The sequence below is a fragment of the Nelumbo nucifera genome, chromosome 1 (assembly GCF_055504915.1).
Source record: "Nelumbo nucifera cultivar China Antique chromosome 1, China Antique-T2T, whole genome shotgun sequence".
NCBI lineage: Eukaryota > Viridiplantae > Streptophyta > Magnoliopsida > Proteales > Nelumbonaceae > Nelumbo > Nelumbo nucifera.
Genome location: NC_142649.1, coordinates 76,809,628 through 76,953,806, shown reverse-complemented (window position 1 = coordinate 76,953,806; position 144,179 = coordinate 76,809,628). Strand labels below are relative to the sequence as shown.

Sequence of the window (144,179 nt, the reverse complement as noted above, 5' to 3'; positions counted from 1 at the left end):
GAAGTTCTGGCAGGCATATATTTGTTTTAGTCTGGCTGCAGGGCTCCTGGTTCATAGTCTAATTCAATGCCTTATGTTGTTTAGTTTTCCTTGTTAATAATGATCAAAGAGGCTTTTATGAGAACCTGATGGGCACCCCTGCTAATTATAAAGATCTAAGAGAAGGATGTCTATAACATTTTGTAGTACCACCAGTAACACGTTGAACAGAAACAAAAGATGTACAATAGCTTCTCAGTTGTTCAAGTAAGCCCTTGAGCTAGATGCAAATTGCAGCCTATCTACTTCACCTCTGCCTAGAGAACCATTTATGACATTAGCTGATTTGTGTATCTACCTGAATGAGGGTGGTGGTTAATGCGTTAGCTTCTCTAAGGGAGAATCTTAGGGTCCAAGGACCAGAAACATTTTAGAGTTCACCACCCAATCACAACCTTGCAGTTTTTACTACTGAACTAAACCTTGTATAACTCTCAACATGCTATTACTTAATTAAACCTGTTTAAGGTGGCAGCTAATGCCTTGGCCGTTGTAGTCAATTTTAGTATTTGTTTTGTTTTTTTTTTCCTAAACTTGTTTGTTATAACTCAATTTAATCTTAAACCAACTATTTGGGATAAGTGAATGAATTTTTCCCCACATGTCCATTTTATCTAGGCTCACAACCTCATATCCTCAGTTAAACCATAGCTCTTGAAGTTTTCTCTACAGTTCCACCCTTTTCTTCTGTTGCCTTCTCTTTGTAACCTTTCAATTTGCACCAAATGACCCATTCCTTCTGGTGTGGCCATTGCTCTTCAGTGCACATAATTTGGTAGCCATAATTATGTGTGTAAATAAATGGTTATAAAAATGTAAAATTGTAATGTTTTTGCTCTATTTCAATGATATTATCCTTTACCTGTTTAAAAAAAAAAGTGAAATTGTACGGCATTCTTGATAATTGACCCTCAATTGATCTCTTCTTTTTTTTTGTACATTTATCTTTCAAATCAACATTCATAAAATATTCTATTCTTTTACAAAATTATAGAAGTTTATAATAGGAGTTTAGATATTTTATTACTGATCACATAGCTTCAGTATATGTAGTTTTCTGTTACTGTCATTCTAATATATATTTTTTTATGTGTTTAGTTTACATACAAACTCAAACACATTGATTTGGAGACTAGATCAGACTGGATGGTTGAACTATTTGGACGGTCTTTCCCTTTTTTTTTTTTTTAACTTTCATTCTATAAAAAATGACTGACTTAAGAGCGCTTCAAAGTTCAAACAGGAAAATTGGACCCTTTATTTTGACATATATAGACACTCATTTGCTTTGTAAAAGTTAGAATTTATTTTTCTTGCTGTTGTTATATTTTTCTTGATTTTTCATTTTCCTGAAAATTGAACCATTTTCTTTTTACATATATACACACATTTTTCTTTGTGGAATTTTTTTTTGATTGGTAACAGTGAAATACCTTTATTAATTTGATATAAAGTAATTACAATGGTTAAGTGCCTTGCACCCCTTTTGGGTTGTTAACCTCATTGGAGTGGAGAGATTTGACCAACCTTAGGCCATACAGCACAGCCTATAACTCTGCCCTAATGGAATCACCTACCCAATAGAGCCTGAATAGAGTGCCAAGATATTTCCTTCCCCATTTCTGAAATCTCCTACTACAGAGGGCCCTGGGTTTTAGTTCTTGCTATTGATGGGGGAGACCCACTATCATCCAATTTCTATCCTGTTATTCTTTTCTTTGGTTGGTTATGTGTGTCTAGACTTGCTATTCCTGAGATGTGGACCATGGTATCTTGCTTTTAATTTGTAAAACTACTCATACAACATATCCTTAAGGACTGAAGAATGAACAATTATAGGTTCTGCATGCATGATGGCAAAGATCCACTTGTTGCTTCTTATGCAGATACTGGAATTCAAGGCTAGCAACAGAAAGACAAAGGCTTATCAGCTTCTTTACAGCAAAAGATGTTGTATGTATGTTTTTTGTCTTTCCTCAATAAAATTGCATGATATAGGTTGCTTAAGTTTATGGCTCCAGAGCTGAAACATTCCTTGAAAGTTGAAACCATATCATAATTGCAACAACCATCATAACAAGTGTGTATGTGCATTTTTTCTTCAAGTGTTTCTGAATGAAATTCAAGAAAGAAGTTATCTAATTCCTAAAACTTTCTACTTTCCTTTTTTGTTCCATTTCCATTTCCATTTCCATCTCCAATACTTATTTAATCTTTGTAACTATCCTCTATTTTCCTTTTTATTCTAAGTATCTTAATTAAACCTTATTATTTGGTCTGATATGGTAACCCTTGAAACCAGAACAAAATGTCAAAATTCTGAAAATCTTGATGTAATTTAAAACCATGAATTTTCTTATGTATCAATATCTTAAGATCCATCTTTCATGTTGCAACTTGCTCCAGAAGCTCCTTCTAGGATTCTGAGGATATCTTAATGTAATATTTATTGCTAACTTTGTTACTTTAAAGGACAAAATTAAACCAAGTTCTGGGTCAAATATGGAGAACACTGGGTGGAATTGGCACCACAGCTTTGTTTTAGTCCTTATCCAAGTATCCTTTGGTTTAGTGTCATTTAAATACTTCATGGTTTGAAACAGAATCATTGGTATACCCAATATATTCCTAAAAATATTGCCATAATCCTTGAATGCTAGTTGGTCATCGTGCTCCATTTAGAGCTGTAAAACAGGCCATGCTGGGTCAGCCTGTGGGTCGTGCCTCCCTCCTCTGGGATATTTTGGGGGGTTGGCCCAGCACGGCCCACGACTTGAGCCCGTGCAGGCTGCAGGCTGTGCCATAGGTTTGGGTTGGGCCAAACCGAGCTAGAAAGGCCTAAACTATTTTTTTGACATTTTGATTTTTTTTAAAATTTTTTGCTAAGTAAAACTAAAATACATTGAAAAAAATAAAAAAATATAACAAAGAAATGAAAAATACTTACCAAAATACAAAATGGACAACAAATTGAAAAAATAGGAATTTTATTTTATTTAAAATATAAAAAAGTTACAAATTGAAAATAAAAAATTACATTGTTGAAAAAATAACAAATAATTTAAATAAAATTGAAAAAACTACTCCATCTCCTTGACTTCAAGTCTTCAATCATTTGCTTCATCAGGTGTAGTAGTGTCATGCCCTTCTTTGTCATGTAATTTATCCTCAACATCCAGCAAATCTTTAAAGTAGATGTCTTTTTCTTGTTTCTCATGGAAGAGCAAATGTTTGCCCAAGTGGCCAGTACCACCCTTGCTACTGAAGCTAAGGTCAATCCTACATTTTAGGTAAATGGCTCTTTTTCCCTTCCCCTCAACCTCCTCTATTTTAAATACTTTCCAAATCGGGCTAGTGAACTTACTATTGGGGAATTAGTTTTGAGAGGAGGAGCCGACCATTTTTTTAATTCTAAAAAAATAAAAATGAATTTAATTGCACTTACACGATCGGATGGCTGGATTACCGGTTCAGAATCTCAATTTGATTTCAACGGTTGAAACCTTTAAGGCCAAAGCCTCCTAAATTGCTAAGTGTATGACATTGACAGTATGAGATGAGAGACTGAGAGAGTATGGGATAATGAGAATAAAGAATTGAGAAGAGAATTCAGAAATGCTGAATTGGTATGATGAGAATGGTGGATGATAGGGGCTATTTATAGGAATTGAAAAAAATTCAATTGCACAAAATGCCCTAAAAACTAGCCATTTTTTAATTGTTGGGAGGGGTATTTTGGTTATTATAAAGTCATTTATCATTTTACTCAAATGCCCCCAAAGTCCCAAACTAGATGTTATATTTATGGGTGAGCATTATTTGGTTAAAACCAAAATACCGAATCGAAAATTTCAGTTTCGGTTTTTGGGTAATTCGGTTCGGTTAATTCGGTTTTTAGGAATTTCGATTTTCGGTTTCAGTTTTCAGAGTTAGAAATTCGGTTAACCGAAAAAACCAAATTAACTGAAATTCATTATATAATATGTAATATATAATATACAATATATAACATTTAATATATAATATTCTATATATTTATATATTAATATATTATATATAATGTATTATAATGAAATTCAATTTCACAATATATATTATAATAATATATATTATAGGTTATAATATATAATATTATATATCTTAATTAAATTCGGTTTTAACCGAAATAATCGAAAATCAAACCGAAAATTTTGGTTTCAGTTATTTCAGTTTTCTTGTAATTTGGATTTGGTTTTCATTTATTTATTTCGGTTTATTCGGTGTTTTTAACCGAATAAACCGAATGCTCACCCCTAGTTATATTATAGGATATAGCTGTTGGAGGGGTATTATTGTCTTTTTCTTCCCCCAAAGCCAAAATACATAAATAGTTGTTGATTGAGGGGGGGTATTTCTGTAAAAACCCCCTAAAAAAGCTGAAACTAGCCGTTTGGGGGTCCGCCAAGGGCTCCAACGGCTAGTTCCTTGGGCAGGCCACATTCGGCCTGTTGTGACTGTGTGTGCCGTGCCGGCCTGGCACGGCCAACACGGTCATGCCGTGCCTGGCACGGCCCGTGTGCCATCATGCCGGGACGCAGGTGGCACGACCTGATTCATAGCTCTAGCTCCATTAGTGTCCCCCTTTATTTGGTATGATTTAGGTGAATTGGTACACAGTCAGGTTTTGGAAGAGCACTGGTGAGGTGATTGATCATTTTGTGAAAAGCTTCCTCATCTTTATGGTCCAACTTCCTGAATGAATGCTCATAATGTGGTGATATCTTAGTGGGAAAGCCAAGGGTTGGGTTTGCTGTGTGTTTGACTTAACTAGATGACCTGACTTGACCACTCTCAACCACTAACCCCTGCCCTGTGAATTAGAGCAAACTCAACAGTGACAGGACACAGAATGGCGGAAGCTGCTTTATAGAGTCATTTTAGCTTGTCTACAATCTTAATATCATTTGGAAACCATTAATCCATTAATTATATCTTTTTTTTTGATGAATAAGAAGATTTTATTACAGAAAGAAGAGAAAAAGTTACAACTGTTTAGGGAGAGGCATGAGCTGCAACCTCTCCCAACAGACTAAAAAGAAAACAAATTACAACTGTGCCCAATACAATTGTTCCCTATTTGCCCCTTGCTTGACTAAGCTGTCAACCAATCCATTAATTATATCTTCTTGCACTGTGAATCAGCAGAAGACATTTGTAAGTAATTACTTTGAGCTTTGGGTTCTTCCTTTTAATATCACTGCTTGGTTGTTATGGGCTCTAGACGTTTGCGTTTGTGTGGGAGGTTTGGACACAGTCATTGGGAGGATTCCTTAGTGCAATTTTGTGTGGTATTTGGGATGGGATGATTACACAAATTTTTAGAAACAAATGTTTTGAAGGAATTAGGAATTTGTTGCTCATTCCTTCCTTCACTTCATCAGTTTACATCTTGATGGAAGCTCATTAGGCAATTTGGGCTCTTCAAGGAAATTTTTTTTTTTTTTTTGGGGGGGGGGTGATATGACTTATTGGTGTCCTAGTTGCTCCTCACCTTCCAAAACGTAATCATGTCACCTCTTTATTTAATTCATAATTTCTGTAAGTTTGTTTTCATGTGGCATTTTTCATGGGCATATGAACTAGAGTTTTTTCATTAAATGCATATGCATATTGCATAGATTTGTAAGTGTCATCCTTGAGAAAGAACCCAAGTCTTCCTATTTCTCCTCCCCCCTTCTTCCCTGTTTTATCTTGTTTTACAAATTCAAACTAAACATTTATTACCTTCTCTACTTTTATTTCCTCTTTATTTAATTCATAATTTCTGTAAGTTTGTTTTCATGTGGCATTTTTCATGGGCATATGAACTAGAGTTTTTTCATTAAATGCATATGCATATTGCATAGATTTGTAAGTGTCATCCTTGAGAAAGAACCCAAGTCTTCCTATTTCTCCTCCCCCCTTCTTCCCTGTTTTATCTTGTTTTACAAATTCAAACTAAACATTTATTACCTTCTCTACTTTTATTTCCTCAATTTTGGATGCTTTTCAGCGATAATTTTTCTCTTGTAACAAACAGGTGATGTGTTCTCTGGGGTTGGTCCGATAGCTATATCTGCAGCAAAGAAAGTAAAGCGTGTATATGCTAATGATTTAAACCCTTCAGCAGTTGAATATCTTGAAAGAAATAGTGTCCTCAACAAACTTGAGAGAAAAATTGAGGTATGAACTGTGCCTTGCCAAAGAATAATTTTATTGAATCCGATGATGGTCAGTCATTCCATATGTATTCAGTGAGCAACCAAAGTACTTGAATTTCCCCCTTGCTTTTGCCATGAAGACCTTAAGATTCTGTTATAGTAAGTGTAAAATTAATGTTATGTTTCTTAAATACACTCTTAAGTTCCATGTGGATGATGTGTACGGCAGTTTCTGAGTCTTTCTGCTTCATGACTGTGTCATCCATTAAGGGTTGCTGGCAACATTTAAATCTTGGTGATGGAAATGTTGACGACCCAAGAATAGGAAAGTCAGAGCTATTTGAGATATCGTATATAAATACTGTAAACATTATGGAAATGTTGGGAACTTTGTGAAATATGGAAATATTTAATGATATTTTAATAAACGATAAGGAAGCATAAATGCATACTTCCTAAATTATGCTGTTACTATAAAGTACCTTTTAAAAGTAAGGAATGTAAAATATAAATAGATGAAAGTATATGCTATTAGAGTTTCCTGTATTCTTTGAAAGTCAAACTTATAATTTCATATTAAAATCCAATCACATATTTTGGCAATAATCACATTAATCCATAGTGCTAAATTAAATTAAGAGATGCAAAATTATTTGTATCACAAAATTATTTGATGTCCCAGTGGAAATACTAATGCTACATTTAATGAAATGTTATTTGTTACCTTTATTAATATACTCTTTTAATGAAATGTTAATTTTAATGAGCATAGTTATTTATTCAATGAGTTGACTCCTCACACTTGGTTTGCTGATACTTTTCTGTTTCTCACTTCTCAGGTATTTAATATGGATGGTAGAAGGTTCATCACTTCTATTTTTACAAGTAATAAGGTTGAATCTATCACACAAGTGGTTATGAATTTGCCAAATGATGCTGCAGAGTATCTAGGTTTGTATAGTTCCAACTCTATTTCGATGTCAAAATTTTCTGTTATAGCTTTTTGTTTACATATCACATGTTTTCATTGATGTTTTAAAAACAAAGTCGTCTCTATACAGAAAATTGCCTAGGCGGTAGGGATGCAAATCAGGTACCTGATATGCACCCCTACTGCATCAGGCCCCTTCAAATTTTAATGAATATTAAACCCATCCTTGCCAAAGTCGCACCTCTAGGTCCTCTACTGGTGGTGGTTTGGTGGTTCAATCAGGTAATTAGCTCAGATGGTCAAAACTAGGGGGGGGGGGGTGCAAATGGACCGGATCATGTTCTGACCCGAATTTGAATCTGATCCTATTTTGCCGGATTTGGATACCCTATTGGATCTTCGAATCAAAGCGGATCACCCCCTATCTGATCCTTATAAATATGTTTTTATTGCATTTGTTAATTTTTATAAAAAGACGTATATATATGTATATGACAAAAATAATTGAAAAAAATAAAAGTGCTTGTATTTTTTCGTTTTTCTTTATATAGAATGTTATGTTTTTCCCTTTTAATAATATATTATTTATAAATATGTTTTTATTGCATTTGTTAAATTTTTATATTATTTATTTTTTTATACAAAGACATATATATATATATATATATATATATATATATATATATATATATATGATAAAAATAGTTGAAGAAAATAAAATGCTTGTACTTTTTGTTTTCTTTATATAGACTGTTATGTTTTTTCCCTTTTAATAATTTGTTAAATTGTACAGAAATTAAATTGGATCAGATGAGATTCGGATACCTCTTATCCTTAATGGATTCAAATTGAATTTACCTTTGTGAGATCTGATTTCGGATAGGAGCAGATATAAGATTTATATTATCGAATTGGATTCAGATATACTCCGATTCAAATCCGATCCGATCGATTTGCATTCCTACTCAAAACTATAAAAGACCGAGGACATTTTGTTTCTGTTTTCACCGTTTCAATCCCCGGGGCAATGATGGATTGAAAATGCTAGTTCCCGTTGATTTTAAGAGGTTATTTTTAACTTGGTCATGTGACTAATTGTATGTTTTGATGATTTGATTACTGCATGTCTGTATTATTAGAACTCATAAAATTATAACTATTGACTTTTTCAAAATAATGGGAAATCTGTGGAATGAGGTGTAAGGGTCACATCTTACATGCAGGACAGGAAGAAGAAAGTCCTATTGTGCATGTGGTGGGTATAAACAGGGAACTTAAAGTATCATTTATTAGAGGAAGTAATTCAGATGTCAAACAAAGAGAAAGGGAAGAAAAATTGCACCTCTATGGAAAACAGATAGAAAATAGAGATTAAAAAGAAGACCACACTATGAGATGTGAAATGATAACAAACTAGTTATCTCTTCACTTTGCCTGCAGGTAAGCTGAACTTTCAATTTCAAACTCTATTTATAGATTCATATACAGGCTTGGATCTTCCTTTACAGACTTCAATTGGATTAGGAAATTGATCCAAAACTCCCAACTGCTTCAAAACTACAACAAACCCATAGATAACTGTTAAGGACATGAATTCTTAAACATACTAAAATTAAACAAGCCAAAGATAATTCTAAGAATTATCGAAAGATTTAGAAAGATCCAACTCCTGTCATGAACTAACTCTATTGGTAAAACAGCCATGACTTTCTCAAAACATGTTGGATCTACAGTACTTGGTCTCGTTAGATTGAAAACATGATAACCTATCTGGTTACACAAAAATCATGCAGAGTGGACAAGTTTTTGTCCCTGAAGATAAGCTGAAAAAAAGTGGCGTAATTGCCTATTCAACCTTTCAGAATTACAAAAACTCTTTTGCTGTAACTATTGAAACTAATTCGATTCTTTAAGATGATTCCCAAGACAAATGTGAAAACAATCTGCAAGAAATTCATGTTAACAAAAAATAAATCATTTAAAAATTATGAAATTGCCATTGGTGCAGCAATAAGAAAATTGATTTCTTTCTCCATGGGTTCTTTGTTTGCTTCCATGTTTACATCACTCTTCTATTTAACAAAATTTATAGGCAGAAAGAAACATTCCATGAGATTCCTAAGCATTCAGATAATAATTACAAGATTCTAGGAATTGTGACAACCTTACATGCAATACATGTAAATTACTTTTTAATAGTTATAAACATTTCCAATTAGAGGGTTGCTATTCATCTGCCATGTTGCTTGAAAGGTTGTAACTTATTTTTCTTTGCTGGATTATACTATTATGGTGTAGCTATTGCTTTTTTCTCCAGCAGGTTTTTTTGATCAATTGTATGCAGTACAAAGTTAGCTTTACATTTTAAGGCATAATGTCATAGACCAACTAGTCCTCCTTAGCAAAGAAATTTGTACTGAATAATAAATGGAAATTTGTTCAATGAACATTGCTGTGTCATAAAGCATAATAGCATATACTATCTTAGTTCATGACTGCCATTATGTGAAAGATGTTAATCAATTATGATTGCATTCCATTGTCTTGTTTAGTTGCATGCTTGTCCGGTATAAAAAAATCTGGTGCATAATTTGGACGGTCCACTTTTATTAGGTATATTTGATTGAATTGGCAGTATGAAAAAGAAAAAGTTGGATCTAAGAATGGGCCACAATTCTGCATGGTGTATCCTGTACCTTTGGCATACTTATTGATCTGAATTATGGACTGCATTGTGCATGGAAGATTTGAATTGAAAATGAATGGATATAGACCATGCACTTGGTTATTTTAAATGTTGTTGTGTAGTAAAAAATCAATGTTGTAGAATATAGAGAATCCATTTACTGGATGGTCAGGATCATCTTATTAAATTGATTAAAAAAAGTCCAGGTGGCCTATCACTTAGATATTCCACAACTCAGTTGTCCCACAAATATTGCTTGGACCAATTATTTTGTTTATATTTTTTTGAAGTGCACTTGCATGATTTCATTTATCTCGGATCAGAAATGCCAGAAGTTCAGGTCCCATTACATAACCATTTCTTATAACATGATAATACAAACTGCAACCTCAGCTGCTCAACTGCTCAAGCAACCGAGTAATTGGACATTTTGACGTGCAGGGACATGGTTCCTCTGTTCAAAACCTAGGATTCATGTTATTGTGGAACTTCTTTCCAAACAAGAGCTATATATCCCCCTTTGTTTTCTATATGCTTGATATTTCCTTTCAATGGTAGCAGATGCATTCAGGGGTATATTTAGAAGACGGTCTAAGGACAAAGAATCCGCCTTGCCAATGATTCATGTTTACGGATTCTCCAAAGCTCAAGATCCTGAATTTGACTTTGACGAGGTTTGCATCTGACGTATGGATAAGCCGTCCAATTTTCCTTCTTTCTTCGTTTTATGGTTGGTTAGTTATTTTCTTTTATTTTATGATAACTGCAGCGGATAAAAGCTGCGCTTTTGGAGGAAGCTGTTGAGGCTGAAATGCATAGGGTTCGGCTTGTTGCACCTGGAAAATGGATGCTTTGTGCATCCTTTATCCTTCCAGAGAGAGTGGCATTTGCAAAAGAATGTTGAATACTCAAACAAAACCAGGGTTGGTGGAGGTTGAGGGTGATATGAATTATGGGGAAATATAGTGAGGGTTGGAATTGTGGTTCAAACAAGTTTTATCCTACTTTTTTTCATAGTTGTATCCTATTAATATTATCTTCCCTTTTAGATGATTGTGCTGTGCTGTGCTGTGCTGTGTACAAGTGGAAAGCTCATTATACAGGATTTGCATGCCACATAACAAGAGCTTTGCTTCATAGAATTATAAATTTTCTGTTACACTAGTTTGGGATGGCCTGAATAGGAATTTTGGACGTATTAAAAAAAGATGTGGGCATTCATGTTTAAATAGAGAAACCTATACATGGGAGATGGGATACCTCATACCTAGGAAAATAAATTTTTCCTAATCTTTACATAAATCTGAAAAAAGATGGGTTTCTTGGTCAATGGGAACCAAAATTTCATTGATCAACTTTTCCCCTCTCAAAATCCAAAAAAAGAATGGTTCCTCAATGTAAAATGGACAGAAACATTCAGACTGGAAATATTTGGGCTATGTGTTCATGTATTTTAAAGATTTTTGTTTTCCTTGCAAATCTCATCTCTCTCTCTCTCTCTCCTAGGTGGTATTTAGCAATTGGTAAGGGCTTAAGTTAGATGCCTGATATAGACGTTATTCCAATTTTAGTTGGGGTGACAAATGAACCCCTGGAGGAACCTCGATATACTAGAAATTTCAAATATAATTGCTGGGTAACCACTTAACCCCTAGTTCCTACACCTAGAGTAATGTTGAAAGCTCAATTTTCAAATGGGAAACTTTTCAGTTGAGCAGTGAGCAAACGCCACCTTAATGGTGCCACCCGCCGTCACCTTGCCTGTAATCGGATGCTGAAAATCACTCATTAATTTATAGATGGACTCCCCGTTCTCTCACCGTAATTAACGGGTTTTGAGAACTGTGTGAAGTATAAATCCATTATATACTTGGGTTTAATCTAAGGTTTAGGGTGGGAGTGAGGGGACCATAATCCATAAACAACATGCTAAACTTCTTATGTGGTGGAATCGGTATTACAACAGTCAACAGTAGAGTATTATTATTGGTGGAGACTGGAGCATAATAAAGTTGGCACCACTAAATTAGAACTATCAACTTAAGAAACTGTAGGGATTCCATGTAGGGGTGAAAAAGGACATTGCTTCTCACGCTATCAATGAAAGCCTTGTAATCATTTTCCCCTTCGGAGTAGGTACCCTATGTTCTTATAAATAGAAAGAAATGGCCAAATGGGGGCCCACCCAAACCCATAGTTTCTTTATTGAGAGGTTTGGCGTATCTGAGTTCAGATCCAAATCATCTCTCTCAGTCTCTCTCTCTCGGTGGTCCCTCTCCCTCTCCCTCTCCCTCTCCCTCTCTAGTAGTCTCTACTTTATCTTCAGTTCCCATCATCATGAAAAGGGGGAGACATGAGCATTGAAAATGGAGGAAAGTGGGGGTGGTGTGTTGTTTCAATTGTACCAATTTGCCCCAAAATGGTTATACTTCTACACAAGTCGTATAAAGCCAGGACCAGCAGTTGCCCTAACTTCTCCCTTTCTTTTGGCAATCTCTAGGTAAACCGCGGGGACGGGGGCCGCCCTAACTCAATAACTCCTACTCCTAATAAGTCCTAACAACAACTCACACCCCTCCCTCCCCTGAACCCTGAATTCCTGATTCAATCCTCACTCCTTCCTATCTCACTTTTACTTAAATTGACCAGGACGCCCCTGTCTGTTAGTCACTTCAGCCAGCGTGACATATATAGGGTCATTTTGGTCAAGTTAAGTTATGTTTCCGTCTCTTACCAAACAAAGCAGGGAATGCAGAAGGGGCATATTCATAATATAAGCCATTACCGGGGGCAAATCTGTAACTTCAACTGGGAACAAGGATCTTTCTGGTTCTTGGGGCTGGGGCGCTGGGCAGAGGAGGGACTCAGGAGCACACATACAGACAGAGACAATGCGGGTCGGATAGCAGGTTGTTCTCAAACACGTGTGAGATGGGCCCCACAGATCCACAGTACAGGGGGCATTTGCATTGCATTGGGTGAGCAGTCCCGTACGCTGCCCAATCATTCCAAGCAGAGCGAGATCTGCTTCCCAGAAACCCAGAATCCACCATGTCTGTCCATAACCAGCATAAAAAACATAGCAGCAACCATCTCCTTACACGTGTCATCTGCTCGACCCATCTTGACGCAATCGATAACGCCTTTGCGATTCCTCCACGTCGTTTTTCTCAGCCGCCACAATCCGTACCCGAAATCATCGCCCCTCTCCTTCTCCTCCTCCTCCTCCTCCTCCTCTCACTTAACTTCCTCGTACGACACAGATTCCCGCTTCATCTCATCTCATCTCCTGCTGGTCCCCACATCCACGTCAGACGACTGAAACTACGCGCGTCCTCTGATGCCACCTGGGGACCACAACAAGGTTCCCATCAGTGCAACAAAACCTATCAATTCGGATTCTCCGAAAACGATGCACCTCCAGGATATGAATTTGCGGAGCCCCGATTTTTTTCTTTTTCTGTCCGAAATCTATAGAAGATAAACAACGTAAAAGGCATGTGGCCCCACTTGTCCACCTGGGTACTTACTTTTTATTAAAGAATCTCGCGGTTTTGTGTGTGTGTGTCCCAACAGCGTCGAGAGAGATCGAGAGAGGGAGAGAGAGAGGTGGACATCCACGCTTTTAATATCTTACCAAACCGGATCGAAACGTGTTGGGTTGATCACGCGTATTGGACTTCCACACCTCAATCCCTCATCCTTCTTTATGAAAATTTGTCTCTGTTTTCCTTAATAGATGTAATCATTATTTATTTACTTATTTACTTATTTGCAATGCTTTTTCTTTTCCTTGCGTGCAAGTTGCAATGGGCGACCAAAATACATTGTTAATTAGCATCTTCATATTTTCTTTATTTTTTCCCTTTTAGTTAATTAATTCAAATATAAAAACTTGAAAAAATAAAAATTTAAGACAAACTAAGAGGAAGGAAGATTTATTTGGACAAAATTTTGCTTATGACAGAGCTGTGAAAAATAAAATCAACCAAAAAGTGTTTTCCCGAGCTTGCTAAGAATTGTTTTTGAAAACATTATAGTTTGGTGGTACTTTTGAAAGTACTTTTCATACTCTCAAAAGTATGAATGTACAAAAAATACCAGAACACGTTTATTTGAGGTGTTTTTTATTTTTAAAAAGCACGAAATCAAAATACAAAAAATATGAAAAACACGAAACCAATTTTTGATACTTTGTACTTTTTGGTCATTTAACATATTTTATAGTTTATATTTTTTGAAACGTGTGCATCAACCACATATATGATATTTATACACTCCACCACGTGATAACATATATGAATATCGCGTAGAAGTAGAGACATATTAATGTATTCAATGACATGTGACATATCACAGAATATACAATATCGTTGGTTTACCTTTAGGTGCCACATTGCATTCATCTATGCTGCCACATGACATTTACATGTCATTGATCCAACATTTAGATATCACGTGACATCCATATATACTGCCAGGTGGCACATATTGATGTCACATGTCATATGAATACAATTCGTGATAATTATATGCCACATGGAATGTACTATTATTGTCTTAAGCTATGTTTGGTTCGAAAAAAAAATGTAGGAAAACCTATACAAGGTTTGCTAAGGTTTCCTTACCTTTCCCTTTCCCTACTTTTTCTTTCAAGCCAAACATAATCTTACTTTCAAATACCACATGACATCCACATATTATTGATTTATATTTAAACATCACGTGATATCCATATATAGTGTTATGTGACATCCATATATTATTGATTTACATTCAAATACCATGTGGCCTTATATATGGATGCCACGACGTATGCATACATATAAAATATTTTGTTATATCCAAACACTATAATTTACTTTTACTTTGAAAAACATGTTTTTCAAAAAAAATTTATTCAAATAGTTTTTGAAATAAAAGTATGAAACAAAAAATATACCATGTACTTTGTACTATATCATATACTTTGTACTTTGATGTTATTAAAAATACAAAGCAAGGAGTACCACCATACATGGCCTATTTAAAAGTTTTAACACTTTTACATCACAAAGCACAAATCCAAAAGTTTCTCCAAATGCTATTTTACTTTAGGTGTACGCAAAAAGCTTGGATCATAAACATCATGGATGGTAACCACTCTAGGCCCCATAACTTGCAACCTTTCTTATAGTAACATGCTGACCCATCACCAAATTGAACATAGAAAATTAATTAGACAAAAAAGTTACGCTAAGTTCCTATATAAAATGTTTGTTTCTAAAGGGAAGTGTTTGGATGGTTGCCACAAAATTTTTATTTAAATTATTTGTAAGATCTAAATAACATATAAGTTAAATGGTTTGTCTATAATATTTGGAAGAACTTACAATCAATCGACCGGCATCATAAAAGTAATAACTAATTAGGTGGGTTTTCATCAAATTTTTAGGGGGTTGTGATTTTTTTTGATAAGTATAGGGGGGTTATGATTGGTCAAAGCCTTTCTGGTGTTATGTCTTTCTGGCATCATAGATTTTTCTTTGAATACAAAACAAATATGTAAGTGCAAAACCTTGGGTATTGCATTTCTAGACTTTGTATTTATACTGTACGTATCTGCATTTATATTCTTCCCAAATTGAATCTTGGGAAAAAATCCCTATCGCCAGGTTGGGGGGTTAGGGATAAAGGGATGGGGGTACCCCATTGTGTAACCCCACAAAGCTTGAAAAAAGAAAGGCAATCAAATAGTCATGGATGATGACCATTTTATTATGTACCATCTGGTAACTTGTGGGAACCCTAAAATGCAAAAAGCACTTGTCTCTAGACCTTATCAAATCCCACCTCATTTACTAAATAAAGAGTGATGTTCAGGTCTCTTTTGAAGAGGATTCTCTTGTTACCATGGTTACCTATTTATTGTTCTGCAAGATTAGTCTGATTATAGTGATGTATATTTTACTTTTCTTGTTGTTTGTTTCTATGGTTTTGTGATCTAAGTATCCAAGTATTTATGATTGACATTTTAAAAAAAGGAGTGATTTTTAGGTAGAAACGCATCTGCCTTAGCAATCTCACTAAATAACTTGAGAGAGCATTTTGTATTTATTATTTATTGAGAGTTTGAGACTAAGAGGCCTATTTGATGACAGCCAAATTAGCTGAACTGAATGAGTTGTTGCTTTGTCTCTTACCAAACAAGTTAATAAGTAGGTTGTGAGCTCTTTAATGGCTGAAGCTGAAGCTGAAGCTGAAGCTGGAATATTTGATTATTGTACCTGTAATTATTTTATTCACTAAATGACAAAGCAATAAATCATTCAGTTAAGCCACTTAATCCACTATAAAACTGAATAAGTAAAGAAATTGTTTTGAAGTTTTGATCTGGAAACAATATACTCCATTGTAAGAGTTCATTGTCATTTATAAGAGGCTGGAAATTTGAAAAGAATTAAAAGGATGAAATCCAAAGCTGATAATCAATAAATATGAGGAGCTTTTATGGAGAAAGAGCGTTCTAGTAAAATCATTACTCTTTCTTTTAATCCTCTAAATCTACCATATATATAATGAAGAATAAACATAGAGGTGTTCATGGTGACAACATTTTTACATAATCATTGCTGATGTGGCAAACAAAATCATACACATTGCCAAACACCCCTTAAGTCAAAGTCAATGTAATATGGAAACTCTTTTTTAACACTCGTAATATTCTTCTATACATGATTCAACATTACCGATTATACATTACATTAATAGTTCTACATACTATACAATACACCGCCTAAAATAATTCTTTGAATTCAAAAAGGGGTGGGGGGATTTTGTAGAATTCATAATTTCTATTTTCTATTTATTAGAATGGCTAAACCAAGATGTACTTAAAAATTCTAAAATTCCTTTAGTTTTCTTTTTATATATATATATATATATATATATATATAGAGTCAGGTTTTTGATATTGCCATATAAAAACAGGTATTAATTGCAAATCTGAGCTATATTACGATAGGTGGTGATTCACATATTTATGACTACATTATAATATCTCGAATGATTCAAACCATATGGATGAGATGACGGAGTGGTTTTCAGTTTTTCAGGATTGTATGTATGTATTGTACTCTACTGTACTCCCGGGACTCACATTCATGATTCTCCTTCGCCGGTTGGTTGGGTCCCGCACCAATTCAACAAATTAGATATGATCACAACCGTCTAATCTATCATCAGATATTGCAGAGGGAAGCTTTAGTTTGTCCAATCAAATGACGAGGTTTAAATTAAACCCTAGCTAGAAAAAGGAAATGAAGCTGGGTGTATTTCCTTTGTACCTATTTGTCGAGACTGGGACACACACACACACACTGTGGACTATGGTCCACGGCGCGCGCCAGCCTGATTTTGCGTTCTAACAGCAGTTCCGATTTCCGACTGGGGTCTGGGAGGGTTCGGCCCGGGGCCAGCAGCACTCCTGTCCCAGGGTCCGGACACCAGCCCACTGTGATCGGTCCGTAGCGTCAGCCAACAGATGCAGATTTTGACACGTGTGTTGGAGAGAGAGAGGGGACCACATTCTACGGAGGCGAGAGTAATACCAAGATCTCTCTGAGACTGAGAGTTCATGCTATGCGGCTATATCTTCTGGGAATATGATAGAATATATCGTATTAATTTAATAATAGAGGGCGAGGGCCACCTCTCTCTCTCTCTCTCTCTCTAAGTACGTATGTAAGTAATCGGGCGAGGGGGCTTTCCATCGTCCATCCATGTCCTTTTTAGCATTTCTCTCTGACTACTTTTCTGGTTTGTTCTTTGCGCACTCCCTCTCTCCAAAAGCATGCCATCTTCGCTTCTCTACCTTTAAAAACAACCTCTCACCCCCACCTTATAAATCTTTCCTTCTCTCTCACTCCCCTCTCGGCCCTCTCTCCAAGTTAGCAAGCTAGCGGGCTTTTTCCCCAGATATTTTCATGGCCACTTCATTTCATCCCTGGAATTCCTCCAACGGGAGCCAGGGAGGAGGTGACGATCGTGAAAACAGGACCCTGGAAGAGAGGGAGACGAAGCCCGAGACTGTGACTAAAAGAGGAAGAAAGAGCAAAAACGGTCCGCCACAAAAGAAAACGCCTCAGAGAGGATTGGGTGTGGCTCAGCTGGAGAGACTAAGGTTGCAGGAGAGGTGGAAGAAGATGACGGAGATGGATCCGCTTCTATGCCATAACCTCCAAGATCAGGTCCATTTTCCTTTCTCTTTCCCGCTAGTCAATCACCAGACTGGGATTGCGGTCCCATTGTCTGGACTTGCTCCGGCCAACTATGCAGCAGTATCATCACAAAGCAATGGCCAATCCACCTCGCAGTCCTTGATTCATAAGCCGCACAGTATCGCCAACAGCGGGTTTTCGGGAGTTCCTGCTGTCTCCGTGGGGGGTTTGCGACTACCGACGTATTATTCCGATCAATTTCAGGCGGACCGGTCAAGGATCGACGGTCAAAAAGTGAGATTCCAGAACGGGCATCCATTGGAGACGGGGAAAGAGCTCTCTTCAATTCAAACTCAAAGGATGCATGGTTTGTCTGACCAGTCTGCCATGTGGGATAAGGTGATGATGAGTTTCTAACTTTATTCTGAGTAGTTTGTTAGGGCCTTCTGTACTGTAAGCTCTTCGCTAATATATTTATTATTGTTAAGCATTGTGTTGACATTTGTGCTGCTCTGCAAAATAAGAAACGCTTTAATGGCGAGAATTTAGGGCATGGCGAAGGGCCAGGGAGATACTCGTGGGCAATGCCGACCAACGGCAACGATTTTCTAGCATTGAATCTCGGATGGAACAGAGATCTGGGATTCGGTATGGGAGCAAGACACAGTGGATCTAACGTCGTCCATGAGGTTAAAATTTAAAAATTCTCTGAAAACTATTTCGCGAGAAAATTTTTAAGGAGAATACAAGTAAGAAATAAATATAAATTATGTTATAAATAATACAAGGGTTTTGATTCGACGAAACAGGAAGTGGAAGTGGTAGCAATTCACAGAAAGGGGAAGTCGGTGGCGGGGGACGTGATAATGGAGTACGATTTCTTCCCGTGTGTGGCAATGGACAGAAACAACGGTGGCTCTTCTTCGACGTCCCAAACTGAGGCGTCGTCGTCGTCTGAGGCGTCAGCAGTGGTAACAGCAACAGCAGGAGCGGTGGGTGAAGCTTCTAGGAGTGCAGCTAATTTTCTTGATTTGTCACTGAAGCTTTCCTGTTAGGAGCATAAAGCCAGTTTAAATGCTTTCCATTTTCTTTTGCTTTTGTTTTTTTATTTATGTATGCAATGCAACTGAAGCTCACCCCAAAGTACAGCTTTTGGTCTTGCTGTTTTTGTGAAATGAACATGGAAATATAGAGCTAGTGATTCACATTCTGTTGCTTTATTATTATTATTATTATTTTTATTTTTTTTCGTTTGATTGAGAAATGGGGCCCCGTGTTTTGCTTAATTTTTTTTGAACATTGATCTACTATTAAGGAAAATAATTTGGATGGTTGAAATTATCCAGGTCACACAGAAAGTGGGGGTTGGTTCTGTAGTTCTGTTTTTTTTTTATTTTTTTATTTTTTTGGAATAAAATTAAAGTGTCATAAACCCTATGACTTATTCATCAAAAAACAAAACCCTGTGGCCTGTGCAATATTTTACCCCAATTAATTAATTTTCTACTAGATGAAAAATTCTTGTAGACACAAACTCTGATATACAAAATCACATGAAGTAGATGCGGGAGGTTCGTAGGGTTTACCAATTTTAACTGTCAACTACCGTCTGATAGTGGCTCGTACATAGTAGTAAGGTGTGGTTCTTAAAAGGACTTTTAACTATCATTAAGGCCCAGTTTCATTCAGTGTTTTTGTGCGATATAAATTATCGCGGTAATTAAAGAGAGAGAGGAGAGAGCGCGTTATTTTCAGTGAGCAGATAAGCGATTTATCCACCCTCAGGGTGGGTATTAATTAGATTGGAAAAAGCAATAGTTTGGGAAAAGTTGCTTACCATGGAATCCATTATAGCAGCTTACCGATTGACTAACTTACCCCCGTGAGATACTGACAAAAATCATCCACTTGATTAGAATATGAATTCATTCTCACACTTTTAAAGACTTGACCATTTATGATCATCTTACCGGCCAGTAGATCAATTGATTAATTGGACTATAATGTAATCGTCAATGATTTAACTTGAAACGAGGAATAAAAAAGAAGCAAGTTGCGTGCATGCACATTAGCACATACGGAACAGGGGAGAAGGAGAAGTAGCTTTCACTGCCATTCTAATTAAATCAATTATATAGCAGGGACCAGGGAGGGAGGGAGGGGGTGTTGCTTTTCTTTTTCTTAATTTTGTTTTGGAGGAACCATTTCTTTTCTAGAGTAAATATGTATCTTTTAATGTCCTCAGACACAAGGAACGTATCTCTGGGTTTTCTCCATATAGAACTGCCAAGGGAAAGAAAAGCAAAAAAACAGAAACTATTTGGGACGGGACAGTGAGATCCTTTTCTAATGACGAGATACGTGTGAAGGGGTGACCCAGCGTACAAACACTCAGTACCGATATTTCTCTCTCCCATTGTAGGTGAGTAATGAAGGACAGGAAAAGTGGGATTGTCAGGTGATACTGGATAGCAGTGGTAGAAGAAGAATAATGGTAGTAGCAGTACTTGTGGCAGTAGTACGATATTCAAAGCTTTTTGATCAGCCTCTTGATTGGATGATCACCACTGAAGCACCAGACTTGCATGCTATGGAAATGGGGACAACCCAACTCCATCGAGATCATGTCTTCATCTTTTTAAGCGCGCGCTGAAGGCTAAAGCATCAACCAGCTACACTCCCAAGTTTAATGCCGTAGCCCGTAGCTAGGTTTGCCTTTGTTGAAACTATCCTCCATTTCATGGGAGTAGGTCCCAAATCACGACGAGGGTGATATTGTTTTGTTCTTGATATATCCCCTACCTATGTCATAACTTACTTAGCAGCTGGTTCTACGAAAATTCACAAACAGAAGGGAACCTGCAGCTTCTTCCAAATGCTTGTCACCTCAGGCCTTAATTTGTTCCTTCTTTTCACAAGCAATCCAAGTATTGTGCCAATACCAACGATATTCCACAAACGTACAATGGCAACTCCTTAAACATGCAAAATTAATTAATCCTCTTTATAAACATTGTTTTCAGAATACAGAGGCTCGTTGGCCCGGGTTGTCGAACCAGTAAACTGGGCAGCTGCGTCAGTCCTGGGTTTTTGATGGCTTTGATCGAGTCACCAAGTAAGAATAACATCCATCGGTCACTACTCAGGAGGAGTCAGGGCTACTTAATTTGGATATGTTAAGAAAGGGTAGAAAATAATATTAATGGATGATGGGAAAATATTGGCTATACTGTTGAGTACCTCGTTCAAAGATTTAAAGATATTAATTCAGCGTTTGAACCTCATTAATTATCGGAAGTTGGGAAATTTACTCTTCATCTTCTTTTGGTCATTTGCTATGTTTTTGCCACTAATCTCTTCACAGTCTATGGGGTATGAACCTCAGCACTCACTGCAGAGAACGTCTAAATACAAATATATAGTGTACTTTCTATGTATTTGTATTGTACATATTCTTTAAGATCTGAGCCGACTGGATTTTTGTTTAAGAGCAGGTGCGGCGTGCAATGTCGATGAACCCAGGAGATGTACACAGACAAAGGAATCTGAATATCAGAAGCCAACAACTTCACTAAGAATCCGTGAATGGTCAGTGGGCATATAAGAAAATCGAACCTCTGATCACCTCATGGTAGAGGCCGAGGCCGTTGGAACATTCAATAATCATGGTGTTATCATTTTTTATTTAGAGTAAGGCAAGAAAAGAAAATATTATTAAATATTAATAATAAATGTGGCAACCAATCAGATCGATGTTATTCATGAAGGCTCTTCCGTTACCAATATCATTATATCAGACATTTCAGACCTTTCCGGAAATGGGTGGACTTTGTGAAAAAAACGAAAAAGATAACCGTGGACGGCAGGATTCGAACCTGCGCGGGCAGAGCCCACATGATTTCTAGTCATGCCCGATAACCACTCCGGCACGTCCACAAGACACGAATGTTGGAAGAACTGTTTTCTTCAAGGTCTTGTATTGCAGTACAATTTCAAGTGCAGATGATTTCTGCTTAGATTCTGGTTCATTTTTGTTTTAGATTTTGTTCTATTATTGAAATTTGATCCTACAACTAAAACATCTCCCTATGAATTTAATATACAAGTATAGAAGATATTTCTAATATATGAGTGGATGTAATGTTTTGGGATGCATGAAGAATTGTGTGGGGAGGGACGGATCAGATTTAATCCAGTTCGTACAAGTTTATTTTTTAGCCATACTCGGATTGAATTGGATCTGAGAATATGATTTGCTTATTAAACAGATTGAAATTGGATATATATTGATTGAAGGTGCCAATTGATAAGGTCTCTGGCTGGTTGTCCCAGAGATTTGGGAATTGGGATCAAATCCCACTTTACCAGGTTAATGGATTTGAGTAACGAATGGGTTAACTCGTTGTGAATTAGGATATCTCAAAATTCGACATGTTTTTGCTTGCAGAAGATGAAGACCCCTCGCGAACCAAGAACTTGTCAGACTCCTCTCAAATTACCTGGTGTTATTGCCGATTTTACAAACTGAAAGTATTATTCTACTTTTTCTTCTCTTTAACTGTGGAATGTTCACGCCTTCACGGATGAAAAGCTTTCTTCCACGCTTAGCTCTGACTCTGGCTCTCCGCTGTTTCACAATGTATGGATGTATAAGATGGCACCATTGGATCCTCCAAGACTTGGCCACCATAGAGATGGTTGGTGGGAGTTGGGACCAAAGGCTCAGATTGGTTTGACGTGTATCTTCCACGAATCATCACTACCATTTGCAGCTCATCGCATGCTACAGGGATCAGGGGATTTGGTTGGAAGCATATATGGTAGGCGTAGCTCAGAAAATAATGGTGAGATCCAGTTCCAACTAGTCAAAGCATCAGTCATTGCCAAAGCTGAAGATACATTTACAGACTTTAGTGCCCACAAGGTCATAACAAAAACTTGTAAAAATACAATCCAATAAAGACGAATTCTTGTACAAAAAGCATGCGCAGAAAGAAATTCTAGACTGATTTGATTAATTCGTCTTATATAGAAGAGAGTCTTGACTCTTGAGTAAACAACTGATCTAATTCACTTCCGTTGTGGATTCAGGTCTTGGCGGCTGGTCTAACCAGCCCCATTCCAGTACCACTCCCCAAGTGCTTAAAATCTGTTGCTTCCAAATGATCCCCATGGGCAGCAAACCCGGTCCCTCCTTTTTCCAAGCATACTAAATTCTTCTCTTTACATCCTTTGTCGCATACCAAACAGACCTTGTCAACAGCCATAAATCTGTCAGCACACTTCTTGCAGAAGACATGTCCACAGGTGTTCAGGGCCACGAGAGTCAATGTGTTGGTCAGAGTGACCTTGCAGCTAGGGCATATATAGCTGCTATTCAGAGATTTGGACTTCTCGTTGTTCTCTTCTGTGAAGTAAATGGGGAAAAGGGCCTTCAGTTTGAGTTTCTCTTTGCCTTCCGGACACACTGTACTGGTTGAGGGGGCCTCCACTTTAACAGAAGCTTCCGGTGTTGCAGAGGGAAGCCAAAATGCTTTCATGGTGCGAAGGGCTTCCTCTTCATATGATGTGACCTTAACACTGTTGGCCCCATGGAAGCCATTCTTGTCTCTAGCGTAGCTCCTGTCATTATATTGAGGTACTGCACCATGGTTTTGTTGATCAAAGGCATCAAGCTCTTTGGCCTTCTGCAGCAGTAACTTCTCTTGTTCCTCCTCTTTCTCCTGCTTCTGTTGAGCAGCATGGGCAGCTAGCTTTCTGCCACATAAGGCAATAGATAACCCTTAAGTAATTGTAATAAGAAATTCAAACCAGGTACATGTTGAGGAAAAATTTGAAACAACTATCATCCTTGGAAATGAACGTAAACATGAAATACATAATAGATAATTGATAAAAAAAAAAATACATAATAGATAATGCTTAAGCATTTGCTTTAAACTTAATTTAATCCTTGAGGGAAAAATAAAATGAGATAATTATTGTCCTTAAAAATGAACAGACAGGACTGAATTTTACCATCTATATGCAAAAATACTTTTGGTTGACTCAGAAGATTAAAGAAACAAGTGCTTAACATGAATCAACAGGAATATTTTCAATTTGTCAATTTCCAGAAGTATAATCATATCCTCGCCTTCCTCCCCTGTGGTACAAGAGTGTTGGGTACCACCGCCTTAGTTCAAGGTGAAGCTAAACTTTGATGGAAGCTCCTTGGGTAATCCAAGTCAGTCGGGAGTTGGGGGTGTGTACAGAAACGAGGAAGGAAAAGTCTTTGGCCCTTTACTTGGGCCTAATTGGGGTGGGAGATTCATTAAGGGCAGAAGTAATGGCCTTACTTCAAGGTTTGAAACTGGTGAAACAATGGGGCATGCAGCAATTAGAAGTGGAAGGAAACTCCAAGCTGGTAATAGGGTGGATGCAAACTGGAAACCTGGGAGTGTGGTTTCTTAGACAGCCTCTAAGAGAGATTATTAGCTTAGCAAGGGAGATTGGGGTGCACTTTAATTGGGTAAGGTCAGCAAATGGAATGGCTGACACTTTACCTAAGCAAGGAGTTACTAGGGAGGCTTTGTTTTGGGCCTGTTTGGAAGTTTTTGATTTTCTTTTCCATCCATTTTGTGGGTGGTAAGCTTGTAATCTTTTCAATTATTTTATGAAAGTTAACGTTTCCTATAAAAAAATCATATTATTCGTCTGATGAATGTAGTTCTAAAGGTGCCTTCAAAATGTGGAAGTAAGCAACTAGTTCAATATCCATAGGAAGACAAAACCAAACAGGAGACTACACACACACACATAAAAAAAAAAAAACCATTTCTCTAGCAGCCAAATCAGCTGTTTAACTTCTATCATAACTTGCTCAATTTATTTGGGCTATTCCAGGAGCTATCCTTTTATCATTTATTTTGCATCCAAATACAATGCCAGGGACATGACCATGGTATGCTACAGACCATAGCATGCCAATTATCTATTACCTCTATATAAAGGGAGAGTTTCACCCCCCCCTTAAAGATTTTCTCAAGTTCTCAATACTAGTTATGCAGTTATACTTTTTGCAATTTTCCCCCATTCCAGTTTTGTCCAATTTCAATTCCATCTCTCCTTCCTCACCATGTAACAGATGTGCCACCCAACTAGTACACTTAACAATAACATGTCCCAAACAAATAAAGCATCTATTTTAAAATACCTAAATAATTTTACTTGCAGAGATCTCATCATGATTATGACCATATTATCATTTACTAAGAATATGTTTCAGTTTAAATTTCATGATTTCATCAAAGATGAGATCCAGAATTCTTCCCAAGTAGTAATGCATTTCTTGTTTTCTTGACTAGTTAGTCAATTATTTTCATGCAAAAAATCCAAGTACCCTTGCAGCTTCAATACACAGGTTACCTCATGCATTAATCTCAGCATTGAGCAAGGAAAGTTCAATCGTACTTTTATTCAATATCCAGAAAACATCAAAATCTTCAAACCAATTCTCCACAAATTGAGACAACAACTTCTCCTTTTTCATAATAAAATGAAAGTTACATCAATGAAAAAGAAGATTCAAGGATAGACAAGACCACCAACCATTCTAAATCAAAATAAACAATACTCCAGGAAACCTATCTCCTAAAAGTCTAAAACTTCCTCAAAACCACCACAGAGAGAGACTACCCCCCTCCCCCAAATTAAAAAGAGGAATACCCATCAACAAAATCCCTTCACTCACAACACCAATAACAAATGCTACACTTATACATCATGTTCCAAATAGAAAAGGCTAAGCCGCTAAGGAAACCAAACGACCACTAAGAACAATTATAGCAACTTTAGCATGAACCTCCATCAGTCATCTTTCCTAATAAACAAAGCATTTTTCCATTTTCGTGTCTTGTTCCAAAGACAGTGGCTTCTCCCCTCAAACAAAATCTCCACCTAAAAAGAAAATTCCCAGTTTCTTACCCACCTCAGCACCACTTGAAGTAAAAAGCCTCCCAATCATCAGAGGTAACCTTAGTGCAAGAAAACATAAATTCGAAGACAAAACATTAATTTTACAAATAATTGTTGATCCATTATCTCATTTCACCATGAATGCACAATAATCTATGGCAGGTAAAACCTCGATTCTAGAACAGGTGTATGCTTTTCTAGTGAATGTGCACCAAACATTAGCATTGTAAAGAAATGGCAATGTCAACAGATAATATGAAGAAATGGCAGTGTAAATGGCTCCAAGTGTTTGATGTGGAGATGAGCAAATACTTTTGCACCATATTCAAAATTAATCCCAACCTGATAATGAGCGTATTTACCAAAAAAAGTTTATATCCAAATCCAGCAATACCTAATCACTTCGTATCATTATGTGCTAATCTTCAAGTTTTACCATAAACCAGAGTTATAAAATTCTAAAGGGTGATATTAGATGTTTCACTTGCTAAAGCACCGGGCTTAAGCCTCATAAGCATGCAAATTTTCTAATGAGGCATTCGCTTTCTAATAATAATTGAACCGATAAATATAAAACAATGATAATCACATTTTGTATGCCCTGATGAGCATTCCTGTGCTTTGTAGAATTAATGAGGAATCATGGCAATTCATAGTGGGAAAACCCAATAACTTTTTTTTTTTATTTAATTATTGTCCACTATGGAAACGTCAAACTCATAGAATATCTACTTTCAAACTAGTACAGCAGGCAATACAAGACGAATGAATCAAGAAGAAAAATGATTTCTTAAACTAAAGCAAATTGGTGCATATACTGCAGGAATAAAGGAGAGTAAGATCGTTTGAAAACTAGCGAAACAAAGATGGAAAAGGAAAATTAATGAAATCTCTAAGAAAGAACAAAAATCAACCTTTGAATGTCCTTCTTTTGAGCCAGCAAGCACTCAAAGATGCATTCCTTGCAAAAGACGTGACCTTTCTGGCAACAAAGAGGATCAATGAAAGGCTTCAAACAGAGACAACAGGCGTCGAAGGGCTTTATGGAATCCTTGCCGAGCCTCTCCTTCTGTGTTCCATATCCGAGCTTCCGCTTCTCATCGTACGTAAAGAAAGCAAGATCGTTATTGTTCTTTGAATGTCGTTGCGGCATCTCTCAAAACCCTAATTGATTCAAAAGCAATAAAAGTTCCTGAGAAGAATATGAAAGATATCAAAAAAGAGAAGGAAGGAAAAGGACTGTCATACAAAAGAATAACTGAAACGGTCTTGGGACTGCTGGATTAAAATTGGAATGAATTCAGAATTCTTGTTGCCCTCTGAATCATTCGGAGAAGACATTACCTGAATTTGGGAGATATCCTGCTAAACCTAAAACTAGTTGGACTTTGAGGAGTTCTTTTATGAGGTAGGGCCGTAGGGGTTCTAGGGGAATTCTCGAATAACGGAACTATTTGCGCGTTAAGTCGACTCGCTGAAGCGACAAGGCAGTGGCACAGGCGAATGCTAGACACGCTAATACTATCAATGGGCCGGACACGTTTAATTTAAAAGACCGAACCAACCTACCACAAGTGCCCGGTTTGCTTTACGCAGCGAGACTGGATCTGCTCGTCACAGATGGCGCCTCACACCGACCTCATAGGCATATGTCAATGCATTCAGAATATCTTCCGTACTTATGTATTATTATTTACAGGAGCACATCCCAATTCTTACACAAGCAGCTTCAGGCGTTGCAAGTTGCAACCGATGTTTAAAACATCGACCTAGAATTGGAATCTCTTAGGCCACTGGTTTCTGGGTCATCGGTTTGACCATTCGATTTGAATGAATAGACCGTTCCAATTTAAAAAATAATTAAAATAAAAATGATAAAAAATTGTTGTCTAGGTCGAATGATTTGACAGTTCAATTGCCAGTTTGCCAAGGTTAGCGGGTCATTGACCAAGTCAATGGTTTTTAGCCAAGGAATAGGTTAAGGGTAAAACAAAACTAGTTATTTGATTGGTTCTTGGGCCCAATGGTTCGACTGTTTGGGTCAACCAACTCAACAATAGTTTGAAAACACTAGTTACAACTTGCAAGATAATTTAGGTAAATTACAAAGACCACATAATGACAATTATCCCCTAAACTCTCCCTCTCTCTCTTGCAACAAAGACCTCCTAAAGTTTCACTTTGTGACAAATACTCTCTTTGGTCCTCTATTAGAGTTCCATTAATTAACTTGAAAAAGATTCTCCTTCAATTGTTTTCATTTTTTTTTAAATCCCCAAACTACTATTTTCCTATTTATTTGAATGATTTATGATTCGATTAGTTTTCTCCTCGTGGTTGTTCCAATAGATCCTTCAAATTTCTGACTGAATTCAATATTTTAATGAAATACTAGAGGTTTTCTTTAATATATATATATATATATATATATATATATATATGTGTGTATGTATGTATGTATGTATATAAATTTAATGTTTTGTTTGGTTTTGATTGATTTATTGGACAAAGGAGTGGATAAAGTGGATAATTTTTATACTTTAAGATGAAGAGAGACATTCATGTCAATGAAACAAGAGAAGAATTTAAAGAAACTTGTATTCCATGTCAGTGAAATGAGATAAGAATTTAAAGAAACTTGTATTTCACTAGTAAAAGTGCATGTGTGTTGCACATAGTAATATCAAATGATGATGATGATAATAGTCAACAACCAAATGACCTTAGAGGTTGAATCATTGACCTATTTAATGAGGAAAATGGACTATGATTAAGACATTAATTCATTTTTTTCTTTGTATTTTAGCCATTTCTATCTTTACTAATAATAATTCTTATTTTTCGAACAGATTTTTGTTTAATATGAAGAATATATAATATTAGTGCATATTCATTTTTTTTATAAAATTTATAAAAAATTTTATATTTTTATTTTTTATAATTTAATTTATGAGATAATAAAAATTACTTATTTACCAAGAGGAAATGCAATTCCAATATACTGTTTGAATATTGGTTTTTAATATTATGGTAAAATCAATTATATATATATATATTTGTTTGTATTTTTTAAACTTCTTATATGATGAAAATAGTTGAAAAAATACTTATATTTTTTGTTTTTCTTTATTTCAACTATTATATTTTCTTTTCCTTTTAATAATTTATGATTTTTTAAATTAAATCAGATTGTATTAGATTTGGATATCCAACATCTTGATCAGATTTAGATTCAAATCAATATTTATGAGATCCGATAAGATCTTCGGATTGAATCAAATTTAATCCTTAATAAACCACTAGCCTACAACGACCTAGCTAATTAAATCATTGAACCATTTGACATGGTTAGTGGGGTCATGTGTTAGACATTAATGCTTCTTATTTTTTATCCTAATTTTTATCCCATTTTTATCAATAATGAAAATAATTCTCATTAATCAATTTTTTTATATGATGAATATATAATATTATAGAATGTACCCAAAATTATTTATAAATTTATAAATTTTCTAGAATTTTATGTATTTTATTATTTAATAATAACATCATGTGTTGATCCATTTGACAAGGATAGTTGAACCACTAATCCACCACTTGGATGGAAAACCAATTTTCTTTTTTGGTTGATTTAAATCATGTATTACATTTTCATCATTAATAAAAGTAATTATTATTTTCGCATTTATTTTTGTGCGTGGTAGTATCAAATGATGATGATGATAATAATCAACAACCAAATGTCCTTATTGGTTGAATCGCTAACCTATTTAAGTAGGAAAATTGACTATGATTAAGACATTAATTCATTTTTTTATTTGTATTTTAGCCATTTCTATATTTACTAACAACAATTTTTATTTTTTCAAATATATTTTTGTTTAATATGAAGAATATATACTATTAATGTATGTTCAATTTTTTTATAAAATTTATAAAAATTATATATTTTTATTTTTTATTATTTAATTTATGAGATAATAAAAATTACTTATTTACTAAGAGTAAATGCAATTCCAACATATTGTTTGAACTTTGGTTTTTTATATTGTGGTCAAATCAATTATATATATATGTATATATATATATATAGTATTTATATATAATATATATGTTATTTATTATTTATTTATAAATATGTTATTTATATTGCAGTTTTGTAAACTTTTTATATGATGTAAATAGTTGAAAAAATACTTATATTTTTTGTTTTTTATTTCAACTATTATATTTTTTTCTTCTAATAATTTATTATTTAAAAAATTAAACTAGATCGTATTAGATTCGTATATCTGACATCTTGATTGGATTCAGATTCAAATCAATGTTTATGAGATTCGATCGAATCTTTGAATCATATCAGATTTGAATATACCCTGATTCAAATCTGATATGATTTGTTTGCATCCCTACCAAATCACTTGCCTACGATGACCTAGCTAATTAAATTATTGAACCATTTGACATGGTTAGTCGGGTCATAGGTTAGACATTAATTCTCTTTATTTTTTATTCTAACTTTTATCCATTTCTATCATTAATGAAAATAATTCTCATTAATCACACTTTTTTATATGATGAATATACAATATTATAGATTGTACCCAAAATTATCGACAAATTTCTACATTTTCTTGAACCTTATGTATTTTATTATTTAATAATAACATCATGTGTTAATCCATTTGATATATATATATATATATATATTTAATATTCGTTACTTAGTTATGACATCATAGATTGATCCATTTGACCCGGAATGTTAGATCATTGACCTACCTACCATCTAGATATGGAAATGGTTTCATTTTCAAATTGGTTTTAAATTTTGCATTTTATTTATATCATTGATAAAATACTTATTATTTATCATACTTATTTTCTTATATTATTAGTATATAATATTATAGATGTGCCCTAAATTGTTTTTAAAAAAATTATTTTTAATTATACGTCATGGTTAACCTATTTGACTTGAAAGGTTGAACCACTTACCAACCCCCTAGATAGGAAGATGGTTTAATTTCCCATCGGTTTTAAGTTGTATATTTGATGTCCATCATTAATAAAATTAAGTCTATTTTATCATAGTTATTTTTTAATATGAAAAATATATAATAATAGAAATGTGTCCAACTTTTTTCAAAATTTCTTTTTTTCCTATATTTTTTGTATTTTTTATATTTCTAAATTTATACTATTTATTTATGACATCATAAATATCATTGATAAAATAATTATTGCTTATCATACTTATTTTTATTTATATTATTAGTGTATAATATTATAGATGTGCACAAAAGTGTTTCATGTTTTTTTTTGTATTATTCTATTTTAAAAAATTTGTTTTTAATTACACATCATGGATTAACCTATTTGACCTAAAAGGTTGAACCACTAACCTACCCCCTAGATAGGGAAGATGGTTTAATTTCCCATCGGTTTTAAGTTGTATATTTGATGTCCATCAGTAATATAATTATGTCTATTTTATCATATCATACTTATTTTTTAATATGACAAATATATAATAATAGGAACATGCCCAATTTTTTTTAATTTTTTTCTATATTTTTGTATTTTTATATTTCTAGCTTTGTATTATTTATTTATGACATCATGAAATTATCCATTTGACCCAAATGGTTGAAGTACTTACCCACGACCTAGATGGAAAATATGATTTCATTTTTAGGTTTATTTTAAAAATATAAAATTTCATTCTATTAATAATTATTATGTATGGATTTATTAGTGGAATTTAATAATGATAAACAAAACTATTTTTTTTATATTTCTAAATTTATATTATTTATTTATGACATCATGAAATTATCCATTTGACCCAAATGGTTGAACTACTTACCCACCACATAGATGAAAAATATGATTTCATTTCTATATTTATTTTAAAAATATAAAATTTTATTCTATTAATAATTATTGTGTATGGATTTTTTAGTGGAATTTAATGATGATAAACAAAAGTATAAATGTTGGATTCGATGAGAGAGAATGTGATTTATTTAATGACTGAAATGTGAGACTTAATGAGAGGTAATTGAATGTACTTTGGTATTCTTATATGATTTCATTTCTATAATTATTGTGTACGGATTTATTAGTGGAATTTAATGATGATAAACAAAAGTATAAATGTTGGATTCAATGAGAGAGAATGTGATTTATTTAATGGCTTAAATGTGAGACTTAATGAGAGGTAATTGAATGTACTTAATGGTATTCTTTTAATTACATTTTCTGCCCTTTCAATGGAGATGAATTAAATTCAAGAGGAGGGGTATTTTAGTAAAGAAAAACTCCAGAAGACAATACCTCCTCATTCACACTTTTATAAATAGTATAGATGTTAGTAAATGGTTCTTATTATTTTAACTAATTTTGCTTGGAGAAAATGGAGGTATTTTTAGGTCAATTAGGGTTTAAGAGAAAATGGCAAGGAAAAGAAAATAAGAAAAGCTCATGTGAGTATTGTGGGTATTTGGCAAATTAAAACATTCCATCATCGACTAGAGGTACTTGTTGCAAAATGAAAGTTCTGGGTCATAGAGTTAAAGTACAAGGGGCCTTTTTAATGGGGAATAGGCAATTAGTGGTAGATTTGTCTCCTTGAAGAGGCTTCTTTGACCTAGAGTCTATAACCCCTTGAACTTCAGTATAGAAAAGCTCTCCTTGAAGATGTTCTGATTAATAGATCCCGCTTGTCTCCTTCCCTTCCATTTAGAACCTACCATCTTATTCTCTTTTGTTAAGTACTTCTTTGTTGGTCTATGTCAAAATACCTCCTCTCTCCTTGTACACTCTTCTCCCCCGTCTGTTCTAACAACCTTAGGTCCCCCACAGGGTTCCCGTTGGGGTGTAGCTGCTAGCCAACCCGCACCCCATAACTTCCCTTCCAACCACTGTTACCTCTTAATCCCCACTATTACCCGCTAACCCCTGTCACTGCTACCTTTTCACTGTTACTTGCCCCACCACTGCTGCATTTTAACCTTATCCGCTACTGCTACCTCTTCACGTGAACATTTACTATTCCAGCAAATGTCTCTAAAAGGCAAGGAAGTCGTTAACACACTAGAGCTTGCACATGCATCGGAGGACTTTGAGACTCTCTTTGCGCATGCAGTAAATGTGGAAATTTGTAGATGATTTGAACCAATCGAGGAAGCAGTGCAAGTCATTGGTTTAACATTAAAGGGACACATCTTCCCACAAGTCACTGAAGAGGCTCTAGCTAACCATGCTCGAGTGCAATGGAAAGTGATAGCTACTATAGATGTTCATTTTCTCGAAAGTTGTAGCTTGGAGTTTTCATTCTCTAACCATAATGATAGGCTTACAACCCTGGAAAGACGCCCCTGTATTTTTTGGTCTAGCTGGATCCACTTAGAAGAATGGCATGATTCTAGTACTGGCATAGTGGAAAAGGTCTGGTCACAAAGAGTCTGGCTACAAATTCATATGATCCCATGAGCCACGATAGAAAAGGGAGAGTCTGCTTTCTTGCTAGCTCGGTAGGTTCTGTTGTTCCAAATCTAGATAAAACACCTATTGGTCACCTAATACAAGGTTTGTATGTTCGCAAGAAAATCATCATCGACCTCCGGCGTCCCTTGCTTACAGGTTGGTTCATTTTCTATTGTGGGAAGCCAGTTTGGCTAAGGTTTTGCTGCAAGAAACTTCCCCGTATTTGTGCTAACAGTGGCTTAATCGGACATGCGTGGAACAACTGTAAATGATTGGATCACTCTATACCATATTATCGTCAATACCTTGAAAATCGATGTATCGACTTCTCGGATGAATGGCTCTGTACCGAATTCAAGCTTGAAAAACCTTTCAATCTCCCAGTATAGTCGCCTTTAAGTGTCAGTATTCTTGGTGCATGCAAAGTGTGTCACTGCGAGTAGGGATTAGATGAAGATTCTAAAGATGGTTCTGGTGGTCGGAAAAGACGTTGCATCGAGCCGTCATGCGACTTATTGGCGGTGGTCTCCGGCAACTCGCCTGGCGCCCATGCAACAAGATCCCGCCGTGTTGAATCCTTCAAAAAAGACACATGGCCCCCATTCGATGTGTGACACTCATCCAACATCATGCAGCATGCATGCATTGCACCTTGAGAGCCAGCCCACGCCACGTAACTTCCACGCACAACACTAATTTGTCTCTTGGACTGAAGGGCAAAAGTCAGCATTGACAACTCATTATCTTAGTAAAACTGTAGGGTTAGGAACCATGTTATTGGTAAAAAGATACGTGTCTGATTTCTTCACTGGCCAAGTCCTACCTCCTGAATGTCTTTTAACCCGAACCACAATGATACACCCGACCCACATCCATCTGCCAACACAAGTTCTCGACAACCCTTTAATAGACTTCCACCTGTGGACTCCTCCCCTCCACTTGGATAGGTCATCCGCACACAATATGGCAGCAACTATGCTCCCAATGGAACCCGGAATGGAGCACCATGAAGCTCCAGAACATCTTCTCAATCTACCAGAGTGCTACTCAGTCTAGCTTCTTCAACAAGTACACCTTAACATCATCACCGCCTTCTTTTTACTTGATCTCTTATTGAAATACTGTATTTTTTATCTACCTGTCATTATGAAGATTATTTCTTGGAATATCCGAGGGGCTAATGATCAAAAGAAAATAGGAGAGCTTGCAAAGCTGTGTGAACGTGCAAAGCCAAAACTGCTATCCACAATAAAAAGCTCATCACTGGCTAGGAAACTAGGGTTCACTCAGTTCATACTCCATGAAGCTTCAGGCCTTTTTGGAGGACTTCTATGTTGCTGGTTAGATTCTCTAAAAATTAACACATTGCACGTGGACAATCATGTGGTCAATTACCCTCCCAACAATCCCTGGCAGATTTTTCTGTTCTATGGCCACCCAGTTTGTCACCTCTGAAAGAATTTGTGGCTGCAGTTAGCATAAATGCAAGAAAATGCTAGTCTGCCCTGGCTTTTGATGGGAGACATTAATGATATCTATAAATCTGAAGATCATAAGTGATGAGAACAAAAAATATCATATTTTTCTCCCTTAATAATTAGCCTTTTATGTTGATTTTATGCCCAAATGCACTCATAATTCTTATATTTTGGTTTAAGGCCGAAAGGAGGCATTAAGTGATAAACAAGGCTAATCGGGTCATTTTACACAGTTTTGGTGCCATGTGGTAGATTGAGAATAACTCTCTCATCCAGACTCTGATTGAGATGATTCAAGATGCGTTGGAAAAATAAAGAAAAGTTTTACAACTTTCTTGTTTTGAGTTTTGATAGATTCGGACTTAATCGAGGTCAAAATCGGGCCCGAATTCTTTACAACTGCATTGGTGACGTGTTGAAGACATTCCTTAACCTTGAAGCATTCATCCGCGATTTCACCACTCTCCCACTCACACAAGTGTTAGACATTTTTGTATGCCCTTAGCTTCAATCATTTTGATGTACTTTTGTTATTTAGTGGAAATAAATAAAGTGCATGTTTGATTCATGTTGTTTGGTTTAATTTTGTGTAAAACCCTAAAATTGGACATTTGTAGAGACTCATGTTAGTTTTAAATGTTCACAGCCGTTGGATAAGTCTGGGGAGATTTATCCTGCCAAGGCTGATACTGGTGTGCCACCAAGTGTTGGGATGGCCTATCTCAGCCATCAGGGTAAGACCCGAGGCACATACAGCATGGGATTACTTGAATCCTTGAACCGGACCAGATTTCCAGTCTTGCCCTGGACCTTGGAGATAGATGGGCAAAACTGGAAAGTTACACCTGACCCCTAGATTCGATTATGACACTTCACTAGGTGCTGGATCAGGCTGCCTTTGATATGCCAATCAGTGAGATCCTTAGTGGGGATCAAAACCTGGGTATGTTGGGGCAGTTTGAGAATTCATCTGAGTGGGTGGTCATAGTGACAGAATCAGCCACTTTGTCGGACAAAGGGTAATGATCGGGAATGCACTCTCTCTGATGGAAACCAAACTGCCGGCAGTTGATTTCAATCGTTGGAATTTTGTTTTTGCAAAATTAATATATTTACATATATATGTACGGTTTCAAAATGTTTGCAAATGGTTTTAATTCCCGGGATCCATGTGAGAGGAGAGTGCGGCACTGTTCCTTGCAGCCGAGGGAGAGGTCCTCTCTTGTCGGGCAGTGCTTGATCATTAAGGGCTGAGAGGTTAAGTGTAAGACCATTTAGGATAATACCTGATGGGCTAATCTTGCACCTGCCCACAGTCCCTGGGTTTTTATAAGATGGCTTGGCCCAGGGACCACTTAATGTAAGTGTTGGGCCCATAGGGTCCATACGATGGACTCAAGGGGTTCATTGAGATTTTCAGTGAATTCGGCTGGGCCTTGTATTAAAGGCTGGGCCGAACCCATGTGGCTGGTGTGTAGATCAATGCTTGGGTCCCACGCCATACAAAGAAGCCCAACTGGGCAGCAGATTGGAAACTAATTAAACACTGAATACTTAATGGGCCAAAAGCCCATTTCGAGGTGGGCTGATATGATCACCCATCCATGGGGCGAATTTGAGATTGAAGTTAGCAAAAAGGATTGGGCTCTTAGCCTTATCCACTCTTAGAGACCAAATTCAAATCAGATTTGAATCTGGTAACCTCCTGATAAGATCAGGAGTAAGCTAACTCTATCTGGGAAAGGGATTAAGATTATCCCCTATCCAAATACTGATTTGGATTGGGATAACTCCTAATTAGGAGATTTCTTAATCAAGAAGAAAGGAGGAGATTTCGAATGTACAAAGAGGGAGAGAAATCGGATTTCGATCCAAGGGGTTTTGGTAAGCAAGAAGGGTTCCTGCGATTTGAGATTAGATCTCATACTCTCCAGAAAAGAAAACAGTTCAGCCTTTTCGTTTCTGGAGATCTCCTCTTGCCGCCGCCATCTGCATTATTGCAAGATTTGATCTTTGCAGAAAAGAAAGTCAAGAAACCAGTTCTTGACATCAGTCTTGCAAGAAAGACTGAAAGAATTCAGTGTTTAGTACATCCAGGGGATTCTTGTGAAGGATCCAGTGTGTAGGACGCACCCTGCTGGTTCTGTTCCATCCACAGCTGTGTCATCTTCAGCAGGAACAGATCTTGGAGCATTCTTTGGGCGTGAACACCAACTTTGGGAGATACTGCTTCTCCGGATCAGGTATAATCCTCCCATTTATCTTTTGGTACAGATCTGGTTTGATTAGGGTTCAAGTAGATCCTTGAATATTGTATTCTAAATTCAGGGAATATGATTCCCAGTTGGGAGAAGGTAGGAAATTTTTGAAATTCGCCCCACCCATTCCGCAACCTTTATGGCGTCCATCAGATGGATCCTACCATTCTTTTAGTGGTATCAGAGCCACAGGTTCGAATCTTGAACCAAAAGAAAATCAGATCTGACCCTGCGCAGATGGATAGAAGGTGTTCTTTCAAGATTTGCGCAGATTGTTTTCTTTTTTTTCAAGAAACTGTTTCTTGTTAAGGGCGATTGATCTGAAATTAATTTCTATTAAATCCAAAATTTATTTGGAATTGTTCTTTTTTTATTTTGATTTAATGGACTGTTCAAACCTGGAGATCGCAGTGCAGTTTTAGCGCAGATGGTCTGCGCACTCTTTTTCTTTTCTATTTATTTATTTCATTCAATTCGGTCTGTAAATAATTTTTTTTATTTTTAGACTGAATGTATAGGATTTGATCAAGAATGTAATTAATAGAAATAGGATTTCTGTTATTTTTCTTGATTAAAGAAGATGGAAGGAGATGGCGGCGCTGGAGATTTGCAGATGGAGAAATCGTTTTCTGCGATTTGCAGTTTATGAAACTGCAACCCTTGTGATTAACCTCTGTTTTGCAGGTGGTGCGAACAGTCCATAATTGTTTTGTGTTTGCTAGAAATCAAAACTATTAATTTCAGATCATTCAATAATTAATTCTTGAATTGAAAATCAGTTTTGGACCATTTCGGACTAGATTGGACCAAAACTGTTTGGACCAAATCTGGGTTTCAAAAGGGGCTGTTTTCAGTCCAATTGTCTCACACTTTTGTTCCAAATATGATGTTCAATTACAGGGATTAATTTGGCCCACCTGTAAAGCCTAGTTTTAAAGGGTTAAAACTGCAAAAGCCCATTATTGTGAGATAAGCTGTATGGGCCGAACTGCTATCTGCGATTCAGCCCATACACCTAGTGGACATTAATCGTTAATGACTTGGTTTTTAAATGGGCCGTTGAATGGGCTTTACAGCAATTAATTGATTGGATCAATTCCTCCTTTACATGTGATGTTTGGATGTTTGATGTGCTGCGACCATGGGCCATAAGTACTTGGCCCGTGATGACTCGTTAGTGGCTCTTGCGCACACCATGGCTGAATGCACATCATTGCCATGGTGTCCCTGAAGGTCATTGGATGACCCCCTCTTTGCCTGGTGGGCCCCACAACCCTGAAAAGGGATGCGTACGGAACCCCTAGCCGATTAAGGCCCACCAGAAATCTGACTTTATGAAAGTCAGTGGGAGCCACTTTGGTTTGACCTAAATTAGAACTAGGGTGTAATTTTGTTCCCTCCAGCAAATATGAATGCAAGTGATAGGGAGATCCATATGATGGACTCTCTAAAGGCCTTCCGTCATTAGCACAATGATGGGTCCATCAGTAATGAGGAAACGCACCATAAAATTGGGCTATCCATTTGCTGTTGGATCTGTTAGAGTGTTTCATAAGATGATAGGGGCGTCATAGACCGATGTGGGAGGGGCTTCACCAGAAAATGGGAACTCTCTCACGGTACCTTGGCGTAACCTGAATATGATGGGTGTGCACTCACTGGACAGAAGGGTTTACCTGAAAACGGCTCTGAACCTTGTCTGACAGAGGCCAAAGGGAAACTCATTTGATGAGTGGATATGATCCGTCACAGAAAGGTGGTGGGGTTATGCAGCTGAAACAGTTGGCTTCACGCACCCCATGTGATTTCCCACATTTCCAAAGACATTTCGTCGTCTCCGTCACTGAGATAGGAGGGAAATCTCAGAGATGAACAAATGGGAATGGAACATAGATTAAAAGCCATATCTATGTAGGTAAACATGAATCAAACTAAGGTTGTGGACTAATGATTTTGCTGTTTTATCAGAAAATGGCAAACGGTCAATTTGCAAAGCTTCTAGACGATAACAAGCTGAAGGGCCCAAACTATGCCGACTGGTACAGAAATCTTATGCTGGTCCTAACTTCTGAAAAGTTAGACAAGGTAGTGAAAAATCCTGCCCCGGAACGTCCGGGTGATAGGGCTTCTGAGGCCCGTAGGAGGGACTACCAAGATTGGGAGGATAAGAACTCCCTAGCCCGCTGCTTTGTCATTGCCTCATTAGACAACTCAATACAGAGGCAGTTCGATCAGATCGAACTTGCCAAGGACATATTGGATAGTCTAAGGACAATGTATGAGGAGCAGAACCGTTCTACCCGACAGAAGGTCCTGAAATTGTTCATGACCGCGCAGATGACCAAAGGGTAGAAAGTTCATGACCATTGTCTTCGGATGATGGGATACATCAACGAACTTGAAGCTCTTGGATCCGGGCTAGATCTTGGCACGCAAGTGGATGCCATCCTAAATTCTTTGCCCTCTTCCTTCAATGCGTTCACTATGAACTACAATATGAATAAGCTGAATGTCAGCGTCCAGGAACTCAGCAATATGTTGCAGAGGGCCGAGGATTTACTCAAGAAGGATGAGCCTGTGGTTATGCTTGCTGAAGCTAACAAATCGGGCAAGAGAAAGAGAAAGGCAAAGAAGCCCCAGAAGAAGACTACCAAACCCAAGAAGCAGAAGAAGAACAAGGCATCTGATGTCTGTCACTTCTGCAAGCAGACCGGCCACTGGAAGAGGAACTGTCCTACCTACCTGGAATCTAAGAAAGGTAATATCGAAACTTGTGTCATAGAAACTAATATGTTAGTTACTTCTGTGTCCTGGTGTGTTGACTCCGGGGCTTCAACTCATGCGTGTAACTCACTGCAGGGGTTCAAAGTTAGCAAAAGGTTGAGTGAAGGTGAAGTGACACTGTTCTTGGGAACAACTGCAAGTGTTGCAGCTGCGGCAATAGGAACCGTAGAATTAGTTTTTAAAGAAGGAGTCCTTGTACTTAAAGATTGTCTTTATGTACAGAACTTGAGAAGGAATTTAATTTCTGTTTCAAAATTGTGTGCTGATGGATATACTGTTTACTTTGGTAATATGATTACTGTTAAACAGAATAATAAATTCATCGCATGCGGGGAACTAGAGAACGGTCTCTATGTTCTGCATCCTTCTTTGGAAACTAACTTAACCGAAACTACGTCGGTCGAAAATCCCAAGAAAAGGACTCGTGATACAGTAAATCCCACGTGCCTCTGGCATTACCGACTTGGCCACATCGGTGTCGACCGAATCACAAGACTGGTAAAGGATGGTCCTTTGGATTTTCTAACCGTAGAAAATCTTCCCACTTGTGAACCTTGCCTCCAAGGTAAGATGACTAAGCGGCCATTTGACGGTAAGCCTGAAAGATGTGCAGGCACACTTGACTTAATACATACTGATGTATGTGGTCCCCTGAGTGTTAGGACACGGAATCAACACATGTACTTCATCACCTTTACAGATGATTTTTCACGATATGGTTACGTGTACCTAATGAGACATAAGTCTGAATCATTTGAAAGGTTCAAAGAGTTCAGACAGGAAGTCGAGAAACAGTTAGGGAGAGAAATTAAGGCCCTTCGATCAGATCGAGGTGGCGAGTATCTCTCTGACGAATTCAGGGACTACTTAAAGGCCAATGGGATAGTGTCACAACTAGCTCCTCCTGCTACACCTCAACTCAACGGTGTTTCAGAGAGGAGAAATAGGACCTTGTTGGACATGGTCCGGTCACTTCTCGTACGCTCAGAATTACCCACATCCTTTTGGGGATACGCATTAGAGACTGCTATCTACGTGCTGAATAGGGTTCCAACCAAATCAGTTCCGAAAACTCCATATGAGCTTTGGATCGGAAGGAAGCCAAGTGTGAGACACTTGAAGATTTGGGGTTGTCCTGCACACGTTAAAAGAACAAGTGCGGACAAGTTGGAATCTAAAACCAGCCGTTGCCTGTTTATAGGCTACCCAAAGGATTCGGTGGGTTATCTATTCTATGACCCAAGTGAGCAGAAAGTGTTCTACAGTCGAAACGCCCGATTCTTAGAATCTGATTACATCCTGGACACCCATCGTCAGGAAATAGTTCTTGATGAGGAGAGCTCAGGAGCAGTGGGAGATGTCCCACAAGTTCCAGGTAATGACCAAAGGGTGCGGCACTGTTCCTTGCGGAGAGTGCGGCACTGTTCCTTGCAGCCGAGGGAGAGGAGAGTGCGGCACTGTTCCTTGCAGCCAAGTTCCAGGAGAGCTCAGGAGCTCAGGATCCATATGAGAGGAGAGTGCGGCACTGTTCCTTGCAGCCGAGGGAGAGGTCCTCTCTTGTCGGGCAGTGCTTGATCATTAAGGGCTGAGAGGTTAAGTGTAAGACCATTTAGGATAATACTCGATGGGCTAATCTTGCACCTGCCCACAGTCCCTGGGTTTTTATAAGATGGCTTGGCCCAGGGACCACTTAATGTAAGTGTTGGGCCCATAGGGTTCATACGATGGACTCAAGGGGTTCATTGAGATTTTCAGTGAATTCGGCTGGGCCTTGTATTAAAGGCTAGGCCGAACCCATGTGGCTGGTGTGTAGATCAATGCTTGGGTCCCACGCCATACAAAGAAACCCAACTGGGCAGCAGATTGGAAACTAATTAAACACTGAATACTTAATGGGCCAAAAGCCCATTTCGAGGTGGGCTGATATGATCACCCATCCATGGGGCGAATTTGAGATTGAAGTTAGCAAAAAGGATTGGGCTCTTAGCCTTATCCACTCTTAGAGACCAAATTCAAATCAGATTTGAATCTGGTAACCTCCTGATAAGATCAGGAGTAAGCTAACTCTATGTGGGAAAGGGATTAAGATTATCCCCTATCCAAATACTGATTTGGATTGGGATAACTCCTAATTAGGAGATTTCTTAATCAAGAAGAAAGGAGGAGATTTCGAATGTACCAAGAGGGAGAGAAATCAGATTTCGATCCAAGGGGTTTTGGTAAGCAAGAAGGGTTCCTGCGATTTGAGATTAGTTCTCATACTCTCCAGAAAAGAAAACAGTTCAGCCTTTTCGTTTCTGGAGATCTCCTCTTGCCGCCGCCATCTGCATTATTGCAAGATTTGATCTTTGCAGAAAAGAAAGTCAAGAAACCAGTTCTTGACATCAGTCTTGCAAGAAAGACTGAAAGAATTCAGTGTTTAGTACATCCAGGGGATTCTTGTGAAGGATCCAGTGTGTAGGATGCACCCTGCTGGTTCTGTTCCATCCACAGCTGTGTCATCTTTAGCAGGAACAGATCTTGGAGCATTCTTTGGGCGTGAACACCAACTTTGGGAGATACTGCTTCTCCGGATCAGGTATAATCCTCCCATTTATCTTTTGGTACAGATCTGGTTTGATTAGGGTTCAAGTAGATCCTTGAATATTGTATTCTAAATTCAGGGAATATGATTCCCAGTTGGGAGAAGGTAGGAAATTTTTGAAATTCGCCCCACCCATTCCGCAACCTTTATGGCGTCCATCAGATGGATCCTACCATTCTTTCAACAAGAACTTTGTTTTATCTTATTTTTGAGTCTTTTCTGGATAAGTCAGACTTGTAGATTGACCTAGAGGAATTTTAGGAGATTTTGTAGGCTTCTCTTGGGGGAAGTAGATAAGAGGAGAAAAACCTAGAGAGAAGGCAAACAGATTGGGAGCAGCCGAATCTCTCTTCTCTTCTCTTCTCTTCTCTCCGCCCCTCTTCTTCATTCTCTAATTTTCTTGGAGTTTTCACCATGACCATGCGTGGCTAAATTCTTGTACTTGGTAGAAGGAAGCAGAAGCCTCAGAATCCACCAAACTGTGAGATCTAATTTGGTTTTTATTGTTTAATTCATGCTTTGGATATCGAATGTTCTTCTATGTTTACATCTATGATTGTTTCGTTTGATTGCTAGGAAGGCCTACTAGTTTATTATTCGTTACAATCTATTGCTAGATTAGATATCAAATTCATAATTGTTTAGTCCCTCTAATCTATGAAGCAACTAGGGTTTAATGATTTGTTGCGTCAAAAATTGTTAGATCCTAGGAAGGACACTCGATTGAATTAAATGCAAACGCTTGTGCTTGTGTTGTTTAGCTTCATCGATCTCTAATGCTTAATGCTATTGCTGGATTAAATATTTAACACTTGTTTAGGGGTTGTTCAGTAGTAAGGGTTAAGATGATCGCTTGTTTTCCGATTAATTGATATTAGGAAGATGCAGGAAAATAATTCCTACGATGAATATTCAAAGTCTAGATTGATTTATTCTTGCATCGATGAGCAGTAGTGAAATTCTAGTGGTGGATGTTATCCTAGACCAAGATCCGTTCTTTTGGTTAATTACTACACTCTAAATTGCCTTGCTTCCCATTTAAATTTTGTTCTCTTTAATTCTGATTTTCTTTCTTTCAAATCTGGTTTTCGTTACACACACCGCCCCCCTCCATCTTTGATTCATGTAGCACATAATTCAGGTTAGATACTCTCTGTGGGAATGATCCTTACTAGCACTACTACATTTTATTCTCACAAGTATAGGTTTTATTTTTGGGTGCCTACGACAGTACACCAAATTTTGGCACCGTTGCTGGGGAGTTTTTCTAATCAGTTGTATGCTTCTCATGATCATTGTTTAGTTCTTGAAATTTTCAATTTTTTTTCCTTTTTTTTTTCTATAGATCACTTTGATTGTTTGTATTTTGGCATAGATTATTTTCTGTTTTATTCATTTATCTATTTATTTAATCATTCTAGATTTTTTTTATTTGTTTTATGGTATGTCGTTTAGGGTTTATTAGGTTTTCCTTAATTTATGCCTGTAACCCGATTCTCTAAGAAAGGTAATTTGCAGTTCGATCTGGAAATAGAAGGAAATTTGCGCAGGTTAAGGAGGGAAGCTCGGAGTCATTTCGAGAAGAATGATCTAGCCTTCGTTTCTCTATCTGTTAGCGGATCTAATTTGAGAGAAGAGGACATCATGGCCAGAAATCGAACATTGAAAGAGCTTGCTACACTGGATTTAAATCAGCAACCCTTATGCATAACTTTTCCTGCTTTAGATGCTGATGTTAATTTTGAATTAAAATCTGGATTGATACATCTGTTACCCATTTTTCATGGTCTTGCAGGTGAGGATCCACACAAGCACTTGAAGGAGCTGCATGTAGTTTGCACGAGCGTGAAACCCATGGGGGTAACGAAAGAGCAAATCAAATTGAGAGCCTTCCCATTTTCTTTGAAGGATTCAGCTAAGGATTGGCTCTATTATCTACCTTTCGGGAGTGTTACCACATGAAATGAGATTAAGAGGCTATTCCTAGAAAAGTACTTCCCAGCTTCAAGGGCGGCCAATATCAGAAATGAAATCTGCGGTATAAGGCAATACAACGGGGAGTCCCTACATGAATACTAGGAACGCTTTAAGAAATTATGTGCAAGCTGCCCCCATCATCAAATTAGTGAATAGTTACTTATCCAGTATTTCTATGAGGGTGGTCTTCAACCCACTGATAGGAGCATGATTGATGCTACTAGTGGAGGAGCTTTCGTGGATAAAACCCCGAGGCCGCGAGAAATCTGATTGCAAACATGGCGGCCAATTCTCAACAGTTCGGCTATAGGCTCAACCCTCCATCAAAGCGTGCTAATGGGGTAAATATCTCTTCCCTTGAACAACAAATTGCAAGTCTGACTTCTCTTGTTTGTCAAATGGCTGTAGGTAAAATGCAAACGATGAAGGTTTGCGGGATATGTTCAATAGTAGGGCATCCAACTGATATGTGCCCAACTCTTCAAGAGGAGCCCGTTGAGCAAGTAAATGCGGTAGGTGGTTTTCCAGGGCAACCGCAAAGGAAATATGATCCCTATTCGAGCACGTATAATCCAGGATGGAGGGATCACCCCAATCTCAGCTATGGGAATCCACAAAACCACCCAAGTTTCCCGCAATATCATCCGACTTTCCAGCAATATCAGCCGCACCCCCCTAGACAACAGCCAACCCAAAATTCCGATTCAGATATGTTTTTAGAGGATATTGTCAAATCTCTTGCCATTAACACTTTGCAATTTCAGCAGGAGACAAGGACCAGTATCCAACGTTTGGACAATCAGATGGGCCAAATGGCAATGATGATTAGCCGGTTAGAGGCGCAAAGTTTGGGGAAATTACCCTCTCAAACAGTTGTGAATCCAAAAGAAAATGTAAGTGCAATCGTTTTGAGAAGTGGTAAACAGGTTGAGGCACCAGCAAGGGCAGCCCCCGCATTGTCAAACCAAGAAAAGGAGAAAGACATCACTCCCGATGGTGATGAAGTACCCAAGCGTAAGTTTCCTCCTCTTTCTGATTATAAACCGGTACCTCCTTTTCCTAATGCTTTAGCAGGTTATAGGAAAGATGAGCAGTTCAAAGATTTTTATGAAACTTTCCGTAGATGCGAGGCAAATATTCCCCTTTTTAATGCTCTTAAACAAGTACCTCATTATGCTAAATTCCTAAAAGAATTATGTACACATAAAAGGAAACAAAAACTAAAAGGATGCGAGAAGGTGAGAGTAAGGGAGAATGTTTCTGCAGTCATTAAAAAGCTCCCTACAAAGTGCAAGGATCCAGGTACGTTCACTATCCCCTGCATGATAGGTAACACTAGAATTGAGAAGGCCATGTTAGACTTAGGAGCTTCTATTAATGTCATGCCATATTCTATATATGCTTCTGTGAAACTTGGACCTTTGAATAAGACTGGTATAGTGATTCAATTGGCTGATAGATCGAATGCTTATCCTAAGGGTGTAGTTGAGGATGTTCTTGTGAAAGTAAATGATTTGTTTTTTCCTGCGCATTTTTATGTGCTTGATATGGATAATGGTGATCAAACCACTCCTATTCTGCTAGGAAGACCATTCTTAAAAACATCCAAGACTAAGATAGATGTTTATAGTGGCACACTCACCATGGAATTTGATGATCAGATTGTTAAGTTTAATATTTATGATGCCATGAAATATCCTACTGATGATAATCCTATTTGTTCTGCCCTGACTTTTGATGGGAGACATTAATGATATCTATAAATCTGAAGATCATAAGTCCTATAGAAATAACAAGCCTTCCTCTCTAAACATATGCAAAATTTCATACAAAACTTTAACCTGGTTGACTTTGAGTCTGTAGGGCCTCCTTTCACATGGACTAATGGCCAGTAGGGCACATCAAAAGTGCTAGAAAGATTGGATAGAGCCCTAGCTGTCCCATCCAGGTGTCGGTTGTTCCCAAATTCTCTACTCTGGCACTTTCTAATAACTAGCTCAGACCATGGTGCCATCTCCATCAACACCGAATCAGTTTCCCTCCAAAGGAAACCCCATTTTCACTTCTTGCATTTTTGGACTGACAACCCACAATGCAAGCAAATTGTCTCAGACCTATGGAGTTAGCATATACAAGGTTCTCTTGCCCATAAAATTGTTACAAAGTTGAAATTATGTAGGTTTGCTCTCAAATCCTAGAACAAAAGCCACTTTGGTCAAATCCAAAATCACATTCACAGGCTGGCTAACCAAATTTCATCCCTTCAAATGAATATTATGGATGCAAACCCCCAAGATCATATTCATTCTCTTACAAGCCAATATCACTATTGGCTCTTAAAAGAAGAACATATGTGGAGAATTAATTCTCGAGAGCTGTGGCTACTGGAGGGTGATAGAAATACAAAATACTTCCACCACATGGAAAATTTCAAAAACACAAAAAATAGTTTAGTATGGTTAAAATCTCTAGATGGCTCTTGGACATCTAACAATTCCTCCATTGCACAAGTGTTCAAACAATCAGTTCTGGAAATTGGGGGTCAATAGGAGGTTTTTGATCCATGTATGTTGGACACAGTTTCACTCCCCACCTTATCCTCATCTCAGAAGGACTCACTATTGCTCCCACCCACAATAGAAGAAATCTTCGTGGTGGTTAAACAATTGCACCCTCATAAAGCACCTAGACCTGATGGATTTACTCCTTACTTTTACCAATACTTCTGATATCTAATTGGCTCAGATATTTTTGCTATGGTACTAAAATTTTTTGATACAGAGTTCCTGCCAAAAGAAATCAACAATACAAATTTAGTCTTTGTGCCCAAAAACAATCAGTCAGTGGATGCTTGAAGTTACCGTCCCATTAGTTTATGTAATGCACTTTACAAAATAATTACCAAATGGATGGTACTTCGCCTCCAACCTGTATTATAGGAACTGATATCTCCATTCCGATCGGGTTTTCTCAAAGGAAGGAAGATTATAGATAATATCCTACTGGTGAAGGAGATCCTTCACAAATTAAAGCTTTGAAAGAAAGGTCAATGTTTCATTGCCCTAAAGCTAGACATGTCTTAAGCTTTTGATAGAATGGGCTTGCTGTTTCTATATCATGTTCTACAAAAGATGGAGTTCCCTATGAAATGGTGCAACATGATTCATCAGTGTATATCTACTACCTCCTTCTCAATCAAAATTGCAGGTGAATCTCATGATCACTTCCATTTGAGCCGTGGTGTTAGGTAAGGGGATCTAATCTCCCCATATCTGTTTATCATAGGCATGGAGGTACTCACTCAACTCTTGAATCAAGCCTCACTTTCAGGACAGCTTGAGGGAGTAAAAATTAATCGTAATGGTGCTCCTATCACTCATCTCCTTTTTGCATATGATTGCATTCTTTTCTGCAAAGCCGATATAGCTCAGGTTAAAACTTTGGTTAATATTCTAAAAACTTTCGAAAGTATGTTAGGATAAAAAATCAACTAATCCAATTCAAGTATCTACTATACCAGGAATGTTCCCCGTCAGCGTCGCAAATTTCTCTCTCACATTCTGCAGATAAAGAAACCACTCGTTGGCATCAAATACCTTGGAGTACAGGTGGGATCAAGCACTAGGCTTTGTTGTTCACATAAGGAGATAATTAACAAGGTATCTTCGAAGATAAACTCCTAGAGTTCTAAACTTCTATCACAAGTTGGTAGAACCACTCTAGTCAAGTTTGTCCTCCGGTCCATTCCAACCTATTTTATGCCAACATCAAGTTTTCCGAAAGCAACAACCTCCGAACTGGACAAAATGGCTAGGTTGTTTTGGTGGGGAGATATCGCTAGTGCTTCTAGACACACTATTCCTTGGAGTAAGGTATGTCAACCTAAAAGCCAAGGAGGCTTGGGTTTTAGAATTTATGGTACTATGAACCAAGCTATGTTTGGAAAGCAAATATGGAGACTCCTAACAGACAAGCAAGGTTTTTGGAGTAAACAATCAAATTCAAATACTTCCAATACACCTCCTTTTTTGCATCAAAAAAAGGTTGGCACAGTTCTCAATGGTGGCAACAAGCTCACCAGTTATTACCATTGCTGCGTTCAAATCTATTGTGGTCTATTAATGATGGTCCGAAGTCTCTACAACTTCAGACCCTTGGGTCCCATCATTACTTGGACACGTACAACATCTTAACACATCATCATCCCAAAATCAAGTGTCTTATTTAAAGGTTTTAGAACTACTTAACCCCAAAGGCTCATGGAACCTCTCCAAATTGCAGCAGTTCTTTCAGGCTTCTACCATCCAACATATCATTGCAATTCATCCAGAACCAAGCTAATCCACTGACCTACTTATCTGGAAAAATAACGCTTCAGGTAACTATATAGTAAAATCAGTTTTTCACTTCTTATCTTCATTGGGTGCTTCAAGTTCGGTTACCTATTTTAACTGGAAGATAAACTGGAAGCTTAAGATCCCATTCAGGTTCCAAGTCTTCCTCTAGAAAATCCTTTGGGATGGGCTGCTCACAAAAAATAAGTGTGTTTGGCTGTTTGAATCAGATAAACTTTGTATATTTTGCAAGGTCCATGAAGAATCAACTCATCATCCGCTCTTTTAATGCCCATTTGCGTGAGTTGTATGGTGTGGGGCCCAGATTAGTTTAAATCCTTCATCCACACCTCAGCTTCCCATTCATATCTTCATTATAGAATGCTTCTTTTCTGTGTCAAAACCTAGGCAAACAACAAGCTATAACGAGTCTCTACAAATTTGCATTGATTATCTACCACATATGGAAAGCTAGAAATAAGTGAATTTTTGAGAACATTAGGTGCGAACCCACACAGATCGTTAAAGTAGCGGACAATTTCTTTGTAGAATATCCACTATCTCGGTTAATGCTACCTTGGCCTCATCAGTTACACCATAGTAATTTGCCATCCTTATTTATTGATGGTTCTTTTGATCCAGATTCAGATTATGCAGGACAAGGGTTCATCCTCCAACACGCCATTGAACAGTACACCATTATAGAAGGCAGGCCTTGTTGGGCACTTAACAACTATGATGTTGAAATTCGAGCCCTGTTAAGAGGGCTTTAAGTGGCCACTACAAAAGGAATATCACATCTTTTAGATAACAGAGCATTAGTTGAATTTGCAAATATAGATCAAGTAACTCAATGGTTCAAGCTACTGCATAGAAGCTGATGGTGCATGATATGGAAGCTCCTAGTTGGAGGATCACCTGGATGCCGGTCGCTTCGCGAACTGGTTTAAGATACAAGAAGACGAATTAGAGAACTCGGGGTGGCTAACCCGGCGAGGTCGCTCCGATGCTTAAGTTAGTATTGTACTCTGGTTGCGAGCTGAAAGCTTGAATGTAAATAGCTAGTGAGTAAGCAATCGCGCATACCTTGTGCTATGGGGGCCATTGCCCTTATATAGTTGGTCTACCGTGAACCTCATGATGCCTCTCCGAGATCCTCGGGCTGAACAATAGGAGTTTGTTCCGCTACGGAAGGTGAATAATGGGCTGGCCGATAAACCTCATTGTGTCCACCCGAATCGGGCGGGATGAGGCTAAGACCTACGGATGCGTGGCGTTATCCTGAAAGACTCGGAGGCAACTAGCGGGATTCTAGAACTTGCTACGTGTCACCTCGGAAAATACGGGCATTTGGGATACCCTGTCCTCAGGGCGATCTGAAGTGACTGGGACACCCGAGGTGACCGATCTGCTGAGGTGGTCGGAAGCGCCGAGTCATCACCTGGCTGGAAGATTTTGTCCACATGTCGTATGTTCATCAGGTCGGGCCAAATAACCCCTCATCAATTGGCCCCCACTCCTTGTGCACGGGTCAAGACTCGGAGCGAGGAGTCCATGATGAGCTGAGGTGGATATGGCCTTAGTCGATTTGGCGGTTTGACCCTAGTGACCTGCTCGGCTCGACCAGGTACCCAGATCGTGTATCAGGAACGCGCAAACGTCACGTGGATTATTAACTCTGCAAACGTCAAAATGCGCTTAACTGATTTCAACCTTGGAAGGAGTGCAACCGGTTTTCATGGGAGTTGTCGGATCATTTTGATGTTACCTGTCCAAAATTGACTACAATATCTATAAATAGGGGCTATGGGGTCCCCATTTTCTTCACTGTGATTTGTGTGTTCGTGATCTGAGCTCGCATGTCCGCTTTCAGGTCGGTGTCACCTATTCTTGTCCTTCGAAGTCATCTTCTCTTCTCTCCGATCTAGGTAAGTTTCCTTCGTTCCTACTTGTTTTCCTTCCATTACATTGTCGTGTCAACACTGGTAGTCTACTAGATGCCAGCAGCGAGTCAAGTGGGACCGAGGTGAACTCCTCGGGCCAAGAGTAGACTCTAGTCCTAGTGAGGTGGGCACCCATGGCTCTGAGCCTAGTCAACCTGAGGTGGACTCCCAAATAAAGGAGCGGGAAGACTCCGGGAAGGAAGCCTCGAGCTCCCGTAGTTCTCAGAGGACGGGCCGGACTGCTTCGGTCCTTTCATAATGACTGTGGAGTGACTGTGAACACTGGCCGAGTACTATATATTCCCCGAGGGCCACAGTTGGTGTATCCCTTTAGAAGGGTATCCTTGGGATCACGATGACGAGGTTGTGGTGTTTGAAGAGCAGCTGACAGCCGTGCTGCGCTTCCCGCTCCACCCGTTCATTGTGGAGATCCTCCACTTTTTCAACATAACCATAGGCCAGCTTCACTTGAACTTAATTCGCTCTATAGTAGGTACCATCTCCCTGTTTCACCACTTCGGCAAACCTTTGACTATGGATACCTTTAGCTCGATTTGTTCCAATAATAAGAACTCCACCAACCTTCCTTCTTCTGAACACCGTAGCTATTACCTGACCCCCCAACCTGGATACAAGATCCTGTATGGTTTCCCCAACAAAGTCCCGGCTTGGAAGAGGCATTATTTTATCGTCACTGTGACTGGGGGTGGCCATTTCTGACTCCTTGGAGAACGGCCATCAGTGACCCCGACATCAAGCTAGATAAGGACATGAAGAAATAGGTTCGTGCCTGGGTGAAGGTCAGGTTGGAGCTGGACGACTTCCTTGCCAAAGAGAAGTTAGTTAATGCAGGGCTGAGTCTGGGTAGGTCTCCACTTCAAATTCACACACTTGACCCTCATCCACTGAGCTCGTCGCTAGTTCCACTGCACTTGCTGCCCCGAGAAAGGAGGACATGCCTGTCATTGACCTGGTCGAGGATGACTAGGAAACCAGGTTGCTAGCTCGCGAGCCTGAGGTGGTCCAAGAGTTCAAGGCCCAGCCTGTCCAACCAGAGGTTTCCGCTATCGGTGCAATTCCTGAGGAGGGCCAAAGCTTTTTTGATGCCTGGGTTGCCACCCTCAAGAGCAAGGAAGTTGTCTTTCCTATCGAGGTGTTGAAGTATGCAGGGATGCCACGCTCCAAGCTCACTGCCACTGTGTGGGGTCATCTGATGGTGGTATGTTTCTAACTTCACTTCTTTGTCCTTTGTGCTTTTCCTACCTTACTGATCGGTACAACTCATTTGCAGACGAACTCGATGATTCACTCATTGGTGGAGCTGTTGAAAGTTTTAGAGTCAACGGCAAAGGTTCTAGCTGCCGAGTTGAAAGCAGCGGAGTGCCAGTCCAGGACATTGAAGGCTATGGAGCTAATGAAGAAGCGAGAGGTAGAGGCGAAGTGAAAGGAGGAGCACATCCGTGAGTTGATGAAGGAGGTTGAGGAGAAGAAGGCTCTCCTCTCTGAGTGCAAGGCTATCTTGTCCTAGGAACTAAAGGAAGTTGGTGCTCACGCTGTTCATGCTTAGAAGACTTCTTCGGAGTTAAGAACTTTGTGAACGAGACAGCTACCTTGGTCTTCTGCAAGGGCTTCAAAGTTTGCCGCTAGTTGGCAAGGCGTACGTTTACAAAGATCGATCTTCAACCGCTCACAACAATCGGGGTCTCCACAGAGATTGTAATTCAAGCAGTGGGCGAGGATCCGGATTCCGAGGAGGATGGGGATGATGATGCTGAGTTGGAAGCTGGAGAGAGGCACAATTTAGTCTTGATGGGGCTCCTTGCCCCCTCCTTCTACAAGCTCAGCATCCTTTGTCGGGTCCACCTCCATAGATGTGCTCGTAGCAGCAACCTCATCGGTCTCCATGACCTCATCAACTGCTATGTCGGAGTTCCCCGACTTCTCTCCGGCTTCTAGTTCAACATCATCATCCCCATCCTCCTCGGAATCCAGATCCTCGCCCGCCGCTTGAATTATAGTATCTGTGGAGACCCTGATCGTTGTGAGCGGTTGAAGATTGAGCTGGGGGAACGCACGCCTTGCCAGCCAATGACAAACTTTTAAGCCCTTGCGGAAGGCCGATGTAGCTGTCTCATTCACAAAGTTCTCGAACTCCAAAGAAGTCTTGTAAGCATGAACAACATGAGCACCGAATTCCTTTAGTTCCTAGGAGAAGATAGCCTTGCACTCAAAGAGGAGAGCCTTCTTCTCCTCAACCTCCTTCATCAACTTGCTGATGCGCTCCTCCTTCCGCTTCGCCTCTACCTCCCACTTCTCCGCTGCTCCACAGCCTTCAATGTTCTGGACTGGCACTCTGGTTCTTTGGACTCGGTAGCCAGAACCTTGGCCTCCAAGACCTTCGCCTTTGACTCTGAGACTTGCAACAACTTCATTTGGCGGTCGGACTGCTCCACCAACGAGTGAATCATCGAGTTTGTCTGCAAAGGAGTTGTACTGATCAGTAAGGTAGGAAAAGAACAAAGGACGGAGAAATGAAGTTAGAAATGTACCACCATCAGATGACTCCACGCACTAGCAACGAGCTTGGAGCGCGACATCCCCACATACTTCAACACCTCAGTGGGAAAGACAACTTCCTTGCTCTTGATGGTGGCAACTTGGGCATAAAAAATGCTTTGGCCCTCCTTGGGAATTGCACCAGAAGCGACGACCTTGGGTTGGATGGGCTAGGGCTCGAACTCTTGGGCAACCTCAGGCTCGCGAGCTGGCGAATTCGTTCTCTGGTCATCCTCAACCAGGTCGATGACAGGCGCGCCCTCCTTTCTTCTCGGGGCAGCAGGTGCAGTGGGACTAGCGATGGGCTCGGTGGATAAGGGTTCGATGCGAGACACCTTCCTCTTATTCCTTTTCTTCATATCAAAGAAAAGCTTGTTGACAGGGATATCCACCATGGTACCTATATCACAGACACAGACTTAGTGAAGAAGCTGGTGAGAAAGATAAAAAATTCAAGTGTGTGAAACCGAAGTGGAGACCTAATTGGACTCAGCCCTGCATTAACTAACTTCTCCTCGGCATAGAAGTTGTCCATCTCCAACCTGAGCTTCGCCCAGGCGCGGACCTGTTTCTTCTTGTCTTTATCTAGCTTGATGTCGGGGTCACTGATGGCCATTCTCCAATGCGTCAGAAACGGCCACCCCCCAACCATAGTGATGATAAAATAACACTTTTTCCTCTTCTCGCCTTGTTGGACATTTGCCTTTGGGTCGAGAGCTTCTTTGGTGCTCATGAACCTCTCAGCATAGTCGAGGAACTCCGCGATCATCCTTGGGCGATGTACTTTGAGTTACCATGCGAACTCCTTGTGCTTAACTCCCTTTCCTGCCGCAGTGAGGCACACAACCGAATCGAGGTCGGGGATCTGCAAACACTCTTCGTTGAAGCGCTTGGTGTAGTTTTGAATTGATTCATTCTCCCTCCGGACCACGTTCAAAAGGCTCTCTTGTGATTTCGGGCATTTCTTACTAGTGACAAAGTGGGCGGTGAACATATCAGCGAACTAAGCCCAACTTTTGATCGAGCCCGGTGCGATGTTTTTGTACCACTACCTGGCTAATCCTCTGAAGGTGGTAGAAGGCCATGCACATACACACCTCATCTGCTCCGGCAAGGTGCATTTGAGACCGAAACCTATCGACATGGTCATTGGGTCGAACTGTCCATCATATGTTTCTAAGGTAGGTGTCTTGAAGTCCTTTGGCCTTGGGTCCGCTAGTATCTTGGGTGACAGGGGGAGGGCCGGCTGAACAAAGCAAGAGCCGGCTGTGCAGCTACCAAGCTCACTTCCTCTCTCACCCTTTTTTGTTTTAGTGGCTGATTGCTTCTTGGTGGCAGACTGTTCCTGGCAGAAGATCGGCGCATCTTGCGACATTGTCGCTGCTTCCACATCGGTGTTGTTGACCTCGGTGTTATCGGGTACTTCGACCCTGGTTCATTCTCTCTCCCATATACTGTCACGAGGTGGGAGTGGGTTCCTACATTTGGCATCTTCTTGGTTGCAAACTCGCTATTGACTATTATGGGGAGCCGAGGGGTCTCGCCATGAGTCCGTGCCTCGTGCTCCGAGCTGGCGGTCATTGATCTGTGACTCACGATTCTCAGGCCGCGAGTGTTGTTGTTGATTGGTCCTTGTATGCTAGCTGAGTTCGGGCCTATCTTTAGGGTTTCCTCTTCAGAAGGTTGGGGTGTACATTGACCGTCAACTCTACCCCGAGGTGGGGTCCAGTCCCTGGGAGGGACCGGGATTTGTGAGTTTTCCACACTCCAAGGAGGAGATCGGCGTACACCTTGCTACTGCTGATTATGGGCCTGAAGCTGGTTCTGGTTCTGAGGCTGATGCTGATTTGGTTATAGTGGTGGAAACTGCTACCGGTACTGTTGGTAGTAGTATTGTTGGAACTGGTAGATTTGTTGCATTTGCAGTTGCATGGTTCAGATACTCTGGACCAACTTGTTGAATTGCTGGTGCTTAACCTCGGGAGGGACCATAGAGGGCTCCAGCACAGAGAAAGTATGGTGTGTCCGGAAGCGTGTCGTTAACCACTTCGGAACACTAGTTTCAATATTTATAAATTTTTCGATTCTCAAAGTAACTACAAAACACAGTTAGTGGTGAGAAATGGGTCGTATCGACAAGGAAGCGAGGGAAAAATTGTTATGTACTTCAATCCGAACAAAATAACAATATTTGATATTGCAGAAACACAAAATTTAATTAACTGAACTGGAATCTATTAAAATAAAATTCTAACAATGCTGAAAGTAAAAATTGCAGAAAAATAAATAAATAACAGTAATAAAAAACTAAATAAAAAGTTTGCAACTCGGTCAGAGGTAGTAGTCTCTGGATCCATCCTTTGACCCTCGAACTCCTCGAGTTGGGCCTTCCGTCTTAGCTAGCCGAAGTTTAGATCTACAGAAAGGAAGACGAAAATTAAATTTGATAAAAATAAACTACAGAAATAAAATAAAAATTGGAAATTAAAGAACGGAAAATAAAAACACATGTAAAAAGTAAATCTAAAACTATGGGAAATTAGTTGGGATCCAGATCTAGAAGTGGCAGTAGTGGCTAGGCGAATTGCAAGTAGGAACCCCTCCTCTTGCCTGGGCGGTCTCCTCTTCCTCTACCCTTGAACTTCTCAAGAACAACCTTCCGTCTTACCTGGGGGTAGAATCCAACCCCTTCTCAGGACCCCTTGGGTCCTTTTTATAGAGAAGGAATAATAGGTTTGAGATTAGAGAGAAAGAGAGGGGTGGTAGCTGAGGTTTTGCAGAAATATGGGCACCCTAATGTTGAGAATGGAGGGTTAAGATTGTTCTAACGTGATCCTAAGGCTGAGAAGAGAAGGAGAGGACGCACAATATTATGTAGGGCTGAGATTTGAGCTCCTAGAATGGAGGGAGTAGATTTGGGCGCCTAGAGTTGGAGAAATGTGATTGGTTGGTGTATGTGGTGCCCTAAGGTGATTGGTTGAGGTTTAAGGAGTGAGGTATAAGGCTAGGATGCTGTCTAGGGAGAGATCTAAGGGTATGAGGGGCTGCTAAGGCTTGGATGGTTGAGATTAGAGAGAGGTTGCAGTGAAAGGTGGGGATTTGCAGAGCTGGGGGCAATCAAGAGATAAAGAGATGTAGGGGAGGTGCATAAGGCTTCAAAGAGAGAGTTATTTTACAAGAAAGGCGCATATATAGGTTTAGCAGATAGGAGGCACCCTCCTGTGCTCAGTTTTTCACAAAAACACTCCCTCTCTCAGCTGGAATTCGCACCAGCTTCCCAAAATCTGTAGAAAACTCTGTAATTTCCCAGTTTTTATCCAGAATTTGCATAGAGACCCTTAGAGGTCACAATATTGAATTAACCAGAACAAGGGTACAAATTAGTGATAACCCTGCATTTTAATGCCTTAAGGGCATCAATTCAGGGGTATTTTTGGCCTTAGAATAGTCAAAGTGTACCATTTTCCCAGTTAAAATCAATTATGTTATTGGTATCCAAGAGCTTTCTTGATGTTCATTTAGTTGTAACTAGATAGAAAAACATTGTACCATTTTCCCAAATAGTGGATGATTTAGACTTCGGCCCCATGGTTTTTACCCTCACATTGAGGGGTTTTTCACGTAAAAACTTGGTGTTTACTACTGTTGCTTGCTCTGTTTTTGGTTGTTTGTTTTATTATTGTTGCATGCTTGATATTTGTGGTTAAGATCTCTGTGAATTTTCACAAGAAAAAATATAGGGATTATTCCCAACATTCTTGATAGTTGATAACATTCTGAAAAAAAAATCAGAAAGAAAAAAAAAAAAAAAGAAATTTGTAATCAACAACGTTATCAACTATCAAGAATGACAATGCATAAGCTTTCAATGCAGAAAGCATACAATCTGCAGATCTGTATACAATACTAATTCAAAACTAGCTATAAGCTCTAAGCTTTGATATATAAATGTAGAAATGCTCACTCTCATGTCTCAAGTACCAACCAAATCCTAAACTGCTTGGGACTTTTGCAGTGTTATCATATTCATGAGCAGGAAATTGTTGTTAACAATGCGGTGCTCTCTGGCTACGAGAATATAGGTGTGGTGTCATTAGGCTGTTTGGTTTGACAGGAAACAACAAGGGAGAAACAATTACCAAAAAACGTGCGAGAAACAGGAAAGTTCTCAAAGCCATTACATGTCTGTATATCTGTTGACTATTCTAAGACCCTTTGGACTCTATAGTATCTTATGTGCACTATAAATTGTTAGTTGAATGCAATATCCCCCCGAACCTATGATGGATGATTGAGGACCTATGAAAGAAACTTGAGATTTGAAAGAGTCCAAAACTGTTTGGAAGGTAAAAAATGCAGACATAGTGTAGCTGCAATCCATATTGGAACAATCCACTGGGTTCTGTGTTAATCAGAGCATGTACTATTCCTCAAGAAAAAGAAATACAATAATAACATCACTGAAAACCAAAGAAGCAGAGACTTCAAGTGAAAAGTATACAAAAAGGTGTCCATGAAGGAACAATGAGTAAATTAGGACTATTACCTCCTGGTTTTGAGGTAATAATACTGCACGTAACTCACCATGATTAAATGCTATAAATATTTTGACAACATCTGCAATACTCACGACTTGGAATCTGTTGATGAGGTGGTCTGCTTTGATTGAGAGGAAGAATTGGATGTATTGCTCTGTGCTTGATGACTGTGGTTAGAAGATGACTCGGAGTAGAAAATTATATTTTCTTGGTTGTCCACAAGAACTTGGAGAGATCTTGGGACTGGAGGGGTATTCACCTCCAAAACCCCTTCAAGTATCTGAACTACTTGACCCATTGATGGCCTATGAATTTCGTTATCTTGGATGCACCAACAAGCAACTCTGCAGACTCTATTGAGTTCTTCCACATTGGCATCACCCCCTAGTCTGTGATCCAACATGCCAAGGACTTCCTCACCTTCGCTTACTTGTCTTGCAGCCCAAGTGGGAAAGAACCTAACCTTTCCATCTTCTGATTGCTCGGAGTTTCTCCTTCCTGAAATAATTTCAAAAAGCATCATGCCATAACTATAAACATCAGCTTTAACTGTTATAGCCACACCTGAAATCCACTCTGGTGCAAGGTATCCTCTGGTTCCTCTCATGGTTGTCAGAACCCGGCTGAATTCCCGCCCAATAAGCTTTGCCAAACCAAAATCTGCCACTTTGGGACAGAATTCTAAATCCAAAAGTATGTTCTCCGGCTTGATATCACAGTGTATGATGCAATCTCTGCATTTCTCATGTAGATAAGCTAATCCCCTAGCAGTTCCAAGTGCAATCTGGTATCTGGTCTTCCAGTCTAAAGTTCCAGACTCTTCACGAAACAGATGAAAATCTAAAGAGCCATTTGGCATGTAATCATACACAAGCAACCTTCTAGTGCCTTCAGAGCAAAAGCCCCGAAGACGAACAAGATTAACATGTTGAATCGCCCCAATCGTGCTCACCTCTGTCCTGAACTGCTTCTCTCCTTGATGGAGGCCTTCAAGCTTCTTCACAGCTATGATAGCTCCATCGGGCAATGTACCTTTAAAAACAGAACCGAAACCTCCTCCTCCCAATTTTTCTGAGAAGTTCTTGGTCGCATTCTGCAAGTCTCTGTACCCAAAAGGAATCAAAGAACCCTCGAGCGCATTTGACAATCCAACCGATCCGCTCCTCTTCCTTCTCCAGACTAGCACCAAAACAAAGGCAAAGATGATTACAAAACCAATAACCGCACCCACAATAACCCCAATTGGTGTTCCCTTCTTGCTACCAGAACTTGGAATCTCAGATGCAGCAAGTCTGAGATAGAAATCATCTCCACGACTCTCACTGTCTGATAGTTGTTGCAGGTTAAAGAGATCTCCATACCATATTGAGCACCTACCATTACCAAAAGAATAAGCAGTACAAGAGCAGCTGTTCAAGCAAGCTAACTCACAGGCTCCCAGAATCTCAGCTGCCACAGACTGCGAATTTAATGGCAATTTTACGTTGGCCATCCGTGAGAAGATATCTTTCTTCCCATTAACAGCAGTAGTATCGTTGCATTGCAAGGGGGTTCTCCTCCGACACCCACCAGACCGATCGCTTAGATTCCAATCTCTTACAGAATTTACTTCAAAACCAGGCAAACATCCACAGAAGGGTAAGCCTTGCTGGTTGCAGGTACTAAAAGTGCCACAAAGCTTATAAACTTCACACTGTTGTCTTGGTTGAGACCAAAACAAATTCCACTTCGATTGGTCTTCCAGCCACGTGAGTTGTTTGATCTGCCCCGATAAATCCATCACGAATCTCGAAATAAGAGAGCTATCATAAACACTATAGGTGAAGTAACTCTGGTTCACGTTATCTTCGTAGCTGAAATTGTAGATATAATTTGATCTCATCTCAGGAACTTTGCTGAAAATATGTCCATTCCAAGGCCCACTTTCCCAGTATTGTAGAGACCCGTTCCACAGTATGATATATTGATTGGTTCCTGTTGGATCTAGCTCGAGAGAGAAGATCCCAGGGGCGGGATCATCTTCACTTCTCCATGAGGTAAGGAGCTGGGATTTGTTGGTGCGTTTATTGAATGAAAGCTTTCCACCAGGAAGCCATGTATGAGTTGGATGATCAAAGCTCTCCCAAATAGATGAATCCGACCCATCCCTCAAAACAAGATTTCCAGAGTCAAGAAGCACTGCCTCGGTAGAATTGGAGGGTGCAGAGGTCAAATTTGTCGTCCAAACTAGGATTTTGGACTGGTCGAAGAGGGCCAGATTGCCATCTTCTAAAATTTTAAGCTCTGAAGAATTAATATCAGAGACGGGGTTCTCTCGATTTGCTACCCAAACTATGGTCTGAGCAGAGACTTGTTTGTACCAGATGCCTATGTAGTAGTTCTGAGACGACGAAGTACCTGGCCTGAAGAAACCCAGTTCAAAGTTACCTTTTTCAGAAACTATAGTCTGGTTTCCGGAAAGAGATTGGCCAGCAGAGATGGAAGCAGCTCCGTTGGAGGGATGGGCCTTGAGAAAGAAGCAGAGAAAAAGAACGGAGAGAAAGAACCACGGATCCTTCTGGGTACGCATGTTTGCACAACCTTCTCCCTCTTCCTTCCTGGCTGGGGGTTTAGCGTTTAGGTTTAGGGAATCTCACACCAGAACATTTGGTCATGTAATGAATAACCGGGAGGGACTAGGGAGGGGAGGACTGGAACGGAAGGAAGAATAGTCTCGTCTCGTGCCCTCAAACTAAAAGGAAAACTCTCTGAGAGTCTCTGGTATCGGGTCAATGAAACCAGTAATCCTTTCCCTTTGCTTTTCATTGTTTGGCAAGTCAACCATACTCTGTTTTCACTGTAATAATATACAGTAAAGTCGGAGAAGAGGAAAGGAAATGCCTTAAATACCCTTATTGTATGTGATAAAGAAGGGCATTTTGGAGATGCAAACTCAATTTTCAGTTCAGATGCCTCTAATAGAGATTAAACTGCATCTGCATGCACTAGAGGGGGAATTTTCATGTAGCAATTTAGCAAAGGTAAAATTTCTGATTAGTATCTTGTATTTTGTGCAAGTATCACTTTAGTTCCTGAATTTTAAAATGCAACAATTTAAAAAACGTAACAATCTCAAAATCCAGTTCCTGTTATTAAAGGACATTTGAAAAAGACACAAATGCCCTGATTGGAAATTTTTCCTTTACCAAAATACATCTGGGGCCGGTATCTAGTGTCTACTGTACAGTGTGATCGCTCTCTGACTGTCTCTGTAATTCTGTATGCAAGGTGAGCTAGCAATAGTGTATGGCTGCTGTTGTCATTTAATATGGGCCTTTCGAGTTCGACTCTAGTCCAAATCTGGAGATCATAGTTCGGACGGACGTTGAGGAGGAGTCCGTCCGGTGAAAATATTAATAAGAGTTTGAATGCTTCTACCAACCAAAACCAAACTCCACCCAACAAAATTAAATATGAAAACCCACCGACAGAAGAGAAATAATGGCATTGTATGCAAGAAATTAGAAATGTGGGTGGAGTCAACATTTAACATGCGTTCTTGGCGATCGAGGAACAAGAACAACAGTAGTCCAGTCTGTTCTATGTTCTCTAAAAGCCAAGAAAGACTAACTATGATGACGGGATTGAACGGTTCAAACTTCAAACTGGGAATTAACAACCAAATTGAAAATGTTCTCTTAAAAGCGTACGTGGACTTGCTCAAATTGGACGACTACCATTCTATCCATGCCCAACGACGAGAAAGTTGATTCCAGATAGTCTATCAATTAATTTTCTATCAAAATTGTTGCATAAAATAATAATTCTTGTAAGTTGTAATGTAAGACGTAAAGACTCAAATTTGTTGGTCCCGTTTGAGAGGGGTGAGCACTGAGCAGGATGTGAACCTCATGACTTTTTTTTAAAAGTTGTTATCAAACTTAAATCCGCATTTTCATGCGTATCAACATGAGATTTTATCATTATACTAAGCAATACTATTAAACTAATAAATTGTACAAATCATCAAATGGATGGATTAGTTATTTACATAGGTGTTTGTTTGGCATCGGTGCTGGGAATATTGCATTGTTTTCTCATAAAAATGGTATTAGGCATGTGGAGTTGTAAAAGAAAATAGTGCTTATTTTTTGTTTGAAACCGGGCTGCTACATAGGGTGTTTTCTAAGAAAACAGCACTAGTTTTGTTTGGTATATGTGTTGGCAGTAACGTTTTCAATATGGTCTATATTATTCAATGTCCAAGTTGATGTTACATTGATGCCACATCATTACACCGCAGGCAGCAATGCATTGTTTTCTTAGAAAATATTGAATTTGGCATTGCTCTATACCACACATTTACGATTTCTAAGGTCTGGTCTGGAGCAACATTTTTTTTTTTTGGAAAAATGGTACCAAATAGTAGGTCGTTGTTTGAAATACCACTTCCTCTGATGTGACACTTACATGGCACCATTTTCATTGATGCCAAACACCGCCAAAGGGTACACGATTGGCACTTCTACTCCTTGTTATAAGGTGATAGCTGATAATTGAAATTCCACTGTCAATATTGGTATATGATATGTACTTAGAGATCAATGACCTTATAAGGGCTAATGAAACCAGTTTGAAGAATTTAACTGAAAGGATGGGAGATCCATCATATAGATGGCAGTACCCTGCAGGAAGGTTAGGCGAAATTTAAAAAATTTCATTACTCCCATCCAGGAATCCTATTCTCAATTTAGAAAACTGCATTTTCAATGTCCATTCTTGTAACCAAACCGGACCAAATTTGAAACCAAAATAAGGGAGGGATATACCTGATAGGGAATCCATGCAAAAATGCTCCTCACAACGTAGGTGTTCACGCCCAAAGAGTGTACCAAATCCTCTCCTCACTAAAGATGATACAGTTTAGGATGAGGTAGGATGAGTAGGTAGTTCTTCACCAAGAGCTGGTGATTCTTCAGCAAGAATTGAATGGGACAGTGAGCACAACTTCTAAATTGTTTCTTCTGGCAAGAAACAATATCAAGATCGAATCTTGATCCCATCCAAGTACTGGAGATTGAACAGGATAGGGCGGCAAGAGTAAGGAGAAAAGGAGCAGAAGGCAAGATCAGTCTAATTGAGTTGTCTTTTCTCTGTATTGAGTGAGTGTGTCTTCAAGGTTCGCCCAACTCTCTTATTTATAGCCTTAAAGTGGCAATTTCCTAATATCATTAGGAGTTTCCCGATCCAAATCTTTTAATTGGATATGGAATCTTTAAGTGATAAGGATAATCCCTTATCTTATCTGCAGATAAATATCAGCCTTCCTAATCAAATTAGGAGTTCCTTTGATCCAAATCTTTATTTGGATCTGAACTCTTTAAGTGGATAAGGATAATCCATTATCTCGTCTGCTGATCCAAATCCAAAATCCGCCCCTATTTAATTAATCTAATTAACTCAATTCGAAATGGGCTTTTAGGCCCATTAAGCTTCCAGGCTCACTTCCACTTTAATATTGGCTAGCTTGGCTCTCTTTGTATGGGCTCTTAATGGGCCCAACATTTACACTAAATGGTCATTGGGTTCAATCATCCTATGAAGGCTCAAGGACTGTGGAGAGATGCAAGATTAGCCCATCAGGTATAATCCTCAATGGTTTTACACTTAACTTCTCAGCCCATAATGATCAAATACTATCCAACAAGAGAGGACCTCTCCCTCGGTTGCAAGGTGCAGTGTTGCACTCTCTACTCACATGGATCTCGGGAATTAAAACCTTTTGCAAACATTTTGAAACCATAATATATATAAGTATATTTCTATATAAATATATTTTGCAAAAACAAATTTCAACGATTAAAATCAATCGCCGACAGTTTAAGTTTCCATCAGAGAGAGACACCCCTGATCATTCACTTTGTCTGACAAAGGGGTTGATCCTGTCACTATGATCACCCACTCAGATGAATTTTTAGACTGTCCTAACATATCCAGGTTTTGACCCCCTTTAAGGATCTCACTGATTGACTTATCAAAGACAGCCCAATACGACACCTAGTGCAGTATCATAATCGAGTCTAGGGGTCAGGTGTAACATTACAGTTTTGCCCATCTATCTCCAAGGTCTAGGGTAATACTAGAATTTTTGTCATGTTCATGGTTTCAAGAAAACCCACACTGCATGTACATCAGATCTCACCTTAGCAGCTGAGACAAGACACCCCAACCAATTTGGTGGTACATCAGTGTCAGCCTTGGTAGGATAAATCTCCCTAGATTTATCCAACAGTTGTGAAGATTCTAAACTAACACGAGTCTCATATGTGTCTAATTTAAGGGTATTACACAAAAATACACCATAATAACATGAATCAAATATGTACTTTATTCATTTACAATAAATGTCATAATGTACATCATGCTGATTGGAGTTAAGGGCATATATTGTCTAACAGCTCCCACTTGCACTTTGGTCCAATCGGGTACAAGTCGGAGTCCTAGACATTTTACGTGTTTCTTAAACATTTCTGTTTCAATGGGTTTGCCACATTCTCCGCTAATGCTATCTTTTAACATCAATCTCCCATAGATCCAGTGTTGTCACACAACAATGGAATGGGTGATGTGCTGAATTCCAAATTCTAGAATGAACACCTTTATTCATTAGGAAGCCTCACTTATGGTAATGTGCTCGGCTTGGGTTGTGGACTATTTTTCTTATTGCACAAGACCCTATCATAAAGATGCAACCAGATGTAGATTTTCTACCATCTGGGTCTGACTGGTAATCGGCATCAGTATACCCAAGGATCTGTAGTGAACTACCATCGAATACTAGATAAAACTCTTTTGTCATTCGAAGGTATTTCAGTATGTTTTTCACAGCGGTCCAATGCTCTTGTCCTGAGTTAGATTGGTATCTACTTACCACACTCACGGCATGAGAAATGTATGGCCAAGTGCACAGCATGGCATACATGATGTTCTCTACGACAGAGGCATAGGGAACTTCCTTCATGCCCTCAATCTTCTCAGGTGTCTTGGGAGACATACCTTGGGAGAGAGTGACTCCATGCTTGAAAGAAACATTTCCTTTCTTAGAGTTTTTCATACTGTATCTCTTGACTATCTTGTCAATATAAGTAGATTGGGATAATCCTATTATCCTCTTCGATCTATCTCTATAGAGTCGAAGTCCTAGGATATAAGAGGCTTCTCCAAGATCTTTCATGGAGAATTGCTGTAAAAGCCAATACTCTTACCGTAGTCAACATTCCTATATTATTCCCAATGAGTAGAATGTCATCTACATATAGAACCAAGAATGTAACCTTATCCCCACTGCTCTTCCTGTAAACATAGGGCTCATCTAGATTTTTCTCAAAGTCAAATTGTTTGACACTAGAGTCAAACTGGATGTTCCAACTCCTAGAATCTTGCTTAAGTCCATGTATGGATAAACTAAGTTTACATACCATGTGTTCCTAACCTACAGCTACAAAACCTAGCGGTTGCTGCATATGGATATCTTCAGTAAGATCTCCATTTAGGAATGCAGTTTTGACATCCATTTGCCAAATCTTATATTCATGGTATACTGCTACAACTAGTAGGATCCTTATGAATTTAAGCATGGCCATGGGCGAAAAGGTTTTCTCATAATCGATTACTTTTTTCTGAGTGTACCCTTTCGCCACAAGACGAGCCATGTAGGTCTCAACCTTACCGTCAAGGCCTTTCTTCCTCTTATAGATCCATTTGCAACCAATTGCTTTTACCCCAAGGGCAGATCTACCAGAGTTCAGACTCCATTGGTCTCTATTGAGTCCATTTTAGCTCTCATGGCATCTACCCACTTCAAGGAATCTACGTCCAACATAGCTTTCGTATAAATTATGAGATCCTCCTCACTAGTCATGGCTTCCACCAAGTAACTTTCTTGGTCATAGTCATAATGAACTGGAGGTCTGGATGCCTGGGTAGATCTCCTAGATTGGTTATTAATTGGAGCTTGTGGAACATCTCCTACTACTCCTGAGCTCTCCTCATCAAGAACAACTTCTTGACGATGATTGTTCAGGATGTAATCTTCCTCCAATAAATGGGCATTTCGACTAAAGAACACCTTCTGCTCTCCTGAGTCATAGAATAAATACCCTACAGAGCCTTTTGGGTAACTTATAAATAAGCAACGACTAGTTTTAGATTTCAATTTGTTAGCACTTGTTCTTTTAACAAGTGTCGGACAACCCTAAATCTTCAAGTGTCCTACACTTGGTTTCTTACCGGTCCAAAGCTCATAAGGAGTCTTCGGAACGGATTTGGTTGGAACTCGATTCAGCACGTATATTGTAGTTTCTAATGCGTAACCCTAAAAGGATGTAGCTAATTTCGAGTGTACGAGAAGTGATTGGACCATATCCAATAAAATCTAATTCCTCCTTTCTGACACACCATTTAACTATGGTGTAGCAGGAGGAGCTAAATGTGATACTATCCCATTTTCCTTTAAATAGTCTCTGAATTCGTTAGAGAGATATTCACCTCATCGATCTGATTGAAGTGCCTTAATATGTCTCCCCAACTATTTCTCGACCTCTTGCCTGAACTTTTTGAACTTTTAAAAGGATTCAGACTTGTGTCTCGTTAGGTACATGTAACCATACCGAGAGTGATCATTGGTAAATGTTATGAAATAAATGTGCTGGTTACGTGTCCTAACATTCATGGAACCACATACATCAGTATGTATAAGGTCAAGCATGACTGTTGAACTTTCAGGCTTATAGTTAAATGGTCATTTCGTCATCTTACCCTGAAGGCAATGTTCACAGGTTGGAAGATTTTCTACATTTAGAAAATCCAAAGGACCATCCTTTACCAACCTTGTGATACGATCTATGTTAATGTGGTTAAGTCAGTAATGCCACACGCACGTGGGAGTAACTGTATCACGAGTTCTTTTCTTAGGATTATTATCCGACGTAGTTTCAGTTATATTTGTTTCCAGAGAATGATGGAGAACATAGAGACCATTCTCATGTTCTCCATATATGAGAAATTTGTTATTTTCTTTTGATAGTAATCATATTACTAAAGAGAACAGAATAACCATTCGCACACAGTTTTGAAACAGAAATCAAATTTCTTCTCAAATTGGGTACATAAAGACAATCTTTTAATGTAATTATTCATTCTCCAAAATACAATTCTATAGTTCCTATGGTTGTAGATGCAACGCTTGCAGAAGTTCCCAGGTAAAGAATCATTTCACCATCACTCAATCTTTTGCTTGTCCTGAACCCCTGTAATGTACATGCATGAGTAGAAGCCTAGGAGTCAATGCACCAAGAAGCAGAAGTGACCAACATATTGGTCTCTATGACAAAGGATTCGAAATTACCTTGTTTCTTGGTCTCCAGGTATTAAGGACAGTTCCTCTTCCAGTGGTCAGTCTGTTTGCAGAAGTGATAAGCATCTGATGCCTTGTCCTTCCTCTGCTTTTTAGTATTGCTAGTTTTCTTCTGAGGTTTCTTCTTTGCCTTCCTCTTCTTCTTGCCTGTCTTGCCACCTTCAACAAGCATAGCAATGGCCTCATCCTTCTTTATTAGTTCTTTGGCCTTCTGCAGCATATTGCTGAGTTCTTGAAAACTAACTTTTAGTTTGTTCATATTGTAATTCATTGTGAACTGATTGAAAGAAGGAGCAAAGGAATTCAGGATGGCATCAACTTTTGTGACATGATCTAGCCCAGATTCAAGAGCCTCCAGTTCATTGATGCATCCCATCATCTTAAGACAATGGTAATGAACTAGTTGGTTTTTGGACATTTTTGCGGTCATAAACTGTTTTAGGGCCTTTTGACGAGTGGAACGATTCTGCTCTTCATACATTGTCCTTAGACTATCCAATATATCCTTGGACACTTCGATCTGATCGAACTGTCACTGTATTTGATTGTCTAAGGAGGCTATGATATAGCATTGGGCAAGAGAGTTTTTCTCTTTCCATTCTTGATATTCTCTCCTGTGGACCTCAAAAGCCCTATCACCTAGACGATCTGGAGTAGGGTTCTTAGCAATTTTGTCTAATTTCTCGGACATCAGAACCAGCGTAAGGTTACGAAACCAGTCAGCGTAATTTAGGCCCTTAAGCTTATTATCGTCCAACGGTTTGGTGAATTGTTCGTTTGCCATTTTTTGATAAAAAGGCAAAACAAATATTAGTTCATAACCTTATTTGATTCATGTTATCTATATAGATATGACTTTTTATCTATGTTCTATTTCCATTTGTTCATCTTTGAGATTTCCCTCCTATCGCAGTGACGGAGACTACGAACTATGTCTCTAGAAATGTGGGAAACCACATAGGTTGCATGGAACCAACTATTTCAGCTGCATAACCCCACCACCTTCTGCGAAGGATCACATCCACTCATCTCATGAGCTTTCCCTTTTGAATCTGTTAGACAAGGTTCGTTACCATTTTAGGTTAAACCTTTCTACCCAGTGAGTGCTTACCCATCATATTCCTGAACGCCAAGGTACAATGAGAGAGTCTTCCATTTTAGGATAGGCCCCTCCTACATCGGTCTATGATGCCCCTATCATCTTATGAAATAATCCAATAGATCTAGTAGCAAATGGATAGCCCAATTTTATGGTGCATCTCCTCATTACTGAAGGATTCATCTTCATGCTAATGATGAAAGGCCTTTAGAGAGTTCGTCATATGAATCTCCCTATCACATGCACTCATATTTCAGTGGAGGGAATGAAGTATTACGCCCTACTTTTATTTGGGTCAAACCAAAGTGGCTCCCACTGACTTTCTCAAAGACAGATTTAAATGGGCCCTAAATGGCTAGGGTTCCTTATGGTTCCTTTTTGGGAGGAAGCTAATGTAGGGCCCACCAAATGGGGAGATCATCCAATAATCATAGACACCATGGCAATGATGTGTATTCAGCCATAGTGTGCAGAAGAGCCACTATCAAATTTATGGACACCATAAGGGTTTTACGTAGCACATCACACATCCATACTTCACATGCATGAAACAAATTGATTCAATCAATTAAAATATCTGTAAAACCCTTAATTAATTAGACTAAATCAGTATCAGCCTAACAGAGCCCATAATGTTATCATATAACACTATCTAGGTACATGGGTTGTACTACAAAAGGCAGTTCGGCCCATGTAGCTAAATTAGGGCCAATTCAACTTTATCATATTAAAATTAGGTTTTTATAGAGGTAGACCGAGTTAAAGCTTGAAGTGGGCCATCAACCCTCTCACGTAAATCGAATTAGGGTTAGAAAAACCAACCCCATCGAACCAACAATTCGGTCCAACCAATTTGGACCAAATTTGGTACAAATCGGCCTAAGTTTTGGTGTCTAGTTCAAGATTTAATTCAAGAATAATAATCTGAAAATAAACTAATTCAAGATAATCATATTATTAAGAAACTAAAATTAGAGGGCTGCACTATGATTTTCTTGGATATCCTGCAAACCTGCAAAGAACAATTAATCGTAGATTGCAGAATTGATATCTACAAAATCGCAGATCGCAAAACTCCCTTCTTCAAAAATTTCTTCTCCTCTTTTGCACACTCCAGCAATCTCTAGATGGAAATAAAATAGAAAAACCTAATTTTTCTATTATTACATCCCAGAGAATTCCTATACAATTTTTCTAAAAAAAACATTATTTACAAACCAAAATTGAATAGAAAAGAAATCGCAGATTGCCCCAATCTTGGCACCAAAAAGATTCGATCTCCATCACATGTGTAGCCCAAAAATTCAAGAAACATTCACAAAACAATTCTATAAATATCAGATAATAATAATAAAGATTTATTTTCCAAATCATCTGCCCATAATCTAGGAACCAATTCCCAGAAAAAATGCTAACTGCACAAATCGGGTAGAATGCCTTCTGCCCATTTGTGCAGATTCAGATTTGTTCTAATTTGGTTCAAGACTTGAACCTGCCTCTGATACCACTGAAGGGAAGGGAGATCCATTATATGGATGGTTGTACCTTTCAAGAAGGTTGGGCAAAATTTCAATAATTTCTTTACTCCCATATGGGAATCCTATTCCCAATTTAGAAAACTGTATTTTCAAGGTTCGTTCTTATAACCAAACCAGGCCAAATCTGAAACCAAAATAAGGGAGGGATATACCTGATAGGGAATCCATGCAAGAATGCTCCTCCCAACCTAGGTGTTCATGCTCAAAGAGTGTACCAAATCCTCCCTCCACTGAAAATGACACAACTTAGGATGAGGCAGGATCAGTAGGTTTCACCAAGAACCGGTGATTCTTTAGCAAGAATCGAATGGGACAGTGAGCATAACTTCTCAATTGTTTCTTCTGGCAAGAAACAATGTCAAGATCGAATATTGATCCAATCCAAGAACTGGAGATCGAACAGGGTAGGGCGGAAAGAGTAGGGAGAAATGAAGCAAAAGGCAAGATCAATCTAACTGAGTTGTCTTCTCTCTGTGTTGAGTGAGTTTGTCTTCAAGGTTCGCCCAGCTCTCTTAGTCTTAAAGAGACAATTTCCTAATGTCATTAGGAGTTTCCTAATCCAAATATTTTATTTGGATCTTGACTCTTTAAGTGATAAGGATAATCTCTTATCTTATCTGCAGATAAAGATCAGCCTCCTAATCAAATTAAGAGTTCCTTTCATCCAAATCTTTATTTGGATTTGGACTCTTTAAGTGGATATTATCTGTTGATCCAAATCCTAGATCTACCCCTATTTAATTAATCTAATTAACCTAGTTCGAAATGGGCTTTTAGGCCCATTAAGCTTTCAGGCTCACTTCCACTTTATTGTTGGCTAGCTTGGCTCTCTTTGTATGGTGCGGAACCCTATCATTGATCTACACACCAGCCACATGGGTTTAGCCAAGCCTCTGTTACAAGGCCTGGCCGAATTCACTATTAAATATAGTGAACCCCTGAGTCCATCACTATGGGCTCTTAATAGGCCCAACATTTAGACTAAATGGTCCTTGGGTCTAGCCATCCTATGAAGGCCCAAGAACTGTGAGCAGATACAAGATTCGCCCATCATGTATAATCCTCAATGGTTTTACATTTAACCTCTCAGCCTGTAATGATCAAACACTGCCCGATATGAGATGACCTCTCCCTCGGCTGCAAGGTGCAGTGCTGCACTCTCTACTCACATGAATCCCAGGAATTAAAACCTTTTGCAAACATTTTGAAACCATAATATATATAAGTATATCTCTATATAAATATATTTTGCAAAAAAAAATTTCAACGGTTGAAATCAACCGCTGACAGTTTAGGTTTCCATTAGAGAGAGTGCATCCCTGATCATTCACTTTGTCTGACAAAGGGGTTGATCCTATCACTATGATCACCCACTCAGATGAATTTTTTGACTATCCCAACATATCCAGGTTTCGACCCCCTCTAAGGATCTCACTGATTGACATATCAAAGACAGCCCAATTCGACACCCAGTTCAGTATCATAGTCGAGTCTAGGGGTCAGGTGTAACATTCTAGTCTTGCCCATCTATCTCCAAGGTCCAGGGCAATACTGGAATTTTGGTCTTGCTCAGGGTTTCAAGAAAAACCCACACTACATGTACCTCAGGTCTCAACTTGGTAGTTGAGACAAGCCACCCCAACCAATTTGGTGATACATCAGTGTTAGCCTTGGCATGATAAATCTTCCTAGATCTATTCAACAACTATGAAGATTCTAAACTAATATGAGTCTCTTATGTGTCCAATTTAAGGGTATTACACAGAAACACACCATAATAACATGAATCAAATATGTACTTTATTCATTTACGATAAATGTCATAATGTACATCATGTTGATTGGAGCTAAGGGCATACACTATCTAACATTAACACCTTATTAGAACTACTATTAGCCTATTAGAGCTTTGGTTGCTTGGTGTAAGTGAATAATAATGTAGATTGTAGGAGAATCTTGTTTGTGTGGAGATGAATATGGAAATTTTGTTGGGACTTGGGACAACTGCTTGCAATGGTGGTACAGTTCTCCACATTAAACGCAAGAAGAACCTTTCCATTGATGAACAGAGCAGGTTGCTGCAGACTTTCTAAAGTGGTTAGACAAAAAGTAGAAGGGAAAATTTCCGATCAGTACCTTGCACTTTGGCTCAAGTGACAATTTGGTCTCTGAACTTTATAATGCTATAATCCAGCATCCAAACTTTCAAAATGTGACAATCTAGTACTTGTCGTTAACTAGTCCGTTAATCAGTCGTTAAGTGACATTTGAAAAGTAAAAAATGCCCTTTGAATGCCATCAAATTCTCTTTATCAACCATCCAAACATTGACAAAAAAAAAGTGAAAAGTCCCAAATCCTAGCCTCTTCTATTCAAAAAAGTTGGTGGCTGTTTGGAAGAATCTAAAATTTGGGACTGTTCATTTTATTGTCAATGTTTGGATGGTTGATAAAGAGAATTAGATGGCATTTGAAGGGCATTTTTGACTTTTCAAGTGTCACTTAATGACTGATTAGCGGACTAGTTAACGGCAGGTACTGGATTGTCGCATTTTAAAGTTTGAAGACCAAATTGTCACTCAAGCCAAAATACAAGGTAATGATCGAATTTTCCCAAAGGAGGAAATGTATTGCAGAACAAAGAAAATTGCTTGAAAATCTTTGCAGGCTATTAACTATTGATATAGCCATCTAACTGAGATCTATAATAAACTCATAATGTATCTGTATTCATTTACAATAAACTCATAAAGTACATCATTCTGATTGAAGCTAAGGGCATACAAAACTGTCTAACAGCTCCCACTTGCACTTAGGTCCAATCAGGTATTAGCCGGAGTCTCATGCTTTCCACGTGTTTCTCAAACACTTTCTATGATAGTGGCTTTGTCAATGGGTCTGCTACATTTTCCGCTGATGCTACCTTCTAAATCAGGACGTCCCCTCTACCAACAATCTCCCGAAGTACGTGGTACTTCCTCTCGATGTGCTTCGACTTCAAGTGGGCTCGTGGCTCCATAGCCTGAGCAATGGCTCCGTTGTTGTCACACAACAATGGGATGGGTGATGTGCTGGATGGAACAACTCCCAACTCGTGAACGAACTTCTTCATCCACACAGCTTCTTTGGCAGCCTCACTTGCGGCAATGTATTCGGCCTCGGTCGTGGAGTCTGCAATGGACCCCTGTTTGCAGTTTTTCCAGCAAACAGTACACGATCCTATCGTGAAAACATATCCAGATGTAGACTTTCTATCATCTGGGTCTGACTGGAAATCGGCATTTGTATACCCTTGGATCTGTAGTGAGCTACCATCGAATACTAGACAAAACTCTTTTGTCCTTCGAAGGTACTTTAGTATGTTTTTCACAGCAGTCCAATGCTCCTGCCCTGGGTTGGCCTGAAATCTGCTTACTACACTCTCTACCTGAGCTATGTCAGGACGAGTGCACAGCATGGCATACATGATGCTCCCTATGGCTGAGGCATAAGGAACGTCTTTCATGCCATCAATCTCCTCAGAAGTATTGGGAGACATCTTCTTGGAGAGAGTGACTCCGTGCCTGAAAGGAACATTTCCTTTCTTGGAGTTTTCCATGCTGTATCTCTTGACTATTTTATCAATGTAAGCAGATTGGGATAATGCTATTATCCGCTTCGATCTATCTCTATAGAGTCGAAGACCCAGAATATAGGAGGCTTTTCCAAGATCTTTCATGGAGAATTGCTGTGAAAGCCATACTTTCACCATAGTTAACATTCCTACATCATTCCCAATGAGTAGAATGTCATCTACATACAGAACCAAGAAGGTAACCTTATCCCCACTGAACTTCCTGTAGACACAGGGTTCATCCGGATTCTGCTCGAAGTCAAACAATTTGACAGGAGAGTTAAAACGGATGTTCCAACTTCTAGAAGCTTGCTTAAGTCAATAAATGGATCTGTTAAGTTTACATACCATGTTTTCCTGACCTGCAGCAATGAAGCCTTGCGGCTGCTGCATATAGATATCTTCAGTAAGATCTCCATTCAGGAATGCAGTTTTGACATCCATCTGCCAAATCTCACAATCATGGTATGCTGCTACAGCTAACAGGATCCTAATGGATTTAAGCATGGCCACAGGCGAAAAGATTTCCTCATAATCGATGCCCTCTTTCTGAGTGTACCCTTTCGCCACCAGACGAGCCTTGAAGGTATCAACTTTACCATCGGGGCCCTTCTTCCTCTTGTAAATCCATTTGCAACCGATTGCCTTTACCCCGGAGGGCGGATCTACTAGAGTCCAGACTCCATTGGTCTCCATTGAGTCCATCTCTGCCCTCATGGCCTCCACCCACTTCTGGGAATCTATGTCCAACATAGCTTTCGCGTAAGTCACGGGATCCTCCTCACTAGTCAAGGTTTCCACCAGGTAACTATCCTGATCATAACCATAACGGACTGGTGGTCTAGATGCCCGAGTGGATCTTCTAAGTTGGTCACTACCTAGAACTTGTGGGACATCTCCCACTGCTCCTGAGTTCTCCTCATCAAGAACAACTTCCTGACGATGGGTGTCCAGGATATAGTCGGTTTCCAAGAATTGTGCATTTCGACTGCAGAACACTTTCTGCTCACTTGGGTCATAGAAAAGGTAACCTACAGAGCCTTTTGGGTAGCCTACAAATAGGCAACGACTGGTCTTAGATTCCAACTTGTCTGCACTCGTTCTTTTAACGTGTGCTGGACAACCCCAAATCTTCAAGTGTCTGACACTTGGTTTCTTTCCGGTCCAAAGCTCATATGGAGTATTCGGAACCGATTTGGTTGGAACCCGATTCAGCACGTAAATCGCAGTCTCTAATGCGTAACCCCAAAAGGATGTGGGTAACTCTGAGTGTATGAGAAGCGACCGGACCATATCTAATAAGGTCCTATTCCTCCTCTCTGAAACACCGTTAAGTTGTGGTGTAGCAGGAGGAGCTAATTGTGATACTATCCCATTGTCCTTTAAGTAGTCCCTGAATTCGTCAGAGAGATATTCGTCACCTCGATCTGATCGAAGGGCTTTAATTTCTCTCCCTAACTGTTTCTCGACCTCTTATCTAAACTCTTTGAACTTTTCAAAGGATTCAGACTTGTGTCTCATTAGGTACACGTAACCATATCGTGAAAAATCATCTGTGAAGGTGATGAAATACACCTGTTGATTTCGTGTCCTAACACTCAGGGGACCACATACATCAGTATGTATTAAGTCAAGTGTGCCTGTACATCTTTCAGGCTTACCGTTAAATGGCCGTTTCGTCATCTTGCCTTGTAAGCAAGGTTCACAGGTGGGAAGATCTTCTACAGCTAGAAAATCCAAAGGACCATCCTTTACCAACCTTGTGATTCGGTTAACACCGATGTGGCCAAGTCGGTAATGCCACAGACACGTGGGATTAACTGTATCACGGGCTCTCTTCTTGGGGATTTCAGCCGACGTAGTTTCGGTTATGTTAGTTTCTGGAGAATGATGTAGAACATAGAGACCGTTCTCCAGTTCCCCGTATGCGATGAATCTGTTGTTTCTTTTAATAGTAATCGTATTATTAAAGAAGACAGAATAACCATCTGCACACAGTTTTGAGACAGAAATCAAATTTCTTCTTAAATTTTGTACATAAAGACAATCTTTCAGTACAATTATTCCTTCTCTAAAATACAATTCCACAGTTCCTATGGCCGCGGCTGAAACAGTTGCAGTAGTCCCCAAGTAGAGTGTGACTTCTCCTTCACTCAGCCTTCTACTTACCTTGAACCCCTGCAGTGAGTTACACGCATGAGTTGAAGCCCCGGAGTCAATACACCAGGACGCAGAAGCTACCAACAAATTGGTTTCTATAACACAAGTTTCGAAGTTACCTTTCTTGGATTCCAGGTAGGCAGGACAATTCCTTTTCCAGTGGCCGGTCTTCTTGCAGAAGTGACAAGCATCCGATGCTTTGTCTTTCTTCTGCTTCTTGCTTTTAGTGGCTTTCTTCTGAGGCTTCTTTGCCTTCCTTTTTCTCTTGCCTGTCTTGTCAGCTTCAACAAGCATGGCTACAGGCTCATCCTTTTTAATCAGTTCTTCAGCTCTTTGCAACATATTGCTGAGCTCTTGTAAACTGACATTCAGCTTGTTCATGTTATAGTTCATGATGAACGGATTAAAGGAAGGAGGCAAAGAGTTAAGGATAGCATCTATCTGGGTTGCAAGGTCCAGCCCGGATCCAAGAGCCTCTAGTTCATTGATGTATCCCATCATCCGAAGACAATGGTCGTGAACTTGTTGACCCTTGGACATTTGTGTGGTCATGAACTGTTTCAAGACCTTTTGTCGAGTAGAATGATTCTGCTCTTCATACATTGTCCTGAGACTGTCCAATATGTCTTTGGCAAGTTCGATCTGATCGAACTGCTTCTGTATCGGATTGTCCAAGGAGGCAATGATGTAACACCGGGCAAGGGAGTTTTTCTCCTCCCATTCTTGATAGTCTCTCCTTCGGGCCTCAGAAGCCCTATCTCCCGGACGCTCCGGGGCCGGATTCTTTGCCACTTTGTCAAGTTTTTCAGAAGCAAGGACCAGCATAAGGTTTCTATACCAGTCAGCATAGTTTGGGCCCTTCAACTTGTTGTCATCAAGTAGTTTTGCAAAGGATTCGTTTGCCATTTTCTGATAAAAGAGCAAACATCAGTCCACGACCTAATTTGATTCATGTTCATTTCATAGATATGGATTTTAATCTACGATCCATTTCCATTTATTCGTCTCTGAGATTTCCCTCATTTCTCAGTGACGGAGACCACGGGTTGTCTCTAGAAATGTGGGAAATCACATAGGGTGCATGAAGCCAACTGTTTTAGCTGCATAACCCCACCACCTTTCTATGAAGGATCATATCCACTCATCATATGAGTTTTCCCTTTGGCCTCTGTCAGACAAGGTTCAGAGTCGTTTTCAGGTAAACCTTTCTGTCCAGTGAGTGCTTACCCATCATATTCGTGAACGCCAAGGTACAATGAGAAAGTTCCCATTTTCTGGTGAAGCCCCTCCCACATCGGTCTATGACGCCCCTATCATCTTATGAAACACTTGGACAAGCCCAACAGCAAATGGATAGCCCATTTTCTGGTGCGTTTCCTCATTACTGAAGGACCCATCCTCGTGCTAATGATGGAAGGCCTTTAGAGAGTTCATCATACGAATCTCTCTATCACATGCACTCATATTATCTGGAGGGAACAGATAATTACGCCCTAGTTCTATCTTTAGGTCAAACCAAAATGGCTCCCACTGACTTTCATAAAGCCAGATTTTGGTGGGCCTAAATCGGCTAGGGTTCCGCACGAGACCTCATGATGAGGTGTGGGGCCCACCACTGAGGGAGGTCATCCAATGACCAAAAGGGACACCATGGCAATGATGTGCATTCAGCCATGGTGTGCGAAAGAGCCACTATCGATTGAGCATGGGCCAAGTACTTATGGCCCATGTACGTAGCACATCACACATCCATACATCACATGCAGGGATAAATTGATCCAATCAATTAATTATCTGTAAAGCCCATTTTAAATCCATAATATTAACCATTAATATTATCTAGGTATATGGGCCGAATGGTTCAACCCATATAGCTTTTAAGGGTTAGGTGGGCTTTTAGCAGTTTTAACTGTTTAAAACTGGGCCTTTACAGGTTGGGCCGAATTAACAATTTAATTAAATATCAATCCTTAGGCCCATTAGTGGGAAACTGGGGCTGACTTTCAGCCTTGATTAAACCCTAGATTCGGTCCAAACAGTTTGAACAAATCTTGGTTCGAATGGGTCTAGGGTTTGATCTTTAATTAAATCTTTAATTCAAGAAAATAATCTGAAATTAATTACTGATAAAAGAAAAACAACAATCAGTAAATCAGGGCTGTTCGCACAATCCATCCTGCAAAACAGAGGTTATATCACAGAATGCAGTTTCACAAACTGCAAATTGCAGATGGCGATTCTCCCATCTGCGAAATCTTCTTCTCGGCGAAATCTCCCTTTCTGCGCCGCCATCTTCGATCCATAATTAAAATAAATAGAAATCCTATTTCTATTAATAATTACATCAGATCGAATACCTATACATTGAGTCTAGAAAATAAAAAAAATTATTTACAGACCAAATGTAATAAATAAATCAAGAAACTGCAAATCTTGCAGGTTCCCTGCGCAAACCAAGATTTCGATCTCCTCTTGTACGAACAGCCCATAAATCAAGAAAATCATAAAGAACAACTCTAAATAATAATCAGATTTATATAAAATTAATTTCAGATTATTCGCCCATTAATTTTGGGAACAAAATTTCCCAAAACCCATATCTGCGCAAATCGGGTAGAACGCCTTCTGCCCATTTGCGCAGGTTCAGATCTGAAACTAGATGGTTCAAGATTTGAACCATGGCTCTGATACCACTGAAGGGATGAGAGATCCATCCTATGGATGCCCAAAAGATTGCGGAACAAGGGGCGAATTTCAAAAATTTTTATCTCCCTTCAACTGGGAATCGTATTCCCCATTTAGAAAATCATATTTTCAAGGATCAATTCTGAACCATAAACTGAACCAGATCTGAACCAAAAGGAGTGGGAAGGATTATACCTGATACAGAGAAGTAATATCTCCCAACGAAGGTGTTCACGCCCAAGGAAGGATCCAAAGACTGCTCCCACTGAAGATGGCGCAGTGCAGGTGGAGCAGAATCAACAATGTTCTTCTCCAAGAACTCTGTCCTTCGCAAGAATCAGCAAGATGGTACGTGAGCACAGCTTCCTTTCAATCCTTTCTCAAAGGACTGATGTCAAGATCCAATCTTGACTTCTCCCACAAGTGGAGATCGAACTGGCAAACAGGGCGGCAAGAACCGGGAGGCGGCAAGAGAGTATTTGCAGGGAGCAGAATTCTCTCTTCTTGATTTCAGCACTAAAGAAAACCTGATGATCTGTGTATATTGTATATCTAAAGGCTGCCGCCCCCTTCTTCTTTTATAATCTTAAAGGGATCAGCTCCTAATCAGATTAGGAGTTGCTAATCCAAATCACATTTGGGTTAGAAGTCCCTTTAAGTGATAAGGGATAATCCTTATCTTATCTAGAGATCAGATCAGCCATATTCTAATCTGATTAGGAGGTTTCCAGATCTAAATCTTATTTAGATCTTGGACTCTCTAAGTGGATAGGGTCTAAGCCCAATCCTATTAGCTGATCCACTTCATATTTCGCCCCTTTATTAACTAAATGAACAGCCTAGTTCGAAATGGGCTTTAGGCCCATTAAGCTTATGTGCTCACTTAACCCTCTTAACTGTTGCCCAGTTGGGCTTCTTTGTATGGCGTGGGACCCAAGCATTGATCTACACATCAGCCACATGGGTTCGGCCCAGCCTTTGTTACAAGGCCTGGCCGAATACACTGTTAAAGACAGTGCACCCCCTGAAACCCATCAAATGGGCTCTACGGGCCCAACACTTACCCTAAGAGGTCCCTGGGCCAAGCCACCTTGTAACACCCAGGGACTATGGGCAGATGCAATATTAGCCCATAAAGTATTATCCTCAATGGTCTTACACTTAACCTCTCAGCCCATAATGATCATACACTGCCCCGACAAGAGAGGACCTCTCCCTCGGCTGCAAGGAACAGTGTTGCACTCTCCACTCATATGGATCCCGGGAATTAAAACCTTTTGCAAACCTTTTAGAAACCATAATATATATACATTTATATCTCATATAAAATATATTTTGCAAAACAAATCTCAACGGTTGAAATCGGCTGCCGGCAATCTTGGTTTCCATCAGTGAGAGTGCATCCCCGATCATTACCTTTGTCCGACAAAGGGGCTGATCCTGTCACTATGATCACCCACTCAGATGAATTCTCGGACTGTCCCAATATACCCAGGTTTTGACCCCCGCTAAGGATCTCACTGATTGGTACATCAAAGATAGCCCAATCCGACACCTAGTGCAGTATCATAATCGAGTCTAGGGGTCGGGTGTAACTTTCCAGTTTTGCCCATCAATCTCCAAGGTCCAGGGCAATACTAGAAATCTGGTCCAGTTCAAAGATTCAATTAATCCTACACTGTATGTGCCTAGGGTTTCACCCTGGCAGCTGAGACAGGCCACCCCAACCGACTTGGTGGCACCACAGTGTCAGCCTTGTCAGGATAGGTCTCCCCAGACCGACCCATTGGCTGTGAACATTCTAAACTAACACGAGTCTCATTAAGTGTCCAGTTTAAGGGTATTACACAGAAATATACCAAGGGAACATGAATCAAATATGTATCTTTATTCATTTACAATAAACTCATAAAGTACATCATTCTGATTGAAGCTAAGGGCATACAAAACTGTCTAACACCCTTATCCTACAACCTCTCATACTCCCTAAATAGTTTGAAATTATTAAAATTATTATTTTTAAAAAGAATAATCAAATTTAAAATAAGGTGAACTTAATATTATTTTGCTTAATTAATTGATTAAAATTAATTAAGTTAGTTCTACTTAACTAACACTTAATTTTAGTTAATTAGTTGAGTAAACATTATAGACTTCCACGTTTGTATTTTTAAAAATATCAAAGTAAAAAGTACATAAAATACTTTTACTTGGTATTTTTGCTTTGAAAACCGTGGGAGTGAAAAATTTTGAAAAATATGCTTTCCAAAACAAAGTATCATTTTTTGTTTGGCAAAAGCACATTTGTTTGTTCTTTAGGTGGCTGTTTCCGATGGTTTCGTGGTTTGAGATTAGCAACGGTGGTTCAACTCTAATAGTGGCAAGCAAAGGTAGGGTTGAGTGTTTTGTTGAAGGGTGGTCACACGTGATTTGCCATTTGCACAAAACAAAAGCACTATTTCAACAAATGTACACAATATGAAAAGGCGACTTTGTGCTTCAAGTGTTTCTCACATGGTTTTCAAAACCAAACCAGACCGGACAGTTGAATCGGAAAAACTAGGAACCAATCAGGTGACAGGTTCTGTTTTACCCCAGAGCCATTATTTTTCCAAAAATCGTTGATATGGTCAGCAAACCGTTGACCTAGCAGTCGAACCGTTCAAACCGTCTAACAATTTTGGTCGTTTTTTATTTATTTTTATTTTTCTTGTCAGAATGGGTTGTTTGTTCGGTTCGAACGATTAGACTGTTTGACTTGAGAACCAGACCCCTGACCAGTTCATTGTCCGATTCAGTTTTAAAAACCTTGGTTTTTCATAGTTTCGAAAAGTATGAAAGCAAAAGTATAAAGCATACAAAATCAACACTATATTGTGTTTTTTTTTTTGTAAAAGCACAAAAGTACTTATTAGTTCATTAAAAAAAAAGCCTTGTAAGAATACAAATAAATTTGTACAGTGCAAACCTTGCATATTGTATTAGTAAATGTTATATTTTGCATTGTACATATTTGTATTTGCACTCTTCCAAAATGGAGTTTTCTCTCTTTCTGTGTGTTGTAGATTCAAGAGCCTTCTTGTATCTAAACAAGGTGATGATTTTTTCTAGGTTTTCAAGTTTGCCAGCAGGTTGTACTACGCCTTTCTGCTTCACCAAAAAGGCGGGTGGGGAGTCTTAACCTTTTCATGCTAACATATATAGCAGCATGGTTTAACATCGAATGGAGAATTATCTCCTTTTAAATTTTAAAAAGGAAGCAAAAGTGAGCTCTTCAACAAGTCTCAAGGATTCTTGGAACAGGGATGAGTCTAGAGTGGGTATTTGTGATATTGGGTGTTGAAAAGTAAAAAAAAGGTGGGCCAGTCGGTGGTTCACCGAATTTACAATCGGTGGCCCACCGAGCTGAGCCCACCATATTGAACGGTGGCACACCATTTTTGTTGTTTACTTAACGTTGAAGAAAATTATTAAAAACCCTATTATACCCCTTAGCTCAAGTATAAATAGGGGTCCCCTATGTATTTGAAAATATATTCCATTTCATTTCAGTGTATAGTGTATGCAGTGTGTTGAGAGGAGTATTGTGTTTGGGTGTACTGAGTGTCGGGTACGGGTGTGATTTCGGTGAGGTCATCTTTGTATTTTCTCCTGTTTATAATTTACATTATTTTCGCTGTGCAATTCCAACAATTGGTATCAGAGCCACATGGTTCTGTTCCGGGATTCTGCCGAAATCTGTATTTGTTGTTCCGATATTGCACGTGTTGAATATGGCGAGTTCGAGCTCTACCCGGTTTGACATACCGAAATTCAACGGATCCAACTATGCAATTTGGAAGCTGAAGATGCATGCTGTGTTGGTGAAAGAAGATTGTGCAATTGCCATAGAAGGAAAAGAGAAGAAGCCTGCTAATATGAAAGACGAAGACTTTGAGAAGAAAAATCAGATAGCCATGGCTGATATTCTTCTTGCTTTAGAAGATTCGGTTTTATTCAACGTGTCTGAGGAAACCACTACCAAAGGTTTATGGGACAAGTTGTAGAATCTCTACGAGGGGAAATCGATGTCCAACAAAATCTTTCTCCGACGACAATTCTACAATCTGAGGATGAAGGACGGAGCCTCTTTGCAAGTACATTTGAAAGAATTCAACACTCTAGTAAGAAAATTAGCAGCTGTAGAGGTGCGTATTGATGACGAAGAAAATGTTGCTCTTTTGCTTTGTTCTATGCCAGACTCTTGGGATAGTTTGATAATGAATTTGAGCAATACTAAAGATCTGTCATTAGAATCTACTATTTCTATGTTGCTTACGGAAGAATCTTGTAGAAAAGTTGGTGAGAATTCTTCAAGTGATGCAATGATGGTACGAGGTAGATCGAATGAGAGAACAGCTCTATCAAAAATTAAACGAGATCCAAGTCAAGAGGCAACAAGAAAGGAATCAAGTGTTGGAATTGTAGTAAGAAGGGACACCTTCGAAAAGATTGTTGGAAACCCAAAGTAGAGCAAAATCGGCCCAACTCTGACAAAGATCTGGCTTCAAATAATTCCTAAGGAAACATTGCAGAAGGAAGTGATTCATTAGAAGATGGCAAGGTATTGTTTATTGATTCTTGTGAAAATTTAAAGCATAACTAGATATTAGATTCTGGTGCTTCTTTCCATATGACGTCATGCAGAGATTGGTTCTACACATACCAATCGTGCAATGGTGGGACTATTTACATGGGCGATAATAGCACATGCAAAATAGTGGGAATTGGTGATGTTAGAATTACTATGTTTGACGGCATCACTAGTACAATCTCTGGTGTATGGTATGTTCCTGAACTGCGAAAGAGTTTCCTGTCACTGGGAAAGTTTGATGAAGACGGTTACAAGTTTTCTAGAGAAAATGGCCAATTGAAGATCAGTAAAGGAGATATGGTAATTGCAAAAGGCAAATTACAAGAGAAGTTATACCACTTGATCGGGGATATCATGGTCGGCGATCCCATCATTGCAAATGTTGTGACCGATTCTGTCATGATTTGGCACAGACGTTTGGGTCATATGAGCAAGCAAGGACTTAAGGTACTTCTTGATCAAAAACTACTTCCTAGTTTAAAATCTACTGATTTGAATTTCTATGAAAATTGTTTATTTGGGAAACACCATAGAGCTAGTTTTCATAAGTCTAAAGCTAGGAGTAGAGAGGTATTAGATCTAATACACTCTAATACGTGGGAAGCTACTATGGAATCTCTTGGAGGTTCATTATACTTTGTCTCTTTTATTGATGATTTCTCCAAGAAAGTATGGGTATATTTACTCCAACGGAAGAGTGATACTTTTTCCTATTTCAAGAAGTTCAAAGCTCTAGTTGAAAATCAAAAGGGGAAAAGAGTTAAGTGTCTAAGAACCGACAATGGGAAATAATATACCTCAAAAGAATTTGAAGGATTTTGCAATGAGCATGGCATTCTGAGACAGTATACGGTTTCACGAACTCCACAACAAAACGGAGTTGCTGAACGGATGAATCGTACTTATGGATCGAGCTAGAAGCATGTTGAGTGCAGTTGGGCTGGAGCAGTACTTTTGGGCAGAAGCAGTCAATACGACATGTTACCTAGTAAATCGCCCTCCCACTACAGCACTTGATTGCAAAATTCCAGAAGAGGTATGGTCAGGAAACCCTGTTGATTATTCTTTCCTACGTACATTTGGTTGTGATGTTTATGTTTGGATTCCTAAGGAGCAAAGAACCAAGCTAGAGGCAAGGTCCAAAAAGTGTATTTTTCTTGGCTATGCAGAAGGTACAAAGGGATACAGATTATGGGATCCTACTGTCCACAAGATAGTTGTTAGCCGAGATATTGTCTTCAATGAAGATTCGATGCAGAAAGAATCAAGCTCTAAGACAATAGAGAAAGTTGAAGTGGAATCTTTTCAAAAGATTCAAAAGCAACAAATTGATACAACTATTGATGTACCTGAAGAGCACATTGAAAATTTTGAAGGAGAGACTCACGATGATCAAGGTCGATCAAGGAGAGCTACAAGACCTCCTGTCTGGCTTCAGGATTATGTAACAGCTTATGCTTGCATTACAGAAGAGCATGAGCCTTGTTCATACCAGGAAGCATGCAAATGTCCAAATGCTCGTCATTGGCAAATGGCAATGGAGGAAGAAATGGAAGCTCTGAAGAAAAATAAAACTTGGGACTTAGTCAAACTACCTAGAATTGAAAGTCCATTGGTTGTAGATGGGTGTACAAACTCAAAAAGGATACTAGCGGAAATATCGAAAGATACAAATCTCGACTAGTTGTAAAAGGATATGCTTAGAGATCAGGTATCGATTTCAATGAAATATTTTCTCCTGTTGTTCGATTAAGTACTATTTGTATTCTATTGAGTATGGTTGCAATACTTGACTTTGAGCTAGAGCAGTTAGATGTTAAAACTGCATTCTTGCATGGTAATCTTGAAGAAGAGATTTATATGACTCAACCTGAAGGCTTTGTCGAGAACGACAAAAAGGATCTGGTTTGTCAGCTGACCAAATCACTTTACGGTCTAAAACAGGTGCCAAGGTGTTGGTATAAGCGATTTGATTCCTTCATTGTGAGCTTAGGGTTTGGCAAATGCGAAGCAGATCATTGTGCCTACACATACTTTGGTAATGATCACTTCATCATTTTGTTGTTATATGTTGATGACATGCTAGTTGCAGGTACTGATAAAGGAAGTATCTCAACACTGAAAGCTCGTTTAGCTAGGGAGTTTGACATGAAGGATCTGGGGGCGGTTAATCAGATTCTTGGGGTGACGGTATATAGGGACAGAAAGAACAAAAAAGTCTGGATAACTCAAAAGAGTTATGTTCAAAGGGTCTTGCGGCGCTTCAACATGCAAGATTCTAAACCAGTCAATATCCCATTTTCTGTTGGTTGCAAGTTGTCTTCGGAACAATCACCTAGCACTAAAGCTGAGAAGACAGAGATGTCCCACATACCATATTCATCAGCAGTAGGGAGCCTTATGTTTGCCATGGTGTGCACTAGACCAGATATTGCACAAGCAGTGGGAGCAGTCAATAAGTTTATGGCAAATCCAGGAAGAGATCATTGAACTGCAGTGAAGAGAGTCCTTCGGTATTTGAAGGGTACTTCTGAAATCTCTATTTGTTATAGTGGCCAAAGCTTAAAACTAGTTGGTTATGTGGATGCAGACTATGCAGGAGATCGCGATAATAGAAAATCAATTACTGGTTATGTGTTTTCTTTAGCTAATGGTGTAGTAAGCTGGGCATCAAAATTACAATCTGTAGTAGCCTTATCTACAACAGAAGCAGAATATATGCCAGCTACACAAGCATGCACAGAAAGTATTTGGCTAAAGAGGTTGTTTAAAGAATTCCACATCAAGAAAGAAGTGGTGACTATTCATTGTAACAGTCAAAGCGCATTACACTTAGCAAGAAATCCTGTCTTTCATGCACGGACTAAACACATTGATGTACAGTACCACTTTGTTCGTGAGGTAGTTGAAGATGGGTAGATCTCGTTACAGAAGATCCACACTAACAACAACGTTGCTGATATATTGACAAAGCCGGTGATGAGGGAGAAATTCATCACCGGCTTTGTCAATATATCGGAGAAATTCATCTGGTGTAGAACTTCTCTGGGACTTGAAGCCACATAGCAAGAGATGATCAGCAGCTATTCTCGAGCAAGTTTTTTTTCACTTTGAAAATTGTCTTCAAGTGAGAGAATGTTGAAAAGTAAAAAAAAGGTGGGCCAGTCGGTGGCTCACCGAATTTACAATCGGTGGCCCACCGAGCTGAGCCCACCATATTGAACCGTGGCACACTGTTCTGTTCGGTGGCACACCATTTTTGTTGTTTACTTAACATTGAAGAAAATTATTAAAAAACCCCATTATACCCCTCAGCTCAAGTATAAATAGGGGTCACCCCTATGTATTTGAAAATATATTCCATTTCATTTCAATGTATAGTGTATGCAGTGTGTTGAGAGGAGTATTGTGTTTGGGTGTATTGAGTGTCGGGTACAGGTGTGATTTCAGTGAAGTCATCTTTGTATTTTCTCCTGTTTATAATTACATTATTTCCGCTGTGCAATTCCAACATTGGGGGATACTGTTAAGACTACAAATCTATGATACAAGAGTGAACTAGACAGAAGCTTTACTGCATATACTAAAACTAGAGACCTCCAAGAGAAGAAACACATGAGTACGTAGATTCAACCGTATGCAAATGGATGGATCGAGAATTTCATCCTCAGGTAATAAGCAAAGGTGAAGGTAGCGTGTTCTTGACCTACCTAACAAAATAGATGTTATGTCAAGCAAACTATGTAATAAACCGGGAAGACGACTCCCCATATACCTCATAATGCACTTGATTCTCCACAAGAGTCTGTAGATACCGTGGTACTGGAGGCATGCTCACTTCTAAGACTCCCTCCAGCATCTGAACAACCTGTCCCATTGATGGCCTTTCGCATTCATCATCTTGAATGCACCAACATGCAACTCTACAAGCTCTACTGAGCTCTTCTGTGTCAACATTACCCTCCAACCTGTAATCTAATAGATCAATCACTTCTTCACCCCTGTTAATTTTGGTTGCAACCTGTGTAGGAAAGAACTCACTACCCATTCCATCTTCAGCTTTCCCTAGGTTTCTCCTGCCTGAGATTATCTCAAAGAGCATCATCCCATAGCTGTAGACATCAGCTTTTGGTGTGATGGCTAGGCCCGAAAGCCATTCTGGTGCAAGATAGCCTCTGGTCCCTCTAATCGTTGTAAGAACACGGCTGAAATCTCGACTGAGAAGCTTGGCCAGGCCAAAATCTGCCACTTTGGGATAGAATTCAGCATCCAATAGTACATTTTCCGGCTTGATGTCACAGTGTATGATGCATCCCCTACATTTCTCATGGAGGTACTCCAATCCTCTTGCTGTCCCCAGTGCAATTCTGTATCTCGTCTTCCAGTCTAACATCTTGGAATCCTTCTGGAATAGATGAGTTTCTAGAGAACCGTTGGGTGCATAATCATAAACCAGCAGCCTGTTAGTACCTTCAGAGCAAAACCCACGAAGTCGAATCAAATTAACATGCTGGACTGAACCGACCGTGCTCACTTCTGTTCGGAATTGCTTTTCTCCTTGTCTGATTCCTTCAAGTTTCTTAACAGCAATTGCACTCGAGTCAGGCAGTGTTCCTCTGAAAACACAACCAAAACCTCCTCTTCCCAACGGTTCAGAAAAGTTCTTGGTCGCAATCTGTAGTTCTCTATACCGAAATGTCACCAGCGTGCCCTGTGTCACATTCAAAGAACTTGGGAACAATATCCTCCGGAACCTACGTATTAACAAGGAAGTTATACATAGGAGTGCTAAAGTTGCTGCAACTATACCCATGATAACTACAAAAACTGATTTTTTCTTCTTAGTTTCAGAACTAGGCAGCTCAGAGGCCGAAAGTCGGAGATAAACATTTACTCCATGGGTATCACCATCCAAGAGTTGGTTCAAATTCCATAGGCCTCCAATCCATATGAAACATCCACTGCTGTAGTAGGAATAAGCAGAACAAGAACAATTGCTCAAGCAAGCTGATTCACAATTTTCAGCACTGGCCACTGACAACTTCTCTGAATTTGTCGGGAAATGCATATCTCTCATCATCAAGAATCCATCTTCCTCTGTGTTGACAGAATTATTAGTTTCACATAGCAGAGGGGTTTTCCTCATGCAACCGCCGGACCAATCACTCAAATTCCAGTCCATGGGACGCCTTGGTTCGAAACCTTGCAAGCAGTCGCAGAAGGCCAAGCTTCTAGGATTGCAGCTACCAAAAGGCCCACAAAGTGAGTAAGCATCGCACCGATCATTTGGACGAGACCAGAGCAATAGCCATTGCTGGCTGGTATTCACCCAAGTATATTGCCTAATTTGCCCTGATAAATCTATCACAAACCTTGAAAGAACAGAAGGATCCTTGACTGTATAAGTGAAATAGTTCTCTTTTGCATCGGACACATAGCTGAAACTATAGAAATAGCTCGAAGTCATTTCAGGGATTGAGGTAAAAATCCGCCCAGTCCATAGACCACTATTCCAGTATCTATATGATTCTTTTGAAACTAAGTAATACTGGCTACTTCCATTTTCGTCTATCTCAAGAGAAAAGATTCCAGGAGAAGGATCTTCCACGCTTTTCCATGAAACAAGGCGTTGGACTTCCCTAGTGATTTTATTCATGCCCAACCTTCCCCCAGGCAGCCATGTATCCGTCGGATGTTCAAAGCTCTGCCATTCACGAGACAAAGTCGAAGCCCGTCTCAAGACAAGATTTCCGGTGTCAAGGAGAACTGCTACAGAAGAATTTAGGCTGCTAGCGCTTGAGCTCAACTTTGTTGACCAGATTGGGATTTTGGAGTTGTCGAGAAGGACTAGATTCCCATCTTCAGAGAGCTTAAATTCTGAGGAAGGACTGGGTAGGGGATTATCTCTGTTGGCCACCCAAACAACGGTTTGAGATGGGATTTGTTTGTACCAGACACCAATGTAGTAGTTTCGAGACTTACCTGGAGTGAAGAAACCCAATTCAAAGATACCACCTTTAGAGATTATGGTCTGGTTTCCTGTGAGAGATTGGCCGGGAATGATTCTGTCCACCGCAACGGAGTGATAGGCTTTGAGAGAGAACAAAAAGAAGAAAGAAACTAGGGCAGTGATGGATGACTTGGTGGTTATTCCCATCTCTGCAAAAAACATTCTCCCAAATGTGAAACTGTGAACCTCCAACCTCCTTTCAGAGAAAACAAGTATAGCTGAACCAGCTCAAGGTCACAGAACAACATATGGTTCGATAGTATTCTTTTTAAGTCAACAAAGATAATCCAGTGCTCAAACAAGGTTTCAGCCCACATTAGCCGCTCATTTCAATATCATGTAATCAATCAAAGATGGAGAAATTGCCGCTCTGAGAGGTTAACTGTAACAGTCAACTTTTTTTTAGATTAATTACTTCAACTACTCTTGAAGTATTGACAATTACTTAAAACTACCCCTAAAGTTTCAAACCTTATGTTTATTCTAATAAGCACTTACTAGCAGAAAGGGCCCGTGCTCAAATAGGAAGGCAAGGAAATAATTTCAAATAATTCTTTATTGAATAATTGGGAGATTAAACATGAAGGAAAAAGTTAATATAATTTTCAATTAAAAATCGAACTTTAGCAATTTATACCTCATTCTTTGGGATAAATAACTCAATTTATTCATACTTGTTAAAGAATGGATACAAGAAAGAACCCTTTAAATGTGCAAACATTTTTTTTACAATTAAAAAAAAAAACTAAAAGCATAAGCATAGATGGTTATTAATTATTGGCCAATTCAGGATGACAAAACTTGTTTGTCTAATATGGTTTCAGGGTTCAACCTTGTGATACTTTTGGCAACACCAATTGGATACAATTTTTATGGAAAATTGAGAAGTGAGAACTGTGAGACTTGATCACTTGATCAACCAAAATAGAACATGGACAGCTATTTCAAGCAAAAAGAATGATAAACGAAAATAAAACGATGCCATACCTTGAACAATGAGTGTGCACTTCGTGTGTATTCTCTTATAGCTTATTATGAAATTAGAGAAATTAAATTACACTCAGCAAAATCATAAGCCTAGGAATGGCTTAAATCAACCTAAAAATTGGACAACTGGCAACTAAGAAATAATAACAATGACTCCAAATAAGAGATGCAAACAACTAAATGAAAATCAAAGTAAAATTAAATTTTGGGTTTGGTAGAAAAAAAAAAAAAAAGAGAGAGAGAGAGAAACAGAGAAAAATGACTTGCAAAAATTTCCCATTTTTTCTCATCTACAAATTCTCTCTCTTCTTCCCTCCTCTCACTCTATCCGCATTGTCTAAGCCCATTTGCCCTCTGCATATTTTTAGGAATTTGTTGTTCTTATATACTAACAGATAGAGCCCAGTAATTGTTTAACCCGGTCCATTGCTAACCCGAGATGGAGAGGGGAGTTGGGGCATCCTCGAGCATTGATAAAAAATTCTAGCTGTCCTAGAGTGGGCCTTTACAACAACCTCATACAAAATGTCATTTCATTTCTGTCGTCATATTGGAATCGATTCACCACCACAAATACCTCCACCTTGTATTGAGTTAGGTCGTCCATCGGAGAGAGAGAGCTTCTATTCATCAAGCTTTTTCCCTAATTTTCCTTGATTTATATAGCTTATACTAGAATTCAACTGACACCCAAATGTAGGTATATTAACTGATCTTCTCTCCATTATCACTTTAATTTATTAGAACAATAAATGATAAAAAACTAAAGTTTGTTTTATCTTAGTTGTAAATTTTGATGTTCACATAATATAAAAGTTTCAAAGAAAATATAAAAATCAAACTTATGCCAAAAATAATATCTATATACTTTACTGTTATTAGAGAGTAAAACTATTTTGTAAAACATATTAGTTAATTACGGTACGAATATGGAGGCACCATCCAAGTAAAAAGATGAAAATGCCAATACCCCTATTATTATATTATAGCTTATTTTGCAATTGGGATATGCTCCTAACACATTGTGTCTAGGAGTGGCAACGGAGCGGGTTAGGGTGAGGATCATATTCTCCGTTTTCGACCTTAATTCTTAAACTAACCTCCATCCCATCCCCGAATTTCGTTGGGAATAAAATTTGTTCTCCATCTCTGATCCCTAATGGGGATGGGTTCCCCATAGGGAACCGAATCCTCGGAGTTTTTTAGATAACAATATTTTTTTTGAAAAATAAATTTATTTAAAATAAATTATAAATAATGTTTTAAATATGTTTTGATATATAGAAATAATATAATAGTATGTATTTAATATAAATAACATTTAATATATATGTTAAATATATTAACATTCCACCCGATCCTAATCGGGGTTTCCTATTAATCTTCATCCCCGTCCCGCCAAAACAATCCCTATCCCCGATCCCATTGGGTCAGAGAAGTCGGGTTCCCGTCGAGGATAGGAAAAATTGTCATCCCTAAGCGTGCCTCACACTGACCTCACAGGTACATCTCACCTTGTATTGGAACATCTCCTATGAATGATAACACTTATGTTTGGAAGATGTTCCCAATGTAAGGTGAAATGTGCCAATGAGATCGGTGTGAGACGAGTTGTGTGAAGAGGATATCTGGTCTCCTTATTTTGAGCTATCCCTACTTACCTTCCCTCTCTCACCTATTGCAGGTCGGTATTACTTTGGAGATTTTACTTGAAGGAGATCCCATTGCAGATGGGTCTCACTCTCTTGTCACATGTAGTATAAGTGTAGGTGTTTAGAGAAAGAGAGAGAGAGATGACATGAGAGGAAGTGTATTAATATAGCACCATAGATAAACTAATGTCCCAATCATTTTGAAAATCAATGCCAAAAAAAAATTAAAATATAAAACTGGAGTGAGCAATCCAATGAAGGTTAAACACCTATAAAATCAATCAGCATCCTATGGTCCAATGCCTTCCTACAACTTAATTGCCTTACAACTTCATTTAGGTTTTTTATTAAATATTAATTATTATTATTATTATAAAGTAGAAAACTTAATTTAAAACTTTCAAAAGTTTTAGTAATTATTATTTAGGGTTTAGGTAATTTCAAAAGTTTTAAGTAAGCTTCCATAGTTTAAATAGATATTTTTTAAATAGCTACCATAGTTTTAGAAATTAAGTTAATAAGTCTAAATAATTAGTTATTTTAGTTATTCAAATTAAAGCAATTCATTCAAACCAACTAACTTAATATAGAGATTTTAATTAAGGAATCATTACTTTTAAATACTATTACTTCACTAATAAATTATCAATTTTTTTTCAAATAATATTTTTAAAATGACGTGACGGGCCAAGATAAGCCAGAAAGAAAATAAACATTTAAAAAAGGGTTTTTAAAAAATGTTTATTCTTAGAATAAGCACTTATTTCAGGCTTATTTCTTAAACACAAATAAGTACTTATTGGTATAGTTCCGGCTCAAAATAAGTACTTATTCTTAAGCACTCCCAAACTTAACCTTAAAGTATAACACATTACCTGCGACCCGGGTCGCATTATAACTCAACGACCCCAAATTGATTTTTGAATACATCAATGTTTGGTGAAAAAGACATAAATATCACTGGGGTGCCTCGTTAAAACACTAGCATGTTAAAAAATCACTAGGGTCATTGAGTTGTTCTGCAACCTGGTCTTAGGTAATGTTTTCTCTGCTTAGAGTTTTCTTGAACTTTTGAAAATTCAATTTCCATTATGCCTTGTCGTTAAATAAGAGAAAATGACTCTTTTGCCCTCAATTATTCTTCAAGTTTTCACCTAATTATATCGTTTGGATTCACAAGGATTTTCTCTTCAAATCCATCCATATGTTACTTATATTAGAAAAAACCTTATAAGTAATATTATATGTTACTTATATTAGCAAAAACCTTTAACTGGAAATGATTTTTGAACTATTTTTCTTCTCCCCATTGTTGTCATTACAGTCATATCCTGGTAGTCTTCATCCTTTCTAACTGCTTTCCATCCAACCACCACTAACGCCACTACTTGAACTGATGTAGAGTCCTTCATAATTTTCCTATTCTTATTCTACTAATGTTTCTATCAATTTTTTTAACTATCAAATAAAATAAAAAGGGAAATTGTCTAAAACCACCCACCATCACTTTTTATGAATTCTCTTAAACTCACCACAACTTTTCAAAACGTCCAAAACTCACCATGTCAGATGAGTTTTATTTTCCAAAACTCACTCTCCGTTAGTGCACCGTTAGTGTTTCTTTACATAAATGGTCATGTCAGCATAAATAACACTTTTCAAGACCAAATTACCCTTGAATGGCGAATTAGGGGAAAAGGATCATTTAGGTTAGGGTTAGACAAAAATTCTCTCATTCTCTCTCTGCTCTACCTCTCTTGCTCAGATCTGACCATTGCACCATCTTCTTTCACTCATATCTTGAAGGTAGTCATTGCATCACCCTCTCTCTCGCTCAGATCTGGCAGCCGCACCACCTTCTCTCACTCAAATATTGAAGGTAATCACTGCATCACCTTGTTTCTCGCTCAGATCTGGCCGCTGCACCACCTTCTCTCGCTCAGATCTTGAAGGTAGTCATTGCATCGCTTAGATCTGGCCGCTGCACCACCTTCTCTCACTCAGATCTTGAATGTAATCACTACATCACTCTCTCTCTCTCTCTCAGATCTAGCTGCTGCACCACCTTCTCTCGCTCAGATCTTGAAGGTAGTCACTACATCACCCTCTCTCTTGCTCAGATCTTGCCACTACCATAGCACCTTCTCTCTCGACCACCCTCTCTCTTGCTCAGATCTTGCCGCCGCCACACCACCCTCTTCGGTCTTGTTGCCACCGTAGCACCTTCTTTCTTACTCAGATCTTGAAGAAGACAATCTACTAGTTTGAAGATTTGAAAGAATATGATCATAAATTTCAAAGATTTTTGATGTTTTGAAACATTTGCAACGTACTCTTTTGAATATGGAATGTAAATCCCCATCGAGTGTTCTACAAATTTATGCAACAATATTTTTGTAATTGTTGTAGCAATCTTCAGATTCAATGTTTAACTTTTGAAAAATTGTATCATTTTATTAGTTTTTTTGTAATTTTTAATTTTTTTCTAAAATATATAATTAAAAAAAATCTTTTTCTTTAATTTTTGCTTTTTAGTTGATATTTTTTAATTTTTATCATTTTCTTGTGTTTTTTTACAATTTTTTACTTTTTTCAATAATATATAATTTTTTAATTTTTATCATTTTATGTATATTTGCAATTTTTTTTTATCCAATCTTTATATTTTTCAAGTTTCTTTTGTCTTTTTTAGTTTTCAATTTTCTTGTTTTTTTTTTTGCATTTTTAGTGTTTTGTTATAATTTCCAATATTTTTTTTACTAATTTATGTTTTTTACATTTTTCTATTTTCTATAATCTATAAATTTTTCTGTATTTTTTGTTATTTATTTGCAATTTCTGTGTTTTTCTATAATTTTAGGTGTTTTTCTACAATTTTTATTTTCTAATTTTGTTTTCAATTTCTATAGTTTTTTATTTTATTTTGTAATTTCTGTGCTTTTATGTATTTTATATTTGAAAATATTTTTTTGAACATTTTCCTTTTTTTCATGTTTTTGTAGTTAAAATATTAAAATATATAGGTATATATTTTATATTTTTCTATGAAGGGTAAAATGGTAATGTGTTAACTCCCGTTAGTCTGTTTAACGTCAAGTTAGTAACATAGTGAGTTTTGGACGTTTTAAAAAGTTGTGATGAGTTTAAGAGAAGTCATAAAAAGTGATGGTGGGTTCTAGACAATTTCACATAAAGATGTAAAAAATATATATATAATGATGAGAGTGACATATAGATGAATAGGAAGCTGTATTTTATAGTATCTTCTAGAATTAGATAGATATGAAAGCTAGTTTTGAAACATTTCAGATAAATGAAGTTTCGAGAAATTCTGAAAATGGGGAAATTAGCAAACAAAACTTTTGTTGTTTAATAGAGGTTATTGCGAGTGTGTACAATTCTTGTTTATATGGTAAATAATGCATTATTAAACCATGAAATTGACAGAATTTCAGAAGAAAAAAAGAAAGAGCTTTTATATTACAAAGTGAAATCTAATAGTGACTCACTCTGATTGTTTCTCCAAATCTCAATTAACAGATATAATAGAGGGTGGATCAAAAGTCAGATTTGGAAAAAAATCTCAAAAAACTAGTTTCAAAATTGCGGTTTGGACATCGAAGAATCATTGTTAGAAAAGGACGCCAGAAAGCTAATCCTCCCTAAGAGAGAGAGAGATTCATGGAATTGAAATATGGAAGCAATTAGCTATGATGGAGTAGCCTATTTCAATAACACAATCAATCTGACTAGATGAGACAAGAAGCCTAGTTATCACATGTTTCTCCCTGCCATCAAGTAAAGGTATAGCACTATATAGCACTGACCACCTTAATCCATACACGAAGGATTGGATCTTGCACAGCAGAAATGCTTGGTTTCCTTTTCTGAACCAATTGGGTTAAAGAAATGGCATAACAAGATTAAGTTGGTAGTAAGAGCGAAACTGGGTTTAACCAAAAAAAAAAAAGTGTCATTTGTTGTCATATATAAACGGAATGTGATGGATAATTAACAGATGGATAGTATGTGTCATGTTTCTAAAAGTTTAAGGGTACTTTAAGTAGGATTTTAAACTTTAGGGGTATTGTCAGATACTTTAGGGTTGGTGATGTGTGATCTGACGCTTTTTTGGTGTGGGTACTCTGATACTTAAGTTAATAAAGAGTCTTGAGAGAGCTAAAAAGTTAGAGAGTTGTGAATGTTAAATCGCGCATACCTCATGAGGGTGGAGGTGAGGTCCTTACATAGGCGAGCTGCCGTGAGCCTCACAAAACACGTCTGAAATCTCCGGCCCATCCGGTTCGAAGGTGGTTCCACACTTGGAGGTGGATTCCGTGTAGGCAAGTAACGTCTATCCAATCTCGTCCGAAATGGGGGGGTGATAGCCAGTTCTTCCAGTGTGGCGTCATGATCCCGGGGAATTCGAAGGTGATTGACCACTTAAGGGGGGAGAATGCTCGGCACATTAGGTAGATCACTAACTGGGATTATGGCAGTTCAGTGAAAGTAGGTCACTTCTTACACTGACCTAAGGTCCTGTCTAACTGTTCGCAATTCGGCCTACTGGAGCTGTGAAGTGTCCAAAATGGTCTGTTTATATGGTGTCGAGGTGTCACCCAACTATTCTATAGTGTCACTTCATGACCAAATTACCCCTCATCAAAGATATGGTGTCATAAGTAAGGAATTGGAACTTGAAACTTGGAGGTTTTAAATTGTTGTGAGTGTATGATAAAATTAAAATTTATGGGGTTGGTTTTAGTTAGATTTCCCCTAATTTTGTTTCTTTCCTTGTGAGCAAAGGATATCATGTGCTCTATCATCCATTAGACCTCAACTTTTAAATTAAATGCTTTGCATGCGCCGGCAAATTTGCACACCATAAATGAAGATAAACAAGTGCATTTAGGTGGTGTTTGGTTTCATTGCCATATCTTCGTTGTATTTTCTCAGAAAATGGCAATACAATAGTCTAGTGTTTTCTCAAAAAATAACAATGGTTGGATGTATTTGGCTTCATTGCTATTTTCTAATAAAACAGTGCCACATCAACAACCATGTGCCATTTCCACAAATGGCCCGAGTTTTTAATGATGCATCTTTGCCATTTTGGGAGAAAACAGCCAGCCAAACAATGATTTAACCGTTGAAGATGAATTGCCAATGTGACTCCAACGTGGCAAGGTTCAAAGTATCGATACAGGGCGACACGCCAGTAGGGCGTATCGGCCTGTATTGGTACTCTTTTTTTTCTGTTCTTTTTTTATTTTTTTCAAATCTGGTTCAGAGGTGCCGGTTTAAGGCCGGTTTACCCTTGAACCACTTGCCAATCCAAAACACCCCCTGTAAGGGCATATCGTGAAGGCTCCGATACGATACATATTGGCCGATACAGGCCGATATGTATCAATACTTTGAACCTTGCAATGTGGCACTGTTTTCAATGGAACCAAATGCCTCCTTAGGCTGTGTTTGGTTGCAGTGCAAATTTATTTGCACTAGTATAAATGCATGGGAGTGCAAATGTAATAAATGCAAATTCTTGTTTAAAAAACGACCCGAAAACAGAACCGTTCTGACCACCGGTTTCCGGGTCGACAGTTCGACCACCTGGGTCAATTAATCATTGACTGATTCAACGGTTTTTTGCCAAGGACCGGGTTTGGAGTAAAATGGAACCATTTGCTTAGACGGTTCCCAAGCCAAACGGTCTGACCATCCGAATCAATAGCTGTTCGAAAACCATTGCTTTATTCTACTTCATGTCTTAATTTACTTCACTTGTAATGCAATCAAACAAGATAAGCTAAAATTTAAAACAAAAAATTGGTCAGAATTTACACTCAAATCATTTACACAGCCATAGTTTTACATTAATGTAAATTTATTTGCAGTGCAACCAAACACAGCCTTAAGAAGATGGATGGTGACAACCAACACAATTCCTGCCTTCTCCACGTACATAGGTTACTGGGAAGGTCACGGTGTCACGCTTTGACTCATCCCCAAACTCGATTTTGGAAGAACAGTGAGGATTCACTGCAAACGCCAAAATCATATGGTTAACAATCAACTCAAATCAATTTGAATCAAAATGAGCTCATTGCCAACAAGATTCAAAATACAGCAATTGGGGTGTATCGGCCTGAATCAAGCTTCGCTTTTTTTAGTGTTGTTTTTTCAAACTGGTTTAGGGGGTCAGTTTAAAGCCTATGTACCCCCTGAACCAGGTCAGACCCCAAAGCACTCACTGTAGGGGCAATCAGGAGGTCACCGATATGATGCATATCAGCCGATACAGCCCAATACATTTTGATATTTTGAACTTTGATTGCCAAATGCCAGTGCACATCAACCACACACGGGTCCCATGCACCTTTAATTTCAATGGTATTTTATTTTTTGCAACAATTCAAGGCTTCAAATGCAACCAGTAAGAATACGAGTTGAATGCATACAACACTACTTTACTTTCTATATTCATGGTACATGATTGTAGCATTTAAATCCGATCAATCAATATTATCCATTTCTACAATCTTCGCACCACATCTTACTCGTCTAAGCACACTTATCCTGCTCCTGTACACACGTAAATTACCCGCCTTCAGGGTCCTATCTCTTTTTGGTTTTGTCTCTCTGTACTCGCTGCATCCAATGGCAGATTTGGTTTGGACAGTTCTGGCATTTTCTTCTTCTTTTTGAACTTTTTTGCCCAACTGCTCAGGCAATTGACTTACTCCACAGAGGTGGGAAAAATGGTAAAGGGGATTGGTGTAACTAAATGATGAAGAAACTATTCCTCTTATTTTGGAAGGCTGGACAAGCTTAATAAACTCCTCTATCTCACCAAAGCAAGAGTGATCAGAGTATGGAACTGAATATGCATAAGGATGATATCTTCGGGCAGAGCTTGACTTTGAGTTCAACTGGCATCTATCAACATGAAGCCCATCACTTGTACTCCCTTTGCTTCCAGCACTATGGCAAATTGAGAAAGAAGCAGGAGAATCAGCATTCTCTTCAAGGGATCTCCACACCCATGGAAGACCAGAGGGCATGATGCCAATAGTTGAGCGCATTGAATTTAGTCCCTCAAGAGTATCAATGCTAAAGCTGTAACGAGGTACAGCACGCACCCTAGTAAGAGAAGTATCGGTTGTGAAGATGTCATATAAGCCAAGAAGGTGCATCGTTTGCAGGCGTTCTGGCCACACCCAGATCTTTAAAGAACAATTATAACAGATATGAAGGTGAAAATTCAGCATTTACAGCACCAGAATAACAATAGCATATTCAAAAACAACTATAGCAGCAAAAAAGAAATATCCATCATAGAAAAGGTTCAAGCCATTAAAGAAAAAAATGAGATAAGACAAGCTTCCATTGGTAAACCCCTTAAAAGCAAGTCACCAACATTAAGATGTTATTTATCTATTCATGATTGATACTGAAATTTGATCTTACATTGATAATAGCTGCAAATTTGGCATTTAAAAACAAATAGAAGCCACAAATTTTAGTCATACTTTAGAAATACTTCTTCTTAACCTTCTTTATTGGAGATATTAATATTAAATTATGAATTTAAGATACATAGATGCATGATAATGTGTCACAGAAATCTGACACCATGAAACTTTAGGGCATTACCCAATATTGATCCCAGCTATCTGGGGTTTGGGGAGGGGTAGACTGGATATGGTCTTAACCTTGGGCTTTTTTTTTCTTTTTGTTGCACAAAGTGGCTACTCTCAATGATTGTTCACATTCAATAGCACTCAGCCATTAATTTAGTAAGTAAAGGGCAGCCCAGTGCACGAGGCTCCCACCAATGCTGGGTCTGGGGAGGGACAGATGCACAAGGATTTGAACCCTGGTCACACAGGTTGCAATGTTGCAACCCAACCATTGTGCCAAGGCCAACCTTCTTAGTAAGAAGCATTATTCAAATATGTAAAGGAAAAAGATCAAGGCACTCTACACTCTTTGAACATCATTATTAGTAGTTAAAACGATTCTTGTTGAAACCAGGCTTGGATCTGCTACCCACAATCTCTTCCTACATCCCTATCCACAGCACATTACAGCTATGCATTGGGAATACCCCTCGTCATTCGTGGGGAGATGTTCCCAATACACAGCAGTGGTGTTCTGTGGGTAGGGATGTCGGGACACTTGCTGGGTAGCAGATCTGGAGTGGTTGAAACCAAGGTTTTTAAAACCGGACTGAACAAGGAACTGTTCTGGGGTCCAGTTCCTGGGTCGAATGGTCCAACCATTTGGACTGAACGGACAGCTCACTCTGAAAAATAAAATAAAAAAAGGCCAAAAACCGTTGTCTGGGTCGATGGTTCGACCGCCCAGGTCAGCGGTTTGCTGACCAAATCAATGGTTTTTTACCAAAAAAGCAGTTTTGGGGTGAAATGGAACCAGTCAGGTGATCGGTTCCCGGTTTTCCGGTCTGGTTTTGAAAACACTGATGGTTATTACAGGTTCTATTAAACAATAACAAGCATCAGATTTTATGTTAATAGCATAAATAACAGCCATTAGAAACCACTATCCCTGAAATAGCAGTCACTATCACTATTAAAGCTCTATAGTATAATCTTGTTATTTCTTCTCAAATAGAACAAATAAAATGCCAATATTTAACTAAAACTAGAAAATAACAGAATTTGATAAAGGTAAAGTTGACAACAATTAAGTCATCATATCAGCACTTTTGAACCATGATAAAGTATCCAAGTGGCATGGTCACACACATGGAATATGCAGAACAGGAAGGGCATCCACCATCAAGTGATACCACAGGTTAACATCTCTATCTTTGTAAAAAATGCTACTTTATTTGAATGTTGTACCTCAGTAATAGGACCTATAATCAGCCTCAGCATATCCTAGTAACTGTCAAGGTTAACAGTCCCAAACAAACAGTTTTAGCCTGGGGAGGACGGTGCACATTGTCTTCTAGTGAACTCCATCAAGATTTTTTTTTTTTCTCTTTCTCTAACCATCAAAAGTAATAAAAAAAAAAGTGGGTGGTCAATAAAATTCAACATTTTCAGCATAGAATCTCCACTAGAAGCATGATGGGAATCATTCTTCTGCATGTGCACCATGTGTTAGACTATGAGGTCTACAGGGCATTTATAATCACCACTGTCTTTTTCATAGTGGTAAGGCAAAGTAGCAAACCTTTGTTTTTAGAGTCCGTGAGATGTGAAGTAGTAGATCTTCTTTTCCCAGGGTGTCAATTCCAATGATGATATCATGTTCGGGGTGAGACTCAATAATGTCAACAACCTGTTAATCAACCATCAAGGAGGAAAACCAGTTATGCAGGAGCTCACTTCTTTACTACCATGTTCTTCAAGACATAGAAATGGAACAAGCAACAAGCCAACAGCTTCATATTTCCAAAAACATTTTGGCAGTAGCAACTTGAAAGAAAATTTTGCAGATGTCCCTAATGCTAGTGCTTTTTTTCAATAGAAAATCACCAGTGCTAGTGTTTAAAGTTATAGCCATATGAGAAGCTAAATTGACTAACCAATTTCTGTAAGCATAGTTGTCAAGGCGCCTAAGCCTGGGCAGCACTGGGGTGCCTAGTTGCCTAGGCAATAAAAAGAATTAAACTAACTTTTGGCTAGTTTTTTTTTGGTAAAAATCTTTTGGCTAGTTCAGTAGTATACCACTCAGCATGCATATTAATTAAAAAATAGCAATTCTCTTTGTGAAGAACATTAAATTTCCTCTCAAAATGTGGCAAATCATCATATCTATAAGATAAAAATCTTTTAAATCTTTTAATTTCATTATTTCATATCTATTAGCAACTAAAGAAGGTAATTTAACTTTATACGATAAATATTCAATATGGAAAGTAAAATAGAAAAAGAAAGGATGAAGATGCTGTTTTGCTTAATTGGAGAGAGAGAGAGAGAGAGAATAGGGGGAAAAATCTTTATACTTCTGTTCTTTCTTTCTTCCTTTTCTCTCCTCAAAACCCTTTGATATTTTAAATTTCAATAATAGTAAAACATTAAAACAAAGTAATGATATATATAGAATGTATTAACACACATTAATATGATGCAGAAATATAAATGATATTATAATAAGGTCACCTAGGTGATACATTGACAGCTATGTCTATAAGTTTCTCAAATCTATAACTTGTTATATCTTCTCAAGCACACTACTATTTACTTTCTTTAAGAATCACCTGAACCTTCAGATGACTAAAAACAGTTTTTATTTCTTGCTGAAAATTTCATTCATCTTCACATAACTTCGACTGTGAGTGTTAGCATTGATACAAAAGCAGAACATGCATACAGGCAACACCTTGACAACTATGTCTGTAGGTTTCTCAAATCTATAACTTGTTATATCTTCTCAAGCACACTACTATTTACTTTCTTTAAGAATCACCTGAACCTTCAGATGACTAAAAATAGTTTTATTTCTTGCTGAAAATTCCATTCATCTTCACATAACTTCAACTGTGAGCATTGATACAAAAGCAGAACATGCATATACCTTCTCTTTTATGATCCCAAAATTATGAACCACTTCTAGCTAAGAAACATAACCCAATTTTGTCCTGGCCATCCAAGGTCTTGGGAGGGTTGGACTGAATACAGACCTGACCTTTTGCATTTTTTTGCACAAAGTGTCCACTCTCATACCCAAACCCATATTCTCATGCCTTCAGCTTGACATTTTACCATTACACCAATCAATGGCCCCTAATGAATCGCTTTATCTGAAGAGGAATATGAAAAACACATTGAAGTAATTACTGATATGTTTAGGGGGAAAAAATAGTTAACGACTTTAGAACACTATTAACAACGTTCTTTGTCCACTCTTCTGTCTCCAACCATTAACATTATGGAAATACCAATATCATCTTAATGCTTAATGTTAGCTTATTATACAATCTTCTTGTGCAAGGAAACTTGACCTCAAGCTAGTTTATTAATATGTGGTTAACTAGTCTTGGCCAATAGAGCAACTTGCAAAGCGTCATTAGTCATTACTCAATGTTGATCCCGGGTCCTGGCAACTTGGGATGGATAGACTGGACACAGACCTAACCTTCAGCATTTTCTTGCGCAAAGTGGTCACTCTCAGACCTAACCGATCAACTTGTGCAGTAAATAATGAACTAAATTAATCATACAATTTTTATCACTATTTTATTAATTAGAGGCAATCAGAAGCCTGAAGGAATAGAGATTAAAGTGAACCTGCTGAGCAGCAACTTCTCGAGGGGGGAAGGAATAAAATGGATTACAATATGTGTTGTCTATGTAAAGAAGGTCCACTTTGTCATTCCCAAGAGCATTGAGGAGCTTGTCCTTCCCTAGCTTAGCCCTTTCACTGGTTGCTTCCCAACGGAAATCACCTGTATATAGCACACAGCCGAATTCACCTTGGAACAAATACATTGAAGCCCCTGCCAAAGACAAACAAATGAAATACATAAGCTTGACAGCAGACCATTAATAACTGCCCAATAGGAATATAATGATATTGCAGCTTTTACATCCGTCTCAGATTTTTTTTTTTTTTTTGAAGCGTTAAACTAAAATCTCCAACGTGGTCTACCGTTATGTTCAGTTCCAAAAGAGAGAAAAGAAAAGGTCGTGATTCAGAAAGAATATAAACTTGAAAAACAATTCATTCTTCGATATTTAAATGCAACAAATGACGAACAAGCAAAGCTAAAAGCTCTTATTCTAAATAAACTTCTTATTACCAGGGCAATGATGAGCATCAATGGCTGTGACCTGAACCGTAGTCTTCGATCCAGTGGTAGGAGAGACCAAAGAAAGCAAATGGGATGAACCGATTTCCAAAACCCTAAGCAATGAGAAGTCGAACTCGGGAAATTTAACGGGAAAAAGCTTAGCTGTAACGGGAGAACAGAAGAGTGGGCCTTTGCTCCACTGGGAAGATAAGCCCTTGGTGTGATCTGAATGGAGATGAGTCAGGAAATAGGCCTGACTCCTTTCACTCCACTGATCCACGCTTATCATCCCTCGCTCCATTGATTTTAGGTTCTTCTCCTTTTTGCCCTATAATTGGCTTTCCATCGACTGCGATGTAACAACGGATGTCTTCATTTCTATCTTTTGGCGGTAGCAAAATCGATTTGAACAAGGAAGTTGAGTTTCACATTTCACAAGCCCGCTTCTTCTTCTACGGTTCTACTCATTTCCTGCCCACACCCTACCCACTAGACTACACTGCAGCCGCACATTACATTACCGAGATTATATGCGCGCCCCGTAGCGCCCCACATGCACATCTCAACGTTTGAGTGTGGCCATGTTACATACTCCTATTTTTATATGCTTTAAAATTTCACCCATTTTTGCATTGAGAGCAGCATAGTTTCTATATTGTATTCACGGGGTTCTCAATCGTCGGCCTGAGCCTGAACTCCGATGGGGAGACTTGCTCTTTCTTCTCAGCAACTTGCTTTACTTGCTACGGGGTGATCGACTTTTCTTTGGCACCTTATTCATTTGTCGTTGTTTACTGCTTCCTGCTTCTTCTTTTGCTCGCTTTCTCTTCCTGGACAATTCTAATCGGGATCCCAGCACCTCTTCCGCCTTTGTAAACTTATCTGTTTCAGCAAGGAATTTCTCCATAGAAGTTGGAGGGTTCAACTCGATCTTCCAACGTAACAGGATGGTGGATGTTGTTCACTACCGCGGTGAACTGTACCACTGGGTCGAGGTTGGGGATTTAGAGACGTTCCAAGTAAAATCTTTTGATGTACTCACGGAATGTCTCATTTGGTCCCTACATGACATTTAGTAGATAGGTTGCAGATTTGGGTCACCTTTTTCTAGTGGTGAAGTGAGTGATGAACAGGTTGGTGAACTGGTCCCATCTTTTTATGGAGTCGGAAGCTAATCCCTAGTACCACATCCAAGCTATGCATCAGAGAGTTTTCAGGAAAGCCATGCACAGGCTCACATCGTTGGTCCCGTGTAGTTGCATTAAGGCCTAGAAATTGTCAACATGGTCCGTGAGGTTTGTCATCCCACCGTAAGATTCGAGGTTGGGGGCTCTGAAGTCTTTAGGCCTTGGAACTGTGAGTATCTCGGCGACCAGCGGTGGGGTGCGAGATATTTGCCATGCAGATGAGTTGCCTAATTGGTTGGCTTCCTTGTTCTCATTTTTTCTATCCATCTCGCTCGCAGATGGGGTGAGCTGACTCTTTTTCGAGGCACGGTGAGTATGTTTGTGGTGCCTCCTTCGGGACCCTTCGAATGAATTGGCGGCTTTAGTTCTGATGGGCACTATAGCTCAGCTTTGTCCTTCCATCGGGGGATGGTTCAGGTTTTGGTCAAGAACCTGGTTAGGGACTTGACCAAGAATCTGATTAAGAGCCAGGTTAAGGTTTAGCCCGACATTATGATGTTGTTGTTGTTGCCGCTATTGTGTTTGTTGGTGTTGTTGCTAAGTTTGTTGTTGTTGCTGCTGAGTTTGTTGTTGTTGTTGCCCCTTATCAAGGTGGAGAACTTATCTTCCCAGGCCTTCATTTGGGAGTTCATCCCTTGGACACATTGTACTAACTCAAGGACTTGGCACACATCAATTCTAGTAAGAGCCGAGGAGGACTCGACTGTAAGAAGAGGCGCGCTCACTTGAGATGGTGAAAAGCCGGTTTTAGGGTAGGAGGGATGCCTGGGAGAGTCAATGGCACATTGATTTGTCTAATAATCATTGAGGAGACATTTGGAATCAGTCCAAGCTGGTCCTGTCCCCAATTGACCTAATTGTTGTTATTGGTGTTGGTTGGTTGATTGCTTGAAGAAGCCACTGATGTTGTTATGAAAAGTGTTGGGAGGTGAGAACTTAGCTTTTCATAGCGTTTCTATAGATGGCGCCAATTGATGGTGCACGATTTGACTTTTCTCACTTGGCAGGTGACTTGGACGTTGAGTTCGAAGTTTCCCTTGTTGGTGGTTGAGCTAAATCTGGCCGAGCTAGGTAGTTCTACAAGAGAAAGATGTTAGAGTGCTTGGGATGTTTTTACCCGGGGTGGGCACTTTGATGCTTAAGTCAGCGAATAATTCTTTAGAATGCTAAGAAGATTAGAGAGTACGAGAGCTTAATTGCATGTACCTTCTTTGAGGAGGATGGTGCCTTTATATAGGTGTGAGGGACTAGAGACCTTTTGTAATGGGTCCTATATTCCCAAAGAGCCGTTTCCACTAAGCTGGGAGAGAGTATTTACGTTGATTATGTAATCTACGTAGAGGGTTGATGTCCGTCTGATTGGCTCTAATGCGCGTGATGCGGGTAGACTGCCCTAACGGTCGAACATTGATACTCCGGAGGACTCAGTCTGGTAATAGATCTATCTATGTAACAAGTCAGTGAGCACGCCTTATAGGTTGCTAATCTTACCCTTTTTAGCTCGGTTGGTCCTTGAGAGAGGTCACTCCTTGTTCGGGGGTCCTTTAGGTCGGCCAAGCTGAGGTACCTTAGGTCGGCCCTGGGTGAGGTGTTACTAGCCAACTTGCTGAGGTGATATGCTTACCCAACGCCGAAGTATCACTTAAAAGCCACGTGTCATGATATAATTCGGAGGACCAAATTACCCCTCATCACTTATTAAATACTTTTTCATAACAAAGTTACCTCTAACCCAATCTTGGGTCCACACTAGGCCCAATATAATCATAAAAGTGTTAACCGATCAACTTGGTTTCCTTGTATTTATTGTTTAAATACTTTTTCATAACAAAGTTACCTCTAACCCAATCTTGGGTCCACACTAGGCTCAATATAATCATAAAAGTGGTAACTGATCAACTTGGTTTCCTTGAATTTATTGTGACTTACAGAGTTTTGATTAATAGATCTCCTGAAAGGGTAGTTAAGTCTTGTAGAGGGTTCTGTTAGGGTGAGTGACCCTCTCTCCCCATACTTGCTTCTCATAGTCTCAGAGGCTTTCTCTACATCCTCCAAGAGGTATAGAAAATTTTGGGCATTAATTGAATAGGGGTTGTCGGCTATTGCATCTTTTCTTTATATAGGCGATAGTTACATCTTTGGAAAAGCTAACCTTGTTGAAGGGGAATAAATTCTATCTTAAAGATGTTTGCGTTGGCTTTGGGTCAAAAAGTTAATCTCTCTAAATCATAGATCTCCTTTAGTGCTAATACCATCCCAAGTTACGAAGGTTAATGTCAAAGTTTTTTAAGATTAAAAGGGTTGACTTTTAGGTGTCTACCTTGGGCTGCCTCTAGATGTGGAAGATTAAGAAGAGCCTCTTTCAATCATGTAGTGGAAAGGGTCTCTCAGAGGGCTAGTGGTATGATGGGTCAAAAGATGCTAGCAAAAGGGATGGTTTGGCAAATTGGTAATGGTTATGCAATTAATGTATGGTGTGGCCGTTGGATACCTTCAGTCATGGATTTTAAAGTCTCTATTAACAAGGTTCAAGGCTGCTTGATTGAGAAGGTAAGAGTGATCTTATGAATCCATCTTCACATGATTGGGATTTGGGTAGGTTAATCAACTTTTCCCTCCTAATTTAGTTTAAGAAATTAGAAAGATTTACATCCCTAAAGAGGATGTGAAAGATAGAATCATTTGGCTCTTAGAGAAGAATGGTAGTTTTTTAGTTAAATTAGCTTACCATCATGCTCTAGAATATGGTTTGGAATATTAGAGCCATTACCATGATTATTTATTTATTTATTTTTTATGTGGAGAGTTTTGCATAATAACCTGCATGTGTTTAGTAATCATTGACTCTTGTCCTATCGGTCATCTTCAGCTAGAAACAATGGATCATGTGCTCCTTCATTATGACTTTGTATATTTGATTTGGTTAGGATCTCAGTTGGGGATGGGGAAGTCAGAGTTTCAATTTGGGCCTCGATCATTCATTAAGTGAAGGATAATTCGATTTCAAAAGATGATAATAAGACTCTTTTTCTACATTTTAATTTTATTATAGTATGTCAAATTTGAAGCAATATAAATCTTGTTTTGCATTCAAATAAAATCCCTAACCTAGTCTCTTCTCTTGTTAGGGTGTAAAGGTTAGTTGTGCAGATCCTGAGCATTTAGGAACCCAACTCGCCCAGCTTGGGCCCTCAAAAAAAGTGCAGACCATCCCGGAGCCTCCCATGCAAGTTTTGTTAGCATTTGGGTTGACGGTGCATTCTCCTCTAGTAATTATGCAGGGGTTGGCATTGTTATTTTTTATGCTAGAAAAAATTTTTTGGTGGCCTCCTCATTGTCTTTGATGCAGAGATCTTCTTTGTATACACTCCCAAGCAGTTTTATCAGCGGTTTGGTCAAGGATTCAAACCTAGTCTCTTCTCTGTTTACTGAAAATGTACTCTGATTGTGTTTAATGAAATGCTGGTCAAGGATTCAACCTTAACCCAACTTGAAAACAAGTCGGGCTAACCCAGCCCAAGTTGAGAGCATTAGGGTGGCTGTGATGTTATGTTAGCCAAACACCTCCTTCATATCTGATTGTGATTTTGCAAAAGCTATATGCATGTTGAACATAAGAACCGAAAGTTATAAAATGCTTTCTAAAATTTTCAATTTGATATGAATTATGGCTTCCTAAATTTTTCAATTTGATAAAGAATCAAGCGTCAAGGGATAAAGAAAAAAAAAAGAGAAATGTTATAAAGTGTGAATTATTCATAATAATTCTGTTTTTAATAATGGGCCAATGCCAATCCTATGGAATGTTTGCAATTAATCTATCAATATGAGCATGCATGCAGGAGATGGAGATGGAGGGTGGCTTCCACTTCCATCATTTGCAGTAGCAGCTAGCCGGCCGGCTTTTGTGAAGCGAATAGTGAGTAGAGTGTGAATAAGCATGCAATTGCCATTGTTTTCTCCAGACGCCGGGTTGGTTTTGATGGATGCAGTAATTCAAGTTGTTATGTGGGAATTGATCAGTCAGGTTCAGCTTTGTTTCAAAGAAGAATCCAATTCATAAAGAACTCAGGAATCAGGAACCGGGAATGGGAATAGAGTAGCCCCCATTCGCTTAATTGCAAGACAAGTTTCAGTTTGCAAGGAAGAATGCATTAGCTTTAGCTACCCTCCACTTTGGTGTTATCCATCGGATATATTTGCCTTTTTAGTTGAATCGGATATTTTGGTTGACGGTGCTTCTTTTTGTTCAATTTCCCAAATTGCTTGTGTTTGTTGATATTCTGCTTTTTTATCAAAAACAAAAAGTATTTTTTTTTTAAATAAAAAAAGTATGGTGTGTATATAGTAACAATAATAATAATATTGTTCATTTATAGTAATATTGAACTTCATTCCATGAGGTTTTACATGATTTAGGATGTAAAGTTTTACTCCATTCAAATACATATAAAACTAAACTGGAATGAAATTTTACATTGATCATGATTATATAAATTTTTACACAATTTACACCGATTCTAAACGCAGCCTAAGACGTAAGGCATTCATTTTCGTAAGAGAACAGAGAAAAGTTTACACCGATTGTCAATGTAAAAATCTTTTCGAATAGAGTTTATTTAATTTAGGATGTATAAAAACACCCCTATAAATTGCGGGCAAAACCTAACGGAAGTGCATAGCAATTTAATGACTTTATGATCGATCAAATCAACCGATAGAGCAATCTAATCAAAGTTATTGGGATCTCATCAAAACTCTTTGGTGTCTTAGATATTGCCTAATCATCTTTCAGGGTCCATTTAGGAAAGTGATTATTTTATAGCAGAAGACAGAAAAGGAAAAAAAAGGGTAGTCTGGTCATTTGGAAAGATCCTATATTCTATAGCATCTTTTCCTCACGCGGCCAGGGCGGCATTTAATTATTTCTCGTCGAAAAGGAAAGTAGGAAACCCGTCAAGTTCGTCAGTTTCCCAAATAATCCTCTCCGCCGCTTTCTCTTTCCCCCGCTCTCTGTTCTGTATCATCATCATTCCCCCCCCCCCCCCCCCCCCCCCCTTCTCTCTCTCTCTGTTATACCTACACACAGGGAAAATCAGCAGCAGGAGACACAAGAAACACACTAGAAATAGAAGAAGAAAGAGGAAAGAAAGCAGTAAGAAAATCCCAGTACGGTGATTCTCTCTATCTCTCTCTCCCTCTCTTATACTTATCGGCATGCTTCCACAACAAACCAAGCCGGAATCCGACCGTCCGGCACTTATTATCCAGCCTTCTTCCCCACGCTTTCCACTCCCCTCGGTTGGAACACCCACCTCTGGGGCCCACCGTAAGATCGCGATCGCAGTTGATCTCAGCGACGAGAGTGCCTTTGCTGTGAAATGGGCCGTCCAGAACTACCTCCGCCCAGGTGATGCCGTGATCCTACTGCACGTTCGGACCACCGGCGTTCTTTATGGTGCTGACTGGGGTTCTATTGACCTGTCCGTCGACACCAACGATGAGTCCCAACAGAAGCTCGAAGATGACTTCGACGCCTTCACCACCACCAAGGTCACCAATCTGGCTCAGCCCCTGGTAGAAGCACGGATTCCTTTTAAGCTTCATATCGTCAAGGACCATGATATGAAGGAGCGGCTTTGCTTGGAGGTCGAGAGGTTAGGGTTGAGTGCCGTGATTATGGGCAGCCGAGGGTTCGGTGCCTCGAAGCGCACCAGCAAGGGACGCCTTGGCAGCGTCAGTGATTATTGCGTGCATCACTGTATCTGTCCCGTGGTCGTCGTTCGGTATCCTGATGAGAAGGATGGAGCTTCTTCTGTAGCCGTCGCAGCTGACCCTGAGGCCGCAGCCAAGGCCGTGGCCGATACGGAGGTAGAGCTTCACTTGGTGCCGGAGGAGGAGCAGGAATATCACGATGCCTCCGACAAACATAAAGGTTAGTCCTTTTCTTCTATTTGTTCATTCATATATCCTATTTACGTTCTTTTGACGATCGCAGCGCTGATATCTATTCGCTTAGGGATTTGGAGCTTCTATTCCGTGGTTCATTCATTTATTCAACCCAATTAAAATAAAGAGCAAGAATACCTCTCTCATAATGGATTGTAATTGGTGCTTGGTGCTTCTATTCGATGGCTTACAAGCTTGTATCTGGTAGACGATAGTTCGTAGTAGGTTTGTCTAGGGGAAATATTTTTACTTGTCCATTATAGGGTATTTTACGTTGGGTTTCTTTGTTTGTTTCCTGATTCAAATAGGGTGTAACGTAATTCTGGGAACACGATTGACTAATTTCCTGTGGCCAGTCTGGTGCCACGCACACGTCACACATGAATCTGCTATAGATTTTGTCTTACTTTTATGGTTATTGTGATAGTAAGTTTCTGTGCAAACATGTTTCCTCTGATAAGACCTGATTTTCTGTTCAGTATTACCTTCCTGGGTGTACTACTCACATGGGAATGCCTGCTCATTATTTTTTATTTCCCGTGTTAACCTCATTAGTCCTGTGGGTTTTGTTATTCATTTTTATTGTGCTGCATTCTTGTCTAGTTGAGCCTAGATGGATGGATTCTGAGATCCAAGTTTTCATCTTGGTACGATTTTGTTTATTATCATTTCTGTTGGTCTTGAATGGTAGGAGCTGTTTAATATTTTTGTATCATTTGGTCTAGTTAACTAAGGATTTTCCTGATTCCTATTAACTTGTTCAATAATGTAAAATAGCATCTATTATTGTTTCAATGTCCAAACCATTGCAATGTTTATATTTAAATTTTTACCATAATGTTGTGAAGTAAATATCCATATACTAATTGTAAAAGAACTTCTAGTTCTTGCTGATCTTTTGTTCCTGTTACTTTGTGACTGGTAGTTAAATAAAATGTTGCCAAATTCATTTAGAATGGCATTTTAGGTATCTGGATTATTTGGACCCCCCAAAGTAACCAAAAGTATATGATGATGACAGAAAAACTCTAAGATGTCACTCCTTGCTTAGCTAAAGAGTGAAAGAAAATTTATAGTTCTTGCTGATCTTTTGTTCCTGTTACTTTGTGACTGGTAGTTAAATAAAATGTTTTCAAATTCATTTAGAATGGCATTTTAGGTATCTGGATTATTTGGACGCCCCAAAGTAACCAAAAGTATATGATGATGACAGAAAACTCTAAGATGTCACATGGGATGTATAGGGTTAATGAACCCAAAGCTGTGCTAGTTTTTATCTCTGTGACATTGTAGGCCATGAGTTCATGCAACATATACATCCAATGCTATAGTATCCATGGATTATCTACTTTATCAGAAAAAGCAAACTAGGGTGAGAGAATCACATTCAAGTCTAGCTCAATTGAAACCAAGGAGTTTTTTCTTCATTGCAATGGACCTTTTGATGAAGAAAGTTCACGAGGATTTGATAATGTTTTCTTTGGAAACATACACATGCATATATCATTTTTGCTTTGATTGTCCTGCTTGGTGGACATTTTGATCTGATGATTATTGTTTTTAGTGCTAGTGGTAATTTTCCACTCAAAACCATTCCTTAATGTCTTATCTATGCTTGTTCTTTTGAGTTTAATCATCTTGTGATATAGTTTGTAGTAGTTAGCATGATTTATTTATTTTTTTTTTTATCAATAGCCAACATTCTATTAAGGCAAAGGCCATTACCAATGCTGGTAATGGCTAAAGATTTCCTCTTCGTGGGTATGATGACTAGAGAGGAGGGAGGTTTCGTGGAGAAAGCGGAGGGAGATTTCATGGAGAAAGTAAAATGGAGGTCAGCTCTGAGGATAGAGGCCAAAGATTTCCTCTTCGAAGAGCTACGGATCAAAGGAAGACTGGGTTTGAAAGTAAGAGAACAAAAGAGAGCCACAATCCTTGTGGAAGGCTCAGAAATGATTGAGTGGGTGAAAGAGTTTGTCTCTGATGCAGCTTCTAAAGGGAAGCAGAAATATTGGAAAGAAAATTTCTCAGGATCGGGTAGTAGGAGGGACCCTTCATTGGTAGCAGATGGGACAAAAGGAAAATGGGAAAGAATGCTAGTGGTTAAAGCTGGAGGGGTGGTGACAAACTGGTGGAAAGTTGCAGAAATGTTGAAGAGCAAGATGGAGCTAAGAAGCACCTTTATTGTGACCCCATTCGATTCTGCTAAGGCAGTGTTGGACCCTCTTGAAAACTAGGTAAATGTTAGAGCACCAAGTATCCGAGATGATCTGGGAACCTTCTCAGTCTTTAAATGGTCGGTTTCATCAAATTCAAAAGTGTTCCCAATGGAAGATAATGTAACTGTTTGAGTGATTGGGTTGACATTCCATCTTTGGAATCAAGAAACAACAAACTCAATTGTGTTGTTGTGTGGAGCTCGCCTTGATGGTCTTTTCTGGGGAGACCTGCGAACTGCAACTATTCTACTAGGTGGTGTAAAACCAGAAGATATACCGAGGAAGGTGAATGTAGCTGTGGAGGGTTTGTTCTTCCCAGTGTGGTTACTATCCTTCATTGAAGCTACCCTTTGGAGAGAAGCAAGGCAGGAGGAAGACGAAGAGGTGGAGTTGTAGCTACGTTGTCACGGGGGTAGTTCTGCAGCGGAAGAAACCCATGCGGTGTCCAAGCCAAGGCAGGCCATGACAAGCCTTTGTGTGATGCGAGGCTAGGAGTTACCCGATGAGGTGGCTCCACCAAGGTCAGTAGCACTGGATCATGACCTCAAGTCGCATGGTCGGGGCACTCGGTTGGCTCTGGCCGGTCCATGGGAGGCGCCTCTTACGTGCTAAAGGGGGGACGACCATGATGAGAGGCGACTAGGCGTCGATGAGAAGGGACTCCTGTATGCCGATGATGTAGGCACATGAGTGCCGATGATGATAGGCAACCTCTTGGGCCGGAACACACCCGTGCGCTATGGGCAACGGGATAGCTCATTTAGCTTGGGCAAGGGGCTGATGGGGTGAAGGGTCATGCTTGAGCCAGGCCCCAATGCCAAGCCTCCCTTGAGTGTTGGTGGCACAGTGTCGGTCCATGCACTGTCCCCATGCATGTTTGCGCCCATGAGGAACCCTGGTAGCCATGCTAGCCATTAACCAAGGCCGCTCCGCAAGGGATGTTGGTCTAGGAGTGCCAAGGTTAGGCACCCAAGGAGGTCGACCACCCCTCCTCAAAGAGTACGTTAAGCTTTTGGTGGTCTGTCTGGAGATGACATCACTTTTCCCAAAAATCTTACAGGCGAAAATGACGATGGTGTCCCTTAACGTAACCCCGCCAAGCGTAGGCAAGGCTAAGCCTGTGTCAGACCGTGACAGGCTTCCCCACTCAATCCATTGTCGTCCTCGACAATGGCTCTTGTGAATGGGTGTCTGTGTCCCGCGCCATCCACTTCTGTGCCAGTTCTTGGGCTCGCCTAGCCAACACGCGTCTCGCCTATATTGTTGTCCATTTATGGGGACGGAACCATTTCACCATGCCGGCTTGCCTGGACTTCACCCCCTATGTTGAGGTTACTCAAACCGCGCAACGGCTATGCCGTTGAAAGTGTGAAAGAAGGGCCCTCGAAGTAATTGGATGTGTGTGCTTCACGGAGGTCCGCCCCATGTATCATCTTTACCTCAAGGCTAGACCGTCTTCTTGGTAGCTTTTCGGTGGTGCTACCGAACATGATGTGATGGGTCTACTCCTACTGTTGGCGTGTGTCCTGGGTGTACCCTTTCATCATGCTGGCCTGTAGACTTCACCTCGCTGTGTTCGGGTTACTCAAACCTAGCCATGGCTTATGCTCTTTTGGCCCTCGAAACTATACTTAACTTCGCTGGTTCGGGCTACATCTTCGCTCCGAGGGGGCCCCAATCTGTTGCTCCCTCAAGGAGATCTGACCGAGTTGTGCGCGAGTGTGGCAACTTTTTCCCATGATGTTGCCAAACATACACCCACCTTGTGTGATGTGTGTTGTCTGCTGTGAATGTTCTGCCTTGTGATGAGCTGAGCATGTCCTCCGATGCATTGCCGGTGTAGGGCCGCCATGCTCCAACGGCCAGTTTTCCCACATTCCTATCATTCCAATATTGTGGCTTCAACCAAGGACCAATCTGATGCAAAATTGTCACTTCAGTGGTATTCCTTGACCAACCGTCGACACCAACCAATTTCGGACTGTTGTCCCCACCTTAGTAGTGCCTCAGACAAAGCTACGGAACAATGGCTCATCCGTCATGAAACCAAGATGTAGGTGCACCGCCCACAACTCACCGAAATGAACAGAAACTGATGTCCGTGAGGAAGCATGGCACTCCTCCACTCAAACCACCACAATATGCCTTTCATTTAATGTCTCATGCGTTTGCCCCCGTATGAGCATAGCAACCAATGCATCTGCCCCCGCAAGGGTGCTGTTTTGGGGTCATTGGAATGGGGACACGATGAATGGCCTCTTACCAGGCCTGATGTGTATGCTTGCTTGCTTATACCCGAGTGAAAGTGCCTAGGGACCGCACCCCACGATGTGCTACTTGTCGTGATGACCGCTTCAACTGGCTCTATGCTGATCTGCTCTAATACCAACTGTGGCAGCAGTTGGCTAGCTTGCTCTGATACCAACTGTCATGGGGGTAGTTCTGCAGCGGAAGAAACCCGTGCGGCGTCCAGGCCAAGGCAGGCCAGGACAAGCCTTTGTGTGATGCGAGGTTAGGAGTTGCCCGATGAGATGGCTCCACCAAGGTTAGTAGCACTGGATCATGACCTCAAGTTGTATGGCCGGGGCACTCGGCTGGCTCTGGCTGGTCCATGGGAGGCGCTTCTTATGTGCTAAAGGGGGGACGACCATGATGAGAGGTGATTGGGCGCCGATGAGAAGGGACTCCTGTATGCCGATGATGTAGGCACATGAGTGCCGATGATGATAGGCAACTGCTTGGGCCGGAACACATCCGTGCGCTATGGGCAACAAGATAGCTCATTCAGCTTGGACAAGGGGCTGGTGGGGTGAAGGGTCATGCTTGAGCCATGCCCGCATGCCAATCCTCCCTTGAGAGTCGGTGGCACAATGCCAGTCCATGCATTGTCCCCATGAGCATGTGTGCGCCCATGAGGAACCCTGGTAGCCATGCTAGCCATTAACCAGGGCCACCCGCAAGGGATGTTGGTCTAGGAGTGCCAAGGTTAGGCACCCAAGGAGGTTGACCACCCCTCCTCAAAGAGTACGTTAGGCTTTTGGTGGTTTGCCTGAAGATAACATCACTTTTCCCAAAAATCTTACAGGCAAAAATGATGATGGTGTCCCTTAACGTAAGCCCGCCAAGCGTAGGCAAGGCTAAGCCTATGTCAGACCGTGACAACGTTGCAGTTTGAAGTTGGCTGGAAAAAAGAAACAAGGAGTTTTCATAAGAATGAAAGCATAGCCTTTAGGCAGCCCAAAAGACTTGGATCAGGAAACTAATAGAAGTATTAGACATGTTACACAAGGCAACGGTGGGAAAACCAACGCTTCTTTTGCTTAGGCAATTGCTTGTGGTGCTAAGCAATTTATTTCAAAGGAGAGGAATGGTCTAAGTGCAATACGGGAGAAGGGAGGTGATTCATCGGGTCTGGTAGAGGTATTGGTAGCTTTAGGAATTCGCACGGGGGTCCAACCAGTAGGCCCATTTCTAAATGGTAATTCTAGGCCTAGTAGGCCCGAAAAGTTAAGTGGGCTACTCTTAAAAGATCCAAGAGCTAGGGGGCACATGACAACTTAAAGGAGCACATGACTTGGCTTACTCCTCGGGTAGATAGTAAAAACTATATACCATCGTCTTCTTTGAGCCCTTTCTCTCGCTCGAACAACTCCACAAAGGTCTCCAACTCGTTACAATGGAGACCCTCAAAGAAGATGCCTCGCAAGGAATAGGAACGCCGTAACCCTTGGTGTGTGAAGAGCAGTGAGGTTTTCGACTCTGATTCAGAAAGATTGACAGACGATGAAAAACCTTCTGATTCGGATTTAGATTCGGGAGAAACTATCAGCTTGGGAAGTATCGACCTCCAAAAACCAAAAGACATACTGGAAGAGGGTAGCCTAAACACTGAATTGTTATTCCTAGAGGAGGAGACGGACTCGCAAGACTCTGGTAATGTCAAAATGCAAAGAAGAGTGAGCCAAGTCATGTGCTCCATATGTGCGACAGATTGCAGCGGCGAAAGGATTTTTCCCAAACTGGGTATGCCATACAAAAGACAAGTGGAGTTGGGAACACTTAAAGAGGTACGACAGATTGCATCCCTGCCAATAAACGAGTCTACTCCATATGTGCAGCCTAGTCAGGACATTAGGCCAGAGAGATAGGAATCGAACTTGGAACCTTACTTAAGGATTCACACAAAGGGAAAGAGAAGTGAAGCTTCTTTGATTGTAGAGGGTGAGAAAGTATTGGTTGTACCTAGTCCAATTCCACGGTTGAGTCCGGAAAAGGGGAAGGGCCTAGTCCTGACTCCAAGAATTGATACCCAATAGCCGGTCCACATGCAACCAACTCTGCTAAATCTAGGTAAGCCTGTCCATTTGGTTTTAGATACTAATATGGGTTCTTTGCCTGTAATAGATGTCTTGGAATCTCAACTAGACCAACCAATTGGTAGCAGGGGAGTGGCGATTGTTAATGACGGAGTCCGATCTGAGAAGGGAGTTGGGTTGTTAGAGAGGAAACAAGAGGAATTAGAATGGATTTGGGAGCAGATTTGTGCCTTGTTGGAGGAATATAAATAGGAGAAAATGACAGAGGTGGCTCCAGAAAACCCTGAATCAGAGGCAAAAGCCAATAGATCGGGGCAATAATTAGGAAATAAAGGGCAGAATAGGAAGTCAGTGGGAAATAAGGGTAGGAAAAAGAAGAAAAATTCTGAAGTAGAGAAACTAATAATGGACATTGAAGGGGATATCGAGTTCAGTGGCAGAGGGGAAAGAAAGAAGGGTTCTAAATGAAGGAACACAATATTGGAGGGCTAAATTCTTGAAAGTTAATGAAGATAATCAGCTTGAATGTAAGGGCTTGGGTAGTGCCAGAAAAAGGAGATTGATTAAGGAGATACTTAGGAGAGAGACCTGATGTTGTGATGTTGCAGGAGACAAAATTAGCTGAATTGAATAGAAGATGGGTCAGAGAGGTCTGGAAAATAAGAGGGGTAAGATGGTGCTCAGCTCCGTTGTGGGGAGCGGAGCCTCAGGGGGAATAGTAACTTTGTGGAGGGAGGACTTCATAGAACCAGTAGAGGAGCTAATAGTAAACTTCATTGTATCCCTAAAATTCAGAATGGTGGAAGATAGATTCATTTGGGTGCTAACAAATGTTTATGGTCCAAATAATCACAGAGAGAGGAATGAGTCATGGGAGGAGCATCATGGAATTCAAGGTTTATGGGAAGGCCTTTGGTGTTTGGGGGGGAGGGGATTTTAATGCGATAAGATTCACAACTGAGTCAAATAATCCCAGGTAGGCCATTACGACTAGTATGAAGAAGTTCAATGACTTCATTAATTCTTGTGAGCTACGAGAGCTTCCTTTACTACAGGCTACCTACACTTGGTCCAACTTCCAAGAAAACCCAACTGGCTCGAAGCTTGATAGATTCCTATTTAATGAGGGTTGGGAGAGCTACTGGAGAGGTTTGGTGGCTAAGGCCCTACCTTGAATAACCTTTAATCATTGCCCTATAGAAGTAGGACAAGAATCTCTTGGTAATGGACCTAGACCATACAGGCTACCTACACTTGGTCCAACTTCCAAGAAAACCCAACTGGCTCGAAGCTTGATAGATTCCTATTCAATGAGGGTTGGGAGAGCCACTGGAGATGTTTGGTGGCTAAGGCCCTACCTTGGATAACCTTTAATCATTGCCCTATAGAAGTAGGACAAGAACCTCTTGGTAATGGACCTAGACCATTCAGGTTTAAGAACATGTGGTTGACACATCCAGACTTCTTGCCTAAGGTTAAGGAATGGTGGAGTGAAGAGATGAGAGAAGTGAAATGGAATGGGGTTAGATTTCAGAAAAAATTAAAAAGGTTGAGAGACAAAATAAAAGAATGGAATAAGGATCAATTTGGAAGAGTGGAGGAGGTAAAAGCTAGATTATTGGTTCAAATTGAGGATTTAGATGCAAAAGAATCCCAAGGGATGATGGATGAGCAAGCTAGAGAAATGAGGTGGAAACTGAAAAAGGAGTTAGAGGAGACTTTGTTGAGAGTGGAGATCTCTTGGAGACAAAAGTCCAGACATAAGTGGATCAAGGAAGGGGATGGGAGTACCAAATTCTTTCATGCTTTGGCTAATGGGAGAAGAAGGAAAAATTTGATACTAAAGTTTGAGGTTGATACCACAGTAGGATTGTGGATCATTTCAAATCAATCTTTCAAAGACCCTTAGAGAATCGGTTGATAGTGGGGGAGGAGAATTGGCCAAATTTGAACCAAACAGATAGGGGATGGCTAGAAAGAATGATTGAGGAAGAGGAAATTAAACAAGATGTTTTTTCTATGGATAGGGCTAAGGCACCAGATCCAGACAGAATGCTTAGGTTGCAATACTTCTTCTTGGCCTTTGACATACTTAGGGCTATCCTTAGGAGCCAACCCTAAAGAAAGTAGTTTTTGGGCTCCTATTGTGGAGAAATTTGATAAGTGCTTGGCAGCTTGGAAAAAGAATTACATCTCAATAGGGGGTAGGCTGACTTTGATTAAGGCTACACTTGCCAACCTTCCAACCTACTTCCTTTCAGTGTTTAGGATTCCTCCAAGGGAGGCTAAGAAAATGGAGAAGAGAATGAGGGACTTTTCATGGGAACCAAGAGAGGTGAAAAATGATCACTTGGTTAGATGGGAGATAGTTAACAAACCAAAGGAAGAAGGGGGTTTAGGGATAGGGAACATAGTGCTGAAGAATGTAGCCCTTTTAGGGAAGTGGCTATGGAGATGGCCCCGAGAGAGAGAGAGAGATTATGGCATGAGGTGGTGGCAAGCATTCATGGTTGCTCATGAAATGGTTGGGATTCTGGGATATCTTGCCGAGCTACCCTTACTACACCCTAGAAGGCTATACATGGTATTCTCCCTCACTTCCTCATATTCATTAGGTATGATGCTTGTTCTGGTAATGCTATTCTGTTATGGGAGGATATTTGGGTGGGTAGTCAACCCCTCAAAGATCGTTTCCCCTCGCTCTATTCCCTTTCCCTTCACAAAAATGAGCCAATTGCAACTTTTCTCCCGAGCCCGTTAAATCCCTTATCTTTAAATTGGGACTTTGGTTTTCGTAGAGGGTTACTTCTTTTGATCAAAGGGTTTGGACTCCTCTTCCAAAAGGTACATTTACTTGCTCTTCCTTTCTAAAATCCCTCAGTTCTAACCCCATTTCCCAAGGATTCCCTTTCAAAGAAGTCTGGGCGCAACCTATTCCCTCAAAAATTGCTGTATTCTGCTGGGAAGTCTTCTATGGTAAAATCAATACTTTGGAAAACTTACAAAAAAAGAGACCCTCTCTTTTGTCTTTCCCCAAATTGGTGTTCCTTGTGTAAGGCTGAGAATGAGGACTGTTTCCATTTGCTGATCTCTTGTTCCTTTGCTACAACTATATGGAGTTGGAGCCTTTGTTTATTTGGAGGTAGGTGGTCTATGCCTTCTGATTTAAGCTTGTTATTCAACCCATCTGTTTTTGTTTGGCACACTAGAAGAGGTAAGGTCATGTGGAAATGTGTCAGGGCAGCCACTTTGTGGACTCTTTGGGAGGAAAGGAATGCAAGAATTTTCTTAGAGAAGGAAAGAGGATTAGATGAAGTGAAGGACTGCATCCTAACAAGAGCAATCCATTGGTTGAAAACCATGGATATTTTTTGACTTCTCCTTTGATGACTTGTGTAGGAATTGGCTAGTAATAGCTAACACTTCAGCAAAGAAGAATAGAATTCTGTCAGAATGGGTTCCGTCTTTGGAAGGTGTCATCAAGCTGAACTTTGATGGAAGCAGCCAAGGCAACCCCAGGCCTTCAGGTATAGGGGTATCCTGAGAAATAAGGACACCAACATAATTTCCTTATTCTCAGGACTAGTGAGAGTGGGGGACTCGACAAGGGCAGAAATCCTTGCTGCTGTACAAGGAATTCGTATTGCTAACCAGCTTGGGGTGGAGCATCTCCTAGGTGAGAGTCCCCTTCAACTAGGAGATGCTCCACCCCAAGCTGGTTAGCGATCTGAATTCCTTGTACTGCAGCAAGGATTTCTGCCCTTGTCGAGTCCCCCACTTCCATTAGAAGGTGGCTTCTAAACCTGGATACCACCATTTGGGGCTACAAAGATCTCATCAAAAAAGTAAAGTGGTTAACCAGCAATATGAGAGTTGAGGTAAAATGGGTTAGTAGGTCTGCTAATTCTATGGCTGGTGCTTTAGCCAAACAGGGGGTCTATAGGGAAGATCTTTTTTGTGCTTCTTTGTAAGTGGTTATTAATCTGGAAATCTGTACTTAACTAGCCCGGAGAGGTTGCAACTCGTGCCTCTCCTTGGGGACTTTGTACTATTGTCTATTGCTGATTAATAAAATTATTTTATTATCAAAAAAAAAAATTCTATTGAAGCAACTAAAAAAGTACAAATTTCATACATTCGTAGGAGTGAGAAAAAGTTTCTCTCCAATCAAACTTCCCTTTCAATTGTGCCTAGAAAATATGCTCCCTCCCCACCCCTTTCTTAGCTAATACATCAGCCATACTGTTTGCTATCCTTTGAATCCATTGGAATTTCACTTCCATTTCCCTAGCCAGTCATAACAACTTTACTGTTTTTTTTAATCTCATTCCTATATTGCCAAAGAGGCGCTTACCTTGGAATTTATTTTATTTTTTGTTTTGGCTTGTCCATCTAACCTGGAACCTTGTAATGACTTACTAGGATTATTGCTTCTATTCTTGCTTTTTTGTATTAATGATTAGAAGAAGAAATTAATTATTATGCTTTGATCTGAATTCCACTCTTTAATTTAAAAATTTGAAACCAATGGTGATGTTGCGCGATCTGGTTTATCCCTGTTGGATGACAGCTTGGACGTCGGTGTGTGAGGTCGGCTGGCCAAACTACAAGAGAACAGTCAGAGTGTTCGGGTTGCTTTACCGGGGTGGGCGATGCTTAAGTTAGCAAGATATATTTAGAGAGCTAGAAAGCAAGATAGCTGGTATGCTTTGAGAGCTAAATCCCACGTACTTTATTGAAGAATGGGACGCCTTTATATAGGTGCAACTTGCCGTGGACTTCATGTAGCACGTCCGAGATCACCGACCCATCTGGTTTGGAGGTGGTTTTACACCTAGAAGCGGACTTCACATGAAGCGATATGCTTATCTGGTTGCCTCTGAATCGGGCGGGATGGGAATCAGTTCCATTGACGTGGCGATGTGAACCCAAAGGAGTCAAAGACGATAGCCCGCTCATGAAGTAGGTCTCCTGTCACGTCGTACAGGTCGCCAATTGGATATTGTTCAGGTCGGTGGAGGCAGGTGGCCTCTTATGCCGACTTGACACCTTCTGAGGCATCCACAGGTCATCCTGCCGAGGTGGGGTCAAGAGGCCGAGATAGGTGCGATGTGTCTGAGGTACTTCTGAGGTTGATGCTTACATGGTGCTGAGGTGTCATTTAACGGTTCTGTGGTGCTATGTGTCACGATGTCGTTGGAGGGCCAAATCACCCCTCATCAAATGGCATTTGGAATAAAGTGGTGAGGACATTACCTCCTTTAGTGGGTAGATTTGAGATCTAGAATGAGATAGTGCCCACTTTGTGGAATATTATTTCCTGCCAAGGGAACACTTCAGGGCATGCAAAGTTTATATTTACAAAGTACTCCTTTAAGATAGAATGCTTCGAAGAAATTCAAACATGAAGTCACGTCAACCATACTCTGAATTTCCACAAGAACTGCATGTTGGACACCATAAACACGTCTGTAGATTTTTTCCCCCCACAAGGGAAAGGAGAGTCTTTAGTTTAATAATTATTAAAAAGTTTTCTTATTGAGGTTTACTTTTGGGAGGATTTTAAGGAGTGTGCATCATGACCTATTCTAACAAAGAATCTGACTGAAGGTCCCTAACATCCATGCAGGTAACTTGCTTATGAGTTCATTATCTTGGGGACTAGGGACTTGAACAAGAAAGAAAAAACTGTCTCGAGTCTGTTGCCGTAGTTGTGGCGTAAGATTAATGTGTGAAAACATGCCTTGCATCATGTAATTCAGGTGAAGAATGAGCAAATTCTGGCCAAAATACAGATCATTCATGGTTTTTTTGAAGAGGATCCTCTAAATTCATGGTTATTTGATTTTTTTTAACTTTTTAGTTGACTGACAAGACATGTTTTCTGTCACTGACGAAATGGTTGGAAGCTTAAGATAAGGCTCAGTTTAGTATGCTTTTTGGGTTGGAAATTGTAGGTATGATGTTCAGTGCTAATTTTCCAGAGTAGAGCAAACACTAGAGCATGGATGCCTAAATTAAACTCTCCAGAAGTTAGCATTAATGAGATCGACTATATTTGTATTTTTTTTATTGGCAACACAGAATAAAAAGGTTTCATTAATTAGAAAAAATCAGGTTACAACAAGAAGTAGTGAAAAGAAAACCAGCTTTAGAAGCTGACCCAATCCAAGATTACATTTGAGCCCAAAACATGTGTTCTATGCACCCCTTGCTTGTTTAAGCTATCTGCCAAACTGTTGGCAGTTCTCCTCACCTATCTCACTCGGATTGACATGTCCTTTGATAGCCATTTAAATCTCCTGAATTCATTCCTCAAATGCCATTTCATCCCTTCCCCCTTAAGCAGCCACTTTACCACAGTTTTCGAGTCTCCCTCAATAATCAGCCTACTAATACCCAGTTCTTTTGCCTTCTCAACCCCATAAACTGCAGCCAAAAAAAACTCTGACCTTGCCAAATCACCTTGCTCCACAGGACTGGAGTATAAAGCAGTTATGTTCCCTTCTTCATCCCTAATGGCCCCCCTATACCTGAAGGACCTGGATTACCCAAACAACTCCCATCAAAGTTCAGTTTCTTCCAGCCATTTATTGGGGGAGACCAAGTCTCAACAGATATTTGTCTTGTAGATGAGGATGCAGCAATAGCACCCCAAGCTCTGAAAAAATCTTCAACCTTGAAGTCTGAAAACAGCTTCATGCTCTTCACCCAATGTGCCACTTCTTGCTTCTTTCCTTTTTTTCAAATATTTTTGCATTTCTTTGCTCTCACACAGTCCAATACTATATTTGTATTATTCTGTGTATTAGCCTTTAGTAATCTTATCATTCATAAAAAAAAACCTTTAGTAATCTTATCAACAAGGGTAGGTTGCAAAGTGCAACATAACGTGATTCAAAATGACTTTACCTTTTATAAAAAGGGTTAAATACTTAAACTACCCTTATGGTTTAGCAAATGGATGCAAACCAACCTACTGTTTAAGAAATTACTTAAAGTACCCTGGACATTTCTGATAATGGCAACTGTTAGGAACCTGTAATGGAAAGATTGAAGAGACTACTTTACCCTTGATTTTTCTTCAAATTTTCAAAATGTCTTCTCCGCCCAGATCTGCCCTAAGAACTGTAATTTGCTCCACACTCTCTCACCATCACCGTCATTGTAAGTTGCTCTTTACCGTTTAGTTCTGTTCTCTGCTGCTTGCTGCTTACTTGAAGCTGCTGGAACCTCTGTTTCAAAGAAGAGAAAACGATTGTTGGGGCTGAGAGAGTAAAGGGTGGGGGGGGGCAAGACTAACCTGTGCAACCTTCTATTATCTCAGACCCTTTGGGAATGCAGCCATCCCTTCTTTCAGATTGGGGATTGTTTCTCCTTTGGTCTCCGCCGATCTGTAACCATGCAGATCTTCGTGGAAACCCTAACCGGGAAGACCATAACCCTAGAGGTTGAATCCTTAGACACCATTGACAATGTGAAGGTGAAGATCCAAGACAAAGAGGGTATACCTCCTGATCATCAACGCCTTATCTTCGCAGGAAAGCAGCTCGAAGACAGCTGCACTTTGGCTGATTACAACATCCTGGAGGAACCTGCACTCCACTTGGTTCTCCGACTCAGAGGAGGAGTGAATAAGCTCGCTGTGTTTCAGTTCTACAAGCTTGAGGACTCGGGCAAAGTTCAAAAGCTGAGGAAGGAGTGCCTGAATCAGGATGTGAGGCTGGGATTTTTATGGCTAACCATTTGGATAGACACTACTGTGGAAAGTGTGGGTTGATTTACATTTATCAAAAGGCTGGAGGTGATTAAAGATGTTTGCGGTAGGTTTATGCATCCATTAGTCTTTTAAGAACTCGTGGATCTTGTAATTGGAAATTTGGTTATTAGATAAGAGCGCATTCTGGAATTTGTTTAGAATTGCTGTTCTTATATACTTGATGCCAGATTTGATGGTTTAATTATGAGACCCTAGTCATTTATATGGACCAAAATAATGGGAATGCAGATGTTCAATGGCGGGTATGTAAATCATGGGTTATTGAAATTGGCGTTTTGGTTGTTGAATCAGGAATCTGAGGCATTAAAGAAGTTGTGGGTGGGTTGATATTGGGTCATCGTATAGGATGGTCTTCATTGGGCACTCGTTGGGTTCTAGCGTCACCATGTTATTGACGGTGGTGGTGGTCAACCACACACTCATCACCGTCATCATTGTTGTTTGTTAAGGACATTATTATCACTCTTTAAATGAAATAGGCACTGCCCAGCAGCAAAGCCACCAAGAAGTTGATGTGACTGCTCTGAGCCATCCATTGTGATGCAAAAATTGTCAGGACAGGCAAGCTAACTCTAACTGAGTCTGGTATATAAAATCCAACTGCAGAAATCTCCTGCTTGAACCGATGAAAAGGCCCACTTGTAAAGTTCATCTTCTGAAGCTTACACAAACCCTCTCCCAGTTCCATCATTGCTCCTATATGATTCTGGTTAAAGAGGTGATGGAACCCCACGACACATTGTAGAATCCCATGGATCATGATTCATTTCAGCTCCTCTGTCTTGTTCCATAGAGCTTTGAGAAAGTCGTGGCACTTGTAGTAATCCCTGTTGTTGAAGAGTGAAACCGCTTCATCGAAATTACAATTTCAGATCAATTTGATTCCTGGGTAGATGAAAATTTAAAGAATAATGAAGGGTAAAATCGATTGCAAAAGGGTAGTTTTCGAATTAAGAAAAATTATATATGTCACGTGACATCACATGCGAACAGATTGTAACGGCGCACTAACGATAGGGGAGGATTTTGTCCATTGTCAGAAATGTCTCGGGTACTTTAAGTAATTTTTTAAACAGTAGGGTAGGTTTGTGTCCATTTGCTAAACCATAAGGGTAGTTTAAGTGTTTAACCCTTATAAAAAATACAATTGGCATTGATCAATAGCATGTGTATGTTGCTCTAAGGTCATGAATCGTTGGTCTGGTAGAGGAAAGGGCACACTGACTACATGGTTTAGGGCACTGAATGTTTTTTATTCTCCTACCCCTCCTTCCTAAGGGAAAGGTTAAGAGTGTTTGAGTTATTAGATTAGGGAAGTGAATCTATATTAGTTCCATTAATTTATTCATTTAAAGAAAATAACTTTTGAAATAATGCTTTGTTTTATTGATAGATAAATAAACTGATTGTATTACTTAAAGGGGAGAATCCCAGCCTTTTCAAGAATAATCCTCTTGATTTCTGTTGACCTTTTCTTTTTTTATGGTATTGTTTTTTGATCCTTAGGAGTTTCTTCTATGTGCAATTCCTAAAAGTAAAAGATCTTCTGGGTGCTGATGCATAGGACAACCTACTATGCTCATTCCAGTAAATTTTCCCCTGATCTCTCTTTTTCTACCCCTTTATCCCTATCTCCTCCTTAGTCTACTTCGTTCTTGGTGTTCTTGAGTTTCTGAATTACCTATTTCTCATTGTAAATGATTTTAAGGCTTATGCTGATAAAAAAGGATTTAAGGCTTAAAGCATAGTTTATAAAAACCTTGCAAGTCTCATCTTAGAAATGCATTAGTTCAACTGATGGGTGAGTCAATTTGCATGAGTATGAGCAGAGGTGATACAGATGGTTGATCTTAGGGTGCCCTGATGTCCCAGTGATGCAGCACCATTGGGCCTTAACCACGTGCTTTTAAGTCCATATCCTCAAAACTCCCTTGCTAAAGTGCCCCAAGACTTCTAGTTAGTTCTCTAATTACAAGCCCAATAATCTTTCTCCATGTCCCACATCCTATTCATTTTGCTCATAAGCCAGTTTGGTCACCCAGCCTGGCCTATGTCAACCCAATTCTTGCAGCCCCAAAGGCAGAAAAGCTAGAAGAAGAAAATCCCAAGTAAAGAAAAACTCAAAGATTGGTAATATTTCTTAATTTTGGTTTCTTGTTGGGCATCTTTTTTTTTTTTTTGATAGATAAAATATCATATTTCCATTAACTCAAAGATTGGTTACATGACATCCCCTTAAAGAGGTGCGAGGTGCTGCCTCGCCAAACAGAAAACATATAAACTAAAGCAAAACTCATGCATGCCTATAATGCTCTCAAAATATACTGTTAAGTGAGTATCGACTACTAAAGAATTTTATCTCTTGAAACCCTCCTATGGTTTTTTAATATTCAAAATTACTAGTATTTCTTTAAGACTCGACTTCATCCTTTCTTGTTACCATTATCCATTTACAACTAAAATTATCCACAAGCAGAAGCATTGCTTACTGACAATTTATAAGCAATAAATTTAATCCCTGTCGTATACTGCCTTGGTTAAATTGGAATTTGTTCATCTGGGATCCATTTGCCACTGAGGACAGAAAAGTAAGCTTTTTTTTTTATTTATTTTTTTATTGAGAGTAACTTGGCTAATGTTACTTTGTTTTATTGTTAGGTAAAGCACCTTCTGTAAATTTACTGATAAAACAACACCTTATATAAGTTGCCTTGTGGTTCAAACAACCAAAAAGTGCTTTTGGAAAACAAACCCAACTTCGCATAGCCTTTTCATTTCTTTTTTTTTTCCTTTTCCTTTTTCATCCGTCTAAATTGGTAATAAGATCAAAGAGAATAATATATTAAAAAGTCAGCATTACAAGCAAGGTCCCCAAATACAGCCACAGCTAGCCTAGAATAGCGACCTTTAATAAATCCTTTCCTTCCATTTTCATAGTTTAATTCGTCAAACTAAAAGTGCATTGATCTCACTCTTGGTTCACTTTGTGTTTGAGGAAGTTCAAAGTATGATATCTAATATTACGTTGAAAGCCTAAAACTCTGTGTTCTTCCATTACATTGTGAAGTTCTTATTTAGATTTTTGAGCTGATAAAGTGATAATGTTATTCATGTTTTATTAACGTTTTTGTATTGCTTATTGATTTGTTTCAGATACTTAAGAAGGTGCGTGGGTCATGGCGTGGTCCTCTTGAAACAGGTAATATGTGTGCACTTATTTGTTGGAAATCAAAAGCAGCATTTTTTCAATTCCTTTTGTTGTGTTTACCACTTTGACTTGAAGAACTTTTAAGAGGTTCTCATGTGTGTGTGGATAATAATCCAAATTGAAAATCTTCTGCCAATAAAGAAATGCACCAAATTTTCAATAAACTGTATTTTGATAGATGTCTTGCATAAAGTCATCTAGCCTCTAACTCAGGTATGGTATTTCTAGTCCACAGTTTGAGGTGTTGTTTCTGCAGATTGACGACACATCTTCATTCAGCTTTAGTCTATTCATGTGGCCACTTAAGAGTGTGTTCTTATTTTGCATATCTCATCATATTTCCAAATTGTCCATCTTAGCCTAGCTGGAGACTAGAATTAATGATATTATGTCATTCTTAATGTTGGAGTTTCAATATTTCATTTTAATTTCACATGCTTTGCCTGTAATTTATTTGTATATATATATATATATATTTGTGTAATGGTTGACTGATTTGTGCTAAATCTGATCTGCATGGAGGTTTCAACCTTTTTTGCAGACTTGCAGTAAGTGGAGGAGGGTTTGAGTAAATGGGGGGGGGGGGGGTAGGGAAAGCCGAGGTATTTGAGAAATGAAATGATCTTGTTGCAGTGGATTCATGCCATGTAAATTGGACATTGATAGTGTTGCTGCCGTCTTTCTCCCTCTCCTCTCTACATCCTTTGATCCTTGTCAACAGTGGGCAGTGGGATGATTGGTGATGGTATTTATATGGTTGAGGATTTTCTTTAGATTCTGTAGGTCTTCTCTTGAGAAAAAGGTTTTACTGCGTTCCTTTGTGAAATATGAGTTTCAGTGTTGTAAAACCATTTAAATTTCGTTGCATAATTCTTGCTTAATTACTACTTTGGTTGGTAAGCACGGGGTTTGGCAGACTATTATTGCCTGAATTAACAGGAATTTGAACAGATTGAACAGTCTCTGGACTGGTCCAAAATGTCCAAAATATTCATTGGACTGGATTGGACCAGGTCCATTTGTAATGGACTCGCATTGGATTGGACCAAATGCAGTCCAATTGACACCCCTAGGTGAAACCCACAGTAATTATGTTTTCATTGGGTATCACAGTTTCACTTGCCCAGGGAAGTGTAAACCTTCTCCCACTTGGGAAAGTTAGTTTTTTCAAATGGAGAGTAAATGCTTATGCTAAAAGGTAAAAATGACAAAAGATAGAAAAATTAACTATTTACCTGAAAAAGTGGGTGAGGCAAATAAAAAAAAAGGAAAAGTTGAGAGGCTTCATTTACCTGAATAAATTTAACAAAAAAATAGCCTCTTAATAAACGAACAACGCCTGAATGTCTATATTAGACATTTCCTTTTATACTGGTATTATATTATAATAAACTGAGAAACCAAACTATAACATGGTTTTATCCTTCTGTTACTAAACCTATCCCCCTATAACAATTGACACATATCCGCTGGAGGATTAACAAAACAAGTAAATCTCTCAGATTTATATATACCCTTATTGGCTAAATAGTCAGCACAGGCATTTGGTTCTCAATACTTGCCACACTGGAGAAGTTCCATGATTCTCTGAAAGATGTGGATCTCTAGTTTTTTTTATTATTTTTTATTTGAATGGCTTGTACACATGACATGGAGTCAGATTGGATGACGTGTCGGTATCCTTTCCTCCAGGATTGGACATAGTTCTGCAATTTCATTGGTGGTGCTCACTACTCACCTGGAGTACTGTGAAACCAACTTTCCTTTGGTGCTGCACCTGTTTTCCCTGCGTTGCCTTTGCTGGTTCCTTCGGAGTTGACCTTGATCCATCTTTCAGGAGTACATTTCCATCAATGGCTCTCCGATTTCTGTGCCTTGCCTTTCATTGTCCATACCCATGTTAGTTCTTTCTTATAAATTAATCATAACATGAATTCTAATACATAATTTCCTTATATTAATTTCAACTTTATTAGAAATTACTTAATTTATTGTTTTTCAAATAAATCACGTCAACATTTTGCCCATTCAAGTAACCAATTTTGTATAGAATCTGCTGTTATAATATGGTTACCCAAATAACTCAATATTTAGTCCACAAGTATATAACAAATGTATTGTTGTTTCACACAAATTGGATTCGGATCCATTTCTTAGGTGCATAATTAAAATTCACTTAGGCGCTGTTCGTTTTTTGATAGGTGTCAATGGACCGGTTTTGGATTGGATTCTGTCCGGCTTAAAATCAATTTGGACGGATTAGACAGACTAACAAGACATATTGGATTGAACCTATTCGGTCCAAAATATTTATTAGATTGGATTGAACTTGGTCTGTCTGTAACAAATTTATACTGAATTGGATTGGATTAAGCCAATATCTGGTCCATTAATATAAAATAAGAATATGTGTGTCAAAGGACCGAATTTGGGTTAAAACCAATCTAAATCAAAATGTATTTGAAACAGATTGGACGATCCAAACATTGAATTGGACCAGTCCAAATTGGTCTAAAACATTCATTGGATTGGATTGGATTGGACCTGGTCCATTTATAATAGACTCACATTCAACTAGATTGAATTGGACCAAATCCAATCCAATTGACACCCCTACTTTTCGGTAAGTTACTTACCCAGGTAAATTTAACTACTTGGGTAGGAAATATTTACCCGGGTAAGTGCATTTACCCATGTTTTTTTATTTCCTAGGTAAGCAATGCAATGACCATTTTAGTCATAAAAATCCGTTATTAAAATGAGCAATTTTTGTCCCATTCAAGTATTGACAACTTTTTCCAAATGTGAAAAAATTATCTATCCACCTAAGAGATGGGTATCGCTTACCCGGGTAAGTAATCCCCACGTAGGAGAAAATAAACTTTCCCTTATCCTCACATAAGTTTGAAAAAAGAATATGGGTTTCTTGGTCAATGGGAATCAAAATCCCTTTGACTTCAAAATCCAAAAAAATAGCGTCCCTTTAGGGAGAAGTTGCCAATACTTGAATGGAACAAAATTATCCCTTTTAATTGGGTTCGACTATAATATGAAAAAGATATGATATCTGAAAAACAACTGACTAATAAACTCGAATCATGAACGTTATAGTGAATAAGGTGTTATTTATCAACAATCATGGGTAGCTTTTGATTGGTCAAAACTCTTCCCATACCATATCTTTTCTGCATCATAGATTTTCCCCTTTGGCTTTTATGTCTAAAACTGCCACTATTTTATTTAAGTGGAAAATAAAAATTATAGGATACATAGGAAATCTGCCAAGCATTAAAAGCCCTATAAAATTTGACCTTTGTTGGTAAAGGAGCTTTCCGAAGGATTTGCCATCTGTTGTTACTTTCCCCTATTAAATGTTTGTTTAATAACTAATAGGCCGGGCATTCTGGTACTTTCCCTTTCTTTTCTGGCCCCAGGCCCACTTAACATTTATATCTTCAGCTCTTAGAAGGGGTATTTCTCTAATTGTTTCTAGGTATTCTTGAGGAATAAAAAATAAGGCAATGACCATTTTAACCATAAAAATCTTATTAAAAGGGGCATTTTTGTATCATTCAAGTGTTGGCAACCTTCCCCTTATTGTGGAAAAGTTATTTACCCACCTTAAAGGGAGTAAATGATACCCAAGAGGCCAGAATAATAAATTTTTCTTGGCCCCCATATAAATATGAAAAAAGAAATGAGATTTTTAGTCAATGGAAATTAAAATCCCTTTGACCAACTTTCTCCCTCTCAAAATCCCAAAAAAGAACACCCCCTAAATATGGTGAATACATAAATCAGTTTTAAGATAACGGGACTCGACATAGAACTCAAAAAAAAAAACGAGATGTTCACTAATTAGTCACTAATTAGAAATTCATCCAAGGTCAAACCATGATGACATAAATTTCCATTCATTTAGTGATTTAGGCAGTTATATGAAACCAAGACCAGTTCACCGTTTCTTTGATTCTTTGATTAAACAAACTAGTCGACTGGTTTTCGCCTTAATGAATTATAGTTTTTTCTTTTTAGAATATGGCCAAACCAGCCAAAGGTCTGCATCACTGGTCCACTTTTCCAAACACTGGAAATTATTTGCAAGATGCAACAGCAGATTATCTTAAATTATTATGGCCAACAAAAAATCTATATTTAAAGTGGATATTTGTCCAATATCTGAAAAATTCACGTTCTAAGTCGGTTCCAAATAGTTGGTATCAAGACTGAATAGAGTTCAGTGGTATCTAAAAAAATCCAATTTTATGCTAACACCAATGATAAATTAAAAGATGAACATGAAATCATAAACACATGGGCATCATCTCATGATGCTCCAAGGTTTCCTTCGCTTTTGCTCCGGTGTAAAGAGAGATCAGACCGCAAATTTAGGAGCTTGTTGCCAAGGTCTATATGATGGTGGCGATGATTAATGGCTCTGGTTCCATTTGGTGGGAGGTGCCCATGTCGACTTCTGGATCGCTTTGGTGAACTCACGACCTGACTAGTACGACCATGGCTAGATGAAGATGGCTTGTGAGAGGCAGCTATACTATGAAGTCCTTTCCGTGCTAACTTATGTTCTGATCTCAGGGCACTGTCAAACTTATGTCCGGTGATAGCTGATCGAGTTGGGCGATCAGCAACTTCTTTAGAAGAAATGGCTTTGATCGGCTGCCTATTGAAGTAAACCAGATGGGGGAGAAGACCTTGTAGATATTTCTTCAGTTGTTCATCTCCTACATTCCTCTGTGCTGGATTGCCTTCCAAGCTGATGGCTTGTAAGGAACTATAGTTAGCTGCAAGTTGGCCAAGACATTTCGCTGTTGAGATTTTGTTGAAGCGCAAATCCAGGATGTTCAGTTTGAGAAGACGATGAAGACCTTCCACCTCGCTGATTTTGTTTCCAGACAGATATAATTCTTTTAAGGAGGAACAAGAAGCTAGGCCTGAGATGACCAGAGAATTAATAGATAGATTAATGCAAGGGAGTCAATACATGAAGGCCAAGAGTGGTGTATGTAAAATATAATACAATAAAATGTATCCAACCCAGAATCATGCAGAGTTGCTGAGCAGAAACAACATATTAGGATCCAAATCTTCTAATAACTAAGCACCGAAAAATAATGCACAAGTCTATCTAGTGTTGCTTGTATGATGTTAAGGATGAGACAAGACAGAAATTTTCAGAACCTTAAGTTCACAGGACCTTTTTTTGATTGGTAACAAGCAGGAGATATTAATAACACCCGACATAATATTCACTAATATGATATTTATGACCAAAGGCCCAAAAAATATGAAACAATATCAGGAACTAAAGTATTCAGCATAAAAACGCCAATAGGTAAAAACACAGAACATGCATACAGGAATATGGATGTGAACAACATGGTGAACTTGCATATGAACTTTCACCTTTAATATGCCAAAATATTTTGATGTCCAATATTACTCATAAATCATGCATAGTAAAATGAATGATCAGAGGCAAAAAAGTTTCCAAATTTTGCATAATTCTTGAGCCAGCAGCAACCCAAAAAATAAGAACTTTTTCCATTACTTGCTATGCAGTATGGAAGGTTAGTACTTCGAAGATGTGTTAACACACATTTAGGCAAGAATAAGCATAACCAAACCAAGACAGTTGTAACCTGTTTGGATTTCACATGAAATGGAACCATTTTATTTTAATTTTGCATAGCGTTTGATCCACAGCGACATTATTTCATGTGGATTCATTTCAAGTCAAGAGTATCTTTGAACAATGTTTTAAAAACCGACCCGGAACTAGAACCATTCTGGCCACAGGTTTCTGGGTCAACAATTCGACCATCCGGTTCGAATGGACAGCCCATTCTGACAAAAAAAATTTTAAAATTAAAATTAAAAAAATTAAAAAACGATCAAAACCGTTGAATGGGTTAACGGTTCAACCACCTGGGCCAACTGGTTGTTGACCAATTCAACGGTTTTGGCCAGGGGTCGGGTTTGGGGTAAAACGGAACCGATTGCTTGGACGGTTCCTGAGCCAAATAGTCCAACCATCCGGGTCAACAGCGGTTCAAAAACACTGACTGTGAATGAGTTCATTTCAAGAACGTGAAATGACATCATTCATTCCAACAAAAGCAGGAATTGATCCATTTTAGCTGGAGAACTAGGGCTCTAAAATGTCAATTAATAGATTGTTTGGGCTCTAAAACAATCTATTAATTGACACACATGATATTCATTATAATCTGAATACCAAATTGAAATTAATTGCTTGAAAGATTAGTCTGGAAACAATCTCATGAATCTAGAGCAATGAAAATATAAACACCTGATGATCTATGACATGTCAGCAACAGAAAGACAAGCAGTTTGTGGAATCAAGAATATAACGCCTAATATCATTACTAAAATGCTTCAAGTTTCTTGAAGAAAAACATCAATTCAAGACTAACAGTTATCTGTGGTAGAAGCTATCAAGATCCCTCAACCATTTCCTTGAGGCCCATTCGCTTTTTGGTAAGTTACTTACCCAGGTAAATGCAGTTACCTGGGTAAGTTTTTCCCGGGAAACACTTACCCAGGTAAGTGCATTTACCCATGTTCTTTTAACAGTTATCTGTGGTAGAAGCTATCAAGGTCCCTCAACCATTTCCTTGAGGCCCATTCGCTTTTTGGTAAGTTACTTACCCAGGTAAATGCAGTTACCTGGGTAAGTTTTTCCCGGGAAACACTTACCCAGGTAAGTGCATTTACCCATGTTCTTTTATTTCTCATTTAAATAAGGCAATGACCATTTTAGCCATAAAAAATCTATTATTAAAAAAGGCATTTTTGTCCCATTCAAGTGTTGGGAACTTTCCCCCTAGGTGGGAAAGTTATTTACCCACCTAGGAGATGGGTACCACTTACCCGGGTAGGTGATACCCAGGAAAATTAACTTTCCCTGGTCCCCACATAAATCTGAAAAAAGAACATGGGATTCTTGGTCAATGGGAAATTGACCAACTTTCCCCCTCTCAAAATCCAAAAAAAGAACGCCCCCTAAGTATATGGTAAATATATAATGGGTGGCAAACAGATGCATAAAAGCAACTAAAAGTAAGCCACAAGCAGTAAATTTCTGCATGTGAGACCTGAATTTCTACAACCTACAATCTAGCAGGCTATCATAAAATGTACTGAAATAATCTGAAATGATTAAGTAACTAAGCATCAAAAGCAAATGGCATACACCCATGATTGTGAGTAATTTTATGGCCCTCAATAACATGAAACTGTATGCTACAGTGAAGAGTTGAATAGGAGACACCAACATGGCACAATATAAGAAACAACTAAGAATATCTACATACTAGTTCATCAAAAGCCATACCATGACCAATTCTGAATATCCGATTGTAGCTTAGGTCCAGTATACGGAGGCGTGTAAGTTCCCGGAGGCCTTCTATGGTGGAGATGTTGTTTTTTGACAGATTTAACATATGGAGACCACGTGGAAGAGAACCAGAAGTTATCCTCACTGGCAATAAGTAAAAAAGAAACTTCAATTGCATTTCAACAACTCGGAAAACACATTAAACTAAAGACATAATAAAAATAAGAGCCTAGTAAAAAGTTTATAGTGTTATAGCACACCTACCTATGGCATTTCCTGATAAATTAAGCACTCTCAGGCTTACAAAAGCACTAAGATATGGGATCACAGCCAGCCCAAGATTTGTTAGTTGAGCTGTTGTGGATGTGGCAGTCAAAGAAGAGATATAGTTCTTTGCTGCTTCCATGGCAGGAATGATCTTGGTATCCAACTTTGCCACAGCAACAGTGCCCAATGCATTGGAACCTTTCTTTACCTTATCAGTAGAATAAGGTGGTATTTCTGGTTCTTCAAAAGGACTGGTGCAATCATTAAGATCAATTGTGCTGACCCACTCCTCAATACGCTTTATTTTGAATTCTTTGCTTGGCAATTCATCCCACCTTCGTACTGATGGTTCTCCCTGAAGAATTTTTTCCGTGCCTACACTGTCCATTCCTGGTGTTGTCCAGTTATCCTCTAAGCTAATAAGATTATAAGAATCACAGCCTCCACTCATAGGACTACATTTATCCTTTTCACTCCCAGATATGTTATTATCTTTTTCATCACCTGTCATTGCATGAGGTTCTCCTTTCCCCTTTGCAACTAGACTACCCAGGTCCTCATAAGATCTGCAGCAAGGTCTTATGAATACAGGCGTAAGTGAACCTTCTTCATTAGGAGGGGTATAGACTCCCAGGTTGGGTAAGGAACATGATTTAGTGATCATCAGTAGGGTAGTAGGTGTATGTTGTCCAGAGTCATTGGCATGGTCACTAGATATCTGTGTCGTAGAATCTTCATGACCTCTTTCTAGCTGCTTTGAATCTCCAATTGGGAAGATGGTTTCTTCATGACCTTCTCTTTCTAGCTGCTTTGGATCTCCAATTGAGAAGATGCTTTCTTCACGACCTTCACTTTCTAGCTGCTTTGGATCTCCCATTGAGAAAACGCTTTCTGCATGACCTTCTCTTTCTAGCTGCTGTGGATCTCCAATTGAGAAGATAGTTTCATTATGCACCAGGTTGGAGTTAGCTTGAGAAGGTTCAGAGACCATAGCTTCCTGATGCAAGCTCATTTCTGGGTCCCTGCTGTCAAATGGTTCAATCAACTCACTTCGGTCAACAACACCAAGAATTTCACTATAGTTCTTTCCTTGGGAACCATCACATGAAAATCCTTGATCTAACTCATCATCAGAGTTGATGCTGCTAGAAACAATCCCCTCCCTGTCCAAACCACTTCCCAGAGACTGGCTCTTTTTAAGAAGGTGCACTCTGTGATGAACTGCCATATTGCCATCATGGCTGAAACTACTCATTTCCTCAGATTTTGAGCGACAGCCCACAGAAGAAGAACTCTTTACTTGCTCAGCACTTAAGCTTGAAGAGATGCTTGGGGCCTTCATAGGTTTGTCCATTGTTGCAGATGATTGTTGAAATGCTTTCTAGTAAGAGTAAGAGAAATGATATGCACCAGTCAGAAAACCAGAAAATCATAGTCTCTGTTAAGTTTCATTTTCGACCTCAATGATTTGAAGTATTCTATAACATACCTTTGACCTTGGATAATGGATGTGGGCGTGGAAGCATGAAAACCTAACCATCCTGGTAAAATATATAAGAGCTTCATCCACACTCTAACTGTATTTTCAATATTGAAAAGCTATTGAAAGAAAAAGTATTTTGTACATCTAAATTAGTCCAAAAAACAAAGGTTGATGATGCCTAATATGCAATTACCAACTATCAGAAAGTAGGCAATCTTTCAAATTTTCTGACTCTTAAGTCCTAGCAAAATATTAGCCATAGTCAAGTGAGAGACCCTCCGAAACACGACACAATCTCCAAATGTGGGATGATCTTGATCTTCTAAGCACACACAATATAATCACCCTGTCATAATTACCCCACACCCACTTAGAGGTGCGAGAAGAGTATGATTTTGTTGCAGCGGCCAGAGTGAAAGAAACGCTCTGTCAACTAAGAAAAGCAAATACCAAACATATAGAAGAGATGAACACCTGCCACAGAAGAAAACGATGAAATAAGCTCTGAGACGGATATAGCATAACATGTATATCTAATTTTGTAACTGGTAGCTAGGTAATGTAAACAAAAGAATAGATTGATTGCAGAATAGAGGTATAATGATTTTTTAAGACAGAAGAGAGGCAATAACATAATAGGAACTGCAAACCATAAGACAAAGAATACATGGATTGAAATGTAGGGAAGATCTCTGTGGTTCTGTGAAAGCTCATGATACTGATGCTTACTGCTTCAATTCCAATGGCTCCTTTGAAAATAAGGATGCTGGTTTTGGAATAATGAGATGTGAAGAACCTCCATGGTCACTAATTCCATTAACTTCCTAGCCTCCACTATCTTAATTCTAAAAACTGAGCCCATCTTAAAGGGCCTCCATATTGCTTTTGATCACTGTGTGCAACTGTTTTCAGATTACTACAGATCTGATAGAATCAAATAGTGCACCTTGGGGTGTTCCAAAAGGCTGTGGATAATTTATGCCAACCCTTTGTAAATCAGACACTTCATCCATGCCTTATCCCAACTATATGGGGTCGGCTACACTTGATTAGTCTTTTTTTTTTTCTTTTTTTGAAAACAAATGCTCAGTAGACACTTGGCTGGTCAAGTTGTTGCTGTTATTTTGGAAATGAAGCATGAACCTAAACAGTGGCGCTGACTTTTTTGAAGAATTAACAATTTATTGATGAATGATGACGCAGTTTTCTAAACACCAAACAGATGAATTCCATAGAGCTTTTATTCAAATAAGAGTGCCAAAGGGTGTAGTACATATACAATAACTTAGATATTTCTAATCCCGGCAGCCATCTAGACAAACGTAGAATGCTTTCTCTAGAACATACAAACACAGATTAGGATATATGAGCTATTTAATTTTAGAAACAGGATGCAAATTCAATTTGTACAGTCCTTTTAAAGTCGGTTATATAATGCCAACATATGGAAATTGAACATGACAACCTACATACAAATAAGCATAAAAAAGATGTATAGGTCCCGATCTCCAACCATGAACTCAAGATAGAAAAACCATCTCAATCTACCGAGTAAAATTGGGTATATAAGACTGAGCCCTATATATTTATTTGGCTGCATATGTAAAATTATAATGGATTTTAATGAATATGAGCTGAGAAGAAATTCGGAGTTGTTCCAGATTAGAACAAACTACAATTGAGAGAAAGAAATCCTCTACACATGGAAAGTTGGAAACAGAGAGGGAGAGAGCTATTGAAATTAAAACATAAAATGAATGAATCAACGACATCTAGGACGACGGTAAACAAGAACAAAACATCACCCGTGAATCAAACATTAGAAACCATCCGATCAATACACCTACCTCATATCACCAAACACACCACAGAAACACACCATACAAAATCAAAAGGAAGACAGGAAAAACAAATCTTGAGTTCAATATCAAGCCAGACAAAGTCTAAAAAGAGAAGAAAAACAGCCTTAAATGATACCCATAGACACATTAAAGAACAATTATCGAGCCACACGAACAAATAATAAAGATTGGGAAAAACTAGAAAAAAAAATCATGAAAAGAAAGCTGGAAACAGAGATCTGACCTCTCTAAAGCCAGATTGTAACAGGAATTATTTCTGAGGAACGATTTCTCCCACAAAGATCTCACGAGGACCAGACTGTATTTGTTACTACGGGAAAGCAGAACCAGTCGTAGATATTGGGCAAAAACCGATAGTTAAACAGATTAGATTCGATTCTAATTTGTAGAATGAGAGAAATAGAAGGTGCAACGAAACAAAACAGAAGGGAGGTGATATGAGTTAAATGTTTAATTGCTTACCCTACCGAAGTACGAGGGCTGGTATTTACGAGCAATCGGACGACTCCGATTTTCTCCCGCAAATTTCCCTTCCTTTTTCAGCCTTTAAAAAGTTTTTACCGTTTTTTCTTTCCCAATTCCCTTAAAACTCGGTTTTCGTCCATCCCGTTAAAAATCCTTTCTAGTGAATCCATTTTCGCTTACACTCGGGTTTGATACGCCTCTCTATCGGTGCTCATCGGTGGATACCGTGTCATAAGCCTCAATACCGTTGTGCTATCTTGTATCCTCCCCTATCGATATCGATAGGATACACTTCATAATATTGTGTTAATATTTTAATCATTGCTAGGTTATTTAGCGTCCAAGAGCACAAAGATGTTAACCATCAAGTTACCTTCTATTTTGTGATAATAAATTAAATAAATTATTTTTTATTAAAATTAATTTTTACATTTAATCTAAATAAATAATATATTCAATAATTCCAAGTATAAACTTAACAAGAATAATATTTAAAGTTTTTATTTTACTAATCAATAAAATAAATAATTTATCAAATCTATATATATATATATATATATAAATAATTTTTCATTTCAATAAATTTATACAGATAAAAATATTATTAATAGAATGATTATTTTAATACTTAAAATTATTTGTGTAGACTTGATAAATTATAATAATTATTTTATAAATTATTAATTAATATTATAATTTGCATTAAATAACAATATATATATTATTACAAAGATAAAGTATTGTTTATAAAATATTTGAGAATATAATATAAATTGAATCTATCAAATCCACTAATCTATATTTAATTAAAAATTATTTTTTTAATTTAACAAATTCATAAAAATAAAATATTAATAATGGAATAGTTATTTTAGTAATTAAAATTTATGATTTTTTATATGGTATGCATCTTCAAAGTTCTAATAAATTTGATATATTTTAAGTTAATATTATATATTTTTATAAATTATTAATTTTTTCATTTACATTTTATATAAACATATTTATTGTTTGCACAAATGAAAGTATTATTTGTGAACATTTGTGAATTAATTTTTAGTTGATGTTAAAACTTGAAAATAGTAAAATAAAAATAATTGATATAATAACTTAAATATAATGGTTGCATATGTTTTGTGCCTTGGATTTTAATAAAAATAAAAATTGATGCATTATCAATAAGATTGTATAATATCTATGCATCCCGATAGATGAATAGTAATATATTTATTCAGATATACCATTAAAATATACAATTCCTATGTATTTATACATTATTTATAGTTATTTTGACATTAAACTTGAAGTTATTAATATAATTATTGAATTTGTATGCATTTCTTTAGCGTATCCAAGCATTTCCATATTTTTCATATGTATCTATGCATTTCTCGAACATATCTGTATTCATATCCAAGTTGTGTAATATAATACCTGATACTGATACTTTAATCCTTAGTACGAATACAAATGTATTATGCATAATTGCACAATGCAAATATAGGTTTAAGAATACAAAAGGCTTTGTATTACATATATTTATATTTGTACTCTTTTCAAATTGAATCTATACATATTTGTATATGCACTCTTTCCAAATTGAGCCTTGTACTATATAATTGATCAAATTTTGAATCTTGGTATATTTGATTCAACTCTGAAATTATCATCGTCTTAGTTTTGTCTCAATTATATGGGGTTGGCTTTATTTTATCATATATCTTGGTTGTCATTAAATTATGTGGGTGCTTAAATCATTCCTTATTATTTTCACCTAAATCCTTTTGGATTTATTCTTAACTTTTCTAACGAATCCAATTTATAATAAATCACATTACATCATATATATATATATATATATATATATATATATATGCGATCAAGTCATGTCAATCTATTTTCTTTCATTTTATCGACTCTTTGAGCTATTATTGATTGGATCAATATAGTAAAATAACAAAAATTACATGTATGACTGAGTCAGAGAATGTCATCAGTTATTAATTTGTTATTATTTTTAAAGGTCTCTTTCTTTGAGTGGATTTTATACCTTCCATTAATAGGAGTTTTTTAATTGCTTGGTCCATGGGGGCCCAGTTTGATATGTCCGTGGACTGATCAACAAGTGCAGTATGAGTATGCATTGCGCCTGGCCCTGGCGAAGTTGCGAGTGCGGAGTGGCCTGCGCTTCCCTCCATATTGGACGTTATTGATGGACTCTAAAGGATCCAACTTGTTTGTAACTATCTTATATCTTATCATCTCATACCAGGCCCAAAACTTTGTTGGGCCGCTCCCCTCCTAAGTTCCTAACTTACTGGAGTCTGGAGACCTAAGATATTGTTTTTTAAAGGTTAAATGCTTGTTTCTTAAAGGATGTCTTCATTGAAAAGTATTTCAAAACCAGTAAGAGAAGGAAACGTGCTCCCTAATGTTCAATACCACACACATCTGATAACAGTTTCCACCTTATAAAGTTGAAAGCTCTTCTATTCTATGTCCCGTTGTTCTTTATATATGTTTCATCTATTTACCTTTTACACCTCCCTAGTCCCCACCCCACCCCAAGACAAACTACAATGAAAAATTAATCTCTCTCTCTCTCCAGAGAACTTTTTATTTTTGGTAAACATCACTCCAGAACATTGAATCATAACTCTCATTTGATGGAAATAATTGGCTAAGACCTCATATTCTTATTTGCTATCTCCACTAATTCCCTAAGCCCATACTGGTATTGGGCCAATAGATACTTTATTTCCCCAAAAGAGGACATTCTCAAAATGGGCAAGGCATATGCAATGGGACAGCCCATTACCCATTGGCTCAAAGTTCCTTTTGTACGTACGAAGGATAAGATGACAAAAGATTATTCAAGAATGGGCAGGCATTTGACAGAGAACCATGCTGAACCATTGGGCAATTATATATAGAAGGGAAAGGGTAAGGGATTTGGAACTTCCAGTAAATAAAGTGATCTACCTAACACTGTGGGTGGTGACTTTTCAGGAGTGGCTTTTCTTTAACGCATGCTGTAATCTTTATAGTGGTTGTTTACTTCAAAGGCACCCAACACCAACACCCATGAATTTATGCTCTAATGGTAATGGGTGCTTTGATAGCTCTGTTTGATCAGATAAAGCTACTTGGGAATGTACCATTGTTTATATTGACAAATTTCTTATTGCAAATGACTTGCATTCCCCATTTAAGGGAATAGTCATTCCCTCCCCCCTCTCTTGGGAATAAAATCCCATTCAAGTTGATTTCAATTCTGATTCCAATTCTTGCCTGAACCAAACAGTATGGGAATAGATCATTCTTATTACAATTCTGGGGATTTTGATTCCGCTTCTGATTTTAATTGCAAACCAAATGGACACTAAATACCAATGGGCAGAAGGATCCTGCATTTCAAATTTTTGAATAAAGTTGATTTTTGTCTTTTAACTTTTTTGCGATTTTGATTTGAAATAACAGGAAGTGCATATAACGGCCAGTTGTATAGTTGTATTTGAAAAGATGCGCAACCTGTTTCCAATTCAAAACAAATTCGACCTTTTGCTATTTCGGTTGCTTAACATGTCCTAATATTATTGGGGTGTTTGTATGCACTTCTTGCCATGATGGTAGCAGCTGGTTCTATTTCATGAAAGTGCATGGAACTCCAATGGGTCGGGTTTCGTTTGAGATAGAGTGGACCAGTCCTGAATTAATTATTAATTGATTCTATAAGATAGATTTAGAATCAAACCGATTAATTCAAGATAATCGGGTCTGACCTGATTATTGTTTTTGATGGTATAACCTTAATAAAAATGGCAGTAAATATTAAACTGTTTGTATTTTTGACAAAACAAGAGTTTTTAATTACAATTGTCTTACACTTACCATTTTAAACATGAAATATAAAAATTACAAGAAAGAAAAAATAGGACATCAGCCATGTAGCAAGAACCAACCTAATTAATCGGTTAAATAATTAGTTCAATGCTATCAGGTAGACCTGGCCCTTTTTTTTTTTGTAATGAGACCTGGACCATTAACAAATTTACAAGTTCATGCGTTTCATAACTATAGTTTAAAGTTTAATAAGTTATAGGGCAAATTTCTTAAAGTACCTTTAAGGGGTATTCTTTTTTTGGATTTTGAGAGGGGGGAAAGTTGGTCAATGGGATTTTGGTTCCCATTGAACAAGAATCTTATGTTCTTTTTTCAGATTTATGTGGGGACCAGGGAAAGTTTATTTACCTGGGTAAGTGATACCCATCTCCTAAGTGGGTAAATAACTTTCCCATTTAGGGGGTGTTCTTTTTTCGGATTTTGAGATGGAGGAAAGTTGGTCAATGGGATTTTGGTTCCCATTAACCAAGAACCCTATGTTCTTTTTTTAGATTTGTGGGGATTAGGGAAAGTTTATTTTCCTAGGTATCACTTACCTAGGTAAGTAATACCCATCTCCTAGGTGGGTAAACAACTTTCCCACCTAGGGGGAAAGTTGCCAACACTTGAATGGGACAAAAATGCCCCTTTTAATAATGGATTTTTATGGCTAAAATGGTCATTGGCCGTTGCCTTGTTTACATGAAAAATAAAGGA

The 144,179-nt window shown here is 38.9% G+C and overlaps 8 protein-coding genes, 2 non-coding genes and 2 pseudogenes across 18 annotated transcripts in view; 5 read left to right on the top strand and 7 right to left on the bottom strand.

The window, feature by feature from the left end:
• The window catches only part of LOC104605725 (Met-10+ like family protein), a 19,796-nt gene extending 8,797 nt beyond the window's left edge, over nt 1–10,999 (top strand). For 2 of the 3 annotated variants that reach the window (XM_010270607.3, XM_010270608.3), the window contains 5 exons: nt 1,926–1,996; nt 6,098–6,240; nt 7,058–7,169; nt 10,397–10,509; nt 10,605–10,999. In XM_010270607.3, the coding sequence (XP_010268909.1) occupies nt 1,926–1,996; nt 6,098–6,240; nt 7,058–7,169; nt 10,397–10,509; nt 10,605–10,739 (574 nt within the window). In that variant the 3' untranslated portion in view covers nt 10,740–10,999. Of the gene's footprint in view, nt 1–1,925; nt 1,997–6,097; nt 6,241–7,057; nt 7,170–10,276; nt 10,510–10,604 lie in introns of those variants that run through there. The other variant, XM_088886510.1, reaches the window with a different exon arrangement.
• A 6,573-nt stretch (nt 11,000–17,572) lies between these two features.
• Nucleotides 17,573–19,253, top strand: LOC104605726 (uncharacterized). Its single transcript, XM_010270609.3, has 3 exons — nt 17,573–18,432; nt 18,558–18,722; nt 18,843–19,253. The coding sequence occupies exons 1-3, from the start codon at nt 17,800–17,802 to the stop codon at nt 19,086–19,088; spliced, it is 1,044 nt and encodes a 347-aa protein (XP_010268911.1). The 5' UTR covers nt 17,573–17,799; the 3' UTR covers nt 19,089–19,253.
• A 2,634-nt stretch (nt 19,254–21,887) lies between these two features.
• Nucleotides 21,888–21,969, bottom strand: TRNAS-AGA (transfer RNA serine (anticodon AGA)). Its single transcript has one exon. It is a non-coding gene; the product is annotated as a tRNA-Ser (tRNA).
• A 926-nt stretch (nt 21,970–22,895) lies between these two features.
• On the bottom strand, nt 22,896–27,472 carry LOC104605727 (phosphoinositide binding protein). Of its 3 annotated transcripts, none has more exons than XM_010270610.3 (3): nt 27,334–27,472; nt 26,904–27,181; nt 22,896–23,790 (listed from the first exon to the last, which is right to left on the bottom strand). In XM_010270610.3, the coding sequence occupies exons 2-3, from the start codon at nt 27,140–27,142 to the stop codon at nt 23,121–23,123; spliced, it is 909 nt and encodes a 302-aa protein (XP_010268912.1). In that variant the 5' UTR covers nt 27,143–27,181; nt 27,334–27,472; the 3' UTR covers nt 22,896–23,120. The 3 variants fall into 3 exon arrangements, with proteins under 3 accessions (XP_010268912.1, XP_010268913.1, XP_010268914.1); XM_010270611.3 differs by having other exon boundaries at nt 26,904–27,153; nt 27,334–27,469; XM_010270612.3 differs by lacking the exon at nt 27,334–27,472 and adding an exon at nt 27,238–27,310 and having other exon boundaries at nt 26,904–27,153.
• A 17,128-nt stretch (nt 27,473–44,600) lies between these two features.
• On the bottom strand, nt 44,601–44,707 carry LOC148803459 (small nucleolar RNA R71). Its single transcript, XR_016081730.1, has one exon. It is a non-coding gene; the product is annotated as a small nucleolar RNA R71 (small nucleolar RNA).
• A 132-nt stretch (nt 44,708–44,839) lies between these two features.
• On the top strand, nt 44,840–46,312 carry LOC104605763 (uncharacterized). Its single transcript, XM_010270648.2, has one exon. The coding sequence runs from the start codon at nt 44,840–44,842 to the stop codon at nt 46,310–46,312; it is 1,473 nt and encodes a 490-aa protein (XP_010268950.2).
• A 9,230-nt stretch (nt 46,313–55,542) lies between these two features.
• Nucleotides 55,543–60,735, bottom strand: LOC104605728 (G-type lectin S-receptor-like serine/threonine-protein kinase At2g19130). Its single transcript, XM_010270613.3, has 2 exons — nt 58,025–60,735; nt 55,543–55,810 (listed from the first exon to the last, which is right to left on the bottom strand). The coding sequence occupies exons 1-2, from the start codon at nt 60,499–60,501 to the stop codon at nt 55,726–55,728; spliced, it is 2,562 nt and encodes an 853-aa protein (XP_010268915.1). The 5' UTR covers nt 60,502–60,735; the 3' UTR covers nt 55,543–55,725.
• A 25,744-nt stretch (nt 60,736–86,479) lies between these two features.
• Nucleotides 86,480–89,332, bottom strand: LOC104605729 (G-type lectin S-receptor-like serine/threonine-protein kinase At2g19130 pseudogene; annotated as a pseudogene).
• Nucleotides 89,333–98,151: 8,819 nt separating this feature from the next.
• On the bottom strand, nt 98,152–104,011 carry LOC104605730 (DNA repair metallo-beta-lactamase family protein). Of its 2 annotated transcripts, XM_010270617.3 has the most exons (4): nt 103,479–104,008; nt 102,967–103,175; nt 100,907–101,014; nt 98,152–98,928 (listed from the first exon to the last, which is right to left on the bottom strand). In XM_010270617.3, exons 1-4 carry the CDS (start codon nt 103,768–103,770, stop codon nt 98,218–98,220), a joined length of 1,320 nt encoding a protein of 439 aa, XP_010268919.1. In that variant the 5' UTR covers nt 103,771–104,008; the 3' UTR covers nt 98,152–98,217. The 2 variants fall into 2 exon arrangements, with proteins under 2 accessions (XP_010268919.1, XP_088742751.1); XM_088886625.1 differs by lacking the exon at nt 100,907–101,014 and having other exon boundaries at nt 103,479–104,011.
• A 5,554-nt stretch (nt 104,012–109,565) lies between these two features.
• LOC104605731 (universal stress protein PHOS34) lies at nt 109,566–129,842 on the top strand. 3 transcript variants are annotated; one of them, XM_088886450.1, is made up of 3 exons: nt 109,566–110,591; nt 128,074–128,119; nt 129,821–129,842. In XM_088886450.1, exons 1-2 carry the CDS (start codon nt 109,874–109,876, stop codon nt 128,079–128,081), a joined length of 726 nt encoding a protein of 241 aa, XP_088742576.1. In that variant the 5' UTR covers nt 109,566–109,873; the 3' UTR covers nt 128,082–128,119; nt 129,821–129,842. The 3 variants fall into 3 exon arrangements, with proteins under 3 accessions (XP_088742576.1, XP_010268921.1, XP_010268920.1); XM_010270619.2 differs by lacking the exon at nt 129,821–129,842 and adding an exon at nt 128,670–129,031; XM_010270618.3 differs by lacking the exon at nt 129,821–129,842 and adding an exon at nt 128,651–129,031.
• LOC148803458 (ubiquitin-ribosomal protein eS31 fusion protein-like) lies at nt 120,941–127,639 on the top strand (annotated as a pseudogene).
• Nucleotides 129,843–132,246: 2,404 nt separating the features above from the next.
• Nucleotides 132,247–139,579, bottom strand: LOC104605732 (Outer arm dynein light chain 1 protein). Of its 2 annotated transcripts, XM_010270620.3 has the most exons (6): nt 139,339–139,528; nt 137,447–137,727; nt 137,260–137,311; nt 135,768–137,151; nt 135,501–135,647; nt 132,247–133,077 (listed from the first exon to the last, which is right to left on the bottom strand). In XM_010270620.3, the coding sequence occupies exons 3-6, from the start codon at nt 137,308–137,310 to the stop codon at nt 132,455–132,457; spliced, it is 2,205 nt and encodes a 734-aa protein (XP_010268922.1). In that variant the 5' UTR covers nt 137,311; nt 137,447–137,727; nt 139,339–139,528; the 3' UTR covers nt 132,247–132,454. The 2 variants fall into 2 exon arrangements, with proteins under 2 accessions (XP_010268922.1, XP_088742560.1); XM_088886434.1 differs by having other exon boundaries at nt 137,260–137,727; nt 139,339–139,579.
• Nucleotides 139,580–144,179: the final 4,600 nt, after the last annotated feature.

Excerpts from the sequence above, each read along its gene's own strand:
- LOC104605726 (XM_010270609.3), top strand. The coding sequence starts at position 17,800 with ATGGCCACTTCATTTCATCCCTGGAATTCCTCCAACGGGAGCCAGGGA. Across the intron at positions 18,433-18,557 it reads AGTCTGCCATGTGGGATAAG|AAACGCTTTAATGGCGAGAA; the intron begins GTGATGATGAGT and ends CTGCAAAATAAG. Across the intron at positions 18,723-18,842 it reads GATCTAACGTCGTCCATGAG|GAAGTGGAAGTGGTAGCAAT; the intron begins GTTAAAATTTAA and ends TCGACGAAACAG.
- LOC104605727 (XM_010270610.3), bottom strand. The coding sequence starts at position 27,142 with ATGCCGCAACGACATTCAAAGAACAATAACGATCTTGCTTTCTTTACG. Across the intron at positions 23,791-26,903 it reads CAAAAGAAGGACATTCAAAG|AAAGCTAGCTGCCCATGCTG; the intron begins GTTGATTTTTGT and ends CTTATGTGGCAG.
- LOC104605763 (XM_010270648.2), top strand. The coding sequence starts at position 44,840 with ATGGCGGCCAATTCTCAACAGTTCGGCTATAGGCTCAACCCTCCATCA.
- LOC104605728 (XM_010270613.3), bottom strand. The coding sequence starts at position 60,501 with ATGCGTACCCAGAAGGATCCGTGGTTCTTTCTCTCCGTTCTTTTTCTC. Across the intron at positions 55,811-58,024 it reads TCATCAACAGATTCCAAGTC|ATCTAAACTTCGGCTAGCTA; the intron begins GTGAGTATTGCA and ends TCCTTTCTGTAG.
- LOC104605730 (XM_010270617.3), bottom strand. The coding sequence starts at position 103,770 with ATGGAGCGAGGGATGATAAGCGTGGATCAGTGGAGTGAAAGGAGTCAG. Across the intron at positions 103,176-103,478 it reads TGATGCTCATCATTGCCCTG|GGGCTTCAATGTATTTGTTC; the intron begins GTAATAAGAAGT and ends TGTCTTTGGCAG. Across the intron at positions 101,015-102,966 it reads GAGAAGTTGCTGCTCAGCAG|GTTGTTGACATTATTGAGTC; the intron begins GTTCACTTTAAT and ends GTTGATTAACAG.
- LOC104605731 (XM_088886450.1), top strand. The coding sequence starts at position 109,874 with ATGCTTCCACAACAAACCAAGCCGGAATCCGACCGTCCGGCACTTATT.
- LOC104605732 (XM_088886434.1), bottom strand. The coding sequence starts at position 137,310 with ATGGTTAGGTTTTCATGCTTCCACGCCCACATCCATTATCCAAGGTCA. Across the intron at positions 137,152-137,259 it reads TCCATTATCCAAGGTCAAAG|AAAGCATTTCAACAATCATC; the intron begins GTATGTTATAGA and ends TACTCTTACTAG. Across the intron at positions 135,648-135,767 it reads TTTATCAGGAAATGCCATAG|TGAGGATAACTTCTGGTTCT; the intron begins GTAGGTGTGCTA and ends ACTTATTGCCAG.